This window comes from Cupressus sempervirens, chromosome 4 (assembly GCF_028749045.1).
Source record: "Cupressus sempervirens isolate cs-2001-9-10 chromosome 4, ASM2874904v1, whole genome shotgun sequence".
NCBI classification, from domain to species: Eukaryota; Viridiplantae; Streptophyta; class Pinopsida; order Cupressales; family Cupressaceae; genus Cupressus; species Cupressus sempervirens.
In genome coordinates, this window is record NC_143121.1 from 883,102,413 (window position 1) to 883,246,591 (window position 144,179).

The 144,179-nt window shown below is 34.8% G+C and overlaps 2 protein-coding genes across 2 annotated transcripts; one reads left to right on the plus strand and one right to left on the minus strand.

The window, feature by feature from the left end:
* Positions 1-54,976: 54,976 nt before the first annotated feature.
* Positions 54,977-57,180, minus strand: LOC149564217 (uncharacterized). The gene is made up of 2 exons (XM_089828309.1): positions 57,157-57,180; positions 54,977-57,079 (listed from the first exon to the last, which is right to left on the minus strand). The coding sequence occupies exons 1-2, from the start codon at positions 57,178-57,180 to the stop codon at positions 54,977-54,979; spliced, it is 2,127 nt and encodes a 708-aa protein (XP_089684435.1).
* A 2,037-nt stretch (positions 57,181-59,217) lies between these two features.
* On the plus strand, positions 59,218-118,589 carry LOC149564218 (uncharacterized). Its single transcript, XM_089828310.1, has 2 exons — positions 59,218-59,767; positions 118,477-118,589. The coding sequence occupies exons 1-2, from the start codon at positions 59,218-59,220 to the stop codon at positions 118,587-118,589; spliced, it is 663 nt and encodes a 220-aa protein (XP_089684436.1).
* The last annotated feature ends 25,590 nt before the right edge of the window (positions 118,590-144,179 follow it).

A 144,179-nucleotide genomic window follows, 5' to 3' on the forward strand; every position in this document is an offset into this window, starting at 1 on the left:
CTCTGGGGGGATAGGCTACTGCTCAGGGCCCAAGATAAGTTGCTTGGGCCTGGGTATAGGCTACTGCTCAGGGCCCTAGATAGGTTGCTAGGGCTCGGGTATAGGTTGCTCGAGGGGGATAGGCTGCTTGGGGGGGATAGAAGGCTGTTGATCAGCCATGTGTCAATGTATGTAGGTGCATGTATAATGTGTAAACTTGAAAATTAAAATTAAAATGTACGACATTTAATAAACTTGGAATTTATATTAACATATGTATGTACAATTTGAAAAAATTAAAAAACTTGTATCTAAATTGTTTTAATAAAATTAAACATGTGTACATGTGTACATATATATAGAAGTCCTAAAACATAAATGAACATGTTGTACCTTAAAAAAACTAAATTTTAAAACACACATCTTGTTACATATAATGTTTGTAACTCAAGGACCTTTTAAGAACTATGTGTGCAAGTTATATTTCTATCTAAGTTAGATTGAATGTTCAAAGGTTTTAGACATACGTGTGCACATAAAATTTTCAAGTGTAATTTAGGTCCACGAAGTAAATATGCATATATATGTATATATAGATATATGCATATCATGCACGTGTGTGTATATATATGTGCATATGCACATATATATACACACATGTGAATGATATGTGCAAATATACATATCATGTGTATATGCATATATATATATATATATATATATATATATATATATATATACTCTAGGATAAAGTTTAGGTTTAGGGTTTTGCATTGAGGTTATGGTGTGGTTGTTTAAATCATGGTTAGCAAATTAGAGTTAAAAGTTGGAATAAAAATATAGTTAGGTTTGGGGTTTGGGGATGGCTAGCATAAGTGTTACTACTAATATTAAGCTTTAGGGTCACTTGGTCAGGTTTAACATCATGATTAAGGTTTGGATTAGGTTAAATTGTATTAGTGATATAGTTAGGTTTAGAATTATTCTTAAGTTAGAGAAATACTTTTCTTAGGATTATTGTTAGTGTAACTTTGGTTATGATTAAGATTGTAGTTAAGGTCAAGGTTTATGGTTAAGGCTATAATAAAGGCCAATGTTAGGATTCATATAATGCACCATGTAGGGTTAGAGTTATGGCTTTGATTAGGGATAGGGTTACGATTAGTGTTTATATTAGCTCTTAGTTAGGGAGAGAATTAGAATTTGGTTGGGTTGAGGTTTAGATATAGTTTTAAAAATATTATTTGAGGTTAAGGTTAGGGTTTACATCATGGTTGGTCATGAATAGGGTTTGGGTTAAAATGACATACCTAGGTTTTATGTTTGGGTTATATGGCTAGGGTCAACATTAAGCTTTATGGTTGAGGTTTTACACCACATGGTAAGGGTTTGGATTAGTGATATATAGTTAATTTTAGCATCATCTTAGGTTAGAGAAATAATTAGATTGGGGTTTTTTTAAATCAAGGCTAGCATTTCAGTTATGATTAAAATTGGAGTAAAGCTTATACTTGAAGTTAGAATTAGTGTTAGAGATTTTTTTTAAGGTCATGGTTATGGCTAGTTTTAGAGTTTAGATTAGGTAAAATAGTTAGAGTGTACTTAAATAAACTTTCTTTAAAGATAATATTATATATTTAGATAATATGGATGAAAAAATATCTTTAAAATCTGAATAGATCTAAGAATTTAGAACAATATGAAGAGATAAAAGGTTAAGACTACAACAAGAATACTAGTTGAAGGAGGAGGGAGTCAAGTTGCCCAACTTTCCTGAGATTTATCAACAAGATAAAAAAATAACATCAAGATCAAGTGAGAATAATAATGAGAGGAGATTATCATATACTAAAAATATAATAGTGATGACTGAATCAAGAGGACATCTTACTGTAATCATATTTATTAATGAAGCCAAGATTCATAGTACATGCAATGTTTATCATGAAAATGTCTATATCTATCTATAAATATTTGATAAGTTGAGAAAAGATCAAACATCATGGTAATAAGCTCAAAACTCTCAATCTAACACATCTAAAATTCACAATGTATACATAAAAAATAATAAAATATACAAAGAAACATACTAAAAACACATAAATTTTAACTGAAAACACATAAGAAGGGAAAAAACAAGTTTTTCATACCTTTTTTGAACGTTTGATGGGGCGAATGCCAGTCTCTCTTTTAGTTTTGATTGAAATAATGAGAAGACAACAACTTGCGCCCCCTTTTTATTATGTGGCTTAGGGTTTCGATCGAAACCAAGAAACCCGTGTGCAATTCCTTAACCACCGTAGATTTTTCAGTTTCAATCAAAACTTTGACCTTAGTTTTGATTGAAACTAACAAAGTATGTTAGCTTCGATCAAAACTAAGGTTCGATAGAAACTTCTTTTTTTTTCTATCGAAACTATTCGGACGATTTTTCCTGTCCACACTTTTTTGGAGGGATTTCTTCCTCCAAAAAAGTGTAACCCACTATTGTGGGTTCACCCAAATGTCATGTTCTTTTCATTATGGCTTTGGAGTTATTTTGATGGAATTTTACTGATATTGAGTTTTGCAAATATACAGATTTGTTACACCAAATTTTTCTTTGAAAACCATATGTGAAGATATAAACATTAAGTACAACATATAAAATACTTTCATTTCACTACTAATTTGTAAGAATTACTCATATTTTTCATAGGGTGGCATGGGTAGACCACCACGCACAAGCGGGGATGCACCATCTCACACACCTTTAGCAAAGGTAAACCTTAATTATTGTAATTGTTCAAATTATATAGAAACAAATGTCATATTATTATGTTCTTTTCTTTGTCCTTGGAGTTAGTTTGATGAAATTTTACTGATATTAATGTCACAAATGATAGGAAAAAGCTAGAATGACAGCAGATCAAATGCAATCTGAAATACGGGTGTCATTTCTACATGACATCACCCTTAGTAATAACCCTACGTTCATGACCCAACAACTCAAACAAAGATATAGTGATTAAATTGTTAACATTATCATCAAGTGTGACACAAACAATGAGAAAGAGGCACTGAGAAAAGAATTGGACTTTAGGGTCAAATCTTTGAAGGTAAGCAGTATTTAATCTAAAGTAATAATAGAAGTTCAATAGATGTTTATATTTTATAGTATCTTATGGATCATTATCTAAAATATTATGTGTTCTTCTACATAAATATGTGACAGTTGTGACACTGTGTGATGAATATGGTGAGGGTTGTAGTGCACAACCTTTGTGTAAGTAACACTTTCTTTGTTTGTTTTCATCAACATTATAACACTTAACTTTTATTTTTGGATGCTTCTAGCTATTATCTCATTTGATCTTTATTCATTGAAAATGCCTTTGTTAACAATATTGTGTTCTTTAGCTCATGATGAAGTGCAGATGCCTCCTTCGATCGATGGTCTGATATTGCCTTGTGCATTGTCAACAACAAGGAGCATACAAACATCCTCATCTATGCCCACTACAACTAGTAAAACCTTGTTTTGCTATATTTTGTAATGTGCTAATCTTGCATTGTTTTTTTTGTTGGGTGGATTTTGTACTCATGTACCTATTTTGTGCACTAATAGATAGACCTTTAGTTGATAGAGCAACAAAGACCATTACTACTAAAGTTGATCCATTTCCTGGAGCAGTCTGTGTGACTAGTATTGGTTCATTTGCAAGCACATTGTTGCTAAACAAAAAAACTATGTTTCCATTAAAATTACGAAAGCATCCAAGTGTTTTAAAATTGTTATTATTTAAAGTGTAATTTTAGTTTTATTATACATAACTCATTTTGGTCAGATAGTCCCTTTATGTTTTTGTAGGTAATAATGTTTTCTTTGATCATCTTTTTTATATGACATTGAGCCTATTTGGACCCACCATACATAAAAGGTACGTAGTTTCGTACAATGCTACAAAAAAATTATTTTCTTCTATTTATTGTACTATACTAAATTTATTGATCTCACAATTTAAATTTTTTTTAAAGATGAAATGAACAAGGTTCTGAATTGAAAAATCAGTTGATTAAATCTTTTGAGGACCTATTTGGAAAAAATATTTTCAACATCACCCTACTTCAAAAAAGAGCATCAAGGCATATAAAGACTATGAGGGATCAATATAGAAGGGGTCTAAAGGAGAACCCAAAGTACGATCATCCTCCTATGATTCCACCGATGGAGTGGAATGAAATAATAGAAGATGCAAAGGAGAAAAGGCTATGTGAAAATGGATTAAATGAACTAGGATAGGGCAAAAGAAGGTATGTCATGATATTATTAAGTACAATGTAATCGTGCACTAATTAGTGATCCTTGTAAATATATAATCTAACATGTTTGAAACTATTCATAGACTATAGGACACATCCATGGCTACAAAAGCGAGACTAGAAAAGGTTTGCCAACACAAACTTGGCTCTAATGGCTATATCAATCTCCAGTCTTGGTTTGTAAGTAGCAGCAATGAAATTTCATATTATTTTTTTTATATAATGTTGCAAACAATTTTGTTTAATGAAACCATACATACAAAATTGATGATATTAAGAAAAAAATGCATAGCATAGAATTCAATGTGGAGCTCATGGATGAAGATAAAAAATTGCCTTGAAGGAAGGCTATAAAGTCATGGTTGCACACCTATGCCAAGAATCTGAAAGCCTTTCCCAAGAATCTAGTGCACCAAATGACATCTCACAGGTAAATTTGTTAGATGAAAAGTAAATAAAATTGAATAGTTGAGAAAGTTCTTGTTTGGTGTTAGTTTTGAACATAAATTGATTGCATAATAATGTGCATAACATTTCACTATAGCCTTCATATCCTATCATAGAACCTACTCGTGATGAAGGCCATGATGTGCATTATAGTGGTGGAGGTATTAATTTTCTATTGGAAATTAGTTATGCAATTATGAATACAATTTAACATCTTCAATTGCAATTTGATGTGTATTCTTTTTTTGAATATTTTAGAGCATGTTGAACATCATGGTGAAATGTTCCAAGTGTTTTGCAAGTTGAAGTGGTGGTAGATCAAAATGTCTATGTACATAATGTGGCATTGTCAGGTAAGAAAAATGCATGTTATGTTGTACTACTTAATTAAATACTTGTAACAGTTTTTTTTTTTTTTTTTAAAAGTGTATGCCAATTAAACCCATTTACTTGTTCTTGCAATAGAGCCCCCTTTGGTGCAGTAGCCTCCTATTCCTCTAAATAGGAGGTGGCATCATAATTATAAATTACATGTGTAATAAGAGGATGAAAATGAGGAAGATATTGATGCTCCTATTAGCCTTTTTCTTAATAGAGCTAAGAAAAACAAAAAGAAGAAATGATGTTTTAAAAATGCTCTTTGATAAACCTTGTTGGATAATGAAAGAACTTTGTTTTAAGTAATTATCTATGGATGTTGCATATTAATATTGATTTTTATTTCATGTTAATGAATATTTTTATGTGTTAATGAATTCTTGATTAGTATAAGTGTATTAATGAATTTTATATCATATTAATGAATGTTATGTGATCGTATTGATTAAATGTTATAGTTCATAAATGGATGAATAAATGAATGAAGTATGTAATTAGATGATAATGGGTAATTTAGATTGATGTTAGGGGGAGGCGATTGAGGCAAGATGAGCTTCCACCTTCATGTGGTTGGCCTTGTTAAGTAGAGAATATTAAAGTATTCTCGAAACCAAGTGAAGCTCAAACTAACATACCAAGGAATCTTAAACCGAATCCATCTACCTCTCATCTTCTCATCCTAGTAAGTCATATTTTCTACCACTTTTTACATATCTAATATTCTATTATTCATAATCTTGATAATGGAAGCCTCCATCTTTTCGATGAGTTGTTCCTATCCTATCCTTTAATTTTTTTAAATGTGTCTATTTCTCTTCTACCACAACTCCCATATGAAAATAGATGGTGTTATAGTCCACAAGCCACCATACAAATAGTCCTTAATTTGAATATATGTTTGTCTTTGGTCTTAGCTATTTTCTAATTAGGTAATTATAGCCCTCCTTAATGTTCTAGTTTCCAGTAGTCATTTGACAGTTGCTCTGAACAACCTTGACCCCATAAGAAATCTACAAACCATAGTCAATGAGGACTACTGGAGCAACCTTCATTACTGCATCCAAACCAAGGTAACCCATTTACTTTGTATTTTTATACCATGGAAATACTTGTAAACTTATATCCATATTCCAACTTTATTAAACTAATTTCTCCTCTTTCTCTTTTGGTGCTCAAAATTGGTATTGCTATTCAAAGATAGTAGCAAAGAAAGCAACATCTGAGTATGCAATGTTTAAAGGTAGCCTTCATTTGATAACATTTTAAGTTGCTTTTAATTTGAAAAATGAGCATATTAACCCATAATTAGGTGAAAAAATGTTTACTAATGTTCTTTGCTACATTTTCCATTCAATGTGTTTGTAAAATGAATGAAAATGAAGACCACATTGCATTTTAGGGGTGTATTCACCTTTTACATGTTTGGAAGAGTAGATAAAAATCATAATATATTTGGATGGTCTAAATTTAGATCCTCGTCAAACTTAAGATGAATCAATATGTATTCATGTTTCATTGTGTCTAACATGGAAATGAATTAGTGTAGTGTAAAAATATATTCTAATCACACAAGAAAGATCCAACATAGAAGTTCAATGAGTTTAATAGTATTTGGTAAAAATATTCATATATTTCTATTCTCTGCAAAATCTTCTATTCTCTGAAAATTGTATTAATTCATCATAAGATGATATGATTTTACACCTTTTTCTTTTACAAAAATGGCATTTGACAGAAAATATGAATACTTATTTGCCGTAATTATTGGAATGACAATGGTCATGGTAGTTGGAACTAGCATTGCCATTGGGATAGATCACACAGATACTATGCAGCCATCTTATTTTGGTTTTTACTTTGCTTATTATTATATTTCACATATTACCAACACTTTACCTTTGAGTAGAATTTCTACTAGTAGTCTATTTGTATGTTGGATAATATTGAGCTGCTTCTCACACAAAATTTATATTGCTCCCTCTTTATTTCATGTTTCATTTAAATGTTGAAATCTATGAAGCTCTCAACATATTATGAAAAAATAGGTGTTTGGCATGTAGGTCTTTTCCATTCTCACTCTGCATGTGTAAATTAGGGTAGCCCAGATGAATTAGAAGTAGGTTGTTGACAATTCAAACAATAACAATACAATTTCAAATAATGCAAGTCATCCTCCTATTTCTCTTAACACCATCCTCCACCAATAACTATATTTTGTTTCAAATCCACCATTCAAAATTAAATACATAGTGGATGACTTTTGAATACCATCACATAATAATATATTGCCAAATTTGATACCATTTAGTACACATAATAGGAAAATTATGACACTATTAGGTCAGATAATTTTCCTTATCTATTATCATAATAATTGACTTTGTAATATATTATTAACAATAAAAAAAGATGAAATGATGTTATAATTGTTGCAAAAAAATTGGGAGTGGAATGTGTTAGATGTTGTCCTAATGCCCATTGCCCCTGTTGCAATTAAAAATGAATCTGCTCTTTCTTCCTTTTCAAAGGATCTATGGACTTCCTATAATAATAAGTGTTTAGTAGAACATTGTCAAAATGATTTGTTCGTTTTCCATCTTTAAGTTGTGTGGAGTGTTTTTATGTCTTTCAAGATGCATGGAGCTTTTTAGAACATCTTTCAATTGAATTATAAGAACAGTTTGCATGGATGCAAATGTTTATTTATTTTATTTAATGACAAAAATTGTATGGAATTGATAAGAAGGATGACAGTTTTTTTAAATTATGATGAATGATGTTTCTTGGCTTCTATTATAACTTCCTTTGATTTTATCTGCACTTTATTAAACTAGCAGATCCCAGTTTAGAAGGGATTTGAGCACAACACATGAGTTGCATAGATAAGAGGTTTGATTCTCATTTGAATTCATGGTATAGTGGTCAACCTTCACCTCTTTTGTACATTATTAATGAATATCAATGTAGTCCATGCAAATCTTTGGAGACTCAAGTTTTCTTTAATGGTGTCATTTATTTCATTATTAGAGACGATAGTAGAGATGCCTAGGAATTGGAAGGATTTAGTAACTTAGAGGGCTTGTACAAATATGGGGATAACTTTTTACACATGATTATAGGTTATGATGTGAATCAAGATCAATAGGGATTTACTATTTTCATTTGTGCCTTAGTGGGCTTTGTATATTGCCTTATTGAATGGGAGGGAAATCTATTAGTTAGTGGATCAGAAGTGGGTCTTGGGCATTTTGTGCTCTGGATACTAGATACAGAACATAAGCTATGGATTAGAGAATGAGAAATAGATTTATCACATGGGCTTCACACTTCCTAGGAGATATCTGCAAGTGGTGGCCTGATAGGTTTACATGCAGTTACAATTGTGTCATAGTTTACCATATGAAGGATAGGTATTGGTCACTTTATGGAGCAGATGATGTCTTTGGTTTGTAGCACCCAAGAGGTATACTATTTGTAACTTTTGAGCCTATCATTTTGAAACCCTCTTGTGGAAATCAGATTACAATTTTGGTGTTGTTTGTATTCTTATAAATTAAATTTTTTGTATTTCTAAGAGTGAAGTTATTTGATATGAAAATTATTTTTGGGTATAGTTTATGGTCTAATTTGGTTGGGAATAGTGTCCAATGTTGTTGAAGTGAAAAAGAGGATAGTTAATTAGCTATCTTTCTACCATTCACAGTTGCCATTTTTTGCTTAAACAATTTGTTGTTTCATGTTTTTGTGTATTATAATCACTCACTGGTTAATGAACATGATGAAGTTTTACTCACAAATCCAACAATAGTGTCATAATTTTTGTTTTTATATTTTAAGCATGGTGTTACTCACAAATCCAACAATAGTGTCATAATTTGTGTGTTGATATTTTAAGCATGGTGTTACTCACAAATCCAACAACGGTATCCATGTCTAGATTTGATATCATTTAGTACCTAAAAAGGAAAGGATTGATGTGTTTCCAAGGAGCCTATCTAAATCTAGCCAATGAATTGATTCCCAAGATAGGGTAGAGGTCAGAATCCCTTTAAAACCTTGAGGGCATAGTTTGAAGATAGGATAAGGGTTTAGATCTCTAAACTTTGAGGGAACCTATTGTGATTGATATCTAAGAAACTGGGTTACAGCCTAATCTTCTTCTTCTTGAACTAAAATGGTGTTAGCGGTAGTATCGACACTAAGGATCATAAATAGTATTTTTTTTTAATATGCTTGGTGATTGTATAACTCTCCCTACTTTGAATAATCAAATAACATTGATTTGATTCAAGGGAACTTAGTCCATTCAGTTTAGGCCACAAGTATATAAGATAGGGCTTAATTCTAGTTATAACATGCGTAAGCATAGAAGGGAACATTACATACTTAGATGCACTACTAGGTACAATGAGTCTACAGATTACAGGTCCAACAAACTAATGGGGAGGAGATAAGGAGATCCTCAATTTTCACTTGTGTTCTAAATCACTTCCATATTTATTCTTGAAAACCCTATCCGTGACTAGTCAACTACACAATTTTTTATTAGGAACATAGTTGTTCATTTAGATATAACATTGTAACCCATGTCTCAGAGAAATACAAGCATATAAAATTGTAAAATGGGATCAACTTTATGTCCTTTTTAAGGAAGTATAAAGAGCATAAAGTGTTCCTAGTAAGGAAGATGAGTAAGGGTCAGGGCCTTATAATTGTAGGTTAAGTTCCTAGGAGCCTGGTGAACCCAAATTGACATAAAAGCATCCAAGTACCTAGGCAATCTTGCAGAGCCCAAAAATAGTGACCATTCAACTTTCTGTGGTTTTACTCTAATTTAGTATGTGTTTTCAAGTTGTATTTTTTCTAGTTCTAGTTTCTAGCTTACTAGTTGTGACAGTTTCCTTGTTATGGATCACATGTTGACTTGACCATTAGAATTCCTATGGAAGTTCACTCTGGACAAAAATTGGTGCTTCATGTGTTAGACTGGGGCCCTTTCCCTTCTCTGAAGTTGTCATTTTTTTCTTTAAATAGCATTGTCTTGTGTGGAACCACCACTAAGGATGTGACATTTAGTTTGTCATCTCCTTGAATATCCCTAAGGCTTACATCATGGATCTTTTGTTCATTACATGCTAGACTAGCTTACCCATTCACATGGAGATTTCAAACATTTCTATATTATTAGTTGGGACCCACATGACTAGCCTTTCTTCTTTTTATGTTGTGTATTTCAAGAGAGAAGTTGGGCTTTGTTGTCTATGGGTCTGACAAACAGTTACCCATGAAAGATGTTTACTTTGTGTGCTATTCCTCGTGGGATTATCAATGGAGCCTTTGATAGCTATCAGTAGATTACTTTTTTGGGTGGATGTCTGCTATAAAAGTAAACATATTAAGATTTCAAGAGCTTAAGTAGGGTCAAGGGAGTAAAGGAACTCAAACACTTTCTTGCCTCAATTGTAATCTTTCTTGATCCATTAACTATGAGTTAATGTTATGTCCACACTGCATTTGTAATATGATGGTTGGCTGCCATGGACTATAAAGGAGTAAAAGGTGACACATGACTCATCTTTTTTCTCTTGTTAGCCTCATCTTACTTATGTCTTGTATGCTTCATTCCTTGTTCTTGTGTGATGCTCGTGAGCTTAAGGAAAAGGGTACTCCTCTTCACCCAATTTCTAGAATTAAAATTGAAGAAAAATCTGCAAACATTGAAGAGAGTGTGAGTAGTATGAATCTAGATGGAATTTCATTCATGATTTATGTTGTCAAAAAATGTCATAGTCCAAGAATTGGGCATGATAATCCTCCTACAACCCCTTAGTGCTCAATCTCATACTATTTTTCATATGTGTCTTCTCAATTACATTACAGTACTTTATGTTCATCCTAGCATTTTTCCATGTATCCAACTAGTTTGTGGGCATGATGTATTTAATTTAGATATGTTATCTATTACATGTTGATCCAACACAAAATGTCTCCTTCAACGACACCTTCAATTTGGTTGTTTTAGCTACAAGGGCTACATAAATAAATGCTTATTTTGTTTGTTGGGCTTCTTGATTAAATGTTATTCAAGATTCATTTTTTGGATAAATGGAAGGCATTTCTATTTGATATTTGACAAGCAATATAATTTAGAGTTTATTGGTTAGTTAGAACACTTAACAATGAACAACTTACATTTACTCTTTCAAATATGCCATGATTTTTATATAACCTCAAAAAAATTATATTTTCTATCTATCCATATAGATATAGAGAGATCATTAATCTTTTTCCAATAACTAATCAATATGTAAAATGTTTTAACATATACATTGATCCCAAGTGAAACATTTAATATTGTATTATGTAAATGATGTAAACATTTCATAGAATAAAACTTTTCATAGATTAGTGAACCCATAAAATATTCATATTCATGCATGCATCCATAAGATTATGCAATCACTAAAACTTGTAGGTTATTGTTAAATCAACTTGTAGAAATGTAAAGCATGAAACATAATGGATTCATCAACATACTTGACACAATGATTTATGTGGAAACCCAATTTGGGAAAAACCACCAGTAACATGCTACGCATTTTCACTCTTCTGAAGTGATGCTTTGTGAAAGGCCAACCCTGTTAAAGGTTACAATACACACTATTAAATATGACCCTGTTAAAGGATTTCAATCACCCTTTTAGAAGTGAGCTTTGTTAGAGGACTTTAGGGCATTCACTTGGAATGCCAACTAGTTAAAGGATTTACAAATGACTATTAGGTCAGCCTTAATCCAAAGGATTTACCCTATAATGATACAATTATTAGAGAGTAATAGTAAAGCTTTGATCTGATACAACTTACAACTTTTCTTGCAAATTATAGATCTTTATTCAGTTCTCAATTCTACTTGGTCTTCAAACTTTGCAGCTCTAATAGCTTGTTCACCCTTCAAGCATTCATCTCCTTAAGCCTTCTTCCTTAACATGTCACTACAGACTCTTCTCTTAGGTCACTTGATGAAGCAAAAACCCTTAACTCCTTCTCTTCCTTAGGTTGTTTCACATGAAAACTTTCTTCATGACCAAACATTCCTATAAATAGAAAATTAGAATATTTTTCCCACTCATTTTCCATCATCAAAATTTAGGATTTGGATGGATTAGGTAGGATACAATGTATCTACCCCATATCCCATATTTCTTCTAGAAACTTCTACTAGAATCCATTTGAATTTGCCTAAAAATGATTTACCTCAAATTCTGTGCCACCAGCTCATCAACCTTATCTTCCACCTGGTTCACAAAATTCAAGAAAAAAAACTTGTTAGCATAGATTCAGTAAATATTTGATCTTCAAAATAATGTAGCAACTCAACATTATCAACCTTTTGATGGTCTGCACATACTGCATTTCTTAGCATCTATTATGAGATCACTTGGCATCAACTAAAGTTTACTAATGCTTGGCATCAACTATCTTGCTTGGCATCCACTAGAATTTTTCTTTTACTTGGCTCCAACTACTTTTCTTCTTGGCTTGCACTGACTTTTCTTGGCACCTACTATCCACTCAGTCAAGCATGGCAAATAAACTTTGTGTAACTTGTTCTTCTAAACTTTCTTAGTGTAGCCAACATTTGTAACCTTAAGTAGATTATCAATACATCATGTCATCACTATCTTAACTAATCCTTGTACTTCATTACATAGTCATAACTCAACCTTTCCTCTAGGTGCTTTTGTTACATCTTATTGATGAAATCCTCTTCATCAATCAACTAAATGATAGTACTTGAATCTTATAAGCAGTTGTCTTACGAGCAAATAGCAGGTTTGATACCAGTGACAAAACAATGATTGAAACACATAGTCTTCTTCAAAAACCTCCTTCTTTCAATAATCTTTCTCAACAATGATCTTTTCAATCAAATCTCAACAATCTTCCTCTTTGGCATTGATGGAAAACCAAACTGATCAACTAAATCAATCAAATGATGAATAGCTTGTTCAACCAAAATGACTAGGTTAAAATAGTAAGACAATACCAAAAAGAAAATAATTTCTTGTATTGAAATCTCTCCCTCTATCAGTAGCCTCCATCTTCTAATTAGGTTACAAAACTCTTTCTTATAACTCCCTCTGAGTTCCTTCATGTATCTCCCTCTTACTGGGTAGACTAGGATTTCTCCCTCTTTCTTACATTATTTTCTATCTTCTTCATCATACATGTGTTTTCTTTTGATATTGCTAATCAGTGAACACTCTTCATCTCTTTCACAACAATCTCCTAATACTTTTGATCAAGAATATTTCCCTCAGCATTTATAAGGAATATCTCCCTCTGTGATTATACATTTTGGCTTTGATCTATTTTGATCAGTAAATCTCTCTTTTCTAGCTCTTGATCAATATCTCGCTATATGTTTTGACTCTTGATCAGTAGAGTATCTCCCTCTTTGACAAGAATGCAAAAGATATATTATCTTTTCATCGTAAACATACAAATATAGGCTTTTACAATTTCTTTAGTTTCTCCCTTTGTCACCTTGCTTGTGACTAATTTGAAGCTGCAGTTCTATGATTACTTTAGGCAACTCCTAAATCAAGATCCACTGCATCAATTTGTATTATATAAATATCAGCTTGTTTGATGCAGGGCACTCCTCTTGTTACTTAGATAGCCTTTGGTAGGGGTATCATCCCTAATTTACCTCTTCGATACTCATGAGCATCCTTAGGCAATGGTTTTGTGAAGATATTGATCAACAATTTGCTCCTTTGTGTTGACATATTCCAACTTCACCTCTTTATCTTGAACTAACTCTCTTAAGTAATGATACTTGATTGCAATGTGCTTTTTCTTTGTGTGTATCACTGCACTCTTTGATATATTGATAGCACTTGTATTATCACAATAAAGTATCACTAGTTCTATGATTTCTTCCTCCATTTCTTTTAGTAGCTATTTGATCCATACAATGTTTGTGCAACTTACAACAGCACCAACATATTTAGCTTCATTAGTAGATTGTAAAGTACAACTTTGTTTCTTGCTAGTCCACGTAACTAGTCTCTTGCCTAAGAAAAATGCTCCTCCACTAGTGCTCTTTCTGTCATCAATTTTCCCAGCCCAATTAGCATCAGTATAGGCTCTCAACTCAAAAATTTCATTCTTCTTGTAGTATAGACCAAATTCTTCTGTTCGTTTTAGATATCTCATTATTCTCTTTACAGCCATTAAATGATTTTCCTTGGGATCAGCAGAGAATCTTACAATTATCCCTACAAATAATGGAATATCACATCTAACATGTACTACATATTGCAATATTCCAATCATAGACCTATACAAGATTTGGTTCACCTCAATAGAATCATCATTCTTTGACAACTTATGTCCTATCACCATAGGTGTACTTACTAGTTTAGAATCCTCTAGTATAAAAAAATTCAAATTTTCCTTAACATACTTTGACTAAGTGATTTATATACCATACTTCATCTAATAGACTTGCAAACACACAAAAAATTTGATTTCTCCAAACATAGACATTTCAATTTCTTGCTTCATCTGATTTGCAAAATCTTTACATAAAGCATCTTGACCTCCAAATATGATATCATCAACAAATATTTTAGATAAGAAAATACATTTTCCTTTCTCTATCTTTATGTATAGATTGTTGTTATCATCAATCCTTTCAAATCCAATCTTCACAAGATAGTTATGAAATCTCTTGTACCATGCTCTTGGTGCTTGTTTCAAACCATATAGAGCTTTGTGCAGTCTACATACCATGTTCTTATTTTTATCATGAACAAAACCTTTTGGTTGTTCTATGTAAACTTCTTCCTCTAATATGCCATTTATAAATGTAGATCTAACATCCATCCGATAAACTTTAAAACCTTTGTATGCAGCATAAGCAAGTAGAGTTCTTACTCCTTCTTCTTGTGCATATCCCTTGCAAACTAATCTTGTTTTTTTCCTTGTGACTTCACCATTCTCATCCAGCTTGTTTCTAAATACCCATTTGGTGCCAATCACATTTTGTCTTCTGGTCTAGGAACTAGACTCCATGTTTTATTCTTCTCTATATGTTCAATCTTTTCTTCCATGGCTTTATACTAGTCCACATCTTCTAATGCACCTTTCACTATTTTGGGTTCCTTCATTCTTAGCAAACATGATTCACTTCTCAATTTATTTCTTTTCATTGGCCTAACATCTTTATCTCCAATGATTTGAGTAGCAAGATGATGTTTTTTGACATATTTGGACAATCTTTGCTCAGCTCTTGTCTCTTCATTTTGTCTTTCAGATTCTGAATCACTATCTACATCTCTGTCAAGTATCTTGGTATCTCTTTCATGTATACTAACTTTAGAATCAAAATTTTCACCCACTTCATTCTATAACTCGGTATCTAAATGTAGCTCAGTTCTTGAATGCAACTTGGCATTCATAGGATGTGACTTGGTAGTCACTGAAACTTGTTGTTGGTTTGTAACTTGATCTGCAGCATCTTCTTCGGCCATCATACCATCATAAAAGTATACAAATTATTTGTATTCTTCTAGCTTTTCCATAGGTTCAGCTTCATGTACCTCTGTATATTCATCAAAATTCACATTTGCACTTTCCACAATTTTGTTAGTGTTAGTATTCAAATACTTATAAGCTTTACTTCTTGTGGAGTATCCTAGGAATATACCTTCTTCACTTTTTGCATCAAGCTTTCCATTCCTAACATCTTTAAGAATGTAACATTTACTTCCAAATACCTTAAATTATTTTACATTGGGTGGATATCCATACCATAATTCAAAAGGTGTTGAATGAGTACCTTTCTTGATTTCAAAATAATTCAAGGTATAGAGAGGTGTGCTTATAGCTTCTCTCCAATATTTTAAAACAACATTCTTCTCTATCATGAGTGTTCTAGCATAGACCATTTTAGACCTATTTCTTCTTTTAGCTATTCTATTTTGTGGAGGGGTTCTAAGGGCAGATGTCTGTCTTTTGATTCCTCTGGGTGAACCCACAATAGTGGGTTACACTTTTTTGGAGGAAGAAATTCCTCCAAAAAAGTGTGGAGGCAAAAAATAATCCGAGAAGTTTCGATCGAAACTAATTTTAAAAGTTTTGATTGAAAATCTCTACTTTTGATAGAAAGTTACTTCCGATCAAAACTATCTAAATACCAAAGTTTTGATTGAAACTTTGGTCAAGTTTTGATCGAAACTTTGGTCAAGTTTTGATCGAAACTTGGAATGCAGGTTTTTGCATGGGTTTCAAAGTTTTGATCGAAACTTGACCGAAGTTTTGATCAAAACCCTAATCTGGTAGCATAAATAGGGGCGCAGCCAATTGTCTCCTCATTATTTCGATCAAAAGTTAGAGACAGACCGGCATCTACCTTATCAACCGTCCGAAAAAGGTATGAAACATTTGTTTTTTCCCTTCTTCTGTTGTTTTAGTTAAAATTTATATGTTTTTATTATTTAAATATATTTTTTTTTGTATATTTTATTTTATTTTGTATATTTTATTATTTTTTATATATGTTTCTTTGTATATTTTATTTTACTGTTCATGCTTAAGCCTCTAATGTCATTGTGAATCTCTAAATACACAAATAAGATATTTTTTTAAGATAATTTTTCATCCATATTAGATCTAAATATATAATATTATCTTTTAATTTAAAGTTTATTTAAGTACACTCTAACTATTTTACCTAATCTAAACTCTAAAACTAGCCATAGTTCCATGACCTTTAAAAAAATCTCTAACATTAATTCTAACTTCAACTATGAGCTTTACTCCAATTTTAATCATAATTGAAATGCTAACCCTAATTTTTTAAAACCCCAATATAATTATTTCTCTAACCTAAGATGATGCTAAAATTAACTATATATCACTAATCCAAACCCTTACCATGTGATGTAAAACCTCAACTATAAAGCCTAATGTTGACTCTAGCCATAACCCAAACATAAAACCTAGGTATGTCATTTTAACCCAAACCCTATTCGTGACCAACCATGATGTAAACCCTAACCTTAACCTCAAAAAATATTTTCAAACCATAGATAAACCTCAACCCAACCAAATTCTAATTCTCTCCCTAACTAAGAGATAATATAAACACTAATCGTAACCCTATCCCTAATCAAAGTCATAACTCTAACCCTACATGGTGCATTATATGAATCCTAACACTAGCCTTTATTATAGCCTTAACCATAAACCATGACCTTAACTACAATCTTAATCATAACCGAAGTTACGCTAACAATAATCCTAAAAAAAGTATTTCTGTACTCTAAGAATAATTCTAAACCTAACTATATCACTAATACAATTTAACCTAACCCAAACCTTAATCATGATGTTAAACTTGACCTTGACCCTAAAGCTTAATATTAGTAGTAACACTTATGCTAGCCATCCCCAAACCTAACTATATTTTTATTCCAACTTTTAACTCTAATTTTCTAACCATGATTTAAACAACCACACCATTTAACCTCAATGCAAAACCCTAAACCTAAACTTTATCCTAGAGTGAGTGAGTGTGTGTGTGTGTGTGTGTGTGTGTGTGTGTGTACATAAATAGATCTATATATGCATATGTGTCATGATATGTATATTTTCACATATCATGTGCACGTGTGTGTATATATATGCACACGTATGCACATATATACACACACATGATATAGATATATGTGCAAATATACATATCATGTACATATACACATATATCTATATATACATATATATGCACATATTTACTTCGTGGACCTAAATTACACTTGACAAGTTTATGTGCACACATATGTCTAAAACCTTTGAACATTCAATCTAACTTAGATAGATATATAACTTGCACACATGTAGTTCTTAAAAGGTCCTTGAGTTACAAACATTATCTATAACAACATGTGTGTTTTAAAATTTAGTTTTCTTTTAAGGTATATGTTCATTTATGTTTTAGGACTTTTATATATATGTAGACATGTATGTGCATGTGTAATTTTATTAAAACAATTTAGATACAAGTTTTTTAATTTTGTCAAATTGTACATACATATGTTAATATAAATTTCAAGTTTATTAAATGTCATAAATTTTAATTTTAATTTTCAGGTTTACACATTATACATGCACCTACATACATTGACATGGCTGATCAACAACGTTCTATCCCCCCTCGAGCAGCCTGTCCCCCCTCGAGCAGCCTATACCTAGGCCAGACCAGCTTATCCCGGGCCCTGAGCAGCAGCCCATAACCGAGCCCGAGTAGCCTATCCCAAGCCCTGAGCAGCAACCTATCCCCACTGAGTAGCATCATGTCCCTCGTGATCAGCTACCTATCCCACCTCAGGAGATCTATGATCGTACTAACCAAGAGATTCATAGACTTTAGGAATCCCTGACTAGTGGCACATGCTCTAGTGTTTATAGTGGTACAGGCCAGAGTATCTTACGTAGCCTAACATTTAATCAAGATGAGATTCATGGTGCTACCCCATATTCTACACATACTATACAGACTGTCCTTGACAGTAAGAGATAAGAGGTCTCCTCTGGTCTTTCACTCCAGGAGCTATAGGGCTTGGTGCCCAAAGATGTCCTGAAGAGGGAATGTTTCCCTCATTATCTTTCATAAAAGTATGTGAAGGGGTATTCTCCCCTTACAGATCCATAGATGGCTACATTGATATACCCATGCTTCCTTGCTGCCCATGTTCATTATCTAAATAATGACTAAATTCCACTCTATTTTTCCCGACAGCTTTATGCAGAAGTTCTTTTACGCAGGTCGGTGAACTACATAGATTTACCAGGCATTTAGGATAGGGGCATGGTAGACTGGCTGATAGGCAGCCAGGTCATCCCCCACTAGCACATAGATTGATTTTCAGAGAGAGGGCACCTGCTATTTCCCCTGTGTTAGGTCCATCAGTTGATGAGGCCATGCGTAGCACTCAGTTATGTGGGGTCCTTTAGGGAGTTGGAGAGATTATAGTAGCTATCAAATCTATTTTGAGTGATGAGGTTGGTCAGTATTTGATGTCTCACCGGCGTTCCAGATCATCATCCTATGCTTCATCTTCGTGAGACTTGTATAGTGCAGCAGGCATCCCTTTAGTGGCTAGCTTAAAGGGTCTCACTGGAGTGTTGGCACGAGATACTATGATTGGTCTGGTTGAGGATCTATTAGATACATATAGATTTGTATCAGAGCATCTTGGCATACCCATATCAGATGTTTGAGGTCGTGTCCATGGTAGTACTAGGACACATCCTCAGCCATATTCCTCTCATCCATCAATTAATGGTCACGGTGGTCATGATCCATCTACTGACCACTCTTTTTCTCCAGAGAGACATATACATACCACAGATCCTTCAGCTAGTGTTATAGTGTAGGCTCAGAGTTCAGATGTGGGCCTTGATGATGTTGATTTGAGCTCTTCGACCATAGGATGGATGGACTTGTTGACATGTGATGATTCTACTTCTATGCCATCTCATCTACATAGTCCACATGTGCCATTCACCAGTCATGGGGCCCGCATAGATGCAGAGATTGACCTTGATGCGACGTAGCAAAATCTGGATGCATTAGTGGACATAATCGATGCTAGGCAGTCTGAGTATTATCAGATGCCACCATATACAAATATTAAAAAAAAATTGTTCATGTTAAAATTTTAATAATTTGAAACTAATTTAATTAAGACATGTGCATGTGTGCACATGTATGTATATCATGCACATAGATTCAAATGTAATCATGTAGAGAAATTTTAATTTGATGTGTTGCACGTGCACATGTACAATGTAGGGGGACATGCCTCTTTTTACTCCAACTTTGATGCCAGATAGTGTATGTCATCGAGACTCATTGGATGATGTCAATAGTGGACAAGTAATGTTTATTTATGTTTTGACTATGTGTACATGTATTTCAATATCACTTTCTCTTGATTAAATGTATGTATGTATTGATATCACTTTCTCTTGAATTTATATATAGGGGTCAGCACATCCTAATGAGCACCTTGATACTAGTCAGTCTTCAGACCGCATTGTGAGGAGGTGTGGCGATGATAGTCCTACACCTGATGATCTATAGTTTTTTAATCTAGATGATTTGTTGTAGACTTTCATCTAGAAATACATTCATATATTAGATAGACACTTTATATAGACACATGATGCATGTTATATTTATATTTGATTTGATATAGATGTACCTGGACCTACATGTCTACATGTGTGCACGCTATTTATATTTGATATTATCTTCTGATAGATCTCTAGATAGATACATATTTTTGTTATTTGTTCTTGAGATGATTGATACATGTTACATTATGTTGTGGAATCTAATATACATTATAGATCTAGATCTAGTATATTATAAATTGTTTCTATCTAAGATATGTAAGTAATTTATTTAGATATGTATGTGCATGTTTGATGTACATTGATTAAATTTAGATATATATATATAAATAGTTCATGTAATTTAAATGTCTGGTAATATACCATGTATTAAATGTTCAAGTATCTAGTAATTAGCTGTACATAATTCCTAACTCAAGTAAATCTATAGAACTCATCCCTTTTATTTGTATGTACATATCCTAGAATTTTATCCCCTTAAGCCCAATCTTCTAAAATTCAAGTCCAACTTAAAACATGTACATGTTCAAAATTTAGTTTAAACAAATTGCAATTTGAACTTGAAAGCTCACATGTCAAGTAATTCATTAAATTGAAAGCTCACATGTCCTAAAATTGAAAGCACATGTCCTAATTAGTTAAATTGAAAGTGTACATGTGTTCTAAAATTGACAAGTTAAATGAAATAGAAAGTTCAATATAATAGAAAGTTAAATGAATTCAAGACATTGAGTTAAAAATGAAAGAGTAAAAGTTCAATTTAGAAAATTAGTTATTGGACACCAAATTTCAAATTGATCAAATAATTGTTCAACCAAATTTGAAATAGTTTGAACCAAATTTCAAATTGTTCTTTAGTTACATTTCAAATTTTAATCATAGTGAAATTTTAATTTGTACACATATTCTAGAATTTTATCGGGCCCTTAAGCCCAATGTTCTAATTCAAGTCCCACTTAAAACATGTACATGTTCAAAATTTAGTTAAACAAATCGCAATTTGAACTTGAAAGCTCACATGTCCTAAAATTGAAAGCTCACATGTTAGGTAGTTAGTTAAATTGAAAGCTCACATGTCCTGAAATTGAAAGCACATGTCCTAATTAGTTAAATTGAAAGCGTACATGTGTCCTAAAATTGACAAGTTAAGTGAAATAGAAAGTTCAATATAATAGAAAGTTAAATGAATTCAAGAAATTGAGTTAAAAATGAAAGAGTAAAAGTTCAATTTCGAAAATTAGTTATTGGACACCAAATTTCAAATTGATCAAATAATTGTTCAACCAAATTTGAAATAGTTTGAACCAAATTTCAAATTGTTCTTGAGTTACATTTCAAATTTTAATCATAGTGAAATTTTAATTTGTACACATGTATCCTAGAATTTTATCCCCTTAAGCCCAACGTTCTAATTCAAGTCCAACTTAAAACATGTACATGTTCAAAATTTAGTTAAACAAATCACAATTTGAACTTGAAAGCTCACATGTCCTAAAATTGAAAGCTCACATGTCCTAAAATTGAAAGCACATGTCCTAATTAGTTAAATTGAAAGCATACATGTGTCCTAAAATTGACAAGTTAAGTGAAATAGAAAGTTCAATATAATTAATTTTACAAACTCCTAATTTCATCCCTTTAAGACAAGTGGTGTTCGAATTTCTTTCCCTCAAGGTGCACATGTTAGGTAATTAGTGTACACACATACATATAAGTTCATAATTTCTATAATTAGTTATTTTATGACAATTTGAATTCAAGACATCGAGTTAAAAATGAAAGAGTAAAAGTTCAATTTAGAAAATTAGTTATTCCACAAAATTTCAAATTGATCAAATGATTGTTCAACCAAATTTCAAATTGTTCTTGAGTTACATTTCAAATTAGGAGTTGTTTCTATTTCATATCAAGTGGATCAGATCATTCTTGGATAACATTTAATATTTTCTCATGATCATCAATATGGAGCCTCCACTGACGTATTCCAGGTCCTTTGACTGGATGAAGAGTTAGACCAATGGCAATAACATGGTTACTATATTGAGATACCTTATTGTTAGGTTGATAATTGATGAAATGAATCCCATTTTTAAGTACTTTTATTTGCTTCAAATATGTTCCTTGTACAACAACAAAACCTACACATGTACACATTTAAAAAATATATCAATCTTGAATTTAAGTCAAAGAATTTGAATTCATTAAAAACATAGATACTTGACATACATATATACATAATTCAACTATATACTAACCTGTGGGAAAAATAATTTCATCACTTATTTCAGACTTTGTTAGCTTCTCTCTTTCCATGGTGCAACGTAATAAATAATAGCTAGCACCTTCTACATTTTTCAATTTTGCCATGACTACAAAAACATTTCCTACACAAACTTATATATGTCAAAATTTTGGATACACGTCATTTACATAAGTACATATATTGTTGGAATATTCAAATGTGGAAAGAGTACTTATGAGAGGGGGGGTGAATCAGAAGTACTAAAATTTGTCCTATAAAACTTTTATGTGGAAATAAATTGCATGCATGTAAATACATTAAGTAAACATGAAACTAACACATGCATCAATAACACATAACACCTGAAATTGGTAACCCAGAAACCCTCCAGGAATAAGAAGGTAAAACTGGGGTGGGGATGATACCCACAAAAATTACTGTAGCAATATTGTTTAAACACTTCTTATGGTTTGCCCTGTTAAAGGCCTGCCCTGTTAAAGGCTTTACACTGTGTCAATAGTGACCTGGTTAGAGGATTTACAAACACTTAACATGAAGTGTCACCCTGTTAAAGGATTTAATCACCTATCTCTAGGATCAATGAAATATTTTTTAAGCTAACCTATCACCATAGGATTTCCATGCTAATACAATGGCTAGAAAGTATTAGGTAAAATGAACCTGATAATTTACAATCCTTGATTGCTGAATGTTGGCTCTGTTCTGCTTCGTCTAATCTTGATCCTTTGTGATCTGATATCTTTCGCTTCTGAAAATAGTATATCAACCACTCTATATCTTCTCCTCTATATCATCATCTTCATTATCTCCTTCTCTATGAGATATCGTCTACCTTATAAAGACATTCGAGGATTTAGGGTTAGGTCTGGATCTACGATCCATATTCAATCTTCATTTCTGCTTAATACTTATCTTTTGCTGATTGGTTGCATGCTTTTATCATTTTTCTTATTGGCTGCATGCAAATTACATAGGAAATATAAAAGATTCGATCTGATCATTAAATCCTTCGAGATTTCCTTATGTCGGCTGTAAAGATTGTTTTCATCATAGTTTGTGCGGTTCCAAACTCTTATGCTGATATCCTGGATTAGTCGACTCCTAAAATATTTATGTTGCTCGACACATGTTGTTCTACTGAGTTACTCGGCACTTACACAAAACTGTGTTACTCGGCATCTAAACTTTACTCGGCACCTGATCTTCACTCGGCATTTACACTTTACTCGGCACCTACACTTTACTCGGCATTTACACTTTACTCGGCACCTACACTTTACTCGGCATTTACACTTTACTCAGCACCTACACTTTACTCGGCACCTGAAGATTACTCGGCATCTATTGCACTCGGCACCTATTCTTGATCTTGGTTAAGTGTATTGACACTCAGTTGTCAAATTTATTCTTTAAGCTAACAATATATAATAAAAATTTACCAAAATTATGAAAAATGTATACATGTACATGATCCAGGTATATATATAGTTCATACATACCAACTTTGATCAATCCTGAAATATGGTTATAATCACTAGAAATCAATGGAATATCATCATAGTTTTCATCCTCAAACTTATTCGTATTAATAACATCTAGTGGCACCAAAGTCCATTCACCCACATATCCACGTTCTTGATTAATGCAACCACCATAGTCTTCATCAATACAATGAGGACAAAAACATGAGTATTCTCTTGTGTACAATGACCACACATTACTATTTGTACTCATAACTGAATGCAAAGATCGTGTCTTCTCTACCCTCTTACATGCATGCATTGATCTTCTATCAACACCTGAATGTACACAAGGTCCATAATTTAGTTAGAGATCATCTAAGGTAACATATTAAATATAAATTTAAGATTGAGTTTAAAAATATGAGAAAATTAATTTATATATACCTGATACCTCCCAAAACACTCTAAATGGTATGACTCAATCTGCTTCTGATGATGTGTTATCTATATTTGTTGGCACCAAAAAATGTGTTTTGCACCACTCAACCACATCATGAGCATTATTAATGTGATATCCTTTATAGTCCATTTGATACTTTCTTAAAGCATGTTTGATACAAGCTCTTGCACCATCATGCTCACCCTTTCCATGTCCACTCTCAAAAACACTCCAAATGTGTGGTATATTAAGGTATCGATGATATCTACATAATGCATAAAATGGTCTAGCTGATTTTAATTGTGCTGCACATCCATCTGACCATACAAAATGTTTTTCTATTTTAATGTTTTTGTTTTTCAAATATTCAAAAAATGTCTTAAAACAATGTTCCACAAAATGTGTGTCATGTTCTTTGTCATCACTAATATAAAAGTGATACTCTTTTTTAATGACTCGTGCTTGATCTGTACTTTCCACACCATCCAGATCAATTTGTGCATGTCGATAAGACACTTGAACCATAATAGTAACCTGCTCTGTATAGTAGTATTCTGCTTGAAGTTGTTTTTGAGATATGAAAGAGTAATTCTCTGCAAAGTCAACAACAGATAGAATTGTTTCGAGTGGGAAAGTTTCTCTTAGTGTTTGAAATTGTTCTGCTTGCCACTTAGCAAAAAATGCATGGCGTATATATGGTTGAATCAATTTACAAAAATTTGACATAAATTCTCCAGCTGATATCTCATCCTCTACATATTCTAACCTTGTTGATTCTTTTCCAGCTTTTGTTTCTAACTTTATGTACTTATATCTCTTACATTTTACCATCCTTGTCGTATTAGTATCTTCTTCTCTCAAAGGAAATTTAGTCAAGTTACCACATGTTTCACAAGTTCCTCTTATGCAATCTATTTCACCTATTCCACAATCATTTGGTATGTCACATAAGATTGATGTTATGAATTGACTCGGTCATTTAGGAAAAGTATTTTGAGAAGTTCCACCACTTTCTTCTATCATCTTTCGAAACCCTTCATAGTACAAATCAAATTCAACATGATATCGACAACAACATGTTTCAAAAGATTTATTTATCTTCACAAAATAGGGCTTCAATCTTTCAAACATTGTTTGTCCAATCTTTATGTTAGGATTTAAATTACAAAATGAGAGATACAATTCATGTTGAATGACATCCAACCAATGTTTTTCATGTTGAATATATTCCTTAGGCCCAATCCTCTGCTTGATGATATCTCTTCTATTTGGTGAAGGATGAGTATTATCAATCCAAAATTGAATAACTAAGTTCTTAACTGTTTCCCCAATCATGTTAGATCAAGGAGCTCTAAACATTAGTGCCCAATTGCCTTCTAATGCACTATCATTCAAATTGTTTCTCCTTTTTAGATAATGTAGTACTGTCTTCTGACTATACCCAAAATGAGATGATAATGAAGAGATCTGTCTATTTTGGGATGTTTTCTTATTTTAAATAGATGTCAATATCACTCTTCGTGCAATGGATTTATCTGCAGATCTAGTTTTTTTCCCAATGGAATGTAACCCTTCCTTAACACTTTCAACAATATCTTTTTCTAGTTTAGAAGTCCTCCTCTTTTTTATACTTTTATCTATACCCAATAGTCTCAGTGGCTCTTTTAATTCATCTTTAAGAAGTGAAATTGATAATAGTTGAGTTTTCTCCACTGTTGATAGATTCTCAAATTGTGCAATTATGTCTTTAGACTTTTTATTCAATTTCCTCTTCATAGTATGTGTAGGTTGATTAGCATATTCTCTCAATTTTTCCACATCAATTTCAATTAAATGATCTATGTTTATATGATTAATTTTTCTCTTCAATCTTTGAGCTAAATTAACATTCTCATTTTTTGTTTGACCTCGAGCGGCACAAGAAAAAATGAAACAAAGTCTTAAGATACAATCTATTTAGGGGACATATATGTATACATATATACATGTTTAACTTGAGTGAAATATTATAAACTTGATTAAATTATCTAACCTTCAGATGGTCCTTCTTCAATATCCATTGCTTCATCTTCAATTTCCTCATGTCCAACATTTTCATCATCTACTAGAGTTGCACGTGCACGATATAAAAAATAAAATCAAGTAAGTTTATAAGGGGAAATATCGCTCACTAAATTTAAAAATTAAAGATATAAAGTTTGATAGAGACCTAGAATTCTAGAGAGATCTATATTATATACTTGCAAGAGATGCACATGTACCTGTTTGAACTTGGGATGAACCTTCTCCAATGTTGGTAGGTTGTCCTAGTTGACTACGTCCTAAATAAATTCATTTATTTAATTTTAATCATAATCTAATAAACCTTAATGGACTATAAATTATTAACATAATTGAATAAACAAGGTAATTCCCATGCTAAATAAATTCATAATTTAAATTTATTCATAATGTAATATTTACCCTAAGGACTAATATGGACATAATTGAATAAACCCTAATGGCCTAAATATGAACATAGTTTCAAATAAACTCTTAATATTAAGTTAATCTAGTAATGCTAATTTAACATAAATATCATATTCCTAATTGGATTTAAACCCTAATCCTAACTAAATAAACTAATTAAATACATTGGAAAAAATATTGTGCATGTGTCCCTGATCTAAGATAGTATCTTGCTAGCATTTTTTGACGATTTTCATCTTCTTGTTCCTTAGTTCTCCTTTGTGCATATTTACTTCCTCTTTTATCTTTATTGCCCATGTCGTAAATTCTTCCTCCAAAATTCAAAAATAGGTTGAAGTTTGTCAAATATTTCTTTCTTCCCAATTCAAAAGCCAATAACTTGATTTCACATAAATGCAAATTGTAAAAAATGAAACTCATATTTATATACAAAAAAAAAATTTAAAAAAAACCTCCTTATTAGCCGACTAGGGAAAAACCCTAAGGATCTGACCGGAGAAACACCCCTATGGTCAAGGTAGGGATTATCTTGCTTTCATAGTTTTGATCGAAACTAGCTTGATAGTTTCGATCGAAACTATGAAAGCGGTTTGCTAACCGCTAGTGTAAATCGCAAATAGTTTCGATAGAAACTAAGACATTTAGTTTCTATCAAAATTTTGCAAAATAGTTTCGATAGAAACTAAGTTTCTATCGAAACTAGCTAGATAGAAGCCCACACGAATAGTTTGAATTTTTTTCAATGATTTCCTTTCTTCAGAGCTGAATTACTAGGTTCAAATGGAGCATTGAAGACCTAAAATTGTACATGATTGAAGTACTCTGAACTAGCTTTCTAATGACTATGAATTTGGTGCTTTTCAAATTTTTTAGGTATATATTTTTTAACATGAATTAAATATAGGTTTATTATAAAAAAATTAACTAAGATATTCGACGCTCATGGAAAAATAGTAAATATAAAAATAAAAATTTTGAAAAATAAGTATAGTCTCCATATTTGAGTCACCTTTCAATCAATTTTTTCTTTTTAAAAATTGGGTAAATATATAATAAGTTACATGTCTCAAAAGCTACGTATGTCTAAATTAGTGTTATGCCAACTTTAAACTACAATAAAATATGAAATACTAACGATAAAGATATAAGACCAACTCTACGATTTAGGTATGGATGTTAACAAACTAAATTCGAAAGAATCACATTGATATCTATTGTAGAAAAAAAGTTATGTGTATAAAAAATAGTGTCAGTCTTTAAAAATTAAGTTTTTGATATCATACCAATTTTTGTAGGAGAAAAAATAATTCAATAAAATCAATTTTTAAAAAAAATTTTAAAAATAGTTTTAGAATCTAGACACAAAATCCTAAAATACTCTAGTTTACTTCATCTTCAAATTCCTAACCATTAAACGAGAATTTGCATTTGAAAGTGAATGTTTTCTTAAAAATTCAAAGTTCAGTGTTAGTTTAGGCAAAAAAGTGTAACCCACTATTGTGGGTTCACCTGAAATAATCATCAACAAATAGCATTATGTACTTATCTCCCTTGTAGCTTTGCACCTCAATTGATCCACACAATTCAGTATGAACAATCTATAGTATTCCTTTAGAGATATAAGTTTTACTTTTAAAACTTGACTTTGTCATTTTGCCTAGCTAACATTGTTTGCACACTACATTATCAGGCTTCTTCAACTTATGCAAACCTCTAACTTTCTTCATGTTACTTATATGAACCAAGTTATCAAAATTAACATGTCATAACCTTTTGTGCTAAATCCATTCATCATCAAATTTTACAACAAGACAAATGGTATCCTCTATATCAAGATAGAATAGATTACTTCTAGTTTGATCACCTTTTTCAATCAATTTCCCATTTGTGTCATATATCTTAGCAATCTTTTTTTCAAATTCAAATTTGCATCCCAAATTATTCAATTGTGACACACTCAACAAGTTATAGTTTAGTCCTTCAACATAGTAAGCATTGTCACATGAAATCTTATCTATGAGTTTGATAGAACCTTTTCCTTTTATCAAACATGGTGCATCATTACCAAATCTTATACTATTTCCATCATAACAATTTAAGGTAATGAGCTTACTTTTGTCTCCATACATGTGATGTGAGCATCCACTATCAATTATCCATGTATCATTTTTGTTCACACAAGTCATAAGTGCAGTTACCTCATCTTCATCAAATTTTTCCTTTATTACAACATACACCACTTCATCATCATGTTCATTAGAATCATCCCTTGTTTCCTCTTCAGAAATGTAACATGACTTCTTTTCTTTATCTTTGTAATCTTTGTTATCATCTTCTCTTCTGATCTTGTACTTGTCATCACCTTTGTGTTCTTCTTTTGTGTACATCTTGTAGCAATATGACCAACCTCATTGCAATTGAAACAAATGATGGATAACTTACCTTTGAACTTTCCTTTACCTCTGTGGAATCTTTTTGTTAGTAGTGCTTCTAGTTGTTCAACATCTTCCTCATTTGTATCATCACTAGATACATATTTTATATTTCTCTTTTTCTTCTGCTTTACTTGATTAGAATCTTTCAATAACATCTTATCTTTGAATGTAGATTCAAGACTCTTAGGTTTTTAATTATCAAAGTTAGATAGCTCAAAAGCAATGAGTCTACATACCAGACCTTCAGGGGTTAGATTATTTCCTAGAATACATCTCAGTTCTTGAATTGTAAAAACTTTAATAGCATAAATAGGTAGTAGTGTTCTCAAGACTTTGCTTAACATAGTATCATCATCTATCTGACCAATAGCTCCTTTTATTGCACTAACAACTTCTTTTATTCTAGCAATGTATTAAGAAATGCTTTCACCTTCTTCCATTCTCATCATCAAACTTACCTTTGAGACTCTCAAATTTGGCTCTTTGAACATTTTTCTCTCCTCCATAGATGGTGGCTAGGGCATCCCACATTTTTTTTGCACTATCAAGACCTTTGATATTGTAAAATTCAACATAGCTTAGGGTAGAGACAATCTCCAACATCGCTTGATTGTGTTCATTCTTCTTCTTCATATCTTCAGTAGTTAGTACTCCAGCCAGATCAACATGTTCCACAGAAATGGTAGATTTTTCATGATCTCTAAGTCCTCCAAGGTTTAGCTTCATCAAACTTTACCATGTAAGAAAGTTATCTCTATTAAGCTTGGGTACATCTCTTTTTGACATCTTGATCTTTGTGTTTCTAGTACCTTCAAACTAGTCCTCTTAAGTAGATGGATCTGATACCAATTGTTGGAATTCTTTAGAATAACTAAGAAGGGGGGTGAATCAGCTATCCAAGGTCTAGATGCATAAATAAAACCATCTTAATAAACACATAAAACATTCATATCAATTCATGCATCGATAAGATTATGAAATCACTAAAACTTGTAGGTTACTATCAAATCAACTTGTAGAAATGTAAAGCATAAAACATAACAAATTCATCAACACACTTGACACAATGATTTATGTTAAAACTTAATTTGGGAAAAACCACTAGTAACATGCTACTCCTTTTCACTCTTCTAAAATGATGCCCTTTGAAAGGCCAACTCTGTTAAAGGTTACAATACACACTATTAATGTGACCCTGTTAAAGGATTTCAATCACCCTTTTAGAAGTGAGCTTTGTTAGAGGACTTTAGGCAATTCACTTGAAATGCCACCCGATTAAAGGATTTACAAATGACTATTAGGTCAACCTTAATCCAAAGGATTTACCCTAGATTGATACAATTATTAGAGAGTAACAATAGAGCTTTGATCTAATACAACTTATAATTTTTCTTGCAAATTATAGATCTCTATTTAGTTCTCAATTATGCTTGGCCTTCATACTTTTCAACTCTGATAGATTTTTCTCCCTTCAAGAATTCATCTCCTTAAGCCTTCTTTCTTAACATGACATTGCAAAGTCTTCTCTTAGGTCACTTGATGAAGCAAAAACCCTTAACTCCTCTTCCTTAGGTTCTCGCACATGACAACTTTGCTTCATGACTAGACATTCCTATAAATAGGAAATTAGAATATTTTTTTGCTCATTTTCCATCATCAAAATTTAAGGTTTGAATGGATTAAGTAGGATACAATGTATCTACCCCATATCTCATATTTCTTCTAGAAACTTCTCCTAGAATCCATTTGAATTTTCCTAAAAATGGTTTACCTCAAATTCTGTGCCACCAGCTCATCAACCTTATCTTCCACCTAGTTCACAAAATTCAAGGAAACAAACTTGTTGACTTCGATTCAGTGAATCTTATCTTTAAAATAATGCAACAGCTTTCCATTATCAACCTTCTGATGCTTGGCACATACTGCATTTCTCGGCATCTATTATGAAATCACTTGGCATCAACTAAAGTTTACTTTTGCTTGACATCAACTATCTTGCTCAACATCCACTAGAATTTTTCTTTACTCGGCTCCAACTACTTTTTTGCTTGACTTGCACTAACTTTGCTCAGCACCTTATCTACTCGGTCAAGCTTGGCAGACAAAATTTTTGTAACTTGGTCTTCTAAACTTTCTTAGTGTAGCCAACATTTGTAACCTTAAGTAGATTATTAACACATCATGTCGTCACTGTCTTAACTAATCCTTGTACTTCATTACATAATCATAACTCAACCTTCCTCTAGGTGCTTTTGTTACATCTTATTGATCAAATCCTCTTCATCAATCAACTAAGTGATAGTACTTGAATCTTATAAGCAGTTGTCTTACCAAAAAATAGTAGGTTTGACATCAGCGATGAAACAATGATTGAAACACAGTCTTCTTCAACAATCTCCTTCTTTCAATAATCTTTCTTAGCAATGATCTTTTCAATCGGATCTCAACATTCTGCTCTTTGTTTATGGAGACAAGGTTGTTCCTTTTTCTATCTCATGTTTGACAGAGAGAGGATTGTTCTTTTTTCTATCTATCGTTTTAATTTTATTATTTTATGCTTTAAATTTAACATTTATTTTTTATTTTTTATATATTAATTTTTAAATTTTTATTTATTGTTTAAACCTATTGCTAATGGAAGCTCCTTGAAAAATTAAGGCTACCAATGACTTTTTCTGATACACTTTCCTTTTGATTTTATTTGGAAGGGTTTTGTTTAAGCATTGAAATTACTCACCAAGTTAATTGACTCAACAAATTCATGACCAAAACCATTAGCATAGCTCTCATCCAAGGTCTACAAACCTAAATGTTTCTTGGTTTTGATTATCAAACCAGGCACATCCCTCACATACTATATCTCCATAGCTTCTTCATTTGGAAGAAATAAGGATATAAAGTATGTTTCCCTCTATTGTCTTGTTTTCTCCCGTAATATTGCAGCGATCTTTGACTTCTTGCAAGTGTTGTTTTTCTTGGGTAGAAAGTGCCTTAGCTTTCATTGCTCTGTCTCCACTTATTGCACATCCTTGTGTCTTTTCCAAGTCACCCATACTAAAGTACAATAAATCAAATCATATGTGGCTTATATCCACATCCATGGAAATGTGTAGGCTTCTGTCACCATTATGTATTATGGCTGCCATCTCATGACTTAATGAAGGTATAATGTTGTCATCAAAAAAAAGTACCATCATACCTTCTCATCTTATCTTTATGGAGATCATTATGTTCATCTCAAATAGCCTTCTCCATGACATCTTCCTCTTTGTGTTTGTGAGCTAAGTCATCAACATACTCAAACATAAGTTTATTATGATAAGACTTGAATGGTATATATTAAAATACTTATTCTATTTTCTAATATAAAAAATTGGCAAAATGAATTTCACATTTCATATTTTACTTTCCACTCAGAATGACTAGGATTATTATCTTCACAATCTTTGTTGGATTCAAACTCACATCATGATACTATACTATTGTTCAAACTCAAAAGTATTGAGTGTTGAATATACCTTTCCAAGGTGCCTTGTTTGTCTCTTCTTGCTTCTCTCTTCATGGTGTGTGACTCCATAAGAAGTGTTGGTCTAGGAGGAGTAGTGAGTTGAGCATCATATGTCTCCTTAGCTTTTTTAGGCATCCCAAACCTATTTGATACTTCTATCTCCATGGCTGATCTGCTTTCAAATTCCCTCAAATTCCATAGTGTACGGTTCATAAAAAACCACACATTTTCGAAGTGGAGTATCTTCCTATTTGGCAACTTCCTAGTCTCGGTGAAGAACTCTTTGATTCAATGAATCTCAAACATCCTCATACAATGTTCTTTTATTATGAACATGTATAAAAAATTATGGAAGCCAAGGTTATCATGTGCTACCATCCCATGTACAGAGCTAGGAATTATGATTTTCTATTCATGTTTCTTAATGGTCAAAAAGTTGTTCCACCAACCAATGGACATGATATCAACATAGGTGGAGACTCCTTCTCAAGCAGCTAATCCTTGATAGTGTTGGCTTCATCTAAGTACTCAATATAAAAACCATGTGACTCTTTTCCCTCCAAGCTAGGGTCTTCACATGATGATTGAATTTTTCTCTTCTTATCCTTGTACGAAGGCTAAAACACACCTTTGTTCTCTTCTTCCACCATACGACTATCATAGGATGACTAACATTTTTTCTCCTTAGGATGTGAATCAAATGATAACACATATTTTTTATGGTGAGGGGATGGCATAGGAGAAATGATGGAGAGGGTGGCATGATATACAAATTGAGGTGAACTAAAATTTTCAAGGCACAATCTACAATATGACATCTCTGCAATGCCTAGTGAAAGATAAACTAATTTTTGATGATAGAGGTTTCCTTTAGTATGTAATGGCATGTGCCATATAGAAAGTGAATTTGGGGGTGTCAATGGAGGTGGCAGAGGTGGTGGTTTTGCACTTATATCTCAATCTAAAACAACCATCTTCACATTTCCATGAGTGTTGGAATGAAACTAGAGTATTAATATCTTTTTCTTAAAGTGTATATATATAAGTAAAATATACAGATCTATTAACAAACTTGAAGGATGCACAACACAAGTATGAATATTCCAAGTCCTCTATGTGCATGGACATTGGAATCCAATTTATTGTACAATGATACTCCAAGAACTATGCCTACCACCTCAAAGATGAATCCAAATACCTAAATACCAACATGCAAATAGTACCAGGCTGGATCCCACTATCGAAAGTAGCATGCTATGATTGCACACAACAATGATTTTATTTATATTGAAACCTTGTTTTCATGGAAGATATTCATGTGCATCCTCATGGTGGTTGATTCTTTGAAGGGCCTCCTTAAGAATATCAAACTTGACGCCCCTAATGGTTCATGGATTCAAACTCTGCTCTTAACGATTTGTCTATGGTTGGTGATGGTGACAATAGCTCTGCTCTGTCTGACCAAGCTTGCACAATAGAAGGTCCCCTGCTCACTTGCACAAACATCCCACATGCTAGATGCAAGCTCCACCCTTACCATTGATTTCTAGATCACTTCAATGACACACTAGAACAACAACCGTTGTCGAACCACACTCCTGAATTTGTGCCAATAGAGTGAGAAAGAAAAGCATCATTAGGGAGTTGCACATAGAAAATGGGCTATTGCTTCATTTCACTCTGATAGATCTGATGTCATTCATTTCATTTGGAATCTGGTACTACAATCATCCTTTTCTCATTATTGAAAATGGCTCCCTTGTCACTCATGATAAGTAGCATAACTACTAGATGATGACTCACCCTTCAGATCACTTTCCAAGAAACCAAAATGACAACTACTATCAAACCATTCCATAAATTTTGCTAATGAAGTTGCATAGAGACAACTTTGGGGAGCCCTTGCATAGCAATCAGGATGCTTCATGGCCCTCCAATAGAAAGGATGCTAATGCCAATATTCAAAATCTGGAAAATGTGTCTTTCTTGAACACCAGCACTAATTCTATTGGAGGGTCGTTGGGAGATTTTGTTATCAAATCTCCCATTAGCCATTGTAGGTTCATAACAAATTGCTAGAGCACCAAGTAGCCACCTAACGCTAAATGAGGGCTCACCATTAGATCAACTTCAAAATCACTGAACAAATGCACTATACAATGGAACCCACTACCAAGCCTCTTCCAAAACTGTGCTAGGTCCAAAAAGATGATCTAAGAGAGAGTCCATGGGTAGGCATTCATTGGGGGATTCACCCGCTCTTTTTTATAAAAAAAAAAACTCATAGTTTAGTCAAAATTTTGACCATCTCCTCATGGTTTTCCACCAATAATTGGTCAAAATGTTGACCAATATTTTGGCCATGACCATGGCACTGTGGTCAAATACTTTCAAGAATTGGTGGAAATTTTGACCAAATATTGGTAGAAAAATTTCAAGAACTAGTCAAAATTTCCACCAGTGTTTGGTGGAAAAATTTCAAGAATTGATGGAATATTTGACCAAATATTGGTAGAAAATTTAGAAGAATTAATTGAAATTTATACCAACACGTTGGTTGTGACCATGGCATCCTGGTCATGGGATGGGCTATAATTGGTGGAAATTTTGACCAATTCTTGAAATATTTCTACCAATATTTGGTTGAAATTTCCACCAATTCTTGAAATTTTTCAACCAAAAACTGTTGGAAATTTCAACCAATTCTTGAAATTTTTGTACCAACATTTGGTCAGATATTCCACAATTCTTGAAAGTTTTTGACCAAACATTGGTGGAAATTTTGACCAATTCTTAAAGTTTTTCTACCAATATTTGGTCAAAATTTCCACCAATTCTTGAAAGTTTTTGACCAAAAATTGGTGGAAATTTCCATCAATTCTAGAAAGTTTTCAACCAATATTTGGTCAAAATTTTGACCAAATATGGAAAATCAAAGCAAATATTTTTTGACCAATGTATTCCTCAAAACTTTGACGAACTTGCAAGTTGGTCAAAATTTCAACGAGAAAAATACTGACGAACTGCTTGGTGAAAATTTTGACCAACCTAGGTCAAAATTTTGACCAAAATTTGTCAAAAATTGAGTCCAAATTTACTAGTGGCTACACACCCTAACGTGATAGAGGAGGGGCATTCAGAGGCATGGAATCCTTCTGTATCGGTACATGTATACATTTTTTTGTTATGACATATGTGATTTAAAGTTAATCTTTATAATAGAGTAATTTTAATTTTTAACCCATACTGACTTATACATGTATGTGATCTTCATTCATGTTTAGTTGATGACTGAGGAGGAGCTCAAATAGGTTGATAATGTCACACTCTCGACTATTTCATTTGGCCTTGAGATTGTAGTAGTTGATGAAATCCAACTCCACAGTGTGCCAAGATCACTTGCATGCAAATAGCTTGCTAAAGAGAAACCGAAGGAGCAAGAGCTTAAAGCAAACAATGCAAGAGAAAATATTTCACAATAGGAAAATAAAATTGCTGTATGAATGAATTTACAATGAGTTGAGAAAATACAATGAGAGAGCTTGAATATAAAGGCCTCATGGAAGCTTGTAGAACAAGCTATAAGATGCTAGAAGATAAGGTTGACAACTAAGCATACTTCCACAAAAAGGTGGAATACACTAAAAGGGAACAAACTCCCATGTTGTCAATAACTCATCAACTACAACTATTAACTAATGCATTAACCTAAGTAAACTTAAGTAATAGAATAAATAATTAATAAATAATTATTTACTCTAACACCCCCACTTAAGTGCAACTTAAGGGAATGCCTTAAGCTCACAAAAATTAAGAGAAAATGCAGAATGAGTCCTGAAAATGAGGCCATGTTAGGTACCCATGTACAATGCAAAGAAATGCAACTTCTTAAAATGGGGAAAGAGAGAAAACCTCATGGGAAAAACCCTCCCCCAAAAAAGGTAAGAAACCTAGTGAAGGACTTAAGAAGCCTCCAACTAAAGGAATGTCCCAAAAAAGGTAAGAAACCTAGTGAAGGACTTAAGAAGCCTCCAACTAAAGGAATGTCCCAAAAAATAGGAACAAAGAGAAGATCATGAAGAGCATCACTGAAGCATGAAGAAGTCACAAACTTTATCATTAGAAAGAAACTATTGATCTGAAGAACCTCCATGGAAGAAGAAGGCACGAATTGAGCATGTCTATATGGTAGATGATCCATCTCACCAAAATGCATAGGTAACCAGCCACTGCAATCACCTAGTATATAGGATCAACCACTAAATATATAGCTCACACTATCAAACCATCAAACCAAGGAAGCATTAGAACAACAGAATAACCCCCCCTTAATGCAAACAAGGTGAGATGACCAGCAACTAAAAAGATGGGCCAAAATCCTCTATAGAAAGAACCAAGAACAATGAGAGAGTTGAACAAGTACAAACACCTATAAAGGCATGGTCACACCAATGATACATGGGGAAAAAAAGGAAGAGGACACCAAAGTAGCAAACAACTATCCCCCCATGGTGCTTTATAAAATAGTGCAAGTATAATTGTCTCAAAACAACGTTCATGAACCCAAAATGAAAGAGTGACACTTTATCTCAGTGTGTTTGCATAAAGATGCTTACAAATGATATCAACAATTATTAGAAAAGAAAAAAAGCTAATATAAAAGATAGTATAGCCCAAAACAAAAGATCCCATGCTATGAAAATAATTCTCAGACCTAGAACACCCAAGATATCCACCATAAAGAGAAAAATTCCAAAAACATGATAGAAAGAGTATGGGGTAGAATCTAAAGGAAATGACAACATTTTTGAAAAGATGACAAAACCAGCTTTCCAAAAATATAATATTTTCAAAAAATGGAGATGGGATGCAAAAGATATGCTTGCCGAAGTGAAAAATAGAACTTCAAACTTTGACTGCAAAAAAAAGCAATAAAACTACACCAAAACCTAAAAATACCTGCACCAATGTCTCCATCTTGGAACCATCTTTGCGATACTTCTTTAAGATCAAAAAAATATGAAATGTCCCTTTACTGGTTTTGTATGATATTTCACGCCTCTAATCAGATCTTTAAGATCAAACAACTAATATCACAAAGATCCACCAAATTTCTCAAGAAACCTCAAATCGGGTATGTCGAAAATAGTGCCAAAAGCTTCACAGCTTCACCTCTTATTAATAAATATGAAAGTGTACATTTTACATAAATTTGAGCAGCATAACAGCCTATAAAATGACATTTCTAGATCTGTATAACATGCACACAATAGCTCCCAAATGGAGGACAAAAACAATGCTCATCGGGCTCCCAAAAATAGCACAAAATAGCCCAGAATCACCACAAAACTTAATAATCTATCACAGAAGTATAATCATATCCAAATATAGATTTTCAGCTCTATTTTAATATTTAAAATTCTGATATACAGCAACAAACCAAATTGATATGAAATACTCAACCGAAAACACCAAACTCTTACAAAAAATACACCCAAAAACTCACAAATCTACACTGTTCAGCACAAAGGCAAACTCTGCATGAGCATGCACATGGAATGGCTTCAGACTCCTATCCTTAGCCTACCTAGAAACCTACAAACTCCCATTCTTGGGTCTCCTTGGAAACCTACAAACTCTCGTTCTTGGGTCTCCTTCTCCACAGGTTTGGCAGCCTCTGAAGAATAACAAAGAAATGAGCAAAAATTAAGTTTTGGAATAAGCCCAAAATGCCTCCAAACCCCTTAAAAGAGGGAATAAACCTAACTCACATCCAAGAGGGGTTAATAAAACATATTTTAATAATAATTTTCATTTATTAGTCCATTAGCTTCCAAAGATTGTCCCCTTTTTCCGAAACTTCACCTTTTTGGGCCTGCCTACCTTAGTAAAGATTATTATTTTTAATTATTTGAAAAGGGGACATGACAAGTCCTCACCTTTAAAATATTGCTTGTCCTCAAACAATGGTTGAACAATAAACCAATCAATCCACCTGGATCCCAAATGCAGTTATGAACTATACTATTGTCAATTAACACAGGCTCCTGCAATATCCTCTACAATATAACCAAGAGGAATCTGTAATCAAACTGACAATTACTGCTCAACCAAACTCCAAAGTCACAACTTCCACAGTCAAAAACCCATGAGACACAAACTCTTAGAACATCAAAACCCAAGTAAAGTGGACATATCAAACCACCAACACAGTAAATACCATCAACGCATCCCACTGGCCTATACGGAATGTACAATCTAACTCTACAACAATGGTGAATGCTCTCGAATGAAAGTGTACCAAGTATGGAGAATCCACACACTGTACAACTCCTGTAGTCAACACAACTCTGCAAATCACCAGCCACTGTCTCATAACCATAACTCCCATGCACCCCTGATGGTAAAAAACCATCACAAGATAAACAGCAAGAAATGGAACCCAAACCAAATTTTTCTACCATCAACTCCTCAACACAAGGATCAAATGCTAACTGATGTACATACCCTACAATATAATGTTTATAAAAAAAACTAACCTTAGTCAACAACTCACCATGGACAAGTGATACAACCCACTGTGATTGATCACCAGCTAAGTCAGGAGATGTCATAGCCAAAGGAGTAGAATCAATAACAATACCCGCTAAAGCATCACTCCAAAACTCCTACTCTAAGTCATGTATTATCAAGCTATCAAGTGCAGAACCTATCACCATGTTGTGCCCATCACAACTCTCATCCCAAGGCATCAAACTATCCCATAACTGATGATAAGCACTAGGAACCAAAGTACATCTCTGTATCATCATCTCATCAACATGGTCATCAAAGGTAAATTGATGAGCATATCTCACAATGTAATGCTGATAGAATGCACCAATCTCAGTCAGTGACTCAGACTGCAATCTAGATGTAACTAACTACAATCGATCACTAACCAAGTTGGAACTGACTACTACCTCTAAAGACATCACCAAGGGAGTAGTATTACTAGTAGGAACCATGCCAACTATCAGCTCACCAACATCACACATAGTCTTTGATACAGCATCTCTAGTCTTCATGCCATTCGTGCTAGAGGTCACCGCCATGTTAGGCATACCACAAAAATCTACTACAGCACCCAACTCAACTGAACCTGACTCTAGTGGGAATGAACCTGATATGCCAATGTTAGTATCAAGGATGGATGCATCCCCATCTCCACTGTCTCTGACAATCTTGGCCATGGACATCCTCGGATCACCAAACACCATAGCTTGTGACTATATAGAATCAGGTAAAGACTATAGTTGCTCTAACTCCATGGTCACCTTAGCCAAATGAAATTGTGACTCCTTGAAAGCCAACTTTGTACTCTCAAGAATCTCAAAAGTCACCTCAAGCTACTCAGTAAGCTCACTCACCTCATCTTCCTTGGCCAAAAATGCATCATATGTTGTACTGCCCCACTCCATAAGATAATCTCTATCAGATACCAACTACATATAATTTTGTCTCAAAATCCGAATAGCCTCCCATAAAGAGTGGATCTCTGTCAAGGAAAGATAACTGCCTTCCTGCTCATCACTATTAGGAGAACCCCATCCATAAATTGCTAACAATTGATGAGCAGCATCAAAATGCTGGCAAGTGATAGCAATGTCTCAGTCACTAACTCTCAACTGATTAGACACATGATGGCACTGGCTTGACTGTCTCCTACAAACCTCCTCTGATGCACTGTCTAAAGGAGTATCCTCAAAGTTACTAGTCTCTAGAGTATTACCATCCATATCCTATGAATCAAATATAAAGCTCATATCAACATACGGAGTATCAAAAACATTAGCATTTCTGTCCAACTCCTCAGTACCCAAGGAAACTAAGTCTTCAAAACTACCCACTGCATCCTCCTGGATGTCATCAATGCCAATATGATCCTGGGACTCATCTATACACACTGCCAAATATGAAATATCATCAACACATTACAGCAAGTATGGTCGACTAGATATATGAACAAAGCCCAACATCAGTGTATAAAAACTAATACCAACATCAAACAAGATACTGGCACAAGAAAAGACAACATCGTGTAATATGCTAATCAAATCCATGATAGCACCCAAAAAAACACTACTACCAAAAAGTGTTAAAGATCTCCAGTCAACTGAATCCCAAATGCCAATATAACAATCTCGAGTCCATATCCGTAAACTAGAATCAACTGGTAACTCAAGAAAACTCTTCACCTGAGTAATATGACCAATACCAACTAACTCCACATACCTGTCATGATGAGATAATGAAGTCACAATACTATCTTTGTTCACCTTCAGCTGGCTGGAAAAATCATGTGAAGTACTACCAGCCTCAACCTCATGTGATGAAGCATCTAACTGTGCCTGGTACTCTTTCTCAGAAAAGTCATGAATGCTCAATGTATGTTCATCTCTACCAGGTATCTCACCATACTACACAACAACATCCTCATAATCATCATCTGAACCCACTACACTATAGTCACTGTCTGTTGTAACTATACCATCCTGAATACTTGTGGCATCACCCTTTGATGACCTGTAAACAATTGTCTCAATTTGAGTATCAAGTTGGCCATTACTATCAATCTGTGTAATATCCTTTTCCACCACCTCTTGTGGTAGAGTAGAATCTGAGACCTCTGCTTGGCTATAAGCTAGTTTCTCAAACTCCTCATGCAAGTTCTTGGTAATTGTGTCATCTGCCTTGTGAGAAAATCTGCCAAATAGAAATTCAGTCAACTTATCCACCTTAGCTAGGTTGGACAACATGTCATTCATCATAAGGTGGTGCTCAACCAAATGTTTAGAAATGTCATGGCTTATTTTCATAAGTTTATCTCGAATGTCTAAATAACCATCCTTTCTACTGTTTTGACTCTAGATATCAATTGTCTAAGATTGTGTCCTCTGAGACTCTGTACTATACCTGTCCATTCTGGATAAAGTAGAGTGTAACCCCAATATGATATAACTTCTTCAAACACCAAGAACTAACATGCAAATGATTAGAAGTAGCATGCAACCATAGATTTTGACATGCAACTGATTAGAAGCAACATGCAACCACCAAATTCACCAAGAACTAACATGCAAATGATTAGAAGTAGCATGCAACCATAAATTTTGAGATGCATCTGATTAGAAGCAACATGCAATCATAAATTATGACATGCAAGATCTAGGTAGTTGTCAAAACTGACATGCAAGATCTGGGTAGTTGTCAAAACTGACATTCTGAGTAGTTGTCAAAACTGACATGCAAGATCTGGGTAGTTGTCAAAACTGACATAAAAACTTCTACAACCACCAAATTCACCAAGAACTAAAATGAAAATGATTAGAAGTAGCATGCAACCATAAATTTTGACATGCAGCTGATTAGAAGCAACATGCAACCATAAATTATGACATGCAAGATTTGGGTAGTTCTCAAAACTGACATGCAAACTTCTACAAACCCTCAGGCTGGCAAGATCATAGCTCTGATACCACTTAAATGTCCCTTTACTGGTTTTGTATGATATTTCATGCCTCTAATCAGATCTTTAAGATCAAACAACTAATATCACAAAGATCCACCAAATTTCTCAAGAAACCCCAAATCGAGTATGCCGAAAATAGTGCCAAAAGCTTAACAGCTTCACCTCTTATTAATAAATTTGAAAGTGGACATTTTACAAAAATTTGAGCAGCATAACAGCCTATAAAATGAAATTTTCAAATTTGTATAACATGCACACAATAGCTCCCAAACGGAGGACAAAAACAATGCTCATCGGGCTCCCGAAAATAGCATAAAATAGTCCGGAATCACCACAAAAATTAATAATCTATCATAGAAGTATAATCATATCCAAATACAGATTTTCAGCTCTATTTTAACATTTAAAAGTCTGATATACAGCAGCAACCCAAACTGATATGAAATACTCAACCGGAAACACCAAACTCTTAGAAAAAATACACTCGAAAACTCACAAATCTACACTGTTCAGCACAAAGGCAAACTCTGCATGAGCATGCACATGGAATGGCTTCAAACTCCTATCCTTAGCCTTCCTAGAAACATGCAAACTCCCATTCTTTGGTCTCCCTAGAAACCTGCAAACTCCCATTCTTGGGTCTCCTTCTCCACAGGTTTGGCAGCCTCTGAAGAATAACAAAGAAATGAGCAAAAATCAAGTACTGGAATGAGCCCAAAATGCCTCCAAACCCCTTAAAAGAGGGCATAACCCTAACTCACATCCAAGAGGGGTTAATAAAACATATTTTAATAATAATTTTCATTTATTAGTCCATTAGCTTCCAAAGATTGTCCTCTTTTTTCGAAACTTCACCTTTTTGGACCTGCCTACCTTAGTAAAGATTATTATTTTTAATTATTTGAAAAGGGGACATGACAAAATACCTCTGTATGCTCAAGATATGGCCAAAAAATTGCAAGTAGGTCAATAAAAACTAGAGTGCTGGCAAGGGTGCTGATGTAGGGTGACATCATCAATTCAAATGATTAAATTTGATGGCCTAGGGGTCATCCTAGTAAAAAAGGGGCCACATGGTAGTGCCATATAGATGCCATGTGGTAGGTTGTTGAGGTGGTGGGTGACATGGCAAGGACCACATGGCAGATGCCAACATGGCACCCATACCATGTGTCACCCACAAACTATGCCAAATGTTGGAAAAAAACCACATAAGGCTCTATGTTGGTAGGGTTGTAGGAGGGCGGTGGCCATAGGGGCTGCTCTGTTGGTGGTGTCATGGTAGAGGAGGTGGATGGGCAATGTTGGGGTGGTTGTGGAGTGGCAACTGCAAGCAGACTGCGCCGTGGTGGTTAGAGGGAGGCAAAGTTGGTTGCGGCGGTGCGCTGGCAATGTGGCAGTGGTGTTACGGTAGCCACTGGGTGGTGCTGCAATGTTGTGCTGAAACTTAATTTATTTATTTTTTTGCCCAAAATTCATCTGTACAGGTCCATATGGCTCCCAAACTAAAAAAATTTGCCTCTCAGAGCTCCTATCACCAAAATGGAAAAATTTTATATGGATCCTAACTATAATGGCCCTTCTAAACTCAATGGCAGTGTCTGTTTAAGCCCAAAGTGCTCCAAAAAATTGCTCTTCCCCCTAATTGAAGAAAAATGCACAAACTAGGGTTTGCATCTCCAAATCACAGCTTCAAAAAACTTTCAAACAAGAAGAAGTAGGGAGGCTTTGATACCATGTAGGAGTTGATGAAATTCAACTTCGTAGTGTGCCAAGATCACCTACATGCAAATAGCTTGCTGAAGAGAAATCGAAGGAGCAAGAGCTTGAACCAAACAATGCAACAGAAAATATTTCACAATAGGAAAATGAAATTACTATGTGAATGAATTTATAATGAGTTGAGAAAATACAATGAGAGAGCCTGAATATAAAGGCCTCATGGAAGCTTGTAGAACAAGCTAGAAGATGCTAGAAGATAAGGTTGACAACTAAGTATACTTCCACAAAAAGGTGGAATACACTAGAAGGGAACAAACTCCCATGTTGTCAACAACTCATCAACTACAACTATTAATTAATGCATTAACCTAAGTAAACTTAAGTAATAGAATAAATAATTATTTACTCTAATAGAGACATCTACAGTACATTATGTTGTGTTCTCATTATTTTTTCTATTTGATATTGGAGCATATATGGTTTCTAATCTTTCTTTTCTCTTGTAGGTATCACCTATCAGTAGGGGCAAAGTATGGGGGATGAGGTACAACCCATTGACAAGAGAAATTTAATTAGGTGCTTTTAAAGTGATTAAATATCAATGCATTATTGTAAAATGTTTGTGGTAATGAAATTTAATTACATTCTTTATTGTATAGGACATGGTTGTTGGTAATGAGTCTAGGTAGATTTCACGTCACAGATGCTCTAGTGCTTCCATTTGTAGTGAGAGCCCCATCATATGTATAATTATCTTTTTCTTTTCTTTTTTCCTTATTTTCATAAATAAATTCAAAATTGATTTCCATGGTATTAACAACTAGTATTTTGTATCTCATAGGAAACACCTAGTGCATAGAAGGTTGGATGCCAGAGTTTTGTATCTTTGTTGACGCAACCATTATATCCCGAGGAGTTGACACAGGTAATTTGTAGTTTGAATTCTTGATTATATGTTATAAATTTAGCATGCTATGAATTATAATGTTATAGTTTAAGTTGTAGATTCATCTGACAAACATACTTGAACATACACAAGCCACAATCAACGAGGTTCAAGCATTGTTGAGGACATATGAGAGGACTCCTCATCGGTGCAGGAAGTTGATGAGAGAGGTATTTATGATGAAATTTTAGTACTATAAATCTTCATTAAAAAAATGATCATTATGCATTTGAGTAATTCAATGTTAGATACATAGAATCATATAAATTTAGTAGTCTAAATTTGGGTTTTCCTTTTTTGTTTATGTAGGAGGCATCTAATCCACCTAGTACAGCAAAGAGGCTATATTTTGATCATCCACTAGCAACATAGGGTAGTATAGTTGTCATAGGATGCATCATGAGACATTTTGAGATGGCATATGCCACATTATATATAGAAATATTGATGTTATACACATTTCAATGGCATGATCAGCCACATTTTGTATATGGATCTTTGTATTTTGATATATATTTGCATAATTTGTATATGGATACATGAACTTTGATATATATTTGTGTAATTTGTCTATGGATACATGTATTTTGATATATATTTTTATTATTTATGTGCACAATGATATGCATATTAGTTTAGTATAGTATTGTTCAATTTATCATGGATCATGTGTATTCATGTTTGTTACATTTGATTCAAATGCAATAATTTGTGAATAACATTTTAACAATCTTTATTATAAAATTTTAATGCAATATTTAATTTGAAATGCTATCATATATGTTTAATTTGAAATAATCTCTGCAATCCCTTAAGATGTCACTATGGTTTAACTGCCCAAACACACTTAGAGCACCTTGGAAATGAGATAGGTTATTGTAGGCCTTGGTATGACCATCTTGTAGCATTCAACATTTCATTGATATCCCTCACAAGCTTTGAGTTATGACCCTCAGAAGATCGACCTCAAAATGCACTTAGAGCACCTTGGAGACTCTTCGGTATGGGTGGTCATAAATGATGGAGGCTCTCCACAGCTGGAACAAGGGTGTCACTAGGGTTCATCTGCCCATCTAGAGCTAATGGAACTAATGATTCGATGCCAAATAATCATTACTTTTACTTTTCTAGAAATAATTGGTACTTTGACACATGCCACTTAACTATTATATTTATTGCCTTTTCTATCTTCAGCACATGGCAAGGAAGTGGGGCCACCTTCAAGTAAAATGTACATTCTTTGTTTAATTAAATCCCTACAAGAAGAAAACAAGTGCAATTGTTAGAAATAAAAGAGATGAAGTTGAAGTTGAAACTGTCTTTTTTTGCTTCAACTTCAACTCCCTCTTTGCATGGGATCTATTGGATTGATAGGAAATGAGAAAGAAGGATTCAGTATGTGCTCAAAAGATACCAGTTTGAAGTAGAAGTTAAAATAAATGGGTACTAGGTTCAACTTCATTCAACTTCATTTTAGCAAAAATTTTGGGTATTAGTATCTATAATCAGCAAGACAAATATGGGGCTAATAGCATGTAAACTGAAATACCAAATTAAGCATATACATCCATAGCATGAAAACAAATAAACATTCACACATATGACACAAGATATGATTACCCAGAACCCTCCAATAAGAAGGTAAAAATGAGGTGGGGATGACATCTAAAAATCTTCACTACTACAATTGTAAAGTGTATCTAATGAAGGTTACAATCTTTGATCATGAAACATGATCTACCCTGTGAAAGGTCTACCCTGTTAAAGGTTTACAAGATTGTTAGATATTACCCTATTAAAGGATTTCAACACCCTATTAGAAGTGTGCTTGGTTAAATGACTTCAACTTACAATGAAGTAAGCACCTTGTTAAAGGATTTACAATAGCCTAGTAAGACTACTTTTTTAATAGATTTAACTGATTCACCTATTAGAATGTCTTAGCAATGATCCCAAGGTTAGCACTCTACTACTAGATAGCAGAGCACCTCTTTGCATGTATCCTTGATCCTCTTCTTATCAAATGTATCTCTTCTAACCTCTAATTCCTTTACTTTGTTCTCCTTTAACTGATTCTACAATTCATACACTATGATCGCTCTTCCTTAGTCACACCTGAATGATCTATTTATGCATGTAAACTTCTCTCTTTGCTCACACCATGTTTTAGGATTTAACTTCCTTAAGAAGATCTAGGTGACTAGTGTTGGGTATGAATCAAAAATTATAATTCATCCATCTAGTCACTCAATTCATCCCTTTAATTGATTGGTTGCATGTATAGCATAGGGATTCTTAATTACGATTCTTTATTATCATCTAGGATCACAAAATGTAAGGCCCCTTCCCTAGTACCCTATTATAAATCTTAATAACAAAAATATGATTAGATCTAGGAAGAGCAAGGAGATGAGATGTTATGGGTTTTGTCTCTTGTGTATAGAATGTGCATTATATATTGTTACCATATGCCTTATGATAGAACCATGTAAGAAGGTTTTAGGATCTAAGTACGTCATGATTGGCATTTCCCTTATCAATAATGAACCTGAGATATTATTGAGATTGATATAAATTTTATTAATTGTTGTGCTAAGTATCATGTTCAAAATTACATTAGTTTGATAAGATAAGACCCTATGGAATAAAGCCTTGAGATATCATAACTTAGAAACTATGTCAATGGGTTCATGATATTTTATGGCCTATTAGGATAATTGAATTAGATGGTTATTATAGAAAGATGAATCAACACCCACCCTTATGAATATTACTAATAGTCATAGATGAAGATTGTTATCAAAATTGGATAAGGGTTTACATGGTAGAACTCGATATGATGTAATGTAATGAGTTAATTATTGTGCAAGTAGTATTAGGTGGATATGTTGACATTCATAGGGATGGATTTTATGGCCCAATAAAATGTAATAGATTTAATCTATGGTTGATTTTAAAACTTTGTGACTATGCAAACATCTTAAGTACCTGACATAATTGATACACCTTATAATGTATTATCTCATAATGATAATAGGATACTGTCAGTAATCAACCTATATATAATTGAATCAAAGGATATTAGTTGTGATGTTTACATTTTGATGATTTTGACTTAAGATATGTATTCGAAACTAATTTTCATGTTGGCTGATTTAACAATATAGATTCAACATTTCATCATTTTGATAGGAAATGGATTATGATGTGGTTCATAATGTTAATTAGATCATTTGATTAGATATTAATTTTGATATGGATATTTTGATATTTTAATGTTTTAAATACCTTATATGAAAATGATTAGAAAATAAAAGTTGATTATGATGTTAAGGTAATTATTTAATATGAAATTGTCATGCACCTATATACATGCATTTATATGATTTTTTTCATTGGGCTATTGATGTTCAATTTTAGTGTGCAGGCAATTAAAACATGGAAATTAATCAAGGAAACAAGGTCCAAACTTTTGTGGGCACAGTATAGCCAAGTCAAATCTTTGCAAGGATTCAAAGTCTTGTTGCGATGTGTTTATTTTATAAATGTAAGCTTGCATGTGTGTAATTAATATATATTCATGAATGAATTAAGGACATGTCATTTGTGATGTGTAATGTGTTTTAGTGTGTCACTTGACACTTGTAATTGTCCATGTGTTGATGACATGTCACCTAGGGTTTTGGTCATGAGGTCACTCAATCCTACTCTTATTTCTATTAAATGTTTAAGTAAACCCACTTGGGAGAGGGTGTTAGGATGGGTCACCGTCATACTAAATTTCGAATTAAAACTTGTCAAGGATTTTAAGGGGCCTAAATGTTGTCCTAAAGTGTCATTCTTTTTTAAATAAGTCACCCATATGGTAGTATAACATGTTGGAGGCCTAAATTTGACCATTTTAGTGTTTAGCTAGCCTAGGGAAACCCTTAACCAATGCATTCTTCCACCAATTCGAAATTTGAGGTTTTCCCATGAGTGTACCCTCACACTCCCACTTGGTCAAAGTTTCTTTTTTAGAAGGGAAAATAATGTAAGAAATAGTGAGCTTGATCTTTCTACCAAAAATGGTGTAGATGCTTAAAATCATCTATCTTAATTTATTTAATATTTCCTTTAACATTATAATTATTTATTTATTGATTAATTATATTTTTCATATTATTCTACTTATTTAATTAAATTTATTTAATTAAATAGGTTCATTTCCCTAATGGATTTAAATTTAATTTAAATACATCCCCCTAATGTATTAGATTTATTTAATACATAGTGCTCTAAAAAATCCCCTTTTAAATAAATCCCAATTTATTTAATTCCCTCCACTTTATTAAATTTTTTAATCCTATGATTAACTTAAATCCTATTTAATTTAATCCTAATCCCATCCTAAAACTCATTCTACACCCATCACTCTTATCCTTCTAAGCCTACCAATTAATTAATCCCACTTAAGTAATCCTAAACACCTTTCTAAACATATCTTCATCCCTAAGTGTTTGCTCACACATGTGTGAGCAACTCAAGATCCAACAAAGCTTCTATTTTATTATTTTATTCAAAAATTCTTACCCTCTTACACACTTTTCCCCCTTTCCTTTCTCCAAGGTTGCTCACATGTGTGAGCAAATCTTGAGTCATCCCTTTCATCCAAAAGGGTCATGTTGACCTTTGCATGATTTTTCCCCTTACTCCATGTGTCTCCCTTGTGGCACCTATGCGGATGCCACATAGGTGCCACCTCCCTAAGGCCTCTCTCAAGCCTATAAATAAAGCCCTTGTCTCAAGCATTTTTCATCTCTTCCATTGCATTGTTATCATGCTAGTTTGTGCTTAGAGTTTTCTAGTTATTTTAGAGATTTTTAGTACTAACCCTTTGGTAGTTGTTTATTTCTTACATTTTTTTTCATATTCATGATAGTATTGCACTCTTAGATTTTCTTCTTACATCCACTTCCTTATTACTAAATTCTCTCAAACATGGTTGCTTCCATAGCCATTGTTTGAAGACATTCTTCATTCATCTTAGCTTAGTTTCATTTGTCATCTTTCATTTTGGGATTCAAATAGTTGTGTTTGGGAGAGCACATTCACATCCCACAATCTAAAGCACACCAACAAGGCCTCTTATGGGTGCCCTTGTTGAGTTGCTTTGAGGTTGTGTAGGGACTCTTGTTTATCAGTTGCATTAGTATTGAAACACAATATTAGTTAGTAGTTATCTTATTTCAATATCATTATATGCACATGCTACTAAAATTTTATTGTTTACACATGCTCCTGATAGAGAAGATTTTTATGCACATAAATGGGATAGTAGAGAGTCCTTTTAGAGGAGTGGTGACAAACTAGTGGGGTGTTCACCCACAATCTAAGTTTAGAGACAGTTAGGATTTTGGAGGAAAGACTAAGGAGAAGGGAGCTCTTCATCAATTGTCATTGCCTTTAGCTTGAACCAAGGTTAGTGCCCATGCCATGATCTTCTTTTGCACTTTCATAATGGTGTTGTAATCTTGTTAAATTGTTGTTGGTGAAATCGGGTTTTGTGTTGTGTTGAAGTGATTGTAGATTGTGTTGCATTAATTTCTTTCTTTGTTCTTATTTTTTAGTGTTAATTGTTAATGGGTATGAAGGCTTCAGTCACCCTTGGAAGGGAAGAGATGCCTTGGGTGAAGCAGTTAGTTAGGCTCAACATTGAAGTTGAGAGATTTCCTCTTGTAGAGGGTTTTGTTGTTCATGGAGTATGGGATTCATTGAAGCCATATGCCTTGTTTTTTATTATGGGAGGTATAAGTGTATTGATGTGATGAGGAAGATGTATTTTGCTAGCCTTGAAGAGGCATTTGTATTATGAGAGGTATAAGTGTATTGACATGATGAGGAGGATATATTTTGGTAGCCTTGAAGAGGCATTATGCAATTACAAATGTATATGTGTATATGGATATGCCATTCTCCTCTTTGGAGAGCCCACCTTCACCCATTATTTCATGATTCCAAAGGTGAATCATTGTGTTAAACCTTGGAGGGATTGTAAATGTATTGTGATATTGTGTTTGCATGCATTGTGAAATGTTTGAGTATAACCTCGTTTAAGCCTTGTTTCCCCAGCTCGGCAGGTGGCCTCTTTGGAGGCCTAGGTTGGGAGGTGAGCCTCCATGGTTCTTGGTTTTATGTTGTTTTTTTAGGTTTGTGAGAATGGGATCTATGAAGAAGTTAGGGTTTTTCCCTTGGCATTATTGAAGAATCAAGTGTTGTCAAGAAATCAATCCTTTCCATGTCATTTTGTAATGTGTTGTGATAGAAAAATCTCCATTTTTGTTCTCTATAATGTGGGAGGTATTTACCCCCTATTGTATATTATTGTGAATGTGTAGAGTGAGATTTGATGCTGTGCATATAGTTGGCATCATAAGAGAAAGATTTTATCATTTTCATTATTGTATAGGAAGCAAAGAAATAGTTCCGTGTAAAGAAATATCCATTGGTTCCATGTTGATGTTATGTGATTAAGTTACTTGTCCTTATGTAGATTCATGTATTCAATCAATGATTAAACCTTATGGAATTTTCATGTGAGAGAAACATTGTAATAATTATTCAATGTAGGCTTCAGTGTTTTCATTGTAAGGTTCCATGTTATGTATTTTGATGTAATGAAAATAAAAAGTTCTTGTATTGCAATAGTTCATATGTATGCATGGAAAAGGATTCAATATGTTTCAATAATAAGTAATTTCATATAGATTTTTATCATTATTTGAAAACATGCAATAGATCTTGTGCAGTTTGCATCTTGTGTGCTAAACTTCTTATTTTTGCAAACACTAATGATAATATAGATTAGGTGGATGCAATAGAGGAACATCAAATATAATATTTGAAATAAATAAGGAAGTGAAATCAAACCCTCCTCAAACCCACAATCATAAATCTCCTAAAATGAGAAGAAAGAAAGAAAGCATAAAACTCATAGTGAAACATGCATGTACATGCACATTTACTCTCAGGATTTTGTATGGGAGGGGCAAAAATAAATTTAAAAATTCCCTCACTATTACAGACCAATATTTTAATTCTAAGAATATTCCTTGGGATCTTCCCTTTTGAATTCTCATTAAATAATCCCCTAAACCTAGGACCTCTTGATTCTTAAAACCAAAACAATATACAACTAGTAACATCAAACTTGGAAAGTAAATAAAATAACAAAACTAAACTCAGCCCACGTCCAATGAAATTTTATTTAGTTTTAAATATTGTAAATATAGTGTTAAATCACTTTTATATGTTGTGATCTTGGGTTACACTTGCCCAAAGAAACTTGTAAGAATGTCAACCTAGATAGGTATAACTTATTTCATTACATTGATTTAATTTACCTTGTAATCAGAAACATAAGATCGAATTAGAAATGTAAAATATTTTGTTGTTATATGTTATATGATGTGCTTAATTGATTATGGAATTGCATATAAAAGGATTTGGATATTGTTTATAAATAGTTAGAAAAGGTATGGGCTTAGGAAATTACGAAGTTTAATTGAATTCAATTAACTAGATGGTAGTGGTAAATAGAGTATGTAGATGAGTTCACATTATTATTATGAATTAGTAAGGATGCCTAGTTAGATGGTTAGTATATTAGGTTTTATAAGTGGGATGGATTGTAAATGATAGTGTTAATAGGGTATCATGTATTTTCCATGATTTGTATGTATATAGATTATGTGTTATTAATTTACTATAATATCTTATAGTTAGAAAACAAAATTTTGATTAAGCCCATTTACAATGAACATTAACAAGGATATTTAAATGTATAGGATTTAATATAACATTATAAAGGAAGTCAAAAAAAAATTTGAATAAACCTATATATGTTCTTAGAGTTGGGATATACCCATCCTATGCAAATTGTAAACATGTTATCATTGTAAGAGAATGAACCAAATGGATGAATTTCCATAAGGGAATAGTAAGAATAACTGATCGGTGCACACTTGAAGGAACCCCACGAATACCTTAAGAATGTCACCCTAGTAATACTCAACTTACCATCACCTAGTTGCAACTAGATAATGTCATTATGTGTTACTAACCTAAATTCATCCTGTGTTATTCAAGGTTTGAAGTATCCTAGGTAAATAAAAATAAAATTTGTAGTTGTGTTTTGCATTGTAAAATTTGGGCATGACATGAAACAAGCCTTCAGTTGGCTCCAAAATAGTTTACACAGTAGTTTGTGTCATTACAAATAACTATATCAAAAACTATTTTACTCAGCATATATTGGCTGCTCGAAACTTGAGTGACTCAACACTTACTGAGTATCTCACTCAATGTGCACTATCTCACATGTTATGCTCGACACACATTACTTATTTGGCACGAACTAAGTTCTGACTTGTAAATGACTTAAGTGTATAGACACTCATATGTCAAAACCAATCTGAGATCAACAATCTCCCACTTTGACATGAGTGGAAAAAACACTTGGTCATGCATGAATGATCTTAACTTATGAGCATAACTTAGATACTCACTATCTTTGTTCGGCAAATGTACAAAATTTTGAAATTCTAAACTTTTGCAAAACTAGACTTAATAGTTAGACATCAAAATCTTATAACTCCCCCTCAATTGATTGTGTTGTTATGAATCTGAACCAATACTCTAGCTGAGTAAATATGCATATGTTGAACTATATTGTACTATTAATTGTAACAGATTTCCACAATCCATAAAATTCTGTATTCGCTTCTGGGTGTGATTGTGTATGTTTTTTTAACATCAACGTTTCGGATCATACTCTATGATCCATCATCAGGATGATAAAGAGAGCTAAGAAACAAAATGATATGTTGCAGACCAAGCAAAGCAATAAGAGGAGAGGGAGAGGTGGGTGGGAGTGACACGTAAATCAAGAAAAACTACCCACTGAAGAGAGAGAAAAAACTTGAATAATAAGTTGAAAACTAAAACTAAAGAATTAAAATAACACTAATTAAAAACTAATAAGAGAAGAAAGGGAAACTAGCAAAAAGGCACTGAAGGAAAAACCAAATAAAATGATAAGAAGAATACAAATTAGGCTATATAAATGTATAAACAGAAAGGAAAGATGAAGTAAAGAAGCAAAAGGAAGGATAGGGAGAAGGAAGGACAGAATGGAGAAAGACAAAAACAAAAAGAGAGGGACAAGGATTGAAAAAATTAAAATTAAAAAATTAAAATTAAAATTAAAAATTAAAAATTAAAATTAAAAATGACAATAAATTAATTAATTAAAGGGAAGGAGAGACACAAAGAGTAGGAAAAAGACCAAAAAAGAGAAACCAAATATAAATATATATGTACCTTAAAAAATAAAAGTCAAAGCCTGCAAAGGAAGCGATGGGGAAAAGGGGAAAAAAGAAGAAGAAAAATTAAAAATTAAAAAATTAAAAAATTAAAAAAGGAATCAAAATAAGGATTAAAGAGGAAGAATAATAAAGAAGGATAAATAAATAACTAAAAAATAAAAGGATAGAAATGGAAGAAACCCGAAAAAAATAAAGGAGGAACAAAAGGAGAAAGAAAGACAAGAAAGACCAACGAAGCAAGAAAGAGAAAAATGAGAACCGACACAAAAAAGATTTACAAAATATAAAATAAAAGAACACAATGAACAAGAAGGCTAAAAACTAATAAAGACAAAACCTAGCCTATAAATCAACAGAACCACCTGAGGGAAAGGAGGGGGTGGGGAAGAACAAGGCCAAGGAAGGAAAGGGGGAGGGAAGAGAGAGAAGGAGATTGGAGGCCGGAGGGAAAGGAGAGGACGAGGGGGTAGGGGGGTGGCAAGAAAGACGCAAGCGCTACAGAGACGAGAGAAGGAAGAGAAAAGAGAGAGAAGGGGGAGTCAACGGGGGGAACGATGGGTTCTGTTGATGGAAGATAACAGAGGGTGCCACGCTAGGCTAAGGGCCCAACCATCATCACGATTGAGGTTGGAAGGGTGGTTGAAAATTTCAATCACTTCCTTCATCTTCCTCTTAAAATAGCTATCCTCTTTAGCGAGGATCTGAGTGTTCTCCAAACAAATGTGATGTTTGGTGGAGGAAGAATGCTCGGCTAGGGCCGATTTGTACACTCTATCGTGCTTGATGTCAGCACTATGCTCCCTAATTCTTGTGGAGAACGATCTACCCGTTTCTCCAATGTACGGAGTCCCACAAGAACAAGAAACTTTATAGACACCCAAATCAGCGAGAGCGTTTCGAGAGTCTTTGAGAGGGGGCACGTGATTCTTGATAGTTGAAATGGGTTTGAAGGCACAACGAACTCCTTTTTTGAGAAGGATTTTTGAAATTTTATGCGAGATGCCCTCAATGAAAGGAAGGATGACGAAGGGGGTAATGTTGTGCTGGGAAGGGGGGGTTCTTGGGGTGGAGTGAAACAACTTGGCTAGCTTGAAAGCTTTGGAAATATTTTGGTTGGTGTATCCATTGAGCCTGAAGACTTTGCGAAGGTAGGAAAGCTCATCGTCAATGTTGTCCTTGTCACAAATGCGAAGGGCCCTGAGAGCCAGGGTTTTGAGCACTCCAACTTTTTGGCGAGGGTGGTGATGGGAAGAAGAATGGAGATACAAATCAATGTGGGTGGCTTTACGAAACACTTGACGACTTAGCGAGCCGTCCGATTTCCTTGAGAGTAAAATATCGAGAAATGGCAGACACCCATTCCTCTCCAGCTCCATGGTGAAGGAAATACAGGGTGACACCATGTTAAGATGTGCGTGAAATTCTTCTAATTTTTGGAGACCATGAGGCCAACAAATGTTGGTGTCGTCAACATAGCGTTTCCACCACTTAGGCTTGAAGGGGAAGGAGTGTAAAGCCAAATCTTCGAAGTACTCCATGTAAAGATTGGCAATGATAGGAGAAAGCGGGGAACCCATAGCTACACCATCGACTTGTTCATAAATAATATCTTGGAAGGTGAAAAAGGTGGATCTTAAACATAACTCCACTAATGTGGCCACCTCTTCATTGACCTTGCGTTTGACAACTTCGATGGAGTCTGAAATGGGGACCTTGGTGAAAAGGGAGACCACATCAAAACTGACCAAAATGTCGTCATTTTCTAGTTTGGCATCTTTGATGAAGTCAACAAAATGGTTGGAGTCTTTGATAAAAGAGTCACACTTACCCACTAAAGGGGAGATCTGCTTTGCAAGGAACGAAGCAAGAGGGTAAGTGGGCGAGCCAATCTTATCAACAATGGGCCTGAGAGGGACGTTGGCTTTGTGGATCTTAGGGACTCCGTATATGCGGGGAGTGACTTCTTTGGAAGGAATGAGAAGTCTCTTGGTGGAATCATCAAAAGAAGAACCATTGACCGCAGCTTTGACTTTTTTGAGGATTTGGGAACACGGGTTGCGGGCTAAGATTTTGTAGCTCGTCGAATCAGAGAGGAGAGTCCGCATCTTGGAGATGTAGTCTCCCTTGTTCAAAATGACCATGGCATTGCCTTTATTAGCTCTAGCAATAATCAGGTCATTGTTGCGCAAAAGGTTCTTGAAAGCAAAAAATTCAGGATTAGGGATGTTGCGCTTCGGAGGCTTGGCTCGTCTAAGAGCCACAGTGCAATCTTGTCTAACCTCCTCGCGAACTTCAGATAGGAGAGCACGAATGGAGTTTTCAATTTCGGCTAGGAAGTCCACACAAGGAATGAAGCGAGGAGAGGGTGAAAAATTAAGGCCACGCTTGAGGAAATTGAAGCACAGGGGATCAATAATGGCATGCGAGAGGTTAACCACCAGCTTTGAATCCCAGTCATTAATGATGGAATGTGAGGACGAGGGAGCCGGTTGGAGAATGTTGGGGCAAGGCTGGGGTGGCTTACGATGAGAGGATAGGGTGGGCAAACAAGAGGTTGAGAGGCTTGGAAGAGAGGACCACGATGGACTCCTCACGTTGTTGGGAGTAATACAGGATGGGGGAGGGGCTCGAGAAAGGTTGAACTGGCTGGGAGCAAGATCACAGTCATAAATGCGATGTGAAGCCAAAGGAGAAATGAGAGAGAAAGGAGTGGACGTACCTGGCAATCCTGACAAAGAGCCATTGGTGACAAGACTGATCTATGGAGCGGTTGCAGGAGAGCCGTTGGAGTCGACTGGAAGCGTGTGAGAGCCCGCCTCAGCAACGGAGGGAATCCTGGCGAGCGAGTGGAGGACAGTGGAACACGAGCTAGAACCCACGAGAAGGGCTGTTGAAGAAGCGAAAGGAGGGAGCGGGGAGGGAGAACTCGCTGGAGGAGAAGAAGACCCAGGCCCAGGTCGCGAAAGGAGGGAGCTCTGTTGCATGGAAGAATGAGAGCTAGTTACGTGCGATGCGGGCAGAGGTGAGGAGTCGAGCTTGTGGCTGAGCAGCGGGGAGGTAATGATGGAGTTGCCTGCGTTACGAGGGGAGGCAGCTGCATGTGAGGAAGGGAAGGATGAGCGGTCAACCAACGTGAGGGGGGCAGTGATAGGAGATCTGGGAAGAGATGACGAGCCCAGATTGCGTCGCTGCAGAGAGGCAGGAAGAAGGTTCCTGCCTGCGCTGTGACGGGAGGAAGCTATAGGTGAGGAGTGAGAAGAAAAGCGGACCCACGCGTCAGGGGAAGAGGGAGGAGATCTGCGCTTGTGGAGAAGACCGAAGAACTTTCTTTTTTGCCTGTTGATGGAATCCAGCTGACATCCTTGGGCGCGAGCGAAAGATGTTGTGTCAAAATTGATCCATAAGTCTGAGCAGAGTGTAGATGCGAGCTCCAAATGAAGAGGAAAAAGTCGCGAGTTGAGAGCATTGATCTTCCTCCTAGAGGAAGAAATGATAGATCTGAGGAGGGCCAAGCCTGCACGAATGAAAATGCGATCAGTGTGGCAGTTACGCAGGTGATGCACAACAAACATGAACGAGGGAATCAGCCGGGAGTCTCTGCATCTTTTTTGAAAGGCTAGGTCTGCAACAAGCTTGTAAAGCTTTATTCTTAAACTCTCAAACTGCTTGCATTTCATGAATATTTCCCTCCCATGAAGGGTTTCAATTAATTGTAACAGATTTCCACAATCCATAAAATTCTGTATTCGCTTCTGGGTGTGATTGTGTATGTTTTTTTAACATCAACGTTTTGAATCATACTCTATGATCCATCATCAGGATGATAAAGAGAGCTAAGAAACAAAATGATATGTTGCAGACCAAGCAAAGCAATAAGAGGAGAGGGAGAGGTGGGTGGGAGTAACACATAAATCAAGAAAAACTACCCACTGAAGAGAGAGAAAAAACTTGAATAATAAGTTGAAAACTAAAACTAAAGAATTAAAATAACACTAATTAAAAACTAATAAGAGAAGAAAGGGAAACTAGCAAAAAGGCACTGAAGGAAAAACCAAATAAAACGATAAGAAGAATACAAATTAGGCTATATAAATGTATAAACAGAAAGGAAAGACCAAGTAAAGAAGCAAAAGGAAGGATAGGGAGAAGGAAGGACAGAATGGAGAAAGACAAAAACAAAAAGAGAGGGACAAGGATTGAAAAAATTAAAATTAGAGTCCCTAAGATCCACAAAGCCAACGTCCCTCTCAGGCCCATTGTTGATACGATTGGCTCACCCACTTACCCTCTCGCTTCATTCCTTGCAAAGCAGATCTCCCCTTTAGTGGGTAAGTGTGACTCTTTTATCAAAGACTCCAACCATTTTGTTGACTTCATCAAAGATGCCAAACTAGAAAATGACAACATTTTGGTCAGTTTTGATGTGGTCTCCCTTTTCACCAAGGTCCCCATTTCGGACTCCATCGAAGTTGTCAAACGCAAGGTCAATGAAGAGGTGGCCACATTAGTGGAGTTATGTTTAAGATCCACCTTTTTCACCTTCCAAGATATTATTTATGAACAAGTCGATGGTGTAGCTATGGGCTCCCCGCTTTCTCCTATCATTGCCAATCTTTACATGGAGTACTTCAAAGATTTGGCTTTACACTCCTTCCCCTTCAAGCCTAAGTGGTGGAAACGCTATGTTGACAACACCAACATTTGTTGGCCTCATGGTCTCCAAAAATTAGAAGAATTTCATGCACATCTTAACATGGTGTCACCCTGTATTTCCTTCACCATGGAGCTGGAGAGGAATGGGCGTCTGCCATTTCTCGATGTTTTACTCTCAAGGAAATCGGATGGCTCGCTAAGTCGTCAAGTGTTTCGTGAAGCCACCCACACTGATTTGTATCTCCATTCTTCTTCCCATCACCACCCTCACCAAAAAGTTGGAGTGCTCAAAACCCTGGCTCTCAGGGCCCTTCGCATTTGTGACAAGGACAACATTGACGATGAGCTTTCCTACCTTCGCAAAGTCTTCAGGCTCAATGGATACACCAACCAAAATATTTCCAAAGCTTTCAAGCTAGCCAAGTTGTTTCACTCCACCCCAAGAACCCCCCCTTCCCAGCACAACATTACCCCCTTCGTCATCCTTCCTTTCATTGAGGGCATCTCGCATAAAATTTCAAAAATCCTTCTCAAAAAAGGAGTTCGTTGTGCCTTCAAACCCCTTTCAACTAGCAGGAATCACGTGCCCCCTCTCAAAGACTCTCGAAACGCTCTCGCTGATTCGGGTGTCTATAAAGTTTCTTGTTCTTGTGGGACTCTGTACATTGGAGAAACGGGTAGATCGTTCTCCACAAGAATTAGGGAGCATAGTGCTGACATCAAGCACAATAGAGTGTACAAATCGGCCCTAGCCGAGCATTCTTCCTCCACCAAACATCACATTTGTTTGGAGAACACTCAGATCCTCGCTAAAGAGGATAGCTATTTTAAGAGGAAGATGAAGGAAGCGATTGAAATTTTCAACCACCCTTCCAACCTCAATCGTGATGATGGTTGGGCCCTTAGCCTAGCGTGGCACCCTCTGTTATCTTCCATCAACAGACCCCATCGTTCCCCCCGTTGACTCCCCCTTCTCTCTCTTTTCTCTTCCTTCTCTCATCTCTGTAGCGCTTGCGTCTTTCTTGCCACCCCCCTACCCCCTCGTCCTCTCCTTTCCCTCCGGCCTCCAATCTCCTTCTCTCTCTTCCCTCCCCCTTTCCTTCCTTGGCCTTGTTCTTCCCCACCCCCTCCTTTCCCTCAAGTGGTTCTGTTGATTTATAGGCTAGGTTTTGTCTTTATTAGTTTTTAGCCTTCTTGTTCGTTGTGTTCTTTTATTTTATATTTTGTAAATCTTTTTTGTGTCGGTTCTCATTTTTCTCTTTCTTGCTTCGTTGGTCTTTCTTGTCTTTCTTTCTCCTTTTGTTCCTCCTTTATTTTTTTCGGGTTTCTTCCATTTCTATCCTTTTATTTTTTAGTTATTTATTTATCCTTCTTTATTATTCTTCCTCTTTAATCCTTATTTTGATTCCTTTTTTAATTTTTTAATTTTTTAATTTTTAATTTTTCTTCTTCTTTTTTCCCCTTTTCCCCATCGCTTCCTTTGCAGGCTTTGACTTTTATTTTTTAAGGTACATATATATTTATATTTGGTTTCTCTTTTTTGGTCTTTTTCCTACTCTTTGTGTCTCTCCTTCCCTTTAATTAATTAATTTATTGTCATTTTTAATTTTTATTTTTAATTTTTAATTTTAATTTTAATTTTTTCAATCCTTGTCCCTCTCTTTTTGTTTTTGTCTTTCTCCATTCTGTCCTTCCTTCTCCCTATCCTTCCTTTTGCTTCTTTACTTCATCTTTCCTTTCTGTTTATACATTTATATAGCCTAATTTGTATTCTTCTTATCGTTTTATTTGGTTTTTCCTTCAGTGCCTTTTTGCTAGTTTCCCTTTCTTCTCTTATTAGTTTTTAATTAGTGTTATTTTAATTCTTTAGTTTTAGTTTTCAACTTATTATTCAAGTTTTTTCTCTCTCTTCAATGGGTAGTTTTTCTTGATTTACGTGTCACTCCCACCCACCTCTCCCTCTCCTCTTATTGCTTTGCTTGGTCTGCAACATATCATTTTGTTTCTTAGCTCTCTTTATCATCCTGATGATGGATCATAGAGTATGATCCAAAACGTTGATGTTAAAAAAACATACACAATCACACCCAGAAGCGAATACAGTATATTGTACTATGTTTCTATCTTTGACTCCCCCTTTGTTTGGTCTCCCCCAAAAATGTATTAATTCTTTCCTTGAAGTCATTGTCTCTCTCAAAAATGCTACATATATATATAATATCTCTCTCCCATTTCCTTATTTCTTCTTCTTATTTCTCCCCTTTACTTATTTCTCTACGTTTTTGACACTTATGCCAAAGGGTTATACATGTATAGTGTGTTTGTCCAAGAAAGTTTTATGGACTTCAATTATTATCTTTAGAGCTACATCCCAATTATCGCATGCTACCTCTAATGATTTGATTTGGATAGTTAACTCAGCAGCAAGGTGAACTAAGCCTTCGTGTGTAGAAAGATGGGGATCTTTCTTCATCACTACTTCTACAAAGGCTAGTTCCTTATGTAATATCTTCATGTGTGAGGTCAACATGGACTAGATGTTGATCAGTGTATCCCACATGTTTGCATCTTGAGCATGCAAGGCTACCAAATGACCTTGGGATTTCATCAAATTCCTGTAATGCTTTTGACTCTGAGCTGGAGAATTGGGTAGAGTAGTACATGTTTTCTTCATATCTCCCTCCAGATTATTAATATGTCATTGCACTTCTTGTGTGAATAGAGTTGTATCACAAAACTTGGTGTAAAGAGAGAAAATATTCTCTAATACTTTCTTTACACTGTCAATATTGGTTGTTAATTCAACCTAACTAAGTGTGATGGCACTTGATATCTTTTCATTGACTTTGCTTTGAAATTTCCTTTTAGACCATTCAAGTAGTTTTACATTTGAATCCAAGTATGTATCATTAATATTTTCTACTATGTTTGCCAACTACTCCATGATAGGCTTGTCTACTTCAGGTAAAGGTAGGCTAAATGCATCAAGAAAGATGTCCTTGATATCTTGCAATGCTTGCTTCTTCCTATGCTCCCTCTTGAGTAGTTCTTGGTGATTTTTCTATGCAAGAGAATCCTAAAGTATGCTCATTTGTTCAATAGTTATTGTTTCAAGATCAAACTTTGGCAACATAATCACTTCATCCAAGTTAACATCATCAAATGATTTAATTTCATCTACCTTGGATGTGCTAGGACTAGGCCTTGATGACTACAATCATATAGCTTCTACACTTGGCCTATGAAGAGCTTGACTTGGAGGAGTAGCAATTTCTAGAAAAGGAACTAGTGCTTGTATTTCTAATTGTTCCTCAAGCTTGGTAGTTAATATTGAATCTTCAGTCCTATCTTGTTCTTTCTTTTCAATATCAGTTGCACTTTGAGTTTGTATTGTAGGTATAGGAGTATCTTCCTGACCTATTTGAACTTGTGTCCCATCTTTCTCATCTTTTCCATCTTCCTCATCCTTTTGATCTACTAAGACTATTGGTACTAGATAATTTTGCACCATTGTTCTAGCATTAGATATTGTTGTCTCCTTCCTTTGATACACTACAATAGACATTGTAGGTTGTACCACTACAAATTGAGGAGGGGCTATATATATTTCCTGTGTTTGTGTTAACTCCTTTGTAGATGTCATGTTTTCCTTCTCAATCTCATCCACACTCACCAATATAGTATGATAACATAGTTGTGCCTTAGTGGTGGAATCTACCAATATCTTCTTCATATCTTCCTCTATTAAGGGATTTATGTTCTAAATGACAGTATCAAAAACATCTTTGATCTTTATTGTATTTGTGTCTACATCTAACTTATGTTGTGGACTGGGACTTAGCACTAGTATATCTGGTATACTTTGTTCTGTTTGTTGCTCAACTTCAGTTGTTGCATGTGTATCTATATTCTTTTTAGTGCCTTCCACATGTGCATCTTTTTTAGTGTCATCTTTAGTAACCTTAGTTACTATTAACCAAAAAATGCCCTCCCCCAAAAAAATTGAATTTAAATGCTTAAGCCCACTCAATGGTCACATCCCATCTTTAATATTAAATAATGCCAAAGGAAATATGAAAAAATAGAATAAAACCTTGTTATTTTTCCTTATTTTCTTAAGTTATTTCCCTGTCCCCACTATTAGTGTAAATCATTATTATTTACACTTTACTTAAGTTTACTTAGGATAAATGCATTATTTTATTATTTATTAGGTTAGACATGGAGTTTGCATACTCATATGAGTTGTCATGTTGACAACAGAGGAGTAAGCAACTCTAATTTAGCACATGGTATCTACAACATTGGAGTTTGCATAATCAACTAAGTTATCATGTTGACAAGATAGTTGTTCACACTCTTAATTAAGCACATGGTGTCTACAACATAATTTTATGTGACATACCTTTGTAGGCTTATCCTCTAATCATCGCACTAACTCTTGTGCTTAATGGAGGATAACCCACTCTTGGTGGACATGTGCTTAGTTGTGAGGCTTATCATATTGCAAAATCCTAAGCATTCTAGATACATCTTAGAGGCTTTTATATACAAGTACCTCTAGTGTACTATATAATCAATTGAATATCAAATTATTATTGTAATCATACTCTATTGGTCTATTCTGTGCTAGTTATTGTACTTCTTGGTCTTGGGTATTTTTTTCCTAAGGCAAATTTTAACATGGTATTCAAGCCATAGAGGCATCATTTCATAGCCATTGGAGATTGTTCTTGCTTCACCTCTCTAAGGACACCTTGGTTCAAATCCAGAGTATTCATAGCTATTGGGAGCATCTAGAGCCAAATCATACCTCACCATTGCATCCAGAGTGTCGATTCGATGAAAATTGACTATAAATTCACCTATATTAGGCCATAGTCAAATTTGAGGCAAATTTGTTTTGTAGACCGGCACCCAAAGGCCCGATTTGCAAATCTGGTATGATCATTTTTAGATCTATTTAATTTAATTTCAAATCTATATTCTCTACATTTTTTTCTCTATAATTTTCAAAACATTTTGTTTGAAAAAAAATTAGGCCAGTAGGCCTGTGGAGAATTTTTTTTGCAAGAACCAGGTGATGAAGTCTCGGCTCCCACAGTTGATTTGGGAATATTTTGTGTAATATTTTAGATAGCTTAACATATCACCGACTAACCACACTTATCTCATTGGTGGCTAACACAAATTTTGGTAGTCTCTTTTCCACATACAATGGATTACAAGTCCACGAGTGGATTTAAGTTGTTTTTGATTGTAGTGGGCCACGGCTTTTAAATTTCCAATATCAAACTACTACGATGCATGTGGGACTAATCCCACACTACACCACCAGCATCTTCTTTTCTAACATCCACCAAATAGGACCTCTAGCCCCCGCTAGCAACATAGGTTGTCATTGCTCCGGTGCTATTTAGAAAAATTCGGTGCCATCTTTTAAAACCTAGCCATTAGTTATCTCCTACTTTTCGTTGGCCATTGTCCATGCAGCACATCCTCCAAGGACCACATGGAATTACCACATTTGTAACCAAGTATGACCCGAAGTATAGTCAACTTCCCAGTCAGCAGATAGCTCTCCAGTCTAGTCAGTGAAAACACGTGGATTGGCCATGTCAACTCTAGCTCAAACCAGCCATGTCATCTCTACCATGCAAATTTTTTTACAACTATACACCATGTAAGATTATGTACAATTGCTGACATCACTTGCCACATCAACCAGGGGCTATTTTTTTGTTGAGATCAACTGACACTGTCATTAAATTTGATGGTTGTTTGACCATCATCTACAAGTCAAATTGAACTATTGCCAAAGTCATTTGGACGTCAAATTTAACCTCACAATTTGCTAATCAGATAATTTTGATTTGATAGTATGACTTTGGGAGGCCATATCTTAGTCATCCGGCTCCAAATCAACTGCAATTATTTTTTTTTGGCTAGAATTTCCTAAACTTTTTAGTGGTGCTATTATTTTCTAGTTTTGGTGCATGGATTTTTCATAAATTGTAGCTTTTAGTGATTGTACCTATCCAATCATGCATTTTGCAACTTCAGTTACTATGTACAAGCTCATCTAGACTCCAAATCAAGTTTCATTTTTTTTTAAAGTGAATTTTTTTTGTCTACTTTCTAGATTTGCAATCAGATTATAGGCTTGTGTGGACAAAAATACCACTTTCAGAATTAGGTCCTTTCTTTGCATTATATTGCTTCAAAATTGTTGTACATTTCTTAGTTCCAAATTTGGACTTCAAAAGGAGGTTGTAAGCAGTAAATCAGAAGTCCACTAAGGCCAAAATTGGCAAGTGGCTATTGTAATCGCACTAAGTATAAAGTGCCAAAATCTTTCATTTAGGGGTGGTTTTTTGATTGAGTGAATAGGGGGGGTGTCTCTTGCTGTTGTGTTCCTCTTTTCCTCATGTTATCATTCATTTCTTACATCATGGGAAATCCTAACATTCCAAAATTAACACCACATAACTATGCCACATGGTCTATTAAAATATGGTGTAAATTGATGCATGATGAAGTTTGTCACTATGTAGATGGTTCCCTTCCTAAACCAATAGGTGATCAAGTATCCAAAAGTGATATCGACACTTGGGTAAAGGTAGATAGGTTAGACCTAAGTGATATTAGGATGGGGGTTGAAGACAAGATCCTCTATCAGACCATAAAGTATGATACATCCAAGGAAGTTTGGGATGCCCTCAAAATCCTATATAGTACAGTGACTGAGGAGGATGTTTACAAAATTGAAGATGAGCTTGTCTCCCTAGATCCTAAGACCTTTGATTCAATAGAGGATTTTATCATTAAGTTGAATTAATTAAGAACAAAGCTTGGTGATTGTGGTAGTCCTATTAAAAATGATAGGTTGATCTATCTCATTCATAATAAGCTACCATCCGAGTACTCCACATTTGTTTCTTCTTTCAACACCACAAAGACTACTTTAGGGGTTGCCTATAAGAAAATCACTTTTGATAATTATGCTCATTTGTTAGAGGATGAAAAAACTAAGTTTCAAACAATGGAGATCCTCAAGTCTTCAAAGTCTAAGGCATTGGTGGCTAATAATGAGGGTTCTCAAAATTCAGCTAGTCAAAGGTCAAACAAAGGAAACGGAAAAAAAAAGTGGAAGAATAAAAAAACAAGAGGATATATAAAATTCAACACCAACATCAAATCAACAAGGAAAGTCTTCCTCAAATACAAACCAAAAGGGAGGCACTAATCAGGAGAAGAAAAATTGTGCCTATTGTAAGAAGATGGGTCATGATGAACATCAGTGTATTCATAAACAGATTGATGAGTTGACAAACAGCATGAAGAAACACAATGTTCCACTACCTAATGCTTATAAGGAGAAAGGATCTTCATCTTCTAATTCTAAGGGCAAAGGGCATGCTTTACTCACAAACATTGTTGTCAAGGAGAATGGATCATTGATTCAGGTGCCACACATCATATGGGTGTGTCAAAGCAAGATTTTTCTTCCATGACACATTTAGAGGTACAACACAACTTTGTAGGTGATGATACTAAGGTGGAAGTTGAGGGTAAAGGTGAAGTTGAGATGAACAATGGAACATTCAAGGATGTTCTATATGTTCCTAATCTTACCTCCAACCTTCTTTCAGTCTACCAAATGACTCACTATGGAGGTGGAAATAAAGTTGAATTTCTTCCAGATTTAGTGGTAGTGAAAGCATCAAGGATGACTCAATGATCGAAATAGGTGAAGCCAATCATGATTCAAGGCTTTACACTTTCACCTCCTTTGTGCCAAAATCAAATGCACAAGCCTTGTTATTACATTCAAATGTAGAAAGAAAACTATGGCATGAGAGATTTGGACATCTCAACTACAAATATCTTTAGCAGCTTAGTAGCAATAAAATGGTCAATGGTCTACCTCAAGTATAGTTTTCAAAAGGTGTTTGTTTAGGTTGCTCACTTGGAAAACATCTAGAAAAAATGTTCAAAAAGGGGAAGTCTTGGAGAGCACAATGTGTTCTTGAATTGGTTCATAGTGATGTAGCAAGACCATTTATGGTGCCATCATTTGGCAAGTCTCGCTATGCACTCACCTTCGTATATGACTAGTCTCACTTTACTTGGGTTTTCTTCATGGCTCATAAGAGTGAAGTGTTTGAAAATTTTATCAACTTCAAGGCTCAAGTGGAAAAGCAGTCAAGGAAAGCCATCAAATTTCTTCGAATAGATAATGGGGGGGGGAGTATTTCAACACAAGACTAATAAAATTTTGCACTCAAGAGGGAATTGACCTTTAGCACTCAATACCCTATACGCCATAGTAGAATGGTGTTGCTAAGAGGAAAAATAGAACTCTCAAAGAGATGACCACTTGCATGCTACAAAACAAGTCTCTTGATCAAGTCTTTTTGGTTGAAGCAATGAATTGAGCTAACTATATTCAGACTAGGAGTCCTCACAAAGCTTTAGATGGTATAACTCCTTTTGAAGCATGGACTGGCAGGAAACCTATGGTTAAGCACTTCATAGTCTTTAGTTGTCCAGAATGGGCAAGAATTCCTCCACAAAAATGCAAGGCATTAGAAGCTCAAAGCAAACCTTGCATATTTTTTGGATATGTAGACTCACATAAAGCCTACAAGGTGATGGATCTAGAGACACGTGATATATTCTATGAGAGGAGTGTACATTTTGAAGAATGTTGTTCAAGCTTTACTTCTTCAACTCCTCCTCCTTCCTCCTTCATTGAAGATAGTGATAGTGAAACCAATGACTTGGAAGATGTGCATCCCCAAACAACATAGAGACATCAACTAGTTGAGATTAAGGATACTCCTACTACATCTTCTTCCAACATACCTAGATGGGCTAAGTAGAAATTGGATGCAATAGGACCATTGGCAGGGAATCATTTAGATAATAGGAGGACAAGATCATAGCACAACTCACTCCCACATGCTTATATTATAGTTGCTTTAGATCCACAATCATTTATAGAAGCATCAGGTATTCCAGAATGGGATAGAGAAATGGAGGAAGAATGTAAATCTCTTATGAGAAATGATACATGGGACTTAGTCTCTCTTCCTAAGGGAAGAAAATTGGTTCAGTGTAAGTGGATCTATTAGACCAAATTTGTAGCAGATGAAAGTGTTGATAAACATAAGGCTTGACTTGTTGAAAAAGGTTTTTCTTAGGTACCTAGCATTGATTCCACTGAGCCTTTGCACCACTGGCAAAGATGAATTGCATTCATTTGACACTAGCTATAGCAGCAGCTCAGAAATGGGTTGTTCATCAGATGGATGTGAAAAGAGCATTCTTGAATGGTGATCTTAATGAGGAGATATATTTGGAGCAATCATAGGGATTCATACAGGATACTACCTTGGTTTACAAATTAAAGAAGTCTATCTATGGACTTAAACAAGCTCCAAGAGCTTGGTATGCCAAGATGGATTATTTCCTTCTCTAAAAATGGTTCACCAAATGTCATTATGATCTAAATGTCTACATTATTCAAAGGGATGATTCACATTTTCTTCTTGTGTTTTATTTTGATGACTTGATCATTATAGGGAGTATAGCATCCATTATTGATAGTGTCAAGGCTACTTTGCAGGACAGGTTCTGAATGACAGACTTGGATCTACTACACTATTTCCTTGGCATTGAGATACATCAGTCTTCATCAGGGATAACATTATCACAACCCAAGTATGTTCTTGATCTACTTGCTTAGTTTTGCATAAATGACTACAAGGTTGCACCTACTCCCTTTCTTTCAAGTGTCAAGTTAGAAACAAAGTGTTCCACTCCACCTGTTGATGCGACTTTGTCTAGACAGTTGGTTGGAAGCCTTATCTACTTGACACATACATGCCCTAATATCTCATTTGTAGTTGGCATGGTTTCTCTCTTCATGCAAGAGCCCCATGAACTTCATTGGAAGGCATCCAAAAGAATCTTGCACTATATCTAGGGTACACATACACATGGGATACACTATGTAGTTGGTACAAGACTTCAGTCGGTGGGATATACAAACTTGGATATATGTCTCATCTTGGTTTCGGCCCCATTTGTTGGCAAAGTAAAAATTAGAACACCATTACTCTTTCATCGACCGAGGCTGATTGTCGAGGAGCTATGACTATGGTGAAAAAAGCTATTTGGTTGCAATAGATTTTGAAGGAGTTTGATTTTGATCTACCCACACCCATAGTCATCCATTGTGACAACCAAAGTGCTATTGATATCTCAAGTCATCTTGTGCAACATTAGTGCACCAAACATATTGAAGTTATATGCACTGCATCAGAGAGCTTATTCATGAGTAGGTCATCGCATTGAAATATTGTCCTACTAAGAAACAAGTAGCTAACATCTTCACCAATCCCTTGTCATGTCCCCTATTCAAATAATTAAAAAAAATAAACTTTGTTAAGGCAGGCAGGCTCCAAAAAGGTGAAATTTTGGAAAAAGGGGCTAATCTTTGGAAACCAATGGACTAATAAATAAAAATTATTATTAAATTATATTTTATTAACCCCTCTTGAACGTGAGTTAGGGTTATGCCCTCTTTAAAAGGGGTTTGGAGGCATTTTTGGGCTCATTCTACATCTTGATTCTTGCTAATTTTCTTGTTGTTCTTCAGAGGCTGCCAAACCTGTGGAGAAGGAGACCCAAGAATGGGAGTTTGCAGGTTTCTAAGAAGGCAAAGGATGGGAGTTTGAAGCCATTCCATGTGCATGCTCATACAGAGTTTGCCTTTGTGCTGAATAGTGCCGATTTGGGTGTTTTCGGGGTTGTTTTTGGTTTGAGTTTGGGTTTTCAGTTGAGTGTTTCATATCAGTTTGGTTTGCTGATGTATTTCAAACTTTGTGATGTTAAAATAGAGCTGAATATATGTATTGGGTTGTGATTAAACTTCTGAGATAGTTTATGAGTGTTTTGTGGTGTTTCCGGGCATTTTTGTGTTAATTTGGGGAGCCCGGTTGAGCATAGTTTTGCCCTACATTTGTGAGCTGTTGTGTAAAGGCTATACAAATCTGGAAATGTCATTTTGTAGGCTGTTATGCTGCTGAAATTTCTATAAAAATGTCCATTTTCAGATTTATTAATAATTTGTGAAGTTGTGAAGTTTTTGGCACTAATTTGGACATACCCGATTTGGGTTTTATTAGGAAATTGGCAGATCTTTGTAATATTGGTTGTTTGATTTTAAAGTTCTGATTTGAGGCTGGAAATATCATTAAAAAATCAGTAAAGGGACATTAAAGTGGTATCAGAGCCGTGATCTTGCCAGCCTGAGGGTTTGTAGAAGTTGCATGTCAAGTTTTGATAACTACCCAGATCTTGCATGTCATATTTTATGATTGCATGCAACTAAGTGAAAGAGAAAAAAGATATTTGCAGCGAGAAAAGAATAAAGAAATTTTGATCAAACCCCCAGTTGAAAGAAAAAGTACAAAATCCAAGGAAGAAAAAAGTATGGCTGATCCAGATGAGATGGCAAAGAAATTCCTCCAAGACATCCAAAATACTCAGAAGCAAACAGTGGATGGTTTGGCAGAAACTAGAGAGGCTTTGAGAATATTGACAGAAAAATTACAAGGAATTGCATCTATTAATGAAAAAGGGAGCACTTCAGAGGAGCCAAGAAATGGGAGATCCACACCATCTAAATCAACCAAATCTATTTTCTTGCCTGCAGATGAGCCACCAGTACCAAATCCAGCCATTAATCCAGTGGAAGAGGTTACAGGTAATTTGATTACATTAAGAGCTACTTACAATGGCTTAGATGATGACTTTCGTAGTTCAGTTCCTTTTAGAGAATATGTGGATATGATGAACGGTTTGATGCCCAAGAAAGAGAACAGGAGGGAGCATGACACAAGTGGAAGAGAGCTCAAAAATAAAATAAGCAAGTTTACAGCACCTACTTTTGATGGAACAAATAAAATTTCAGCTAGAGCATGGCTACAAAAATTACAAACTTTCTTCACACTTAACCCCATGAAAGAGAGTGATGCTATTCAATTTGCAAGTCTACACTTGGAAGATGCAGCCTATGATTGGTGGTATCATGGAATGACTACTCAAGGTCACGATCAGGTAACTACATTTGAAGATTTCAGTGAAAGGGTGATAGATAGATATGACCTCAAGGATGATGAAGAGTACTTTAAAGAATTGTCAAAGTTGAAGCAAACCAAATCAGTTAATGAGTATATAGAAGAATTTCAAAAAGTGGCTGTTATGGTACCTGATATGAGTGAAAAGAGGATCGTTTATCTTTTTCTTGATGGTTTAGAAGATTCTGTTAAGGGTTTGGTTAAGGCTTTCTCACCCTCAACCTTACAGGAAGCTATCAAAAGAAGCTTGCAACTTGAAACTTGCGTGCCTATGAAATCAATCACTAATCAAAAACCCCCAAATCTTTGGCAACACAAGGGAAATTTTCAGAAAAAGACTTTCCCAACACTACCACCAAAAGATGTGACAAATGTGGCAAAAAAGAAGGTAGATGAAGAGACTAGGAGTGAATTACGAAGGAAAAAGCTTTGTTTTACTTGTAGAGAACCATGGGTTCCAGGACACAGATGTTTGGGGAAAGGTCAAGTGCACTATATTGAAGTTGCTTCAGAATCTGATTCAGATGAGCATGAGGAATTTCATGATACTAAGGAGGAGGTAGAAGAAGAGAAAGTAAAAGAAATCAGCAAGGATGGCACTTTAGCAGCATTATCAGGAGTCCCAAGATACCATCCCTTCCGAATTCGAGGGGTACTAGCAGGGCAAAGGTTGACTGTTCTTCTTGATAGTGGGGCAACTCACAATTTTATTGATGAGGGATTTGTCATGAAAAGAGGGCTTAAAGCAGAAGATTTTGAGGTATTCAATGTTACTGTAGCTGATGGATTCACTATGCTTTGCACACGGGTGGTGAAACAACTCAAGATGACCTTAGGAGATTATGAGTTATGTGATGACTTCTATGTGGTTGGTATTGGGGAGACAGATCTTGTATTGGGTGTTCAATGGTTGCACTCTATCGGAGGCTATTACATGAACCATCAAACTATGGAGTTTAAATTTCATTCCAATGGGAAAGAAGTCATATTGAGAGGGTTATCTAATGGAGCACCTAAGGTGGTCTCTGCAAAGAGGATGGAGAGGACTTTTCGAAGAGGACAAGTAATATGGGCAGCAGGAGTCATAATCCAACCAACAAGCTCTCCAAAGAATCAAGGTAATTTCCATTTTGAAATTCAAAATATTCTTGATAAGCATAGTATAGTTTTCAATGATTTGCCTCCAGGATTACCACCAGATAGAGGTTTTGAGCATGTTATAGAGTTAGAACAGGGTGCCAAACCAGTTATAACAACCCCATACCGCCATCCAAGAGGTTATAAGGAAGAAATTGAAAAAACTATTAAAGAACTCCTGGACATGGGATTCATAAGGCCTAGCTCTAGTCCATTTGCATCATCTGTGGTACTTGTCAAGAAAAAGGATGGTACAATGAGAATGTGTATAGACTACAGGGTTCTAAACAAGAAGACCATAAAAAATAGGTATCCCATACCACGCATAGATGAACTCATTGATGAGTTACATGGTGTTGTATACTTCTCAAAAATTGACTTAAGATCAGGCTACCATCAAATCCGAATGAGGAGTGAAGATGTGGAAAAGACTGCTTTCAGATGTCACTATGGGCACTTTGAATTTCTTGTTATGCCATTTGGACTCACTAATGCACCTGCAACATTCCAATCTTGTATGAATAAGGTATTCAGTCAGCATCTTCGAAAATTTGTTTTGGTATTTTTTGATGATATCTTGATATACAGTAAAACATGGGAAGAGCATCTAAAGCACATAGACACTGTTTTGGGAATCTTGGAGCAGCAATCCTTCTATTCTAAGCTATCTAAATGTGAGTTTGGTTTGACAGAGATCCTATATTTGGGACATATTATAAGCTCTAAAGGAGTACAGGTTGATCAACAAAAAATCCAGGCAATTTTGGATTGGCCTCCACCCACTAATCTTACACAGTTGAGAGGTTTCTTCGGGTTGTGTAGCTACTATAGGAGATTTGCCAAGGGATTTTCTCAGCTTGCTGCCCCCTTGACTGATTTGAAAAAGAAATGAGCTTTTGTTTGGACAGAAGAGGCACAAAAAACATTTGATAAGCTTAAGGAGGTAATGAGTTCATGCCCTGTGCTTGCAATTCCAGATTTCTCTTTACCTTTTGTTGTTGAATGTGATGCTTCGGGAGAAGGTATAGGGGCTGTCCTAACTCAAAGGGGACATCCAATAGCATTTGAGAGTCGAAAATTAAATCAATCAGAGAAAGGGTACTCCATCTATGATAAGGAAATGTTGGCAATCATGCATGCACTTCATAAGTTTAGACAATATTTGGTATGTGGGAGATTCATTGTAAAGACAGACCATAATAGCCTTAGGTTCTTCTTGAACCAAAGGGATTTGAATGATCGTCAACAAAAATGGGTAAGCAAATTGCAAGCTTATGATTTTGATATTGAATACATGAAAGGAAAGAATAATGTGGTTGCTGATGCTCTCTCAAGAAAGCCCACTTTGTGTTCCTTATCATCTATCTCTGCTGATTGGAAAGTCTCCATAATTTTAGAGTATGCCAAAGATTCATTTGTCACCAAGATTTTGGATAAGTTAGTGGATGATAACAGGTACAAGGTTTTTGATGAATTGATTTATTACAAGAACAGGATCTTCTTAGTGCCAGGGTCAAAAACTAAGGAGAGGATATTGAGGGCCTTTCATGACACACCTTTGGCTGGTCACCAGGGATACTTCAAGACATACAGGCAAATTCGAGAGTGGTTTTCATGGAAGGGTATGAAGGAGGATGTCCTTAAACACATTAAGCAATGTATGGTATGCCAACAAAGCAAGAGTGAGAAAAATTTTCCTATAGGGTTGTTGCAGCCACTTCCTATTCCCGAACAAAAATGGGAAAGTATTTCCATGGATTTCATCACTGGGTTGCCCAAGGTTCAAGGTAAGGATTGCATATATGTGGTGGTAGATAGACTAACTAAGTATGCACATTTCTTTCCTATCACATCTGATTTCAAAGCATCACAAGTGGCCGAATTGTTCTTCAAGGAAATTTTTAGATCACATGGTTTGCCTAGAAACATTGTTAGTGACCGAGATAGTAGATTCCTCAGCTCTTTTTGGAAGGAGCTCTTTCATTTGGCAAGAACTGAACTCACTCCCAGTACTAGCTATCACCCTCAAACAGATGGACAAATAGAGATAGTTAATAAATGGATAGAAGGATATTTGAGGAACTATGTTTCAAATCAAAAACATGCTTGGGTGAAATGGTTACACCTAGGGGAGTATTGTTACAATACATCTCATCACATGTCTATTGGTATGCCTCCTTTTCGTGCTCTTTATGGTTATGATGCCCTTTCCTTTGTTGATCTAATACTTTTCGATAGCAGAGTACCCGCAGCAAGTGATTTCATCAAGCAAAGCCAAGACATAATAAGGTCCCTCAAGGATAATCTACAACATGCACAAAACCAACAAAAGATATATGCTGACAGGAAAAAGATTGAAAGATCTTTTGAGGTGGGAGATTTGGTATTTTTTAGGTTGCAGCCATATAAGCAAAGCACCTTGAAGAGAAGTGGGGCAGAGAAACTCAAGCCAAGGTTCTATGGGCCTTATAAAATCATCAAGAAGGTAGGAGAGGTAGCTTATGAATTGGAGCTCCCACCAAACAGCAAAATACATAATATTTTTCATGTATCTTGCTTAAAGAAGGTTCTAGGCCAGCAAACCATAGTATCTACAGAATTACCACCTCTTGATGATGAAGGGAAATTAGTTTTGATACCAGAAGAGATTTTGGATACAAGAGAGAAAAGGTTGAGAAATAGGAGCATCATAGAGCATTTGGTCAAATGGAAAAGATTACCACTAGAGGATGCAACTTGGGAAGGAGCACATATTCTTGAGAATTCCAACCTTCATTGCTTGAGGACAAGCAATATTTGGGAGGGGAGGACTTGTCATGTCCCCTATTCAAATAATTTTTAAAAAAAAAACTTTGTTAAGGCAGGCAGGCTCCAAAAAGGTGAAATTTCGGAAAAAGGGACTAATCTTTGGAAACCAATGGACTAATAAATAAAAATTATTATTAAATTATATTTTATTAACCCCTCTTGGACGTGAGTTAGGGTTATGCCCTCTTTAAAAGGGGTTTGGAGGCATTTTTGGGCTCATTCTACATCTTGATTCTTGCTAATTTTCTTGTTGTTCTTCAGAGGCTGCCAAACCTGTGGAGAAGGAGACCCAAGAATGAAAGTTTGTAGGTTTCTAGGAAGGCTAAGGACGGGAGTTTGAATCCATTCCATGTGCATGCTCATACAGAGTTTGCCTTTGTGCTGAATAGTGCCGATTTGGGTGTTTTCGGGGTTGTTTTTGGTTTGAGTTTGGGTTTTCAGTTGAGTGTTTCATATCAGTTTGGTTTGCTGCTGTATTTCAGACTTTGTGATGTTAAAATAGAGCTGAATATATGTATTGGGTCGTGATTAAACTTCTGAGATAGTTTATGAGTGTTTTGTGGTGTTTCCGAGCATTTTTGTGTTAATTTGGGGAGCCCGATTGAGCATAGTTTTGCCCTACATTTGTGAGATGTTGTGTAAAGGCTATAAAAATCTGGAAATGTCATTTTGTAGGCTTTTATGCTGCTGAAATTTCTGTAAAAATGTCCATTTTCAGATTTATTAATAATTTGTGAAGTTGTGAAGTTTTTGGCACTAATTTGGACATACCCGATTTGGGTTTTATTAGGAAATTGGCAGATCTTTGTAATATTGGTTGTTTGATTTTAAAGTTCTGATTTGAGGCTGGAAATATCATAAAAAAATCAGTAAAGGGACATTACATCCCTTCACAGAGGTCAAGTATCTTCATTTGCAAGATCTCTTGGGGGTGAGAGATTTTTCACCAGGGGGGTCACATGATCCTTCTCTTCTTTATTTTACATATCTTTCTTTTTGGGGGAGGGTTTCTCCCATGAGGTTTTCCCTCTTTCTCCATTTGTAGAGAGATTTCATTGCATTTCATCATTTCATTTGTACTTGAGTACCTAACATGGCCTAGTAGCCAGGACCCATTATGCATTTCATCATAGCTTTTGTAAGCTTAAGTGCATTCCCCTAAGTTGCACTTAAGGGGGGTGGTTAGTGTAAACAATTATTATTTACACTTTACTTAAGTTTTCATAGGATAAATGCATTATTTTGTTATTTATTAGGTTAGACACCTAGGAGTTTGCATACTCATATGATTTGTCACGTTGACAACACAGGAGTAAGCAACTCTAATCTAGCACATGGTGTCTACAACATTAGAGTTTGCATAATCAACTAAGTTGTCAAGTTGACAACACAGTTGTTTGCACTCTTAATTAAGAACATGGTGTCTACAACATAATTTTACATGACACATGTTTTTAGGCTTATCCTATCATCATCGCTAACTCCTATGCTTACTGGAGGATAACCCACTCTTGGTGGACATGTGCTTAGTTGTGAGGCTTATCATATTGCTAACTCCTAGACATTCTAGATGCATCTTAGAGGCCTTTATATACAGGCACCTCTAGTGTCCTATATAATCAATTAATTATCATATTGTTATTCTAATCATACTCTGTTGATCTATTTTGTGCTAGTTATAGTGCTTCTTGGTCTTGGGTGATTTTTCCCTAACACAAATTCTTACACTTGCAACTTGCCCCACTGTAAGATCTTAGATGATCTATGACTCTCGCTTTCTCATATTTTGAAGATGCATGTCCTTTATGCAATGTGGGGAAGTGACAAGGTGACATGTGTCCAAGGTGGGGCCGTGTTTCTTTTTTATGGGTCGTCTTATTTCTAGCTGAGGTGGTAGATTGTGTTGGCATACGAAAAGCATTTCATTGGCCAAGTCTTTGACATGGTCAATTTGGCAGGCCCTCATTTCTTCAAATCAAAAAATATGAAAGGTCAGGGTTATGATATCACAACTATATTCTATCCTATAGTCTTATGATCCAGCATAAGATTGTGGAGTTAATTGCCAAGGCCATTGATGTTACGATATGCAACTATTATAATATCATAGAAGCATATAGTCGCAAGAAAGGATGAAGAGGGCTGTGATCTAATGATATGTGGTTGTCATAAGATCGTAGGTATAGCTATAGAGGTCTTCCAAATGCATGAAGATAAAGGATTTTTCATAGCATCATGGTGATCATAAGATCATAAAGAAACTTCAAGGGAGACCCAATGTTATGAAAAGTTGATGATCATAAGATCATAAAGATTATGAAGAGTGTCCTCGACCATAAGATACATTGATGATCGTATGATCATAGAACCTAAATTTGACCATGATAAAGGTGTTCACTTGTCCAAGGTGGAAAGGAAAAGGGTCTTTGTTGGTGTAAATAAGTATTTACTATTTACACTTTACTTAAGTTTACTTAGGCTAATGGATTATTTTATTATATTGCATTATTTTATTATTTATTTTAGTCAAACACTTAAGAATTTGTGTGCTCTTATGAGTTGTCATGTTAACAACAATGTAGTTTGCATAATTAACTAAGTTTTCATGTAGACAACATAGTAATTCACAGTCCTAATTTGGCACATGGCGTCTACAATATTATTTTGCATGCTACACCTTTCTAGGCTTATCCTCTCATCATCAAACTTACTCTTGTGCTTAATGGAGGATAACCCATATCTAGTGGATATGTGTTTGGTTGTATGACTTATCATGTTGCTGACTTCTATGCATTCTAGAAGCATTCTATAGGCCTTTATATACAGGCACTCCTAGTGTGCTTACAATCAATATTGAATGAATATATCGTCATTCTAATCATACTCTCTTTGGTCTACTATTGTGCTTGTGTTTAATTCCTTGGTCTTGGGTGAGTTTTTTCCTAAGGAAAATTCTTACATGGTATCAGAGCTCGAGGAGATTCTCTTCACATAGTCGTTCGAGACCATTGTTGCTTCAGTACCTCAATCCAGATCTAGAGAACCTACAAAAATTGGAAGCCTCTAGAGCCAAATCAAACCTCGCCATTACATTTGGAACATCAATTCGGTGAAAATCAGCTATAAATTTGCCTATGCTAGGCTAAAGTCGATCATGAGGCAAAAAAAATTGCAAACCAACACCTGATGGCACCAATTTGCAACTTGGGTATGTCTTTTATTCAATCTATTAATCTATTATTCATATTTGAATTTTAATTATTCTCTACAATTTTTTGAATTTGGTATTTTTGGAATAAAAAATCGGCTATATAGGCCCCTACAGAGAAAAAGAATTGCAAGGTACCAGGCAGTGACACTTTGGCCCTGCGTAGCGAATATTCCCTATGAATTCAAAATATTCTATTTTAATTGGCACTTGGTAACTTCTCTATTTATTTTGGCATTGGCACCATAATTCGATGGGTTGTACCGCACATAACTGGACTGGACTACATAATTACCGATGGACCCGGCCAAGTCTATCCACTCATGACTAGCTTGTTATTAGTAATACAAGCAGGTTTCAATTTAAACCACGCTCAATCTCATTTACCCACGAATGTGGGATAATCTTTAACCTTGCTAGTAGCCTAAAACATCACTTTCTGGCATTTAAATTACCATCAGTGGCATTTAGAAACTCAGGGTGGCATATAAAACTATGAACAAATCTCTGATCTATAGCTTCCCTCCTGCAATGACACGTGGATTGTACCTATTTCGTCATACAACCCAGTCCCACGTCAACAAGATAGCTCGCGCACTAACACCCTCCCAGTACATGTGGAACCTACCACATAACCTGCCATGGTGGACACATCAGCCCCCAAGTCAGCTAGATCACACCTTGCCAAATTTAACAATTTCATACCCATTCATATGGTTTCATATAAGGTGATGTCATCATTATGTCATGCTAACATCGTTACAGGGTTCGGGTACACTAACATCATCAGTTTATGAGCCTAAATTTGACAGTCACCTGACCATCATTTAGGGGCAAAACTAGACTGTTGTGACAGTCGTATGATTATCAAATTTAACCCCATCTTTTGTGGATCCAACCCCTCTCCAGATTGATTTTTTATTTGACAGTTTGACTTTGGGAGGCCATATCTCAGTCATCCTGACTCCAAATCAGGTCTATTTTTTTTATTTTGGGTAAAATTTTCCTAAATTTTTTAGTGGTGTAGCTCTTTTCTAGTTTTGGTGCATGGATTTGTCATAAATTGTGTCTTTTGGCAATTGTACCTATCAAATCCTACATTTTGCAACTTTAAATGCTCCGTACAGGCTCATCTGGACACGAAAATAGGTTCTATTTTTTTTTAAAGTGCGTTATTTTTTGTCTACTTTCCAGATCTATAATTAGATTAGAGGGTTGTGTGAACAAAAGTGTCACTTTCAGAATTAGGTCCTTTTCTGCATTGTAATACTTTGATATATCTTTAGAATTGTTGTATATCTAAGATACATTGTAATATTCCAATTTTGAACTCCATAAGAAGATCATGGCATCAATATAGTCCACATGCATATATCACCACAGTGATAGGTCTAGCATAGTAGGGTACACCTAGTCTTCTAGCTCCAGCAACAAAGGATGACTACATAGCAGATATTTCAAGTTTTTTTGTGGAGTCATACATAGCAAATTTGGGGGATGGCATTGATGATATACATCTTCTCTTTGATGGAGAAGATCCTTCTTCAGTTGTTGCGAGGGCTCACTCTAACCCTTATGTCCATTCTCTACATGATTGATCTTCACAGGTTGATGTGATTGTGGAAACTTATGTACAGTAGTTGCAGGAGGTCTCTTTATCATTCAAGGAGATAGTAGATTATTTGGGATAGGTTCTACATTCATCCTTGACAGGGATAGTTGAGCAGGTTTCAGAGACATCAGTGATCATCATTATTCTTTCCACACATAGTGAAAGCATCTCATTGGTACCTATGGTATTGTTCCTTCCAAAGGGGAGGAACATTATTCAGCATTCTTGGATCAGCTTCTACATTGAAGTAGCTATCACTGATCAACACTCTTCATTTTGGGGGGGAGACTACCTTGTCTCTCTTCTTTTTCTCTCTTGTAGGGGGGACCTTTTCCTCTTTGGGATAATGTTCTTCTCACATTTCTCTATTGTATATACTTGATATATGTCATAATGGGGGGGTCTTGATTACTCCATCCATCCATGCATCTAGTTTTTTTATCTCTCTTTTTGGAGGAGGGTTTTTCCCATGAAGTTTTCCCTCTTTCTCTGCTTTATGAGAGATTGCATTTCATTATGTACAAGGGTACCTAACATGGCCTAGTAGTCAGGACCCATCATGCATTTCGTTCTAGTTTTTGTAAGCTTAAGTGCATTCCCCTGAGTTGCACTTAAGGGGGGGTGTTGGTGTAAATAAGTATTTACTATTTACACTTTACTTAAGTTTACTTAGGTTAATGCATTATTTTATTTTATTGCATTATTTTATTATTTATTTTGGTGAGACACTTAGGAGTTTGCATACTTTTATGAGTTGTCATGTTGACAACACTGGAGTTTGCATAATTAACTAAGTTCTCATGTAGACAACATAGTTATTCACACTCCTAATTTAGCATATGATGTCTACAACATTATTTTTCATGCTACACCTTTGTAGGCTTATCCTCTCATCATCGCACTTACTCCTATGCTTAATGAAGGATAACCCATATCTAATGGACATGTGCCTGGTTGTATGACTTATCATATTACTGACTTCTATGCATTCTAGAAGCATTCTAGAGGCCTTTATATAAAGGCACTCCTAGTGTACTCGCAATCAATATTGAATGAATAAATCATCATTCTAATCATACTTTCTTTGGTCTACTATTGTGTTTGTGTTTGATTTCCTTGGTCTTGGTGAATTTTTCCCTAAGAAAAATTCTTATAGTCTTCAACCAATAGATGCAGGAAAGGTATAGAATGAACATTGAATATTATTGACCTATTGATACATCTGACTTTTTGTGCTAATAGCAAGTAAGGAAAATGACTCTTTAAGGGTGGATCTGATTTTTGATCATCTATAGATTACTTTTAGCATCTCCATGCCTAGTAAATGCAAAAGGAGCATGTGCTCATCATCTGGTTATCCAACTACCCAACTATGAATTGATTGGCATCATTTCCATCACTTCAAGGTTTACTCCAGTTAGGGTTTCCATAATTTTCATGCCTCTGCAAGTGTACCAAATCAAATCTATTATTTGGATCATCTCAATTATTCTATGGGCATTTAATGATAGTGGTTGTGGAGTAACTTTATAATGAAATATCTCAGTTATGCTTGAACTATAAAAGCAATTTTGTAATTCTTTCTTATGGTCAACCTTCTCTGTTTCTTTGATATTACTCTACAAGTTCATTATAAATTCCCTTTTCCTCTAGACCTAACAACATCCTACCTTATCTCCTTCATCCATTGATGACTATACAAGATCCATTTGTCTTTCTTTGATGTTTTGTGGTTATCTACAATTTGAATGATTGTATCTCTTTTGACCTATGAATAATATATAAGTGAATTCTCTTCTTCCTTATATTGTCCATTTTTGTTGTTTGATCTACATGTGATTTTTGGATTTAAGCAAGTTCAAATCTATATATCTTTGATGTCAAAATAGTTCAAGTATGCATGTATGGGTGGAGATTGGCTTGAACACTCTATTTTGGTGCATCACCACCTTAGATTAGAGTAGGTAGATTTTCTTTCATCCATTCCTTCTCCCTTTTCCTCTCCAAGTGTAGTTAGGTGCACCCTGATAGTAAAGGAAGTCAGCCTTCTTCATAGACTCAACCTCACAATTCAAGTCCCATAGCTTAGAGGTTGTTTCCATGTTTCACAAGGTTTTCCTTAGGTAAAAAATTTGGACAAGGGTGCAAACTTTTGTGACAACAATTTTTGTCATGCCCAGTAGGACCAAATCAATTTTAGCTACATAAGTCCACTGGTTACCTAGTTGATCTTGATACACTAAAAATTTGGGTGTTATTCTTAGTGAAATCAGCCATTGGAGGGATTTAATCAAACACCATGATGACTCTAGTGCACTTCTTCTAGTTTCATACCGATACGGTGTTGGTATGTAAGGATCATCTTTGATCTTTATGACTTTTTTTTAAAGTTTTTCTATGAAATTGTAGTTTTTATGAAGCTATAATCATGAATCCCTTTCATAGAAACAATTACTATTTCCCCCCATATCATGAAAATATTGCTCCTCAGTCCTCATATTATTAGTTTCAATCTCAACCCCAAACTATTTATAGTCCTTCTACTCATAATTATTACCCTTCCCCTGCCCCTACTCCATTAGTCTCAACATCCCTATTTGAAGAGCTTAAAATATGTTGTTGGAACCCCAAAGGAAGATGGGTGCATGGGATAGGAAAGTAGATAAAATCCATGAGCAAATGTTGAACCTTAATAGGTGACTTGATGAGATTGCAAGGCAACAAGAAATAGAGAGACAATAGGAAGAGATGGCATACTAGGGCTATATCCAACAAAAAGAAGAAAAGAGCGAGAGATAGGGATATTTTGAGAAGAATCTTTCAAGTCAAGTCGCTATACCAAGAGAGGAGGAAATGAGGCTCTAGTTAGCTCATTTTGAGACTAAGGAAATAGAGGCAGCCCCTTCTCAAAAATATATCATCCCAAGTTTTAAGAAGCCTCCTCCCTTACAAGAATCTTATGTTGTAGCCCCTCTACCCCCTGTAAGAGAAGATTGGCTAGGTCATGAACCTTCCACACTTGTCACCATTTCACTCTTTGAGGGCGGATAAGTGGTATGGACTCTGAATGGTCCAAATATGGAGTTCTAGAGGAGTGAAAACAAGCCCACAAGGCTTCCATGGGAGGAGTTACAGCCTAATGAGGAGGTAGAGGAGGAAACTACTGAGCCAAAGGAAGAGGATCCAATCCCCTTATCTAAAGAGCTTCCTTTCTTGGTTGAAGAGGAAGAAGGAAGGGTTGTTCCTTCTCTTGAGGAAAAAATCATGGATTTTGAGCCCTTGCTAGAGGATGGATATCTAGTATTATGAAGGAAGAAGATCATTCACTACAACAAACAGTCCTCCATGATGTGGATGATGGAAAAGAAAGCCACAAGGATAGGTCTATCCTAAATGAGGAATGTGCTAACCTGATGAGGTTGCCCCTCAACCTATACAGATCTTTGCAACTATAATGGAGGAGATCAATGATGAGGATGATCTTTTGGATGAGTTGGATGTTATCTATGAGAGTTATTATCTCCTATATATGAAGAGCATGTTCTACTATAGCAACATGTGGAGAATCACACCATACCAGTAGCTCCCAAGGAAGTGATTCATAAGTAGCATGAACAAGGTGTGGAGATTAGTTCTTCACAAGAAGAACCATTTCCAAACTAGTTGGATACCATTGTAGAGCACAATCAAGTGGTCAAGGATGATTCCTTTGGCCCTAAACCATCAAGAGGATGCACCATAAGGCATCTAGCTCTACAACAATAAAAGTTTCTCCTAGTCATGCTTACTCTTGAGCATGAAGGAAAAAGATCACAAGGAGGAGCAAGCATGTTTTGCTCAGGTTGACCATGTCCTAGTGTTGGAGAGTTTCATTGTGTTCAACATTGGGAGGAATATGTTTCATGTAGCAGTAATTATCATACTTGTTGATTCACTTGACTACCCTTATGCTTCGAAAGAGAAATCAATTAGTGAAGAAGGGGAGCTACTTCAACAAACTAGTCAATGGGTTTGTTTAGATTTGCATATATGTAAATACTTGTACATAGTAGAGTAGATTTTTTGTTTTCAATTTTTCCTATTTTCCAAGAAGTGTAGAGTGCACACAAGCTATCTCTGTAAGGCCATTTTTTAAAGTTTTGAAGTTGTAGAGGTTGCAGAGGGTTTTGATTCCTAGTTTTAGTTGAAGATTTCTTGTTTTGCTAAAGATATAGGTAGGGTTAAGGTTTCATAATGCATAGGATCCACATTTTTTATGACTCTATATCCCAATGGATGCTTAAGGTCATTGGTCATATGCATAGCAGGATTGCATCCCCCCAAGTTGCCAGAATTGTTAACCACCCTCCCACCAAATAAATGAATTTAAATGCTTAAGCCCACTCAACGGTCATGTCCCATCTTTAATATTAAATAATGCCAAGGAAATACAAAATAATAAAATAAAACCTTGTTGTATTTCCTTATTTCCTAATGTTATTTCCCTAGACCCACAACTTGACTCACCATTAGATCTTAGGTGATTTATGACTCTCGTTTTCCCATACTTTGAAGATGAAAGTCTTTTATGCAATGCGGGGAAAATACAATGTGACATGCATCCATGGTGGGGCCTTATTTCTTGTTTGTGGGTCATCCTATTTCTAGCTGAGGTGGTAGATGTGCATTGGCATATGGTAGGCATTTCATTGGCCAAGTCTCTGACATGGTCAGTTTGGCAAGCCCCTATTTCTTTAGATCATGAAACATGAAACTATATTCCATGCTATGATCTTATGATCTAACATAAGATCACTGAGTCAATTGCCAAGGCTGCCAATGTTATGATACGCAGCTATCATAATATTGTAGAAGTGTATAGTCACAAGACAGGATAAAGAGGGTTGCAATCTTATGATATGTGGTTATCATAAGATCGTAGGTGCAGCTCCAAAGGTCTTCCAAAGGTATGAAGACAAGATTTTTTGTAGCATCATAGCAATCATAGGATCATAATGAAACTTCAAGGGAGACCTGATGTTATGAAAAGATGACAATTGTAATATCATAGAGATTATCAAGAGTGCCCCTAACCATAAGATACATTGATGATTATATGATCATAAAACCTCGATTTGACCACAATAAAGGTGTTCACTTGTCCAACCTAGAAAGGAAAAGGGTCTTTGAACAATAGAATTGCAAGAAAGGAAAAGGATGAATGTCGAATATTATTGACCTAATGATACATCCAACTCAATGTGCTGATAGCGAGTAAGGAAAATGAATTTTTAATGGTGGATCAGATTTTTGACTGTCTACATATTGTTTTTAGCATCCCTATGCCTAGTAAATGCAAAAGAAGCATGCACTTATCATTTGGTTATCCATCTACCCAACTATGTACTGATTAGCACTATTTCTATCACTTCAGGGTTTACTCTAGTCAGGGTTTCCATGATTTTCATGCTTCTACAAGTATACCAAATCAAATCTATTGTTTGGATCATCTCGATTGTTCTCTAGACATTTAATGATAGTGTTCATAGATTAACTTCAGTAAGAAATGTCCTAGTTATTCTTGAACTATAAAAGAAAAGTTGTAATTCTTTCTTATGGTTGACCCTTCTCTATTTCCCTGATATTGCTCTACAAGTTCACTGTAAATTCCCTTTGCCTATAGACCTAATGAGATCCTACCTTATCTCCTTCAACCATTTATGACTGTGCAAATCTATTTTCCTTTCTTCAATTTTTTGTGGCTATCTGCAATTTTCATGATTGTATCTCTTTTGACCTATGAATAATATATAAGTGAATTCTCTTCTTCCTTATATTGTCCATTTTGGTTGTCTAATCTGCATGTGATTATTGGATTTAAGAAAATATGAATCTATATATCTTTGATGTCATAATAGTTCAAGTGTGCATGTATGGGTGGAGATTGATTTGAACACTCTATTTTGGTGCATCACCCCTTTAGGTTAGAGTAGGTAGATTTGATTTCATGCATTCCTTCTCCTTTTTCATATCCAAGTGTAGTTAGGTGCACCCTGATAGTAAAGGAAGTCAGCCTTCTCTAGAGACTCAACCTCACAGTTCAAGTCCCGCAGCTTGGAGGTTGTTTCCATGTTTCACAAGGTTTTCCTTAGGTAAAAATTTTGAACAAGGGTGCAAAATTTTGTGACAAAAGTTACTTCTTGCTCACCTTTGTCTACATCTATCTCAATAGGTGTCTGCTTAATTTTCTTAGGTGCTATCAGTCCATATATTACTTTCCATATTTGGGTGGATTTCTGAACAACATCCTCAATGTCATTTTACAAAATACTAAATACCCTATATTTAAGACCAAATCTCCCTGTGTACTACTTAATGGCCTTTTTCCTTGTGGCCTTATCCAATTCTGGCATCACACTTGCTATTGTAGTCTCTATAATTTTCCTTTCTATATTGAGACTAAACTATCATTTTTGCTCAACTCTGTCATATAGAATCTTGGGTATAGAGTTAGCAAGCTCAATTGGAGTCTTCTTGAATGTTTCCATCATGGCATATCTAGATTCCTCTACTTGGTTCATGTCAATCTTTCCAAGTTTATCAAACTCAACATGTGTGAATCCAAATAAGTCAACATTATTCTTTATATTCTCACACAAGTTGTCCAAATTAGAAGAAATACTATGACTTACCACTTTGAATTTGTTGTTGTCATCATATTTTGTCCTTTCCTCATCTAATTTGATTGGAGCAATGTACTTTCTCCTTCATTTTTTCTTAGACTCGCCTTCTTTGCTAGCTTTCCTAGCTCTCTTTCCCTTTGGCTTTTCTACTTCTTGACCCTTCTTAGCAGTAAATCTTGTGCTAATCATGGTAGTGGGAACTGCAGGCTTAGGTTGTGTAGGTTTTACAACCTTCTTGGTGCTTTAGCTTTCCTCTTTTTCTTCTTTCTGGCTATAGGTGCTTCATTGGCTTCTTCTCCCTTAGCACCTTCTTTAATTTTTGCTTCCTCTCCACCTTGGTCTTCTCCTTGACTTTGAGCTATGGCCAGTGGTGCTTGGGAAGGAACATCTTCACCTTCATCATTATCATCATCTTCATTGTCTTCTTCTTTTTCTTCTTCTACCCCTTCACCAAATTTTTGTTTGAGCTTCTTAACAATGTTGTTCTTCTTCCTCATTACAAAGGTTATCTTCAAGTCCATAGTTATCTTAAACTTGGCTACATTATAATTGTTAACATATCAGTCAAGTTTGTTATTAGTGACATATACTTATTTAGATTGTAAATAGCTACCAAGCTCATTGTACAAATAACAATGTTTACTAAGCATTTTAGTTGTTTCTAAGTTTTACAATTGCTACCAAGTCCTTTGGACAAATCCTAGTGGTTACGAAGTAGTTACAGTTACAATGAAGATCAGTAATGTAAACCATGTATCTCAGTGTATGTCGAGTTTACCAGTGCAAACCAAGTTGTGCAGTGATTACCGAGTTTGCAGTTTATGTGATGAAAGTCCAATGTTAATTGAGCTACTCAGTGTTAACTAAGCTACTCAATTTTAACCAAGTGACTCAGTTTACACCAAGCTTGAGGTGATAGTGTTTACTAAGTTATGCAAAGGTAAACAAGTGATTCATTTTATATGATGAGCTCCACAGTATCTATCAAGTCATTTGTGCAGATCAAGTTCTAAACTACTTGGAAGTAATCGGTATGGACCGAGCTTCTATGTCTATCGAGTGCATGATGATTTTGAGCATTAATAATGGATGCCAAGTATTAGAACCTCACCGAGTTAGTCTTCAAAACTTGAGTGTCTACACTTGAGCTGACTTTGTAATATTTGTGTAAACCTGCATTATGGCCAACTTTGTAATTGTATAATTATATTGGTATACATGTAATAAATTATATCACATCCAAAAGTGTGAATGGTAATGCAATGTAATCAAATATAATCAAAGAAGAGTAGAAAGAGTGAATTACAAGGCTACAACTGTATAAGGAGAAGCAAAGACATATCTATCACAGCAAGGTGATTAGTACATAAAGGAATCTCATTCAGCAAACCAAGTTGTAGATCAAATATTAGCTAATGTTTTATCCTAACAGGTGGATCAGTCAAATCCTTTAACAAGGTAGACCTAACAATATTTTACAAATCTCTTTATCGAGGGCATACTTCATTGTATGTTTGTAAATCCTTTCACAAGGTGGACCTAGCAGGCCTTATTGCTCCTAATAGGGGAGATCATTAGAAGTGATCAATGTAAGCCTTAACAAAACAACTTTATACTACAATACTAAAGCTTGTGGGTATCATCCCCACCCTAGTTTTACTTTCTATTTGGAAGGTTTCTAGGTCACCAAATCTTTGTGTCACAGTGTTATGAATTCTTTCATGTTTTCAATTTCTTATGCATGCAATTAGATCAAATTATATGTGATGGATTAAATGCTAATTGGACTATCGGATTAAGAGTTGAAATTGTAGAAGTTTTAGAAATTACTGATTCGCCTCTCCCCTCTAAGTAACTTAGCATAGTCTACAATATTTCCAAAATTGGTATCAGAGCATTGTGGTTCACAGGAGAAAGTTTAATAGCTTGAGCAAAAATCAAGGCCATGCAAACATTCAAACTTGACAAAGCTATTGACAATGAAAAGCTAGATTTAGAAATGGCTATTGCCCAACTCAAGAAAGCAAAGATGCAATTCTCTCAATCCCTAAAAAGAAGAAATGAACTTGCAATTCAAATGAATGATTATCTCTACAATGAAGAAAGAATTGAAGACATTCATTCAAGTAATCAAGATGAATCCAATGAAGCAATCAAAGAACTCCTAGAAAATAATGGTTCTCTACAAGAAGAAGTAAGAAAACTAAGAAGAGAACAAGAAATTTAGTTAGTAAGGCTATGTGAAGTCATGGAGCAAAAGAACAAGATAAAAAAAGAGATAGAAGGAAGGAACAATGAGATCCAAAACCAATCCCTTCAACAAGTAGACCTTATTGATCAACTCCCCAATGCAAACGAAGAAATCATGAGCCTAAGATCTGAAAATGGAAGATTATGAAATGATATAAACTCTAAAAGGCAAATCAATGAAAGGATGATGAAATCCCAAGTAGACATGAATCAATTGAATGAGCAAAATCTTAATAGAAAAAAAGGAAAAGAGGGAATTGGATATATAGAAGAAGGAGAATCATCCAAGCAAGGAGCTCAAAATAATTAAAAACCTACTTGCAATCACAGTGGTAAGATAGGTCATACTTCAAAAAAATGTTGGAGCAATGGAAAAGCAAAATTCAATGGAAAGTGCTACAATTGCAATCAACATGGTCATAAGGCTAATGAATGCAAAGAGAAACCAAGATTTGAAGGAAAATGTCACAAATGTAAGAAACATGGACACAAGTCATCAGAATGCAAAACCAAGATATTGAATCCAGCAGAGTAGATTATGAAAGCCATATTTGGTTGGGACTACAACACCTAGTGCAGATGTCATTATTGTGGAGAATTTGGACACATTGGAATGAATTGTGTAAAGCGTCATTTGAGGAAAAGAGATACTACTAAAAGATGTTTCATTTGTATAGAACTTGGTCATCTTGCCAAGAACTGCATGACTACTGGTAGAATTGAAGATGAGAAGAAGGCAAAAGTTGATAACATTCAAAAATAGATGAGACAGCAATGGGTTCCAAAATCTACCAAGGATATAACTCCAAGCAATGGTGATCAAGTCACTCAAGAATTGGGTGACTCTACCATTTCTACTTAAGTTCTCAGAAGAGAACTGGAACTAGGCTATCAAATAAGACATCCAAAATAGTTCCAGATTGAAAGAACAAAATGATCCAAATCTGTATTCAGGATACAAAAGGGATCACTGAGTACAAGTGTCTACCAAGTGAGGTTGGGTCACAAACTTTGCCAAGTGATGTTGGGAGTAATGAAGATGCATATGGTTATTGACTCACGAGGACTTCATCGAGCGTTCGATGCAAGCACAGTGGATGATAGTCTATCGACATGATGTCAATTGATCTACCTTTCATATTGAAGCATTTATGGAAAAAAAATCATAAAAAGGCATGGAATTGAAGTCATTCTTACTATGAAATTTTGAGAGCTATTATGAATTGTGATCTTCAAAAAATCCAAGCAATTTGAGTGATTTTGTCAGCAAAAGATTTCAAATTCTCTCAAACCCTACCAAGTGAAGATGGCATCCAATAGTAGCAACGCAAAGCGAGGATCTGATATGTTGGTTCGTAGAGTGGAATGGAAGGCATCAGACTTCAAGCTCACTCCTACAATCATCAAAACCCTAGATTTGAGTAGAGTGCAGTCTCAAATCCCTCAAAAGGTACTGTTGATCAATAATATTCACACTCACTTTAAATGTGTTATTCAAGAAATTGGCACTTTGGAAATGGATGATGCCCTAGATAAACTATGTGTAAATAGAATTTTGAAACCTGAGCACCAACACCTAGAAAATAAAGGGTTAACTCACATCCCTCACATGCCCCATGAATTTCAAGTAAAATGGATTAGGTTTATCCTTAGTTGGATGCACAATGGGCAGTTGTGGTTGGAGCAACTAGTATTGATCACAAAGAAGATAATTCATCGAATCACTGGTCTCCTAATGTTAGCCAAAGCCAAGATGACCAAAACCCTAGGTTAGGTTGGACTTGAAAAGAAAACCCTGATAGATTGGGATAGAAAAGGAATGAAGATTAGTAGTGTCACAAACATGGAGCTGAAAGTTAGAATCCATATTATTGCACACAAGATTTACAACTCAAGCAGGTTAAATAGTGTGTCATGCAAAGCAATTGACCTTGCATACAAGGTAGTAGAGACAAATTTATCTTTTGACCTTGCCAATCTATTGTTGAGATAGTTCAACAAGAATATGGAAAGCATTAGGACATCAAAGAACAATCCATGTAAGTTTGGCTCCCTATTAACATGTCTATTCTTTTATGTTCAAAAATCCTTCCCTTCAAAAGGCACTATTTTTTGGAGAAAAGATGTGCTTGTACTTTACTAGATTAATGAGTTTATTGTTGAGATGGGTGAGAACTATAATAGTATTATGGACAACTATTTTGATGCATTCAAGGATAAAATGAACAATAGATACTGAATTCCCAAGAAACTTGTTGAAGATTATAAGGATGATGTGTGTTTTATGGTGGATAGTGGCAAAGTAAACATTCAGGCAGTTAAGCCTAGAATTGCATGGGTGAAACCTCTTGGATATGAGGTCAATATTGATGAAACTAAAGACATCATTAAGAAACTTGTTAATGAACCAATTGATCCTAAGACTGGATATTTTGGTACATATGATGAAGCAAAAGCCAAGATAAAACTAGAAATAAAGCTCCCTTAGGCAGTTAACAAAGGAAAGAAAAGAATTGCCAAACTGAAAACAAGTTCTACTCTTTTGTTGACCAAGGGAAAAGGTGAGAATAAGGAAGTAGAGGATGAGGAAGAATATGAGGAATGTTAGAAATGGAAAAAAGAAATCTGTAAATAAACAATACCAAGAAAGAATCTAAGTGAATAAATGCATGAAAAGATATTACCATAAAATAGGAGAGAGAAAGCTTCAAGCTCCAACACCATGAGACAAGATATTTGGAAAGGGGAAAGCAAAGAAAATCCCTTGTGATATTATGAATGAGGCATGAAAATCCTAAGAAGAAAGAGAGAGAGAGCAAGAGAGCAAGAGCTCATACAATATTTGAGAAGAGGAAGAAACCTCATTGTTGTTGAATGAGAGAGGAGGGTCATCTCTTAAATAGAGATGAGAGAGAGGAGTTAGAATGTAACTCCCATTTCTATGAATGCCACCATTCATATGTGTGTGAGGCCAAGTGTGAGATTCCTCTTAAGGAGGAATAATCTAAAATTAGAAATTACAATATATATTTGTCCTCACATATTCCACTAGATGACAAAATAAGATGTAGTGGAAAAAGGACAAAAAAGAAATATATTAGGATACCTTGGCTTATATCCTAATATATTACAACAATAAAGAAAGGAGTTCTAACCTTGGTTTATAAACACACCAAGGAAAGATTACAACTTCTAACAAGGAAGAAGAACCATTAAGGAAAAAGGGCAAGGTAATTATCACCAAGCCACCAAAGCCATCCATTGCAATATTTACAAGAATATTCTCCAGGAAGAAATCTGACAACAAAGGAGGAGACATTATATTCAAAAAACCTCCACCCACCTTCCAAGATAGATTGAAAGATCTAGAAGCTAGAGCTGGTATAACAAACTTTAAGTCATTAAAGTATGAAATCAGGATAGCTAAAGAGCAGAAGAAGATAGAAGATCTAGTGATGGACAAAATGGGTAAATGGAAATACTCACCAGACTAGCTTGCTTCTCAGATTCCTAATGATTTGTTGGAGAAAATCAAGCCAAGATTGGAATTTTCCATGCAAAATGTCAAAGACATCTATGGGAAAACTCTGAGGTAGCTTATACCAAGCATATCAGATGTAGAGGTAAAAGAGTCACCAAAGAAAAATGAAGAAAAATTAAATATGAAATTCAACGCTTGTCTGATTTTGATAAAAGATATTGAACATGTTGTAAGAAATGCAACTAACACTTGGAAAAATATCTATCTTCTACATAAATCAAGTGATTTTCCTTTTTATGTAAAAGATGATGATGATGATGATAAAGAAGAAAAAGATGAAGAGGAAAATGTTGAAGAAGAAACTCATTTTGACAACATTGATGATGAAGAGGAATAAGGGCAAGAGGCTACCAAGGAAGAAAAGAAAGATGATGAGGAAACTGATCCAGTTAAGATAGTTGTAGCAGTCATTGCCTCACCTCCTCACTCTCCAAGCAAACTAGTGACAACATCAAGCACGAAGACAACCCCAGCAAGATTGATTGTGACCATCAATGACAACTCAAACGTCCAATCACTCTTTGCTCCAATTCAGCTCAACACATCATTGACTGAAGTGACCTCCACTTCATCTATTGAGCTATAGACTCTTCCCTCTTCTACTAAGTTGGCTACATCTTTGGACACATCTACATCAATTTTGATATTTTCAAGTATTTTTGTTAATATTCCTTTAATAAGTGCAGTATTAGTTTTTACAGCTAGTCCTAGTATGTCTACAATTATTTCTATTCTAGGCACACGAACAATAAGTGCAAGGACAATTGAGACCAAGGCTCAACCGACATGAAATTTTTGGGTAAAGGAAAAGAGATGGAAGAAGAAATAGACCTTGATGAGAAAATTGTAATCCCAAATTGAGACATTTCCAAGCTCACTCCAGACCAAATACAGTCATTTGGTGAACTCCTCCAGAAGAAAGTCAAGCAGCAAAGATTAAGAGAGGAAAGAGATAAGGAATTTAAAATTATTGAGGATGCAAAGAACATTTTAGCAGAGGCCATAGGCATTGAGGTTGATTCTTCACAACCAATTTTGTATCAGCTAGTAGAGGTAGTTCAAAAGTTCAATGAAGATACTAATGGGTAGGATAAGCTAGTGTAGAAGGCAGAAAAGAAGTTCGATAATAAAGTGTTGGAGCATATTGCTCAGCAAACAGCTATCTATCAAGTAGAACTCTCTACAATTTTTGGTTCTTTGGAAACATCTTGTACAAATGTATCATCACTTTTGGTAAGCTATTTAATGTTTCTAATTTTACTAAGGAAATAAAGGATAAATTGTCCAAAATAGATGAAGATCTTAAGTCAAGCGCTCAGTAGTTGCAACTTGACCCTAGTTCAAGCTCTGCACACTTCAAGAAGATAAGATTTTTGGCAGATATGCAAGTAGAATTTCTTAAAGAAGAAGCAAGGATTAGATCTACATTGGTAGATATACAGAATATGATTCTTCCCAACATGGATGCACTGCAAAGACATATTGTACATTCTAAAACTCTCATCCATGACAATAACATTTCCATAGCAGAACACATGATAGAGTTGTCAGTAGAAGTGCAAATTGCACTTCACACATGTAAGTTCCTGCAAGACAATTGGGATAAAACTTTATCTACCATACTCAAGGTACATTCATATTTTATCTCATTTTGGTGTTACTATGTAAATAAATAGAATAAATAATTGGCATTAACATCAAAAAGAGGGAGAAAGATATAAGCTATGGGGGAGAAAATGTAATAAATTGTAAAATCAATGGGGGAGAAAGATATGTACAATAAGTACATGTTGTATATAGCAAGAAGATGTATAGTATATTGTATGAAAGAACCTTACCATATACATATGTATCTTACAAAATCAATTTTGAAAAATCTCAAAAACAGTATACTCTACTAAGCTAGCATCACAAGGTGATGGATAAAAGGTATTCAGGAAAATTTTTGAATTCAGTTTTGGCTGATAAGTGTTTTTGTCACTAATGCCAAAGGGGGAGATTGTTGACATATCAGTCAAGTCTATTATTAGTGACATATACTTATTCATATTGCAGATAGCTATTGAGCTCATTGTATAGATAACAGTGTTTGAAAAGCATTTCGGTTGTTGCCAAGTTTTACAATTGCTATCAAGTCCTTTGGACAAATCCTAGTGGTTACTGAGCAATTACAGTTACAGTGAAGATCAATAGTGTAAACTGTGCATCTCAGTATATGTTGAGTTTACCAGTGCAAACCAAGCTGTGCAGTGATTACCGAGTTCACAATTTATGTGATGCAAGTCCAATGTTAACCGAGCTACTTAGTGTTAACCAAGTGACTTAGTTTATACCGAGCTTGAGGTGATAGTGTTTACTAAGCTATGCAAAGGTAAACAAGTGATTCAGTTTATATGACAAGTTTCACAGTATCTACTGAGTCACCAGTGCAGACTGAGTTCAAGACTACTTGGAAGTGATCAATATAGACTGAGCTTCTACATCTACTGAGTGCATGACGATGTTGAGTATCAGAACCTCACCAAGTTAGTCTTTATAACCCAAGTGTCTACACTTGAGCTGACTTTGTAATATTTGTGTAAACTTGCATTGTGGTTGACTTTGTAAATGTATAATTGGATTGGTATATATGTAATAAATTAAATCACATCCAAAAGTGTGAATGGTAATGCAATGTAATCGAATATAATTAGAAAAGATCAAAAAGAGTGAATTAAAAGGCTACAACAATATAAGGATTAGCAAAGACAAATCTATCATAGCAAGGTGATTAGTACATAAAGGAATCTCATTCAGCAAACCAAGTTGCAAATCAGGGATCAGCTATTGTTTCATCCTAATAGGTGGATCAGTCAAATCCTTTAACAATGTAGACCTAACAATTTTTTATAAATCTCTTTACTAAGTGCATACTTCATTTTATGTTTGTAAATCCTTTCACAAGGTGGACCTCACAGTCCTTATTGCTCCTAATAGGGAAAATCATCAAAAGTGATCAATGTAAGCCTTAACAAGCCAACTTTATACTACAGTACTAAAGCTTGCAGGTATCATCCCCACCCCAGTTTTACTTTCTATTTGGAAGGTTTTTGGGTCACCAAATCTTTGTGTCACAGTGTTATGTATGCTTTCATTTTTTTAGTTTCTTATGCATGCACTTAGATTAGATTATATGGGATGGATTAAATGCTAATTGGATTGTTGGATTAATAGTTGAAATTGTAGAATTTTTAGAAGTTACTGATGTAGATGCCTCATCCATATTTATCTCATAACCTAGAGACCTTAGTCATCTCACCCTTGGAACAACAGCCTAAACATATGTGAAGTAAGGATCAACTAATAAGAAAACATCATTGAAATGCTTCTCAACTAGTGACACCAAAATCCTTATTCTTTGTTTCATTGACTTCTTAAAGTATTCAAAGTAGCTAGTCATTATAGACTTAATTTTCTCCAAGTTTCTTAATGTATTCACCTATCTATACTATAATAGATCCATTTGTCTTCCATGCAAATTTACTAAAGGAAGGAAATGTGTTCTGCACATAGAAAAATATTTTAAAAAGTATTGAACCAAACTTGCACTGTGCACTCTTGGTTTTCCATATGGCTCCCAAGTTTTCTGATAACTATTGTAATTATAACTCGGCAAGATCATAAGAATGATCCTTCTTGACTACCTTGTAGCCTATGTCAATATCAATACAAGGTACATTATTCAATCTTATGGATTGAAAGAATTTGTGTTCAATTATCCTTATTGCAAAAGCAATTAAGGGATCTATGATGGTGGCAATTGTCATTCCCCTCTTATTTCACACTACCCCTATGTTTTTCTCAATAACCTTTTTTGCATCACTTCTCATGGTCTTAGGTCTATCTAGGGTTGGATATCCTATTACCCTCTACATAATCCTCTTGGTAATCTTGATAGGTTCATCCTCTAACCACACAGAGTTGTCATGAATCTTGCTCAAAAAAATCTTTATCCACTCTATCTTGAAAATGTTAGGGAAATCTAGGGCATGATTTAACCCTTTTCTTTCTACAATCTTACATTCCTCATTCAATATTCTATTTTCACATAATTTTCCATATATTTCTCTGATCTCCATCTCACCTATACTACCCACCTTACATGTGTAACAACATCTTACATCTTGCATCATTAAAACTTGTGGTGGTATCATTGATAGTGCACCAAACAGGTCTTGCTTGTATGCAATGTCAGGAATTTCTCTAAAGTTTGGTTGTTTGATCTCATTACTTATTAATGAAACATTTAAAACTCCCTTTCCCTCTTTAACCTTAGTAGCAGAAGAACTAGACACCATATCGATTACCTAGGGTTTGCAAAAATTCAAACATCATAGCTCGGTACAAGATAAATACCTTTACAAATCTAGTAAATGGTGTTGAAAAATGATTGAATCTAGTCTACAAACACTTGGAATGATCTCTTCAATTCACCTTAAGCTCTTCATGCTCTCTCTAAATTTGAATGATGTCAAATGAGTCAAAAATTGATCATATAGCCCTTAAAACTTTGCAATTAATGCTCAGTGCTTACACAATTGTAAGCTTGACTTTAATAGTAATTCCAACTCACTTGGCTAACATATAATTGTCTTCATGCTCAGAAACCACTACGAGCTTGGCTAACACTATCACCTACAATAGCTTGACATCAACTAGATTTCACTTAGTAGCTCAAATGAAACTTTTCATGCTTAGCAGCAACATAAAAATTGACAAAACTTAAAGATTTATTCTAGGTTCTAAATAACACTTTGCATCTTTCTTCATGTATATATAATATTTTCATAACTAAATCCTTGGAACTAATGTATGGTATATCATTTAAATATTAGTCCCACACATAGCTCTTGATTGTTTAATTAGGGGTGACGTGATCACCTAACCCATTGGGTGAAGTGATCCCATCTGAATTTGATGTACTGTAATCTTCCTTCTTCTTCCATGTTTTGTTCATTTGCAGATTGACTTCTTTAACATCTACCTTTCCTTTTCCTTTGTTGAACTCACTATTGGGTTCCTTTGACTTTGTTTTACAATGTTTGCTTATGTGATGAGTCTTTAAGCAATTAAAACATGTATTTTAACTTAACATCTACTATAATCACTTCTAAAATGTGTTCTTATGCAATTCTCAGAAATGTGTCCATACTCTTGATAGTAGTGACAACTATATCTAGTATTATAATCGCAATCATAAGAGTTCCTATTATTCTTTACCTTTGTCTACTTGTTTGATGACCTCTTGGGCTTGGATCTGCACTCATATGCTCTATGTTTATACTTATAATAGTTATAGCAATATCCTTCAAATCTTTGTGTGCTCATGGTCTTGGTTCTACATTCATGTGCCTGGTGTCCTTGCTTGTTACACTTGTGGCAGTGACCCATGAACTTTTGCTTAGGATTCTGATTTGTAGTGTTGCTCCTACAAAGTAGTATGTCCTAATTTTCCACAATTATGGCAAGTAGGTTTGGAGTCCTTATCTTTGTTACTTCTTTCCTCACCACTTTTAGATGATTTTCCTTCTTCAATGATAGTGTATCCTAATCTAGTAGTATCATCATTGGATCTAAGGGATCTCATAAGTTTTTCAAAGACCTTGATGGCTTCACTTGGTTTGTTGAAACTTTTAGCAAACTCATTTTCCCTTCTTAGATCATTACTCAATTGTTCATTCTATAATTTTAGGGTTGTGATCACAATGTCTTTACCATTAAATTTATGATTGGCAATCATGACTTGATTCATTGTCTCCAATTGCATGCTAGCAATCCTTTGCACTTTTGATGTCTTTTCTTCCAATCTGTTGGTCAGTATCCTTTTGTCATCTTTAATCATGATTGTCTTCTACATCTTTATTTTTCTATTAAGTTACCTCATATAGAAATAGGGCTTGTGATTCTTGCTCTATCTTTAGATTTCTAACCTCCTTAGCTAGGGTTCCATTCTTTTACATCAGATTTGTAACTACTACATCAAATTCACGAGTTTCCTTTTGTAAATAGTCCAATAGTGTCAATCTCTTTATAGTGTGTATCATTCTCTTCAATAGTTATATCTTTCCTTCTCTTGATGAATGCTTTAGATCATCTCTTTCTTCATTCAATTGATGTAGGATAAGTTGTATTTCAATCTTCTGGTTCTCAATAGTCTTTCCCAACTTATAGACTTCCATCTTCATGATCTTTCCTCAAAGTTGCAAAGCTTTACTTTCCAGAGAACTAAGCTTTGATACCAATTGTTGGAAATACAATAAGAAAAGTAAACTCTGAGGGGGGTTGAATCAACACTTCAAAACATCAGCCATAAAATCATTCACCACACATCCATCTCACAATTGTGCATGTAAACTAAAATACCAAATTAAGAATTGTTTCCCCATATTTCATTATGCACCCAAGTAGTAAAAGTAGTTTCTTGTGCCTTAGTAATGTCCTAAGAATGTTCAAGTTTAGGTATAAGCCCCCTTAGATGGAAGGAGTCTTAATCAAATTTTTCATTTTCCCCTTCTTCGCATTTCATAGCCAGGTGGTCTTCTTTTTACTTTTTGTGCAAGGATTGTGCAGGTAGCTTAGGGCCTAATCCAATGGAGATTTGTACTGCTTGTGCAAGGATCATCTATAAAGATTAATCTATTTGTGGCCTATCATTTCTCATGTAAACAAAAGCCTACAGAAATCCAAACCTTTTCTTCTCCTTGGCCAGTTTTCAACCCATAAAGGTGATTTCCCACAAAGAGCACCAAATGATGCAGTTGGATCAAAACAAGAAAATAATAGAGTGTCCTATGGAAAATTAATGTTCCTCTTATGAGTATATGCCTTACAAAATGTTCAAGATTCATCACAACTCTTATAATCATCCCAGGCGAAAAACTCAAAACTGACTCTCCTTGGTGGGTTTTTAACCCATCAAGTTATTTTTCCACAAAAAGCATTTCTAAATGAAAGGAAACAAAAGGTAGGTCCCTAATGAATTTTTGCACTCACTTTGGATATCTCCAAACCCAAAGGAAATAATAGCCAAAATATAAAGTAAAAGGGAAGCCTGGGTGAAGAAATGGAAATTATCTTCTCCTCGGCGGATTTTCAACCTATGAAGACAATTTTTTGGATTTTAAAGAAAATCAAGTTTGCAACGGATTGGACCCATAATTTATGCACAGAACTTCTCAAGATAAGGTTAGGAAATATTCTAACTATTGTAGGAAAGAGTTATTAAGTAGAATTCAACTCAGTGGATATTTTCTTACAGAGTACTCTATTTGCAACTTCTTGAAAGTTAAAGGAAAATGGGAAAGTAAGTATGGCAAGATAGAAACTTACCATTAGGCCAATGGAAAAATGAAAGGACACCAAGATATCCATTAAAACCATTCATTTACTATATCAACAGATCTCTCCTTCAATTCATTCATTTGGCATGAATTCTGAAGATCAACAGATGAATTGAGGTTCCTATATAGATGGAAACATGAGCAGTTACAAAAACCACAGCTCTTTCTTGAACTATTATTCTATCAAATTGCACAAATTTTTCAAAAAGCTAGTATCTATGCATTTGCTATTCTTTTCATTCCTTTGGATTCAAAATTCATTCTAAAATAGAAATGGCAAAAAAATTCATGGGCTTCAATAGGTTGAACGGAATTAAGTCTTCACCATAGAATTTTATAGATACTTCTCTCCATTTCTATGATATGCAAGATTTTTAGAAGAGATTGAGATCAGAGCCAATACATCCCATTACTGAGAAACTCCAAGGATGAGGGCTTATTGAGGCAACTGGTTTTCCTGTTACAATCCAAGCTCCAGAATTAATCTCTGAATGCATAAACCATTACAACCTAGACACCAAATAGATTGTATTACCAGATGACATAGTGTTGATCTCCATTGATAGGAAAACTGTGGTTAATTGCCTTCAAGTTCCAGAGTGGGAAGAAATTTCAGATTTGACATTTGTAGTAGTCATTTTTGAGTTCTTAGTGAAGAAGATGATTGGAGTAAAGAGATCATGCAATCATGGTTACAGAAACCACAGGGCACCAAGAGTAAGGTTCCTAAAACTCTATTTGGAATTAATCTTAAACCTGAGATTGTCAACATCATGGTCCTCTTACACAGATTAAAAGGTGAGGTTGAAGCTTTAAACTTTGTTGAGAAATATTTCTTTTTGGTACAAATCATCTGCTCTGATACCCAATATATTGAATGGACTCACAAGGTAAGTGAGATTCTGTCCAATGCTCTTAGTGTTGCAAAATTCTACAATGCATTCTACATGTTCTCCTTCCTCATTTACATGTTAGCTTCTTTAAAATTATGGTCAGGCCTCCCAAGAGTGGAAAATTTTCTTGATGATGTGAAGTCTTATGAATTCTACCCATGTTTACAAGTGGAAAATAGTTATGTAAAGTATATAAGAGTTAATAATGTATTGGCCATGAGAATTTGCAAGAAGCTCTAGGGATATCTAGAGAGGAGATTCAGTCTCAAAGCTATGGCGGCTATTAGCCAATTTGGGAGTCATTTCATCTAGTTCTCATCCTTTTCATATTTGTGTCTTGTAGCTTTTGAAGGATTTCCCTTGAAGCTGCCAAGATATCCTAGTGATATAATCATGTTGATCAAGATCGTGTGGTAGACAATCCAAGTGAATGCATTGAGCTAGAGTTTGAAGAAGAAAGGGTATGAGTTTCTTATGAAGGTGGGAGCTTTTAGTTGTGAGTCTCATTCTGATGTAAACATGCAAAAGGTGTTTGAATCAAAATATAAATTGGAGATGTATAAGGTCTTAAGACCTATGTTTGATTCGAATGGATATGCAAGAGAGGTGTTGCAAATTGGAAGTGTGATCAAACACATCACCACCATTGAAGACTACTGGGCCAATTGCAAGGATGAGTTTGAGAGTTGTAATTGTGCTTTTGCCAGACATATAGTAGATCAAGTGAGGATATTTAAAGTTGATATCAATGTTGAGGGAGTAGAAGATGATGGATAGAATATGTATAGTAACACCTATCTAAAAGAGCTAAGAAATACTCCTATTAGCTTAGATTCTTATGAAGACACTGGACAAGAGCTAGAGATCATGATGGCTTAGATTATTAAAAGGACTATGAAGTGGGTCAAATGGACCACAAATAGGAGTCGAAGTAAAAGTACATTTTCTCAAGCTTCTCCAGTAGTTGCCACAGCCTCTTGTTCTCAAGTAGGCACATCAGCTGTGAGCTTGGCTATCACTCAAGGACCAACTCAAGCATCAAGTGGAGGTGATCAACCTCCCAACAAGAATATTCCTTTCGCTAAAACTTGTCATGATGGCTCCCTCCCATTGATTGGAACTCCAACAGAAGTCGAGAAGAAGAAAGTAGAAGAACCTAAAAATATTATGGCTACTCCAGTCCCTTCACCTCATAGTAGCCCAGTTCCATTTGTGAGTGTTACACTTATCTAGTAGAGTAGTCCTCAAGTGTAGGTAGTGGATTAAGGAGATGGAGGAAGCAGTGATAGTGAGTCCACTGAATCAAATGAGGCAACCAAGAAGACTTTAGAGGTAGAAAAAGGCCAAGATTCTTTGAAGCTCATTTCACAAGCCTAAAGGAATCGCTTCTCTTCAACCATGAAATCAATCACTCCGGTCAAAAGGAAAATATTTAGCATAGATTCTCTTGGGATGGCCTCCAAAGTTATAAGCACAGATTCATGGTTGGAGAATACTTTGGATAGGAAGAGAAAGAAGAAAGATGAAGGCACACCCAACAAGGATACCTTATCTCTTGTTGTTCACTTTGGGTCAACATTGAGTAAGGTCAAGAAGCAAAAGACCTTGTCCATCCTCAGACAAGACCCTAAAATAGGGCATCTAAAAATGGAAATAGAAAAGCCTACCAAGGAGGGAAGGATTGAGGATATGTCTACTGATGATTTCACTCTGCATTCATTGGATCTTGGGGAGGCTAGACATAATACCAAATTTGGCTTATGGAAGTCAACAAATGATGTGATTGAAGGATTACTAAAGAGCCTTAAGTTGTCAAAGGTCTGGATGAAAGTGGAAATATAAGAACTGAATGGCTTCATCAAGCAATTGGTCACCCCATCGGTGATCATATCTAGGATGCCTATTATCTTTGATCCTATTATTGTGTGCATTCAAGCACTCAACTCTCAAATCCAAGAAGACAAACATTCTGGGTAGATCGGTAGAGAGTGGAGTGAGAAACTCAAGTTGGAGGTACTCTCCATTATAGAGAAAATTGGAAATGCTATATTGAGTCTGGAAATAGAAAAAGATAATATTTCATCAAACAGAGCCACTTTGGTCATTGAGAGAACAAAGAGTGAAGATTGTGTCTCTCTGCTGAAGATGATCATTCATATGAAGACTAAGGAGGTTTTAGAAGCAAAGATCCTACCTAAAGAATATGAGACTTTATTTGAATGGCTTCAAAGCATGCAATTCAAATCCAAAATGATATTAGCAGTAGAAGAAGAGCTCAAAGAAACCAAAGCTAAAGTGAAGAAAGATCAAGACAAAGATTATGAACTCTTGAGAGGCTTGCATATAGACTCAAAAACTAGCGGTCAAGGAAAAGGAATAATTGGAATATCCATCATGCAATCAAACTTATCCAACTTCATAGATAGCCTAATAGATATATCTTCCAGTCATCAAAACAGAGTTTCCAAACTTCAGAAACTTGGTGGCTATGTGCAACTAGCCATGGAGGAAATACAAGATTGTTTGAGTATTGTCAAGGATTTTTCTAGAGAGCATTCTAAATGGTTCTTGAGATATATGAATGCACACATCCATAGGCATGAAGAACTAACTCCAATCATTGTAGTTGTTAAGGCCTATAGGAAAAAAGTAGAAAAGGGAAAGAAGGCAAAATGATTCATATTTTGCCTCTTTCATATTTTGTTCTAATCATTGTAATAAACAAATTGGATCCTTTCCATTTTTCATTTTTAAGGAGAGGAACCAATTGAACTTCCTTTGTAACAATCATCCTAGAACCCTATCTGTATCGTAATGAAAGATTAATAAAAGGTCGGTGAATTTTGATGTGAAATACTTGAAGTTGTAGAGTCAATTGAATGGTATTTTGTATCAATTATTTTTTGCTCCATTCTATTAGTTGTTAGTTGTTTTCTTCCTTTTTCTCTTTTATCTGAATTAAAACAAGGAACGAATAGAGGTTCATCCCCTGTTTTGAGGCAGCGAACTGAATATGATAAGTATTTTCATCACAGGTTCGAGAGAGGTCCTTTAGATGTTCCCTTCTAGTAAATATTTCTTCCTCCATATTTATTTTCTTGCTAAATTAGTTAGCATTAGTTGTTATGTAATATTGAATCTTTAAGTCTTATGAGTTCATAAGATGTGTGAGTTCATAAAATTAATTTATCTTCTAAAATCTTTTCTTGCCTGAGTTAGATCCTGTATATGTCCAGCTTGGTTTATCTCTCCTATTCTCATGTTAAGAATATACCTCTTTTAGATTTAGAAACAAACATAATTCATTACAAATCTACAATAGGGAGTTGTACCTAAAAATTCATAGGAAAGTTAGTCTTCTTAGAAGTAACTTTTCAACTATTGTAACTAGATATTGTCCATAAAATTTGGGCACCCAAGGGCTAAATAAAAAAGAACAATTTGTTTACCAAACAAGAATATACATCCATAGCATGAAAACAAATAAACATTCACACATATGACACAAGATATGATTACCTAGAAACCCTCCAATGAGAAGGTAATACTAGGGTGGGGATGACACCCACAAATCTTCACTATTGTAGTTGTAAAGTGTACCAAATAAAAGTTACAATGTTTGATCATGAAACATGATCTACCCTATGAAAGGTTTTCCCTGTTAAAGGCTTACAATATTGTTAGATCTTACCCTATTAAAGGATTTCAACACCCTATTAGAAGTTTTTCTAGTTAAAGGACTTCAACTTACAATGAAGTAAGCACCATATTAAAGGATTAACAATAGCATGTTAAGACTACTCTGTTAAGAGATTTAACTAATTCACCTATTAGAATGTCTCAACAATGATCCTATAGTTAGCACTCTACTACTAGATAATAGATCACCTCTTTGCATGTATCCTTGATCCTCTTCTGATCAAATGTATCACTTTTATCATCTAATTCCTTTCCTCTATTCTCCTCTAACTGATTATGCAATTCATACATTATGATCATCATTCCTCAGTCACACATGAATGTTATGTTTTCACATGCAAACTTCTCTATTTTCTCACACCATGATTTAGGGTTTAGCTTCCTTAAGAAGATCTAGGTGACTAGGGTTAGGTTTGAATCAATGATTTTAATTCATCCATGTGGCCACTCAATTCATCCCTTTAACTAATTGGTTGCATGTATTGCATAGGGATTCTCAATTAAGATTCATTCTTATCATCTAGGATCACAAAACAATCATTAAGTCAGCTCTAAAATGGTTTACATAGTAATTTTTGCCATTGCAAACAACTATGTCAAAAACTATTTTACTCAGCATCTAAAGTCCCTGATGCTCGACATCAACTGCAACTTTAATGTTGTCACTTGGCATCTGAATGACTTGCTGCTTGACACTTGAGTGACTTGGCACTAATTTTTTACTCAACACTTAATAAGTATCTCACTTGGCATGCACTATCTGACATGTTATTCTTGGCATGCATTACTTGTTCGGCATGAACTAAGTTCTAACTTGTAAATGACTTAAGTATATAGACACTCATATGTCAAAACCAATCTGAGATCAAAAAAAATTTTATCCACTACAAAGGTAGAGTATGTTGTTGCTATAGAGTTAGCCAAGGAGATGATATGGCTCCAATTCTTCATGGAAGAATTGGGACACCCATAGACGGATAATTATCAATATACATATAGCCAGAGTGTCATTCATCTTGCTAAGAATTTTTCTTTACACTCAAAGAAAAAACACATATCATTGTGATACCATTCATTTTCCCAATTTTGGATGATGGAAAGTTAAATTTGGAAAAGATGCATACAGATGATAATCCAACATTCATGTTTAAAAAGGTAGCGACAAGGAAGAAGTTGAACTCCTCTTCAACTTTAGTTGGTCTTGTAGGCTAAAAAGAATAAATGAATAGCTAAGTAGGTGGTTTGATCTTGTGAGAGCCCTACAAGGTAGTAACATTTCTACAAGATCAATCTCCAAGTGGGAGATTGTTGTTTAGTGTAGATCTTGATCAATCCCCAAGTGGGATATCATTATCTTGTGGTGATTGATTAGATAATTACAATACACTTTCCATGTATCCACATCGAGGTTCAAGGCTATTTTTCTGAGGATTGACATGTTGTAATTGACTCTATCCTTAAATTTGTAAGTGAAAAAATTCTTGTATAAAATGGAATAGGTTAAGAAATTTAAGGATGATGATGAAAATAGTAGCTTCTTGCAGCAATATTGAGTTGCAAGGGATTGCAGATTGTAACCAGGTTGCAATCATAGGATAATAAGAATATTGACTCATTATTTGGTGGATGTAGCCCAGGGATTAGGTAAGTCACTTTCAATCTTTATTTCTTGTGTTCTCTTCTATGTGTTTTATTTCTTTTTTATATTGGTTATATTTGCATGTAATTTTTTTTCTATCTCTTTAATCCTAACACTTCCAATCTCAAGGAATATAATTTCTTCCTCAAGAAAATTTTATGCACAAGTGATTTGTCTTGATATATCTCACTTAGCTTCTTTTCAATATATTCTTCATGGGTATTTATTAGAATTGAGTCTACAAGATGTAATTTTATGAGGCATTTATCTTTTCTATCCATTACATCATACCGTGCAGCTAAATTTTAATCTATAGGCCACGAGACATTTTCATCCACCACTTCCCATAGATTTCAATCAATTAGTAGATCTTCCATCTTCAACTTTAACATCTAAAATTTTATGCAAGAAAATTTCTCTACATCAAACCTCGTTGACATGCTTTCCATCTTTACTATCTTGTAATATTAAAAAAATATACTCTACATAAGCTCCCACTCAAACCTGTTAATCTCATTATGTTTTTGAAAAAGTAGTGACAAAAAACTTAGTCATTATCTATCATAGTTGGTTGGTCATCACTACAAGCAAACCACTACTTAGGCCGAGTGCATAGAGCATGTCGAGCATAAGTGTCTAGACAATACATGTTGAGTGATATGAAAGTTAGTGTTGAGTCACTCAGCTACCAAGAAAATAGAAGGCGTCAAGAAATTAGTGTGTGTTGAGTGATTTAGGTGTCAAGCAATAATACATGTTGAGTTATTTAGAAGCCAAGTAACAATAGAAAGAGCATAGTTACTTGGTCGAGCATCATAAGCCTATTAATGTCCAGTAACGAGTCAATGACATAAATGTTTGTAATAACAAAAACTCCTATGTAAACCATTGTTGGCTGTCATAAACATTAATTTTTGATATAAAGAGATAAGGATCCACTCATTCCATGCATCCCTATACAACACATGCAGCTAATCTGAAAAGCAGAAGCATTAGGTGGTAATAAAAATAAACCAAAGTCATTAATTGTGACCTAATAGTGTCTTCAAATGCATATTTGAAAGAGTAAACCCTAAAAGGGAGTAATCATGAAGTGAAGAGAAGTATGATATGCAAAGGAGAGAAGGCATTCATGAGGATAATATGTTTAAGTGAAGGATAAGCATTCCAAAATCAATTGTTTAGAACCAAGTCAGTTGAGAAGACAAGCAATGAAAGGTCAAAGAAGATATATTAGATCAGGAGGATCAAGATACAAACTATAAAGAGGAGATCTAACATCTAGTAAAGAGGTACTAACTGAAGGATTAGGTACTAAATCATTTTGATAGGTGATACAGGCTAAATCTCTTAACAGAGTAGTCCTAATAGACTTTTATAAATCTCTTAATAGAGTACTTACTTAGTTGTGAGTTTAAATCCTTTAATCAATGTAAGATTTAATAGTCATGCAATACTTTAACAAGATAGACCTTTCATATGGTAGATCATAATTTATGATCAAAACTTTGTATCCATAATTGGCCACACTTTATTGATATAGTAGTGAGGATTTGTGGGTATCATCCCCAACCTAGTTTTACCTTCTCATTGGAGGATTTTTGGGTAACCAAAATCTTTTGTGTTATGTGTTGATTTACTTTATGTTATGGATGTGATGCATGCTTACATATTTCAATTCACATGTTAAGTTATGAGATGGATGAATGGTGAAATGCTTTTGTGGTAAAAGTTTTAAGTATTGATTCATCCCACCCCCCCTATAAATTACTCTCCCATTTATATTTCCAAAAACTGGTATCAGAGCTAAGTTCTCTATAAAGGAAAGTTTTATAGCTTGAGAGGTAAGATCTTGAAGATGGAAGTCTACAAATTGGGAAAGACTATTGAGAACCAGAAGATTAAAATATAACTTTCTCTACATCAACTAACGGAGGTAAGAGATGAATTACAACATTCATTTAAGAGAAGATAGGATTTGGCCATTTAACAAAATGACACTCAATATAAAGAAGGAGACACTACAGGATTGTTTGAAGACAAGGATTCCAAAACAATTGATGTAGCAATTATAGATCTGATGGAAAAGAATAGTGTCCTAAATGAAGAAGTCAGGAATATGAAAAAGGAACAAGAAGCTCAATTAGTATTTTTGTGTGAGATAACTAAACTAAAACCTAAATATGGGGAAGATAAATTCACAATTGAAGAAGAAAAAAGACTACTAGCAAATAGACTTGAGGAGAAGTCATCAAATGTGCAAAAATTGTCAAGCATTCAACTAGATTTAATGAATCAATTGATGCTTGCAAATCAAGAACTGAACAGGAAAGACATTGAGATTACAAATTTGGAATCACAAAATAACCTACTATAGAATTAATTGAAGATTGTTGATAAATAGATTTTTCTTTTCAATGTAACTCTTAAATGCCCGAACCTGTGAGAAACAATTTGATACCATATCATTGAGTTGATAGATTTCCTCTGAATTAAAAGGTACAGCTCCCTTATGAATGATATAAAATGATTTTTCTTGATTCCCAAACTAACTGGGTAAGTTCTTAACCTAAGAATGAAAGAGGAAAACCAAGCCAGCCCTAGACAGAACTAAATTAGGTAGTGAATTCAGTTCTACACCTAGCCAACCCCAGGAATTCACACTTTCTGTGACTCCCCAACATTGGTAATGCAATGTAAATGATGATTATGCAAATGCGATGAAAAATGAAAATGAAGATTAAACATCCTAATCTTTACAACAAGAATGAATGATAGTACTTTGATCTATCACCATTCACCATTTGACTACGAATACAAGAAAGTGCTCAAAACTAACCATAACAATACTCTGATTGAAAGTAATTAGAAAAAAGTGATGCTCAAATACTTTGATTCAAAACAAAACCTTTCTTGTTTTCAACACAAAAACACAACACTCTAATTATTTTTGCTTGCAATCTACAGCCAAATCTATTACAAAAATTGAATATCAATCTCCAATGCATAAACAAAAATACAAAAATTAAATGCCCTCCCCTCTACTCCAGCTATGCCTACTTTTGCAGAAAAGAAGAACCCACCATACCCACAAAGATTTACAATAAATAGACTTCTTCATAACCATTCGGTTCTCCAATGGTGACCTTTTCATTCTATAATTGTTTCTTCTTGGAGATTCTCTTCACATTCCAAATGGTTTCTTCTGTTGACTTTTCAGTTCTATAACTGACTCTTGTCTCTTTGATTTCTCATCTTTTTCCTTTTGAAAACTGATATTCTTATTAACTTTAAAGTTAATAATGATATATCTTAACATATTTTAATTATATTTTACCAATTGACATTTAAATATGTTAAATCAAAATCTTTCCTTTGTTGGGCAGATAGAAAAATAAATATTGTTGCTAGTAAAAATGGGTCATGCTTCGAGGGGCATATCTTTTTTTTCCACCATTGGATTGAGCTCATTTTTGGATATGTTTTTCCAAACCTAATTTTATGAATTTTAACAAAAATGATCAGAAAAATAATCACTGAGTCAAAAGATATGAGCTACTGAATGCTAGTTTATATGATTGTTACAAAATCAGAATTGAAAAAATGAAGTTTCCAACCACTCTTCTTTCACATGCTTTGTAACCTAGATGTCTTCAATTTTCTAGCATGTTATCTTCCATTCTCACCATCTTTATTCTCTACTAAATTTTGGGAGTGAGTCTTTAGAATTCCTATGGAAGAAAATCCTGAATGGAGGTCGAAAAGCGTACCAAGTTCTCAATTTTCCAATTCTTTGTTGTAGGTGAAATTTGCACATTTCTAGTAACAGCTACACTTTGTAAATAATTAACAAGTGATACTTCTTCTTTGCTATTGAGTCACTAGTTATAGAACACTCCAATTTATTCTTGGTGGAAATTTGACTTTTGTCTTCTACCTTTTGTAGAAAACTCCAACTTGAGAACGAAAGGTGTAGCATAAAATGAATTTTTCACTTCATATTTAATGTCATGTTGATGCCCAAATCTTCATAGATAAATCATTATTATATTATCATTCTTTGTTTAATCAATTAAGAGCTCTTTTCGATCTCTCTATTGTTGATTTGATACTTGGTGGAAATTCCATTTTTTAGTGCGGAAAGCACACCCAATCTTCAATTTTCTACCTCCATGTAGTGGGCACAATTTTGATGTAGATTGATTCATAAATTACTTTTCTAAAGTAATCTTGATACTAGACCCCATATATCTTCATTTTGGATTGATATTTGCCTTTTCTTTCCTCATGTGGAAAATTGAACTTTGGCTGTGAAAAGTGTAGCGAAAAATGAATTTTCCACTACCCTTTTCCCTTTTGTGGAAAATGAAGCATTTGCTTCTCCAATGGAAAATCTAAAAATGATTCTAAAAGGCATAGGAAAAAATGAGTTTTCCACTATGATTTTCCCTTTGGTGGAAAATGAAACATTTGCTTCTCCAATGGAAAATCTGAAAATGACTTCTCCATTTTAGTAAACATTTCTCTCTCTTCTTGGCATAGATTTGTTCTTCTATTCATCTCTTCACATGCTTTCCTTCTAATTTTAGATATACATTCTAGACTTTCATTTTTTATGTTTGTCGGCCTTTATTCAATCTTCATAAACAATAGATCTTCACAAAAAATGTGCTTTCATTGAAATTGAATTTTCTAATAGTCAAAACCTGAATCCATGGAACCTCTGAATCAAATACCTTAGAACACTGAAACTTCATAGAAATATGGTTAGGAAAAACCATAAGCATTTGGGGAAACTCTTTACGAGGTTAACTTTAATGAAAATGGTGTACTAAAAGTACACCTACAAAGACAGAGAAGGAAAATCTCAACAAGCCTAGTGAAGCCATAAAGTACTTTGAAAAATTGATGGAAACACCAAGATCAAACATGATACTATAGGATTGGAATATTCTACTATTGAGAAAGGATAATAATCTATAATTGATGAAGAAAGGAACAATAAGGGCAAGAACAACAAACTCACTTGTCATCATTGTGGAAAAATAGGTCATACATCAAATGTCTGTAGAAGCAACATTGATAATCAAAACTTTAAGCAGAAATACAAGGGACAATGCTACAACTACAAGAAGTAAGGACATCAAGTGCATGAATGTAGGAAAAATACCATCAACACTCAGAGATTTGAAGGATATTGTTACAACTGTTAGAAGTATGGACATAAGGCATATGAGTGCAGATGCAAACCCAAGTGGACATCAAACAAAAAAATAAAGGTACATCATCATGAAAACTCTTACAATTGGGATTACAATACAAGGTATAGTTGTCACTATTGTGGAGAATATGGTCATGTTGTTGTAAATTTCATAAGGACACACTTCTAAAGTAACTACAATAGATGGTTGAATGCGATTTTATGTTTTAGTTGTCTTAAGGTTGGTCATGTAAGTAGAAATTGTCCAAATTGGTCACCTTCACCAAGCAGTTAATTCAACAAAGGTAAAGGAAAGGTAGATGTTGAGAAGGTAAAGATGCAAATGAACAAGACATGGAAAATGAAGGAATATTGTAGCACACCAACCTCAGATGAGGTCACTTTATCTAATGGATCAGGTGAACACATCATCCCCAACTAGGCAATCAAAGGTATGTGTGGAACTAGCATTTTAAATGATATATTTTGCATCATTTCAAAGCATTCAGGTAATGAAAAGGATTTATCAACATATATTAAGATGCAACTAAGTGATTATAAGAAAGATACAATCTATCAATATGATATTTTATGTGTTGTTGCTAAGTGTTGGAAGAATTGCAGTAACTACTAAGTAATGAATAATTGTAGTGACTGTCAAGTTACCTATGTTGACCAAGCATATCACAAATCCTATAATGACTAAGCTTACAACTATATATGCACTAAGAATTAATTGCAAATTTTTCAAGGCTATTTAGTCAATTTTTTGAGTCATTTACATTTACCAAAAGATCTAAGAGCAACAAGGCAAATTGTGAAAGGGATTTTGATGACTACAAACAAGACTCAACTACTACATGACAATTTTCATCAAGTCAAAAGGTATTTCACTTGTGCCAAGTTACATTATTTTGCATTTTGTAAACCCTAGCAAGTGAAAATGGCAGCAAGTTCATCCATGGGAGTAAGGAAGGAAGGAAAAGAGGTTACTAATTTTCATTGGATCAGTAATGATCTTTGACAACCTCCATTTTGTGCAATTCTTGAGATCACATACAAGGGTGACCCATCAAGAGCTTTATCAATGATCCCAACCAAAGTTTTAATGATTCAAGATGTAAGATGTTGTTACACATGCAAGGTTGGAGAGGTTGGTGACCTAGAAATGAGGGAAACTTACCTGAAGTTGTGTGACAATGAAATTTTGAAGGAAGAGAACAAAATTGTAGAATGAAAAGGGTTAATGTGTGCCCTAGATTTTTTCCAAGTATTCAAGATAGAGTGGATCAAGATTGTGCTGATCACAATTCATGACAACTAGCTATAGTTGGAGAATGGTCCCATCAAGATCACAAAATGAATAATCCACAAGGTAACTGGGTATCCTACCCTAGACAAACCCAAGACTTTGAGGCACAATTCCAAGGAAGCAATTGAAAAGAAGACTTTGACACTGATATATGTAATGGAGTTGCTTGAGAACTCTTACTTTGAGGAGTCTGGATGCTGAGAGAAGATGTAGTAACTGACAAAGTAACCAATGTTTATATTGCTACCTGCTCCTCTATCTTAGTAATCTTATTATCCTTTTCTCCTTGTTTATCCTAATTTTGATCTTCAATAGGTTTTAGTGAGGTAGGTGTAGGATTATCTTCCTTACCCTTATTTTCTTCATTCCCTTCCTTTTTAATTATTAGAATTGAAAGGTATACTTGAGCTTTGTAGATTTGGAAGTGATGTAACTAGTGTATCTTCCTTTTTATCTTTTATCTCAATGACAAATGTAGGCATTGGATATGGTACATTAGTAAGCTCATCTTTCTTCTCCAAAACTTTTTCTTATGATTTATCATGTGATTCTTTTTCCTTTTCTGCTGCAACAAGTGGGGGTACAGTAGATGTGTCTTACTATTGTTTCTCAGTGGATGCAATCTCAACCTTAGGAGATTCATCAATTCTTACCAATTTAGGATTTGTGTATGGAATGGTTGTATTGACAGATTCTTGTTGCAATTTCTTTATGTCCTCGCCACTGAGTGGATTTATGTTCTGTGCAGTTTTATCACTGATGTCCTTAATAATCACATAATCCTATTGACTCCTTTTCTCTCCTTATGGAGGACTGGTGCTCTATACATTAACATCTATAGTCTCTTGAGTTTCATCCTATGTTGTTTCATCCCATTCTATTTCATCCTTCTTTTTTCATCCTTCTCTTCCACTAGTTTAGTGGTCAACCCATAGATTATTTTCCAAAGTAATTTACTATGGATTACCACCTCTTCAACTTGATTCCTCAGAATATTAAAGGCTTTGTATTTAGAAGAAAATCTCCCTTTGTACTTCTCTACAACCTTTCTAATCATCTGCTTATCTAAGCAGACATAATTTGAGCTAAAGTAGCCTCTCTAATTTGGTAAACTTCCATTTCTTCTCAACTCTTTCATATAAGATTTGAGGTATTGATTTAGCAATTTCTATTGGAGTAGTCTTCAAAGTAGCTATCATATCATAAATAACTTCTTCAACATTGTTTTATCTCCATTATCTAACTTATCAAAATTAATATGCTAAAATCTAGATAAATCTACATCATTCTTTACATTCTCACATAGATTTTCAATATCAGATGAGGGATTGTGGCTTGCCAATTTGAATTGACTGTAAGAATTTGCCTAAGGGAAAAATTCACCCAAGAACTAATAACTCAAACACAAGCACAATTGTAGACCAAAAATGGAGAGAGTATGATCAGAATAACAATGTATTCAATAATTGATACTTAAGAGTACACTAGGAGTGCCTGATTATAAAGGCTACAAGAGAGCTTCTAGAATGCATAGAAGTTAGCATCATGATGTGTCATACAACCAAGCACATGTCCACCAGATATGGATTATCCTCCATTAAGCATAGAAGTAAGTGCGGTGATGAGAGGATAAGCCTAGAAGGGTGGGACACACAAAATAGTGTTGTAGACACCATGTGCTCAAATAGAGGTGCATACTCCTATGTTGTCAACATGAAAAATCACAAGGTTGCACAAACTCCTAAGTGTCTCACAAATAAAAATAATAAAATAATGCAAAATAATTAAATAATGCATTAACCTAAGTAAACTTAAGTAAGTGTAAATAGTAAAGTACTAATTTACACCAACACCCCCCTTAAGTGCAAGTTAGGAGAATGCGCTTAAGCTTACGAACTAGGATGAAGATGCATAATGGGTCTCGGCTACTAGGCCATGTTAGGTACCCATGTACATAATGAAAATGCAATCTCCCATAAAGCGGGGAAAGAGGGAAAACCTCATGGGAAAAACCCTCCCCCAAAAAGAGAGATAAAGATGGATGCATCGATGGATGGAGCAATCAAGACCCCCCCCATTATGACATACATCCAGTATATACATAAGAGAATAAGAGAAGGAAGAGAGACATAATAGGCTCCCCCCCCAAAAGAAGAATGCCAACAAGTGAAAGCTGCTCCAATGAAGAAATTGGTCCAAGAATGCAGAATGGTGTTCCTCCCCTTAGGAAGAACCAATGCCCAAGGTACAGTCCTAAAGATGTGTGCTAGCCCTAAAACTTGCTCAAGTATCCCTGTAATGATGCTGAAGTTCACCCCTTCCAACTGTGCTGAAAAGAACGAATGCAGATCTAGCAAGGATGTCTGCTGAACCTGTTCCACTGAACCATCTGTCTCCTCTACTGACAAAGAGACGTCCACTAATTACTATTCATAAGGATCCACAATCACGCCAACCTATGTAGATTGATCATGTAGAGAATAGACATGAGGGTCAGAGTGAGCCCTCACAACAACTGTAGAAGAATCATCATCAATGAGAAGATGTGTGTCCTCAAGTTTGTCTCCCAAGTCAAGTGAAGCTGGAGCTGGAAGATGAGATGTACCATGGTGTGATGGACCTTTCACTGTGGCAATGTAAGTATGTGGACTGGACTAATGTGACTTCTCACTGCAACTGTCGACAGAACCCCACATATTTGAACCTGTTGAAGCACTATCGCTAGTGTCACTATCAGTTTCCACTGTGTATGATGTGTGGAGAGGAGTAGAGGATAAGCTCAGAGATCTTTCCGCAAAGTGAACATCCTTCTCCACAAAAATATCATGTGTCTCTGAATCCATAAGTCTGTAAGCCTTCACATTATCTTCATAACCAATGAAAGTACAAGGCCTAGGTGTCGGTGCCTTGCAACTCCTGGAAGAAAGGTTTGCCCATGCTGCACAACTGAAGACTCTAAGGTGACTCACAACTGGTTTTCTATCGCACCATGCCTCAAAAGGAGTCTTGCCATCTAAGGATGGATGAGGAGACCTATTAAGTATGTGAGTAGCATTGCTAATAGCTTTAACTTCAAGTGTAGGATCGAGAGACTTGGCCTTAATCATGCAACTTGACATGGTCTTGAGAGTCCTAATCCTCATTGCTGCAACATCTGTCTTGTGTGGACTGAATGTTGGTGAGTTTTGAAGATCAATCCCCTCAATTTTGCAAAAGTTCTTAAGCCTTCTATCAACATATCTATTCTCATTGTCCACTCTTAATACTTTGATGCCTTTCCTTGACTTGTGTTTAGCATGAGCCTTGAAGTCTTGAAGCTTATGAACCACTTCATTCTTATGATGAAGAAAGAAGACCCAAGTGAATCTAGAAAAGTCATCAACAAATGTGAGTATGTAGCGGCCTTGGCTGACTGAAGTCACTGCAAACGGTCCTGCTAATACCATATGAACAAGCTGAAGAACAACTGGAGCTCGAGAAGACTTCCCTTTATCATACTTCTCCTTGAGATGCATATCCACTGAACAAGATGAACACTCCCCCTTAGAAAAGTTGATATTGGGTAGACCTTTGACCATGTGTTTTGAGAAAAGTTGCTGAAGAGAGCAGAAGTCAAGGTGACCAAACCGCTCATGCCATAAATTGATGTTTGAATGTGAGTGACTTAACAAGGCTTGAGAAGAACTCTTAGGCACAAAATGGGAGAAGGAATAAAGCCTCCTGTCATCATTGAATTTCCCAACTACTACCAATGAATCATCTTTGAGACTTCACACCATCACTGAATCAGGAAGGAACTCAACCTTATGACCATCTCCAAGGTGAGTGATTTGGTAAACTGATAGTAGATTGGAACTTAGATTTGGAACATAGAGAACATCTTTGAATTCCCCATCTTTCATTTCTACATGTCCTTTCCCTTCTACTTCCATTTTAGCATCATCTCCCACGAAGATGTGTGGCACCTTTGACTGCTTCAATGAAGAAAAATCTTGCTTTGAAGAACCCATGTGGTAAGAGGCACCTAAGTCAAGTATCCATTCTGAAGAAGAATTTGAATTTTCCATAAGTGCTTGACCTTTACCCTTTGAAGAGTTTGGAGTTGAATCCTTGGAAGTACCTGGCACTTGAATCTTATTCTTCTTGAGTAGATTTTCTAACTCATCGATTCTTTTTGTTTTGCAATGATGCTCATCATGATTTGGCTTTTTGCAATATGCACAAAAGAGTTTGTCCTTCTTTTCATTAGTTCCTTTCTTATTTGAAGAAGAATGGCCTTGTTGAGAGGAGTCATGTTGTGTCTCAGATTGTGTTTTCTACTTCCACTGCTTCTTCTTCTTGTTGCTTTTTCCCCCTTGACTAGATTTGAGATCATCACTAGCCACCAAGGCTTTGGTCTTAGATAACTTGAGAAGTCCAAAATCCACCAAGTGAGATTGTTCAACAATCAACATGTCTACAAATCCATCAAAGGAAGGTTTCTGGTAAGCAGATACCATGGTCAACTTGTGAGTATTAAAACTCGAAACAAAGTTAGCGTACTCAGAAGGTAGCTTTTTCAGGATGTGATGAATTAACCTATCATCCTTTATGGGATTTCCACAATCTTTAAGAAGTGCTCTATACTCATTGACTTTGATGATATAATCTTGAATTGTGTCATAATTCTTAGGATCTAAGAGAAGTAGATCATCCTCAATCTGAAATCCCTTTTCTTCATCCACTTTACCATACAACTGGTCAAGTTTGTCCCAAGCTTCCTTAGATTCTGAACAATTTTTAATGTGGAAGAGAAGATCACTATGTACACAACTCTTGATAACACCTAAAGCCTGTTGGTCTTGAATTTGACAATCAATGAGTTCTTTAGCATCAGTAGGTTGGGTAATTGTACCATCAACATACAAACTATATCCTTTTTCCATTAATCTACTCAATGCAATATCTTTCCAAGTAGAATAGTTGCGTGAGGCTAAAGGAGGACATTTAAAACCCATGATGCAAAAATGAAAGAGCACAGAATAGAGACACAATAAAACACAGTACACACCCCCCCTTTTCACTCAATCAAAAGACCCCCCCAAAAGAGATGCTTCGACACTTTATAAGTAGTGCATTTACAATGAGCCACTTGTCAAAATGAACAAAGTGAACTTGCTGATTTGGCTTTTACAACTGCCTTATGAGGCTTAAATCTGTCACTTAAGAATTGTAGCTTAGATGTACAACAATTCTGAAAAGAATCAAAGCATTACAATGACAAAGAAGGCCTAATTCTGAAAGTGAAAAATTTCTCCACACAATCCTAGAATCTGACTTCAAATCTAGAAAGTAGACAAAAAATATGCACTTTAAAAAAAAATGAAACCTGAAAAGGTGATTAGATGTTCCTATATGGAGCTTCTGAAGTTGCAAAAGGCAAGATTATGTAGGTACAGTCACCAAAAAATGCAAATTATGCAAAATTTGTGCACAAAAATTAGAAAACAATACCACCACTAGAAAATTCAAGAAATTTTACCTGATTTCAAAAAAAATTGCACCTGAATCGGAGTCCGGATGTCTAAGATATAAGCTCGCAATGTCAAGCTGCCAAACTGAAAAGCAATCTAGAGAGGGGTCTGGAGGAGAAACTGCTAAGTTAAATTTGACGGTCAAATGGCCATCAAAGCAATTTAAAAATGCCTTGGTTTGATGTTTCGACGGGTGTCAAATTTAGGCTAACAGAATTGATGATGCCAACAAAAAATCTCGCCCAATGCTGACGCGGCACGCTGAGTCAACAGTCTGTACCATACGAACAGATGAGTTGGAAAATTTTCGTACTGATGATGTGTCAAGAGAGTTTGGCTGTCCACGAGTGATGTGGAAATTCTAAAAAGTGGTGTGGCTTCCAGTTGAGTTGGCGAAAGAGCTGGCTACGCTTCCACGTGTTCGGATGACACTGGTCTGCGTGATGGGTTTTATCTCCTCGTGGCGTGGGCTTTTTAGCAGTTTGGGCCAGAATTAACCTGCGTGTCAGAAGATCAAAAAATGTCACCGAATAAACTGAAAAGGCACCCAGAGAATGGAAATCGTCAACGGTTGTCGAAAACTGCAAACGTCAGGGTATCTCCTGTCACTACCGGGAACTATCTGCGCTCGTGGGCGGGAAGATTTGCATGCAGGCGGCAGGGAATTTTGAATGCATGGTTGCCAGAAAGTAGGAACATGGATGGCAGAAACTACTTAAACCCTATCGGGGTTACCAAATGCGACCGAAATTTGGCGTGTGATTTAGTCCCACATTCGCAGAGTGCGCGATCTTTGCACTGTTTAAAAAATAGAGTTCGCAGATAGATTACAAATAGCGAGCTGCTGCCGAAAGTTCTGTGTGAATGGTTGCTTCCTTTGGTGAAGAGTATGTTAGCTGGAGGTGTGTTGAAGCCGGCCGGTAGGTGCAAAATTAAATTTATTTGCAGGGTATGATTCACGAGGTATAAATTAAGCCCGCAGATTTAAATAAAACCTGCAATAAATAAATAATCTAACCACAAATGTGCAGTACGGGATCTGACAGCTCGTACTGCATAAAAAAATTTCTCTAACGGACAAACTATAAACTGTTCCGAAGATTACGAAAATACTGACAAAAAATATGACAAAGAAAATAAAAATGACAGATCCGAAAATAATTAATAAGATCTGCAAAAGATCATACCCATACTGCAAATTGGGCCTTCGAGTTTCGATTTGCAAAAAAAATTTGCCTCACGGTTGACTATGGGCCAAGGTAGGCATGCTTATAGTCGATTCAGTGTTCTGGATGCAATGGAGAGGTCAGATCTCATGTTGGATGCTCTCAAATTTTGTAGCACTCCAAATTTAGGCTGAGGTGATGAAGCAAGCAAGAGGTCTCGAATGGCTATGTGATGAGAAAGTCTCCAAGCTCTGATACCATGTAAGAATTTGCCTAAGGGAAAAATTCACCCAAGAACTAAGAACTCAAACACAAGCACAACTGTAGACCAAAAATGGAGAGAGTATGATCAAAATAACAATGTATTCAATAATTGATACTTAAGAGTACACTAGAAGTGCCTGATTATAAAGGCTATAGGAGAGCTTCTAGAATGCATAGAAGTTAGCATCATGGTGTGTCATACAACCAAGCACATGTCCACTAGATATGGATTATCCTCCATTAAGCATAGAAGTAAGTGCGGTGATGAGAGGATAAGCCTAGAAGGGTGGGACACGCAACATAGTGTTGTAGGCACCATGTGCTGAAATAGAGGTGCATACTCCTGTGTTGTCAACATGACAAATCACAAGGTTGCACAAACTCCTAAGTGTCTCACAAATAAAAATAATAAAATAATGCAAAATAATTAAATAATGCATTAACCTAAGTAAACTTAAGTAAGTGTAAATAGTAAAGTACTAATTTACACCAACAAACTAATATCATCTGACTCAGTCTTCTCATCATTTGATTCATCTTGGGGCTTGTATTTCCTCTTCAATTTCTTAGTAGGCTTGCTCAACTTTGTTGTATCACTCTTTCTTTTGCCTTTAGCTGATTGTGCTTCATTTGCTTGTGTAGTGGCAACCCTTGTACTTGACCTTTTCAAAGGTGTAGCTGGCTTCTGTTCTTTATTTGAAGTTAGCCCAAAAATACTTTTCAAAAGTAGCTCATCTTTCTTTCATACATTTTCCTCTTTATTTTGCAACACTAAAAACATTTTGTACTTAGGAACAAATCTGCTCCTATATTTCTCCAAAAATGGGTTTATTTGATCTTGTGATAGATCAAGCATGACTCTGACTAATGTGTCAATTCTTATCTGTATTTCTAATTCCTTTACCTATTTCCATCTTTTCTTTAATCTTTCATAAAGATCTTGGGGTATCCCATCCTCTATTTTGCTAGGGGTAAGTTTATTATTTGCAATATATTCCACCATAGCATCTTCTACCTTATTTCTATGAGAATCATCTAATGTATCATACTTTACAAATATAAAGCTAGTTAATCCTATTGGTCTTTTCAGATATGAGCATACCTCATCAATTGACTTTTATTTCTTTTGAGGTGGTCCTCTAACAAATCTCCTTCTCCTAGTTTGAGGTTTACTTGGCTCAGTAGTCTTTGCTACTTTCTACATTATAGACTACTCAACAATAGTAGTTTCTCTAGTTCTTGGTTTGTTTGGTGGTGGAGATGTCACTGCCTTCTTCTTCTCTATTCTTGGAGCCTTCGTATTTGGTATCATGACAACAACTAGGGCTTTACTCTTGATAGCTTCTTCTACTTCAACTTCCTTATCACCATTGTCTTGTTCTTTGACTTCACCAAGCCCTTGTGTTATTTACAATGGTTCTTTACCCTTTCCTAGGGTGCCCAGTTTAGCTTCCAGATCTCCAATCATCTTCTTCCTTTTCTTCTCCTTGGAATATATCTTGATGTTCACTATTATCCTTGCCTTTTCTTCCTCATATTTCTCAAATGGTTCAGCCACAACATCTATTTCTTCTTTTAACAGTGCATCATTTTTTGCACTCACATCATCACTATCTACCTAATAGTCAAAGCTTTGTAGCCACGCCTTTCTTGGTTTCACAACTTGTACAAATGTGTTGTCTATATCAATAAGGAAACCTATGTCACTATGATATTTTGTGACCAATTCCTTTGGAATTCCCATTCTCCTTTTCATCCTTAGCTCGAATTCATCAAAGTATGTATTCATTGCATTTTCAAAATTGTCTCCTAATTGAGTAATAACTCATTGATTTTCCTTGTCACTGGTTTATCTTATTCCCCCACAAAATTACCTATACCAAGAAAATACTTCTGGATATAAAAGAATACACAAACAATTAGGGAACCAAACTTACACATTGAGTTCTTTGCCTTTCTTATTGATGATACATTTTCTACCAGTTGTAACATTTATAGCTTGGCAACATCATACTCATGATCTTTCATCACAATCTTTTATGCTTGGTCCATATTCATACATGACACATTATTCAATATGATCAATTGATAGAATTTTTGAGAAATGATTCTCACTAAAAAATTCTATGAGTGGATCATAAATACTTGTAATGGATAGACCACGTCCATTCCATTTGGCTCCTATATTCATCTCAATTTCTACTTGACTCAAATATCTCATGGTTTTCTACTTATTTAGGGTTGGATAACCTATAGCCCTATGTATCATCTTCTTTGTGATCTCCACTGGTCCATTCTGTAAAACCAGTACCTCATATCATGAATTCTACTCAAAATAACTTTGATCCATTCAATTTTTAAATTTCTCAAAAAATCTAGGGCTTGAGTTAACCCTTTCCTCTTGACAATCTAAAACTCATCCTTCAAAGTTTCTTCATTATAAAACTTCTCATAAGCTTCCTTGATTTCAAAATCTCTCACTTCTCCAATTTTTCATATGCAACAACTTCTAACGTCATGTATCATAATGACTTTAGGTGGTAATGCACCCATTGAGTCTCCTTTTGTAGAAATCTCTAGAATAGCACAAAATTTAGGTTGAGGACAGGTATCACTTCTCTCCAATTGAATTTTACTAACCTTTTGCCTCATTCTAGTGGTTGATGAAGCTACTATGATCATAACTAGGGTTTGATGTTCTTCCTTTTTTGGATACTCGGCACATGTTCACACCCTTTGTTCATTCAATCTTTTTGATCAAGTTACTCCTTGAATTATCTTAATCACTCTGAAATCTTTGAAAATATGGATGCAAGATATGAATTAATGTATTCAAAAAATTTCATACACCTTACTTTTGATTGATTAGGTTCACCATTAATTTTTGTGTACTTCATTGAGTAGAAGCTAACTAGCACAAAAACTTGGTCTCTTCCATAACCTTCAGTCTCTATTGGAGTGCATGGTCTATGTTACAATGCTCGATCAACACAAACAACTTTACTGATACTCAAAAACCTTTCACAAAATTTGTTCTCATACATCTTATATATGTAGATATGAACTTTTGGCACACATTTATGTAAGGAACTGATGTATGATGTATCATTTAGGCATACAGTTCCATACATACCTCTTATACTTAGTTAGAGATGATATACCTTCTCCATTGGATTGGGTGACCTCAACTCCATTATTTCCATCTTCTAGTTTCTTTTTTCATTTCTGGTTCATTTCATTCCTCACTTTCTCAATGTCCACTTTGTCTTTTCCTTTATCCTTTGTCTACTTTTCTAGAATGGACTTGAGTCCTACAATTCTTTCTTTGATGTCCAAATTTGTGACACTTGGAACATTTATTGTTAGATGTATAATTTCTCTTCTTCTAATTTAGCCAGTAGGGTTTTGTCTCTGATCTACATTCAAATTCTCTATGCCCATATTTTTGATAGTTAGTTGTAGTAGTATCCTTCAAATCTAGGTGTAAGAGGTGTATTCCTCAGTCTTGACCTACAATTATGTATTTGATGTCCTTGTTTCTTGCAGTAAAAATATTAACCAATCAACTTAGGTTTAGCATTTTGTATACCATGTTTGCTTCAATAGATATTTGTAGTATGACTAATTTTTCCATAGTGATAGCATGTTGGTTTGTCTTTTGGCCTTGTATTTCTCATTTCTACATTCCTAGATGATTCTCCTTTCTTAGTGCATGAATATCCTAACTCATTAGAATAGCTCAATGACTTCATAATTTCTTCAAAGTACTTCATTACTTCTATTGGTTTGTTGAATTTCTCCATAGATTCCTTCTCATTCTTCAGATCATTCTTTAGTATCTCATTGTGAGATTTCAAGTTTGCAAAGTACATATCCTTGTGATTCAATATCTGATTTACAGTCATTAATTGATTCATCAAATCCATTTGTGTACTTGTGAGCTTCTATACATCTAATATCATTTCTTTGAGTTTAGTGGCCATTACCCTTTTGTCTTCTTATTCCATAGTCTTTTCTTCTTCAACTTTCTTCTTTTGTTCAGTCATTTCACATAGTCTTACCGATTGGATTTCATGTTCTCTTTTTAGTGCCCTTATCTCTTTATTGAGTTGTTTGTTCCTTTAAAGTAGTTCAGCAAATGCTTTGTCATTCGGATTGATTGGTTCAAATAGTATGTCAGTTTCAACTTCTTCATAAGAGTATTGTTTTATCTGTATGGCAATTTCATTTCTCCTTTTTAGGGAATTCTTTAGATTTTTCCTTGTCTTCTCAAGTTTCTACAGTGTGAGTTGGATGTCAATCACCTAATTGTCAATAGTCTTGTCTAGTTTGAAAGCCTCCATCTTGAAAGATCTAATCTCGAAGATTTTAACCTTCTTTCATAACTAGAGCTCTGATACCAATTTTTGATTTATGGAGGAGTAAAGTAGATACTGAGAGGGGGGTGAATCAAAATCTATAACAATTTATACTATTCACATATTCATCCACATCTATCAATAACTTGTACATGCAAAACTAAAAATGTAAACTTGTTGTAACATGTAAATCAACTCAATCACATGCATGAACTTAATAATACACAACACAATATTTGCTACCCAGAAACCCTCCAAGGTGAAGGTAAAACTGGGGTGAGGATGACACCCACAAATCTTCATTACTACAGTAATAAAATTAACCAATTAAGGTTACAATGGTTGACCATAAAATATGATCTACTCTATGAGGAATGTGTCCTGTTAAAGACTTAAGAAACTATAAGGTTTCACCTTGTTAAAGGATTTGGCACTTAAAACTATGTAAGGACTCTATTATGAGATTTACAAAGATCTGTTAAGACCACATTGTTAAGAGATTCAACCTGATTCAAGTCTTCTAAAACTAATTTATTACTTGGCTCTCAATTTGTTCTATAAGCTAATTTTGAGTCTTCTCCCTACTAATTGATCCTCTCCTCTAATCTAATAACACTTGTCTTTCCCTTTCACATTTATTGCTTATGAATAGGCCACTTGCTATGTTAGATGATAACAAAACCCTTGAATGACTTTTGATCTTCTTTCTACTAATTTGCTCTACTCTTCCTTCCTCTATCACTTGTACTACACACTCACACTCGCCACACATGATCTAGGTTAATATCATCACTATTTAAATATTCCATGAAGAGTCTTCTAGATGGTTCCATGTTTTGCCTCTTCATCCTGGTTGTTGAACATACACATGGGGATATGTGATCCATGCCATGTAAATGTTCTGTAATAACCTCTTCAAAACTTAAATAAACCTTCCAAGTCAACTTGACAATAAATTTTCCTAAAACTTTGTTCCATTCCTAAATTTTAAGTAAACTCTCGATTGCTCGGCCTTTGTTGTTTCTAATGCTCAGCATTGTTGTTGCTTAGCCTTTGTTAACTTTTTGATGCTTGACATGTATTTTTTTTGGCACATACTATCTCACTTGGTACTTATATACTTGGAATTTCACTTGGTCGCTGATGAATTTCTTGGTTGTTGATGAGATAGGTACATATAGAAAATTTCTCTATGACCATACTTAACTTGGATTCTATAGAATAGCTTGGTACATACTAGCTTATGTACATGACTCAGCCTATGTGGAGTAGATCTATCACAATGATGACCATGTGATTATGCCTTGTAAATAACTAAGTGGTTGACGCTAATAGAAAATAAAGGTTAGAGATACCAACTAGTATGTTGTCTATTCTCTTGCATGTGGATTTTAATTGCATATTTATTTCAGATCTACTATGGTTTATGTGGAAACAATCATAACTTTTGTTGTAAGTTTCCTTACATATTATTATATTAATTGTCAAATTAACAAATAGACATCTCCCATGAAGGGACATGTCTCTTCCTATCCCTTACTCATTATAAATAAAAGGTTGATGCCATTTGGTAGACATATACACCTAATATGGCAATGTTAATACATTTGCAATAGATCCTCAAAATTTAACATGGTATAATAACAAATATGAACTCTTGTGATAGGAAATTTTAGTCAATTAATAAGAAGACTATGATCGTAATTATACTTCATCCTTAAAGAGATGGTATTAAATTGTAAAATTGAAGGAAAGATAGAGGTACTTAAAAGAAATTGGTTGAAATTTGGCTAGGATTTTATAGTTTATGCAGTCATTCGTAGTCTGCATTATGAAGATAATTTGATTAAGAGTGCTTCACTCAACTATGAAAATCTACCCATCACATCACAAATTTATTGTCTAGGTGCAAGTGGCACTATCTTTTCCTGGTTTAAATATCTACTTGTTCAATGCACATTGTGGTGCAAATTATCAAGTTGCAAATATCTCAATACTAACGAGGTTGTACAAATTGAATACAACTTAGTTATAGCAAGCAATAGATCAATGTTATCTTTGGATCAAGAAGCCCAACAAGGAGTCAGGGCATGTGGGGAGGGAACTCATATTGGGAAGATAATTCTTGAGGTTTTCTCTATCAAAGTTAGAGTTGTCAAGGAAGACTCTCTACTCTCTAAATTTTTAGAGGATTGACCTAATTTTAAATTGAAGCTACATTTTTTCAAAAGGTTCAAGTGTGCTCTAAAGGAGTTAATTTTTAACTACAAAATATAAGTATTTGTGTGATTATTCTCTTGAATATTGATCATGAATTTAATGTAGAATAGTGAATCATATATGCTTGTAGCATTGACATTTCCTTTTGGGATATTTTATTTCTATGAATTATTTAAAATTTCTTCAAATGAAATGTCTTCAGGGTAGATTAAGAAGGGATAACGATCTTGATGCTTGCACTCTTAAGATCGATGAACAGAGACAATTCATCAACAAGAATAATTTTAGATTCAAAAGGAGTCTGCCACATTCGTCAAAATGATCAGATAGATTATATGATTCAAGATTCAGTGATTCAGAGGCATTAAACCATTTTGAGATGGATTCTCTAGTAGGCATTAAATTGTAGCAGTTAAGAGGACTATGATTCATGAATATACCTCATGACTATGTGATTTTAATGGGCCTACCTCCTATGTACATCATGAGGAAGTGATTACTTCCAAATGATGTCACTTGTATTTGCAAAAGTTATTGTAAGGTGACGATCTTAGAATAACTTAATTTTCTATTATTATGGATATCTTATGATATCTATGTGGATCATGATATATTACATTTGCATGGGTGATTTTTATATGGTAGCATTATGAAAATGTGTGTGCACATACCTTATAAACATTTTAAGTACATGGTGAATGTTGTGAAAATTGATGTTCTAGAGGTCATTATATAGAGTACATGGTGAATATCATATGACTTGATATTTTGGAGGCCATTACTCATGGTACTTGGTGAATATCCTACATCTCATTTTGAAGTTCATTACTCAAAAAGTGGTTGGTGAATATTATATGTAGATATTATGTAGACCAATACTCAAATGTGATATCAAAATGGTGAATATCATATCTTTATATTCTATAGACCATTACCTTATTGAGTACATGGTGAGTATTAATTGTTGTACTCTGAAGACCATTACTTGGAGTATTTGGTGAATATCACATATTCTTAAGGCCAATACTTGTGATATCAAATGTAATATCAAAATTATGGATATCTTTTGATTAAAGATATCCTTAATATTTCTAACTTGATCTTACTTTGAGGTAATACATGTGTTTGTCCTCCCTAGCTAAGAAAGAGTGTTGATGTTTGGTAGCTTTAGATGGATAAACCTATGACTATATGTAATTATATATGAGATATAATTGCATATAAGTTTATAAAATGAGAAAAAATAGTATAATAATGATGATGCATGCACACGTGCATGCGCGCGCGCGCACACACACATACACACACACATAATATATATATGATTATATTTATCATTATATTAATTTTCAAATTAATGAAAAGACATCTCCCATGAAGGGACGTGTCTCTTCTTAGCCCTTAATCATTATAAATAAAATGTAGTTGCCATTTGGAATACATATACACCAAACATGAAAATGTTAATATATTTGTGGTAGATCCTTGAAATTCAACACAAAGGTAACTGGAATCACTTCCTACACTAATCTTGAGAAGATGAATATACAAATCTCAACTTAAGTATTACAAGGACTTCAAGAGACGAATAAGAGCATACATCAAATAATAGTGAGCACATAATACAATGATTTATCATGGGAAAACCCTTATAGGAGGAAAATCTCACTATAATCCTTCCATAATGTATAATCAAAACAATGAAGATTACAATACACTTGCAATGCAAATTCTTACAATAGTGTATCTAGGAGTGACTTCATAAGCACCCTTATAGCACCTGATCTTGCAACCAAAAATCAATGCTCAAAATCCTCCCCAAGCCCTCCTTTTATAGGCTTTTCATAGCTTGGAAACCACTTGTAGTTTTACAATGTTATGTGCAAAACTTCCTTGACACATGTCGCACATGCATGACTTGTGTTCCCCAAGATATGCATAAACTAGGTGAAAAATAATGTCTCACATCCAAAACACTATCCCCTATTTTTTACCCTCATAAATGTCATGACAAGTGTCATATAATATCTAAAAATGGCCCTCCTATATTATACTACGGATAAGGCATCTTTTGACTACTATTTTTACCTTTTTGAAGGCATTGACACATGGAAAACTTCTCAACTACTTTTAAAACTTTCTAGAAAATAAAAACAAGGTTGAAACCCATGTTTATATCTAGAAAATGTCTGCAAGGCTAAGAAACATTTTATATTATGATTGATACTATACCCCTCCAAACATTTTATAAATTTGGTTTTGAGTCTCTTGAGCCTTGAGAGAAGGGTTGGAAATGGTATTCAAATTCAACCTTTTGAATTACAAATCTACCAAGGGCTATTTGTGGTCTCCCCGCCATCTTTATATGGTAGATCATCTAAATCTCAATTTTCAACTTCAATTCTGTACTAAAACATAGCATTATAGGTTCCAATGTATGGATGATAGTCTTTGAGCTTAAATCGACTCATTTTTCATAGTGCATTCTTTACCAATATATTCCCTTTTCATGATTTTTTGGCTCATATGGACAAGTTGAATCCTTCAAGCATCTCTTAAAAAAATTTCATAGAATTCATGAGGCTTGGAATTGGTTTCATAACCTTTTAAGGCTTTTTTGACTAAATCCATTTTCATTGCATATGGTATTGCTTGAAGATTGGCATTATCTCTTTCACAAGTATACCTAGATTTGACATGATTTCATTATGGAATTCACTTGAGCATTTGCAAAGATAGTTCAATATCACTTTAAATTCTTTGATTTTTTTGTTGAATTCACTATTATTTGTATACTAAATCCATAATATGATCTTATGTACTTATATGTACATAAGTGTAAGGTATTAAAGTTTCACATCTACAAAGGTGTAATGCCCCACTTGGGAACCCAAGAGAAATAAACCTAAGATGTTACAATGTTTACTAAACTATTTTTCTTTTAACTTTAAAAAATGTTGAGATAATAATTTGGAAGAAATATACACATTCACATCAAGTACACATAAGAAATCACATATATAGTTTCCATTCCTTGAGGATTCCTTCACGTTGTGTTACTAATTATTTTAGGTTTCATGTACAATGTTCATGATCATAAAGAAATAATAGATAAATCATCTCATAAGCAAATGCATAAGTACAACTAATACAATGATATACTTCAAATGAAAACATCCACTTTACAAGTCATAGGGTATGCAAGAATAGATATAAGTACACAAGAATACAAGATACATGATAGCATATGTACATCAACTAAATAGAAGTTTCTAAGACATGAATAAGAAAGATAAAGGTACAACTACATCATCAAACATCCAACAACTGGAAATGTGAGGGGGACCCAAATGGTAAGAAGACACTACCTCTCGACCGCATGGATACCTAGTCAGGCTTCCACTCTCACCATGCATGAAAGATAATGAACCATCTATACACGACTAATCAATCATAAAATAATCCTAGGAAAGGAATCCTAATAGCCCAAACTACCTCAAGGGTAACAAAACTACTCAAGAAGAAAACATAATACAAATATAATGAACACTCAATCCAATACCAACACCACATAACAAAATAAGATACATATACCAAGCATAAATTGAGTACCAAAATCATGAGATAAACTCAATGAAAGATATCCATCTCAATTCAAAAGCCACATGTCAAAAGTACATCAACTATGAATCACTAATCACCATCAATGAAAGTAAACAATAACATTGAACACATCCAACAATAAGTACAACACCAATAACTACACCACCAATAACAACACCACTAGAGGCAAATACAAAATCTATAGAGGAGAGTCAAGCTATATTCTAGGGAGTGTCATCACATGATCAAACTACTTGAGTTAACATGGACTAGTCTCTCATTGGACCTTGGACCCTCAAGCATTTAATTACCCTAGACTGGTTACTCTAAATCGTGGACCCTCAACATGACACAAGCTGTGATAACCTGATTTTTCACCTACCTAAAAATTTGTAACATTCTGTGAAAATTAGGAAGAGTTATTTTAGAGTACGTAGGGTTTCTAAAAAATTTGTTTATTCTCATAAAAACCCTAAGGAAAAAAGTTATGTTTTATGTCTTGTTGACATATTCCTAAGTTGACATGAAGTGCTAAATAGAGATAAATAAAAAATCTTTCTTATAAAAATATATCCTTAAGTATTTTGATTTAATGTCATTTTATATTTCATGCCTCTTAAGTCTTTTAAGTTGCAATGTTGTGAAAGTCTTTCAAGCACAACATCATTTCTCTATGATCACTAACCATTTTGAAGAGTGCAAGGATGTGAAGCAATCATCAACATGGTTTCACATCTACTAAGGGAAAATGGTGAGATTAGGTTGTGAAGAAGTGATAAGTTGTTGATCGCAAGGTTGCAAGTAGTATCTAGCTTAAGATGTTATGAGTAGCGATGACTGACAACACAGTTAAGTTCTATAGTTATTGCATAATCATGGGCTAGTTATGACTGAAAGGATTTTAAGTTGTGATGGTGCACATGGAAGGAAGCTGTCAACAAGATGGTTATCACAACATCACTGGACTAGATGAAATGTCAGAATTTACAGCTGTGAGGTCGTGATGAAGGGAAATAGTTAGCTTCAAACACTCATCACAAGATCATAGGCTAGAAAGCATTGAGTAAATTTAAGTTGCGAAGGTGCGATGGCTTAAAATTAGTTTTGAAGAAGTTATTTTGTGAATGGAAGCAATTAGATAAGCTTTAGAATTCAAGTTGTGATGGTATGAAAGGTAGCGGTGGTTATCTTTTAGGGCTATCATATGGTCGCACGACTAATCTATGAAGAAAGATTATGAGTAGCAAAACAACAACAAAATATTTGATGGTCAAAGAAAATGGTCATTGCAACATCACAAGTGTTTGAGTTACAATAAAATACTAAGTTGTGAAGGTGCAAAATGTAATCATGTAGTTAAAGATTTAGTCCATCATCATGTCATAGGAATTTTTGATTAACTCAAGGTTATTGTAGTGAAGTGATGATGGCTTGGAATCACACTGTCACAAGGTTTAGCTACAGTTAATTTTGGAAGTTGTGAGCTTACAAGATGAGTTCAAATTAGTTAAAGTTAAAGGCTAGTGCAAGATCATAGGTTTTTACTCATAGTTAAAATCTTTGGTTACGAAGTTGCAAAAAGAAGTGACAGTTAAACAAAGTAGCAATCACATCTTCATGAGTCAGAAGCTATGGTTAAGGAATGAAGTTGTGATCTTGTGAATAACCAAAATATTACAGTTAAAGTTAATCATTGCATCTTTGCATGGTTTCATTTATTGTTAATATTTTAAGTTACAAAGTGTCAAAGAACTATTTATCGCACATTCACAAGATTTCAAAGACTGTTGAAATTTTGAGTTGTGATGTTGTGAGATAAAGTAGCAATTAAAGAAAATAGTTAGCACAACATTGCACGGTTAAAGTAAGCATCATGTATGGAAATTGCGAGGAAGCAATAAGCTAATTATGAAATTTCCCTTTACTGGTTTTGTATGATATTTCACACCTCTAATCAGATTTTCAAGATCAAACAACTAATATCACAAAGATCCACCAAATTTCTCAAGAAATCCCAAATCGGGTATGCTGAAAATAGTGTCAAAAGCTTCACAACTTCACAAATTATTAATAAATCTGAAAATGGACTTTTTACAAAAATTTCAACAGCATAACAGCCTAAAAAATTACATTTCCAGATCCATATAGCCTTTACACAACAGTTCACAAATGTAGGACAAAAACTATGCTCATCGGGCTCCCGAAATTAACACAAAAATGCCCAAAAACACCACAAAAACACTAATAATCTATCTCAAAAGTTTAATCACATCCCAATACATATATTCAGCTCTATTTTAACACCTTAAATTCTGAAATACAGAAGCAACCCAAACTGATATGAAATACTCAACTGAAAACACCAAACTCATACAAAAAACACACCCGAAAACCCACAAATCTGCACTGTTCAGCACAAAGGCAAACTTTGTATGAGCATGCACATGGAATGGCTTCAAACTCCCATCCTTAGCATTCTTGGAAACCTAAAAACTCTTGTTCTTGGGTCTCCCTGGAAACCTGCAAACTCTCGTTCTTGGGTCTCCTTCTCCACACGTTTGACAGCCTCTGAAGAATAACAAAGAATGAGCAAAAATCAAGTTCTGGAATGAGCCCAAAATGCCTCCAAACCCCTTAAAAGAGGGCATAACCCTAACTCACGTCCAAGAGGGGTTAATAAAACATATTTTAATAATAATTTTCATTTATTAGTCCATTAGCTTCCAAAGATTGTCCCCTTTTTCTGAAACTTCACCTTTTTGGGCCTGCCTGCCTTAGTAAAGATTATTATTTTTAATTATTTGAAAAAGGGACATGAAAAATTATATTAAGCATCACATCATCACAAGTATGAAATATGTTAGGTTCCAAATTGTGGTGAAGGTGCAAAGTAATGAATATAGAGGTCATTGCCAGATCGTAGTAATCAGAAAGATAAAGTGTTAGACAGTTGTGAAGTAGCAATTAAAGATAGTCACAACCTCATAGGCCAAACACATCAGTTAAAGAAAAGATGAGTGAAGTTGCAGAATAGTAAAGATAGCCCTATTCACATGGTCATAGCCAAAGATAAGAAAAGAAAGAAAACCTTGGCGAAGTAGTGATAAAGAGATAACTACATCATTGTAGCTTTTAGTTTTAACATATAAAATAGTTTTCAATGGTTGTGTCTGAGCTAGATAAAAGGAGTATGAGTTGGAAGTACAAAATATGAAAAAGTGAAGATTTTGCCAACTTTTCAAAGATTGATAGGTTTTAAAGTGTGCTAATTTAGATGATAATGCCATGCTCCTATTGCAAAGATAGATAAATTATGAAAGACAGAGAGATTTTCATTATCAGTTGCATAACTGTTTGAGCTTTTAGAGAAAATTTGAGTTGCAGCGTGATTTGAAGTAATTTTCAAACCTACAAAATTCAAAGTTGATTGGATTACTTGGAAAAATGGCTCAGAAAGAAGGTGAATTGATTTCACAAGTCTGGATTGAAGAATCTACATCTCAAGCAAAATTCCCTAGCTCATTTGTGGAAGAATGGATGCATATTCTACTAGGTTCTACTAATGCACAATCTGCAAATGACAACGCCTTCAAAGATCCATATGCATTCTATAGAGATACAAAGATTTCAGATAAGAACAAATGTAAATTATTTTGGTTCTTTTACAAGAACAGAATAGAGATAGTTCCAGTTTGCAACCCTTGGGTTACAAATTTAGGAAAACTAATTATGCCAGAAGTATTTGTGGATGTGGACCTAGTAAAGGCATTAATCAAATGTTACAATCTAGTCGGCAAGTCATTCCACTAGAGAGATAAGAGCATTTTCTTGGCTCTAAAGAAGGAAACATTCATAGAGGCATTTGATCTAGGAGGGCCAATGTCATTGCTTATTAACATCGATGACCTAAATGAAAAATTCAAAATCCAGAAGAGCTTTTATATGGGTAGGGAAATGACAAGACACAACCCTATGTCCATAAAATAAAAGGGAGAGATTCCAAAGAAGAAGGAAGTGGATAAAATTATGTCTCTTGAATTTATTTAGAGGTATTTCCATCATACTATATTTGGCCTCAATAAAGTCTTAGGTTCAGATGGAACCATGAATGCCCTAGGAGGACATTATGTCATGGCATTGAATTTTCAAAACCCCAACACCAATGTTGGGTATGATTATGTGACTTACATCATCAAAAAGATACATGAGGAGATCATTGCTACACAAAAAGGACAATTGGAGAGATTTAGGTTCCCTCACTACTCTTTGATCATCCATTTGATCCTATTCAAAAATGTTTATTCCTTTTATCATAACTTCTTCGAATGCACAAAGGAATGAGGAGAAAAATTACCAATGCAAAGGTGGAAAAGGGTATGGCAAAGGTTCTACCCATATTCAAATGTCATTTCCTTTTATATTGATTTTGTGCATCCTATTTTAAAAATGATAGGACTTCAATATAGAAAGAATTCCTAGAAGTGTTAGGAAAATTATTAAACCTAAAAAAAAATTGATGCTGCAAAATAATTGACACACGATTGGGGAAGTGTTTTTCTATTTGAGGAGTATACTATTATCAGAATATAAGGATGCCCTCAGCTACCTCACATTCTACCCAAATATGTCCCAGAGAGATTAGGGTTGGTAGAAGTTTTTTTGCAATTGATTTCACTAAATAGAGAATATCTAGGTAAAGTTGTCAAGAAAAGAACATTTTTGTGTAGATACACTAAAGTAGGAGATTTTGAGATAGGCAAGAATGTCATTAAGGAGACTAATACTTATTTGAGATGCTACAAATTGCCAACTGGACCAGCAAGAATATATGACCCCTGTAATGTTGTCGGGCATGCCCTAAAGAACATGAGGGGATATAATTTACCTCCTAAAAAATCTCTATGGGAAGAGGATGTCATTGCTAACAGGTAAATGAAGATATCTATAGAGAAAGAATGATAAAATGTAGGGATGTTCTCAATTTTGAGCAGGAAATGAAAAAGGTAGATCCATCTTTTAAAGGATTCTATGTTGAGGAAGATTACTGGTCAAGATTGGATAAGTGTGTAGAATTTATTTATGAAATATGAGCACAAGTGCCTGAAGATATAAAGAAGAAAATTGATCTTGACTATTTTGATGGAGACATTATAGTTGAAGTTAGTGATGATGAGGAAGATCAACCTAAGAACTCAGAGTGGGCATAACAAAGGAACAAGAAACATAAAATGGTGAACATTCCACAAAAGGCTCAGCAAAAGGCCTTGCAAATCCTACCTAGGGTAGCCAATATTTTGATGATGTTAGAAGGAGATATATGATAGCTCAGGCCTTTGAGGATGAGCAAAGGGCTAAGAAGTTACAACTACAAGCTGAGATGATTGATGCTAGAATCATAGAAGAAAATAAGTTTATAAGCAATGATAACTTCATTAAAATAGAAGAATTTAAAAACTTCTTGTTCAAGTTGAAACAAAATGAGTTGTCTCTACAAATGAAGCTAGGTGATTCAGATGAGGTGGCTACTAAGTTAGTGTAGGAACTACAAGAATATGGTCCTACCAATGAAACCCTCTCTATATAGCAAGTTAGAGATCTAGCAGGAAGATGCTACACCCTTAATATTAGTGTATATAGGGTTATGAATAGTCAACTTGTGGCTATCTTAATCCTTAATTAAGTCATGTTATCACTATTATATTATTATTTAGGTAGGTAGGTCGGCCTAGGTGTTATGGAGGGTTGTTTCTATTCAACCTAAGAATAATTAGGTATATATAGGAGGTTGTGAGTCTTATTTCAAGATCATATTATGAAGCGTGTTCTCATTGGAGATATTTGGAGGTTGCCCCCTCGAAGTGGCCTATTACTCTCAACTATTATCAAGTATTTATATAATATTTCATATTATTTCTTCTACTGTGTAAGTTATTTCATTACAAGTGGTACCAGAGCATGATCTTGGTATCATAGAGGCAAGGATTTTTCTCAACATTGGGGCAATTTTGGGAAGAGTATAACTTTCAGATTTTAGTGATTTTTTCAAATATTTTTAAAGGGTTTTTGAAGACTATATTAAACAAGCTATAGTCCAAAATTTAGAGGAATTGGAGCAAATTAGAGCAAATTATTGTAGAATTACTATTTCTACACAATTTATTGAGATCTACATATCTCTCACATCCCACTAAATTGGAGTATAACTTGTATTGGGTTTTTTAATACATGACAGAGGAGCCTACATTTCAAATCTTGGAGAAATTGAAGCAAAAATAAGCAAGTTATTACAAAAATAGGAAAATCTACTTTCAAGGCAGCAAATTTGCCATTTTTTTGAATTTTTCCTAAGGGTATCTTGGCCCTACTAAGTTACAGTGAAAAATAAATTTAAAAAATCAAAGAATTTATATTTGATATGTGAGATTTATTTTAAAAATATTGGTTTCCATTATGACAGGGCCTCCAACAAGAGGCAAAAAGAATGCTACCACACCAGAGAAATCTTCTGATCAAGATTGGGAAACAATAGAGGATAGTAATCCCAATGAGGAAATAAGTAAGTTCAAGGAAGAGGTTAAAAGGGATATGGTTGACCTACAAGGAGATATATTAGACATACGAATCATGTTAAGCACCTATATGAATGAAACAAGGAAGAAGTCGTCAAGCAATCAAGGTGAAACCTTCAAGTCAACTAAAAATGAAACAAATTTTAATACTTCTATCGGATCTAGGAATTTTTTTCGAAAGGTGGATATGCAAAAATCGATGGAAATGATCCTCTAAGATGGATAAATCAAATGGAGAATTTTTTTGAGGTACATCAAACCCCATATGGACAAAAGGTCATGATGGCTTCCTTATATCTAGAACCAAATCAATTCATTTGGTATCGTTGGCTTTGTACTCATAGCAAGAAAAAGGGTCTCACTATATTCTGGTCAATTTTTATAGAACTCCAAGCACAATATAGCAATAGTGTGACAGAAAACTTATTTAGCCAACTTGCTAAGCTTCAACAAATAGGATCAATTAAGAATTATATTCAAAAATTCCAAAATCTTTCCTTAAGAGTGGATACAATTCCAAAGGAGAAGTTGAATGATTTATTCTTGGGTGGTCTCAAGAATCACATTCAACATGAGGTACATATGTTTAGTCCTAGCTAAGTAAATGAGTCTTTTATATTGGTACACAGGGTAGAGGAGAAGTTCTTGATTTCTAGAAAGCAAGGGGCTAATGTGATAAGAGAAAAAGGTTATTCAACACCTTATCCTCCTCAACCTACTAGGTTGACTCAACAATAAATTGAGGAGAAAAGAGCAAAAGGATTGTGTTTCAATTGTGGTAGCAAATATAGACGAGGACATAAATTTAATGAAAAGAAATTGTTCTATATCGAAGGTCCAAGTGAGGAAGAAGAGGATGAGCCCATATCAAAGGAGGATACAGAGTTAGGTGAGAAATCACATGATTCTTAACCAATCATTTCTTTTAATGCAATTTCAGGTTTCAATACACCACAAACTCTCAAGGTAGTGGGTTTCTTAAAGAAGCAAAAAGTAATAGTGTTGATCGAAGAGGTTAAAGGGATATGGGTGACCTACAAGGAGATATATTAGATATATGAAGCATGTTAAGCACCTATATGAATGAAACAAGGGAGGAGTTGTCAAGCAATCAAGGTGAAACCTTCAAGTCGACTAATAATGACACAAATTTTAATACTTCTGTGAGATCTAGGAATTTTTTTCCAAAGGTGGATATGCAAAAATTGATGGAAATGATCCTCTAACATGGATAAATCAAATGGAGATTTTTTTTGAAATACATCAAATCCCATATGGACAAAAGGTTACAATGGCTTCCTTATATCTAGAATTAGATCAATTCATTTGGTATCATTGGCTTTGTACTCATAGGAGGAAAAAGGGTCTCACTATATCATGGTCATTTTTACAGAAGAACTCCAAGCACAATATAGCAATAGTGTGACAGAAAAATTCTTTAGCCAACTTGCTAAGCTTCAACAAACAGGATCAGTTTAGGATTATATTCAACAATTCCAAAATCTATCCTTAAGAGTGGATGCAATTACGGAGGAGAACTTGAATGATTTATTCTTGGGTGGTCTCAAGGATCACATTCAACATGAGGCACACATGTTTTGTCCCAGTTCAGTAAATGAGTCTTTTATATTGGCATGCAAGGTAGAGGAGAAGTTCTTGATTTGTAGAAAGAAGGGGGCTAATGTGACAAGAGACAAAGGATATTCAACACCTTATCTTCCTCAACCTACTAGGTTGACTCCACAACAAATTGAGGAGAAAAGAGCAAAAGGGTTGTGTTTCAATTGTGATAGCAAATATAGTCGAGGACATAAATGTAGTGAAAAGAAATTGTTCTATATTGAAGGTCCAAGTGAGGAAGAAGAGGATGAGCCCATACCAGAGGAGGATAGGGAGTCAGGTGAGGAATCACATGATTCTCAACCAATCATTTCTTGTCATGTACTTTAAGGTTTTAATGCACCACAAACTCTCAAGGTAGTGGGTTTCTTAAAGAAGTAGAAAGTAACAGTGTTGATCGACTCAGGTAGTACTCATAATTTCATCAACAAAAATTTGGAAACTCTTCTAAATTGTTTTATATATCTAGCCCCCAAGTTTTAGGTTTTGATTGTAGATGGGGGCACAATTAGTTGTTCAAGAAAGTGTCATAGCATCAAATTATCCATGAGAGATTATAAACTTGATACCCCAATGTATGCAATATCCATGGGTGTGTTAGATATTGTTTTGGGAGTACAATGACTTACTACATTGGGAACAATTGAGATAACTTCCAAGAACTATTCATGACATTTCAATAAAAAGGAAAGGTAGTGAAGCTAAGGGGATTGAAGGAAAAATCCCCATAGATGGTAAGCTCTCATCAAATGAAAAATTTTCTTAAGAAAGAAGCGGATGGATTTGTGGCCCAGCTATGTTCATTAGAAGTCTCTCATTCTAATGCTCTTACTCATCCAGATTTACAAGCAATAATTGATCATCACTGAGTGATTCTTGGAGATATGCCTAAAGGACTTCCTCCTAAGAGGGATCATGACCATGCCATACAACTAGTTCCAGGGAGCCAACCACCAAACATCAAGCCTTATAGGTACCTACACATACAAAAAAGTGAGATAGAAAAAATTGTTGAGGAAATTCTAGAGGCAAGAATTATCAAGCATAGCCAAAGTGCTTACTCCTCACCTATTATGAAGGTGCATAAGAAGGATGAAACTTGGTGCATGTCTCCAAATTATAGAGTGCTCAACAAGTACACAATTAAAGATAAGTTTCTTATTCCAATCATCAATGATCTTCTAGATGAATTAAATGGAGCTATGTATTTTACCAAGTTAGATCTTAGATCAGGTTATCACCAAATTTAGATTAAGGAGGAAGATATTTGCAAGACAATATTTAGAACTCATGAGGATCATTATGAATTTTTGGTGATGCCATTCAGTCTTACCAATGCACCATCTACATTCCAAAGTTTGATGAATTCCATTTTTAAGAAGTTCTTGAGAAAGTTTGTGCTAGTGTTTTTTGATGATATATTAATTTATAGCAAGACTTGGGAAGAACATTTGCATCATGTAGATAAAGCATTACAATTACTCAAAGATCATCAACTCTATGCTAAGCCATCTAGATGTGCTTTTGGTCTTAAGGAGGTGGAGTATTTGGGACACAATTTTACATGAAGGAGTAAAGGTGCACCCTAACAAAATTAAGACTATCATGGAATGGCCTATTCCAAAAACCATTATAAAGATGAGGGGTTTCTTGGGATTGACAAGGCACTATGGAAGATTTGTAATGAATTCTGGTCATATAGCAGCACTTCTTACCACTCTATTGAAGAAAGATTATTTTCATTGGAATGAATCTGCTAATGTAATATTTGAGCATTTGAAGAAGGCTATGTGTACAACCCCAATCCTTTCCACTCTGTACTTCAACAAGGAATTCATTGTGAAATGTGATGCTTCTAGAAATGGGATAGGAGTAGTTCTCATGCGATAAGGTCAACCAATTTCTTTTGAGAGTGGTCAATTAAAAGGTAAAAATCAACTCAAACCTATTTATGAGAAATAAATGCTAGCAATCCTTCATGCAGTTAAAAAATGGAGGCCTTATTTAATGGGTCAACACTTCAAGGTAAAGATAGATCATGATAGCCTAAAATATTTATTGGAACAAAGACTATCTTTAGAAGAGCAACAAAAATGGGTCACTAAGATGTTGGGATATGACTTTGAAATTGTATACAAGAAAGGGAAGGAACATATTGTAGCGGATGCACTTTACAGGAAGGATGAAAAAGATGAAGCCTTATTGTGTGCCCTTTCAATATTACAAGAAAATTGGGTGGTAGAAGCCAAAGAAGAGTGGAAAAATGATGTTGCAACAAGTAATCTTGTCCAACAAATAAAAAGGGACCCTAGTAGTTCAGATAAATTTTGTTTACAAGGGGATATTCTTTGGTATAAAGAGTGTTTGTATCTCTGCAAGAATTCCACTCTTAAAGACAAGATTATAAAAGAACTGCATGAGTCCCCAATTGGTGGTCATTCAGGATTTTTTAAGACATATCATTGGGTCAAGCAAGATTTTTTTGGGAAAGGCTAAAAGGTGATGTTTAAAAAATTATGGTTGAATGTTTGGTTTGTCAAAGAAATAAGGGGGAAACAATTAAGACACCAAGTCTCTTGCAGCCTTTATCTATTCCTAGCCAACATTGGGAAGAGGTATCCATGGACTTCATCATAGGGCTTCCCAAATCTAAAGGTCATAATATCATCATGGTAGTAGTTGATTGCCTCACTAAATATGCACATTTTATTGCATTATCACATTCTTTTACAGCAAGTATAATGGCAAAAGTTTTCTTGGAGAATATCCAAAAGCTACATTGTACACCTAAGGTTATTGTTAGTGATCATGATCCTATCTTTACTAGTCACTTTTGGGAAGATTTATTCTCATGTTTGGGTACTCAATTGGCTCATAGTTCTTCATATCATCCTCAATCAGATGGGCAAACTAAGGTTTTTAATAAATGTTTGGAAGGATATCTGCACTGTTTCACTTCAGAAAAAAAATCTCAATGGGTGGATTGGCTACCTCTTGCAGAATGGTGGTACAATACTTATTTTCATAGCTCATCAAAAATGTCTCCATTTTTGGCACTTTATGGATATCATCCTTCTTCCATCACATCATCACTAAAGGTGTCACCAAGAGTTCAAGTAGTAGAGGACCACTTGCTTCATTAACAGTAGGTACTTTCAAGACTCAGGGATAACTTAGCTATGACAGAATCAAATGAAACAACAAGTGGACCAACATCATAGTGAAAGAAATTTTGAAGTTGGGGATTGGGTCTTCTTTAGATTGCAGCCTTATAAACAAATCTCAATGAAGCAAAAAAAAAAGAATAATAAGTTGCCTCCAAGATATTATGGACCATACCAAATCATGCGAAAGATTGGTAGTGTTTCCTACAAGCTTGAGTTGCCACAACAACAAAGATACGTCTAGTTTTTAATGTTTCTTGTTTGAAGAAGTTAATTGGGCAGAATATTCCTACTCAAATAGTATTACCAAAGCTTGATGAAGAAGGAAGAATAATTTTGGAATCAGAGTGCATTCTTCAAATATGCACAAAGAAGCTGAGGAATAGAACCCCCATTGAGTATCTCATCCAATAGAAGAACTTATTAGTTGAAGAGGCCACATGGGAGGATGAGGAGTTTGTTCAAAAGAATCCACACTTGGTTAGCATTGAGGACAATGCTTCTTTCAAGAGAGGGGGCATGCTACACCCTTAATATTGGTGTATATAAGATTATGAATAGTCAAATTGTGGCTATCCTAATCCTTAATTAAGTCATGTTATCATTATTATGTTATTATTTAGCTAGGTAGGTTGGCCTAGGTGTTATGTAGGGTTGTGTCTATTCAACCTAAGAATAATTAGGTATATATAGGAGGTTGTGAGTCCTATTTCAAGATCATATTGTGAAGTGTGTTCTCATTGGAGATATTTGGAGGTTTCCCCCTTGAAGTGACCTATTACTCTCAACTATTATCAAGTATTTATATAATATTTCATATTATTTCTTCTACTGTGAAAGTTATTTCATTACAAAAGAATTGGCATGATTGTCTTCCCAAGATGGGATATCAGTTTTTGTTTTCTACTAGACTAGATGAGGAGACAAGACAAATCAATCTCCTTTGAAGATGAAAATTGGTTAGGGGAACTAAGAGGGTTAGGATACAATATTGATGCTCAAACAATTGCTATATAGATTCTAGCTCCAGAGCATCAAAAGCCTACCCTTATGGAAATTAAAGAGTCCCTTAGAAGGAATATTATATTTTGGAATGTGCACTCCACCTCCAATAGCTAGATATATGGAATACAAATTGTTGGTCTTTTAAAATGTCATATTTCAAATACCCCAATGAGAATAGAATACATCTAGGGGTAGCTACTTCCCATCTACAACAAACCCATTCAGATATCGTGCCAACTATAAGGCTAGACCCTTCTTTTACTTCAGGTTCTACAAAACCTAGGCAGGTGAACCTATAGATTCTTCATATGGTACCAGTGTTAAAATCATACAATTGAATCTAAACAAAGAAGATAAAACCCTTATTTCTCCTATACTTATGCAATAACAAAGATGTGTAATAGCAAATTGCAAATCTTATGAAATCCACATGCTGAGTGAGGGCATCCTTTCAGCTCTTAATCGAAAAGTGAAATGGATGATTAGAATTTTGAATTCAACAAATCCCAAATATGCAATAGTAAGAAACATGTTGATCCTATAGCTGATCAGTTTCTTATCTATTGGGCAGTTCCATAAATCACACCCATACATCTATGATACCAGTGACATATTCCATACATCAAGATATCAGATCTATCCTATCACTTTGTGAATCAGACATCAGTGTTCATAAAGACCTCATTCTGATGAAATATCCTTCCCAAATAACTAGTAACCCTATCAATATATCAAGCATTTACTTGGTTCTTTATTCTAATAGCAAAACACATAAGACATACAACATTAACGGGATGCAAAAGGGTCTAAGTTCTTTGTCCCTAAACCACACGACATAGCAATTGCAAAGATAGGAGATGAGAACCAAAATGAAACTAAGAAGTTTTATGCTTATTGTATTCATTTCTTTGAAACTATACATTCAAGATGTATGTAAATGACACATAAAACTACTGAATAGATTAGAAGTATCTATATTAGTTTCATTACTGTTATTCATACAAGAGAGAAAGCTGAAGAAAATGGTGGAATCACATCTCTGGATCTAACCTTGTGGTATCATAGACAAACTAGAACCAAACTTGGTATCACATCAATGAGAAAATTTTGTGACAGTCAACCTGAGCTTGCCACGTATCACCCTCACCACATTACTACCTCAGAATCTATGCTAGGCTCTGAACTCATTTGCCACATGTCACTTTGTGAGTCATCTACTTGCTTCCACATGTCATATTTTGATTTATCATATGGCCATGTTATCATCTAGTCATGCATGTGGACATTCAAAATTTCATTATGTTCGCCATCCAGCCACCTATAGGCCCCACATGAGCTTGATTGTGTCTCAAAAGGCATGAACCTTTGAGACATTATACTATGGTGCATTGGTATATTTAAAAAGGCTAAAGACACATCATAGGAGAAATGTGGGATAAAAGACTTAATACATTTTTTCTTCTTGAGTCTAGATGCTCCCAAAACTCACATAGAAAAAACCATCCAAAGAACTCTTTTCCTACAGATTTTGAAATAACTCCTATAGCTTAGACATTCAACCAATTTTCCTACTTGCTGAATGGTTCATTCATTTTTAATACATGGGAAAGACCTCCTTTCACTCTTCAATCTCGTGCCTGATGAGAAAATTGTAGGTGTATGTATGTAATGGACAGGTTGTTTGAATTGAAATTAGAGAACAAGGGTGAGACAAGTCATGTCGTGATGAAAAATGCCTAAAACAAGTAGGAGTACAAAGGTTATGAGATCTTGCATAAGAGATAAATTTGTTAGGCATTTAGTTTTCACTTCCTCAATTATGGTTGCTTATCCCTTTAGTACATGTTCACTTCAAGTTTTTTGGTAAATGGAATAAATGAAACACACTCAAAACCGTAATTGTCTAACCATTATTGTCTTTCTCTAGCAAAGGTAGAATTCTAAAATTCATGAATCATTCACTTGTGCTCTCTCCCTGGTTGCATTCCTCCATTCCTTTGATAAATGTCTTGTTGATAATGATCTCTTATCCTTCTCTTTGTTAATAGTAGATTGATGTTGAAGGAAATCACCTCCTTTACTATTCTTGTTAGCTCAATTTTCCTACAGGGTAATTTA

Coding starts and splice junctions, on each gene's coding strand:
- LOC149564217 (XM_089828309.1), bottom strand. CDS start 57,180: ATGGCTCTTTGTCAGGATTGCCAG. Junction 57,080..57,156: donor CTCTTTGTCAGGATTGCCAG/GTACGTCCACTC, acceptor GCTCCCAGCCAG/TTCAACCTTTCTCGAGCCCC.
- LOC149564218 (XM_089828310.1), top strand. CDS start 59,218: ATGGAGCTGGAGAGGAATGGGCGTCTGCCATTTCTCGATGTTTTACTC. Junction 59,768..118,476: donor TCTGTACATTGGAGAAACGG/GTAGATCGTTCT, acceptor TGTGGCTTCCAG/TTGAGTTGGCGAAAGAGCTG.